Source organism: Pristis pectinata, chromosome 6 (assembly GCF_009764475.1).
Source record: "Pristis pectinata isolate sPriPec2 chromosome 6, sPriPec2.1.pri, whole genome shotgun sequence".
In the NCBI taxonomy this organism is placed as follows: domain Eukaryota; kingdom Metazoa; phylum Chordata; class Chondrichthyes; order Rhinopristiformes; family Pristidae; genus Pristis; species Pristis pectinata.
In genome coordinates, this window is record NC_067410.1 from 110,305,686 (window position 1) to 110,449,864 (window position 144,179).

The 144,179-nt window shown below is 47.1% G+C and overlaps 1 protein-coding gene across 1 annotated transcript; it reads right to left on the bottom strand.

The window, feature by feature from the left end:
- Positions 1–42,794: 42,794 nt before the first annotated feature.
- On the bottom strand, positions 42,795–101,407 carry LOC127571913 (interleukin-1 receptor accessory protein-like). The gene is given in 14 exon segments (XM_052018660.1): positions 42,795–43,786; positions 46,924–47,025; positions 47,028–47,066; positions 49,943–50,086; positions 51,720–51,735; positions 55,030–55,162; positions 56,858–56,984; positions 64,320–64,391; positions 67,649–67,744; positions 70,087–70,196; positions 73,038–73,062; positions 73,065–73,301; positions 81,916–81,992; positions 101,246–101,407. Coding segments are annotated over 14 exon segments (1,698 nt in total). The 5' UTR covers positions 101,278–101,407; the 3' UTR covers positions 42,795–43,298.
- Positions 101,408–144,179: the final 42,772 nt, after the last annotated feature.

The following is a 144,179-nucleotide window of genomic DNA, read 5'->3' on the forward strand; positions in this document are numbered from 1 at the left end:
CCAAGCTGTGATGTATCTGGATAGGATGTTTTCTATGGTGCATCAATTAAAAATTGGTGAGTGTCAAAGAGGACATGACAAATTTCTTTTGCTTCCTGAGGAAGTAGAGGCGCTGGTGAGTTTTCTCGGCCATGCCATCTGCATGGTTGGACCAGGACAGGCTATTGGTGATGCTCACCCCTACGAAGCTCTCAACCCTCTTGACCTCAGCACCGTTGATGTAGACAGGTGTATGTGCACCAGCATAGGTTTAAGATGAGAGTAAGGAGTTTTAAAGGGGATCTGAGGGGTCCCCTTTGAAGGTTCCATTTGCACTAGAAGTGGGAGAGTTGCTACAAAAATTTAACTTAGAATATGGAACGTGGGGCAGGCACAGTAGTGTAGCGGTTAGTGTAACGCTATTACAGCACCAGCGACCCGGCTGCTGTCTGTAAGGAGTTTGTACGTCCTCCTCGTGTCTGCGTGGGTTTCCTCCGGGTGCTCTGGTTTTCTCCCACATTCCAAAGACGTACGGGTTAGGAAGTTGTGGGCGTGCTATGTTGGCGCCGGAAGCGTGGCGACACATGTGGGCTGCCCCCAGAACACTCTACGCAAAAGATGCATTTCATTGTGTGTTTTGATGTACATGATATCTTATCTTATAGAACAGTTCAGCACAGGAACAGGCCTTTTGGCCCACAATGTCTGTGCCAACCATGATGCCAAATTAAACCAATCCCATCTACCTGCACATGATCCACATCTCTCCGTTCCCTGCCTGTTCATGTGTCTGTCTAAAAGCCTCTTAAACTCCACGATCATATTTGCCTCCACCACCTCCACTGTCAGCCAGTTCCAGGCACCCACCGCTCTCTGTGTAAAAACATTTGCCCCACTTTCATCTTGTCCCCTCTCACCTTAAAGCAAAGCCCTCTAGAAACTTGTCATTTCTTCCTTAGGAAAAGATACCTGCTGTCTGCCCTATCTGTGCCTCTCATAATTTTATAAACCTCTGTCAGGTCTTCCCTCAGCCTCCGCCACGCCAGAGAAAAAAATCCAAGTTTGTCCAACTTCTCATAGCTAGTACTCTCCAATCCAGGCAGCATCCTGGCGAACCTCTTCTACACCCTCTCCAAAGCCTCCACGTCCCTTCCTGTAAGGGGTGGCCAGAACTCTACACAATACTACAAGTGCAGTCTAACAAAAGTTTTATCAAGCAGCAATGTGGCTTCCTGACTCTTATACTCTATGCCCTTAGTGATAAAGGGAAGTATATGCCTTCTTTACCACTCTACAGCTTGCTATCACCCAAGTGTACAACCCTTCAAGGTCTCTGCACTGCTCCAATTTTGGCTTATTAACCTACCCCAATTTTAACTGGGTCACCAGTGATGGTCATGCCTTCAGCTGCCCGAGGCTTGTTCTGAAATTCATCATGAACCTCTTTGTCTCTCTCCCTCTCTCTCTCTCTCTCTCTCTCTCTCACACACACACACACACACACACACACACACACACACACACATTCTCTCTCATACACACTTTCTCTTACACACACACATTCTCTCACACACACCACACACATACACACTCTCTCACAGACACACTCACACACTCTCTCACATGCTCAATCACACACACTCACACACACGCACATTCTCTCTCTTTCTCACACTCTCTCACACACACTCACACACACTCACACACTCTCTCTCACACACACTCTCACACACTCTCTCACACACACTCTCACACACTCTCTCTCACACACACTCTCTCACACGCAAACACCCACACACACTCTCTCTCTCATTCTCTCTTTATCTGTCTCTCTCTTACATTCTCTCTCTCTCTCTCACTCTCACTTCTTTCCTTTAAACCAACCATGCTTGACCTGTCATATTGAGTGGGTCAGTGGCAAATTTTGGATGATTTTACCCCTGTGAATACCTTGGGATGTTTTAACAACTTCTGGGAGCCGTGTAAATGTGTTGGAAAATTAATCCAGAGTTCAGGACACCATCGACAGGAATTGGATTGAGAATTTCAACAAGGATGTGGTTGCACTGGAGAGAGAGCAGTGGAGACTCACCAGGATGTTGCCAGGACTGGAGGACTTTAGTTCTGGGGAAAAATTGGACAGGCTGGGCTTGTTTTCCCTGGAGAGAAGGAGACTGAGGGGTGACCTGAGAGAGGCGTACAAGATTATGAGAGGAATGGATAGGCTAGAGTGTCACGGTTTTTTTCCTGTGATGGGGATCTCACAAACAAGGTTTAATGTGAGAGGAAGGAGTTTTGAAGGGGATCTGAGGGGTAGAGAGTGAGTGATACCTGGAATTCACTGCCAGAGGAGGTGGTGGAAACAGATACAATCACTATATTAAGGAGCATTTAGACAGACACTTAAATAGGGAAGTAGAGAAAGATACTGCCCTACTGGGGCAAGTGGGGTTCGTGTAGATGGGCAAAAAGGTCAGAATGGACATGTTGGGCCGAAGGGCCTGTTTCGGTGCTGTCAGCTCTATGACCCTGAGACTCCTATTTCTGACAAGTGATTCCAGCCAACCTTCACCTGGTAGGAGATGGAGGGTGTTGCGGGTGCTGGAGTTGAACGTACCCTGAGAAGTGAAAGGTCAGTGTATAACCAATTGCATCACATGTCACTTCATTGCCATTTAATTTTGGATTAAAGTCAGTCGCCTTTAATTGTGCATATTTGGGAAGTATTATGTCTTTGAAAATGAAACAGGACTTTATTCATATTAGCCACTGGTAAGTTGAAGCTCTGGTTACTGAGTGGGTGTGGAGTGTTTGGGAAGGACAGGGGGTGGGCAAGGGAAGTGTGTTGCTTCTGCTGTCAAGTAATGGAGCACAGATGATGCCAGGTGTGTGAAGAAGGACCCTTGGACCATGGGGAACCCACGAAGTTCTTGGCAAGGTCTGTTACTTCATTCCTAGTTATTGTATAGACATATGACATAGAAAGTGGCGTCACAGGTAGACAGGGTGGTGAAGAAGCCTTTTGGCACTCTGGCCATCATCAGTCAGGGCACTGAGTATAGAAGTTGGGACGTTATGTTGAAGTTGTACAATATGTTGATGAGGTCCCATTTGGAATATTGTGTTCAGTTTTGGTCACTGTGCTATTAGGAAAGATGCCATCAAGTTGGAAAGAGTGCAGAGATTTACAAGGATGTTGCCAGGACTCGAGGGACTGAGTGATGGAGAAAGGTTGAGCAGGTTGGGACTTCTTTCATTGGAGCGTGAGGGTTGATCTTATAGAGGTGTATAAAATCATGAGGGGCATAGACAGGGTGAATGCACACAGTCTGTTTCCCAAGGTTGGGGAAGCAAGAACTAGAGGGCAGACGTTCAAGGTGAGAGGGGAGAGATTTACTAGGAACCTGAGGGGCAACTTTTTCACCCAGAGCGTGATCAGTATACGGAACGAGCTGCCAGAGGAAGTGGTTGAGGCAGGTACATTAACAACATTTAAAAGGCAGTTGGACAGGTACATTGGATAGAAGAGGTTTAGCGGCATGTGGGCCAAATGCAGGCAAATGGATCTATCCTAGATGGGTTTCCTGGTCGGCATGGACCAGTTGGGCTGAAGGGCCTGTTTCCGTGCTGTGTGACTCTGTGAATCTGCAGAAGGTGATTCAGCCCGTAGACTTCACCATCTCTCAGAGCATCCCCATGAGCCTACAGCTCCAACTTATTTCCCTGCAATCTATTCTCTCTCACGCATCCATCAACTCCCCTCCCTGACCCCCCACACTACTCTCCTGCCACTCACCTACACACGGGGGGACAATTTACAGTGGCCAGTAAATCTACCAACCAACATGCATTTGGGATGTGGGAGGGAATGGGAGGAAACCCACATGGTCACAGGGAGAACGTGCAAACTCCACACAGACAGCACCCGAGGTCAGGACCAAACCAGGATCCTGGAGCTGTGAGGCAGCGGCTTTAACTGTGTTGTCTTATTTGTGACCAAGGGCAAGGCCAGCCAATCAGTGACTGGGATTTAAATAAAGTATATGGCACTGGTAATTGGTAAATTGGTTTATTATTGTCACATGTACTGAGGTACAATGAAAATCTTATGACCTCACGATCTATCTTGTTGTGACTTTGCATCTTATTGCACTGCACTTTCTCTGTAGTTGTGACACTTTACTCTACTGTTATTGTTTTTACCTGTACTACCTCAATGCTCTCTGTACTGATTCAATGTAACTGCACTGTGTAATGAATTGACCTGTACGATCGGTTTGTAAGACAAGCTTTTCACTGCACCTCGCTACAAGTGACAATAATAAATACCAATAACAGAATGCAGCATAAAGTGTTATAGTTACAGAGAAAGTGCAGCGCAGGCAGACAATAAGGTGCAAGGCCATAACAAGGTAGATTGTGAGGTCAAGAGTCCATCTTATTGTACTGGGGAACCATTCAATAGTCTTATAACAGCGGGATAGAAGCTGTCCTTAAGCCTGGTGGTACGTGCTTTCAGGCTTTTGTATCTTCTGCCCGATGGGAAGGGGAGCTGTGTCCACAACTCGAGATGGAGCAGAATTTTTTCACTGTACCTCAGTACATGTGACAATAATAAATGAATTTACCAATTTAAAATATATCTATTTTGCAAAACAGAGCAGTTTGCAAAGTTTGTGTCCTCTGCTCTTGGCTGCACATCTGGTCAGGGACACTATTACAGTGGCAGAAAGGGTACATAATGTAGAAGGATCCTCTCTAGAGTCAATATGGGTGGAAGTTAGGAACAAGAAAGGAGCAGTTACTCGACTGGGAGTATCCTATAGGCCCCCTGGTAGCAGTAGGGATACTGAGGAGCATATTGGGAGGCAGATTTTGGAAAGATGCGAAAATAACAGGGTTATTATAGTGGGAGACTTCAACTTCCCAAATATTGATTGGCACCTGCTTAGTGCCAAAGGTTTAGACGGGGTGGAGTTTGTTAAGTGTGTCCAGGACAGATTCCTGTCACAGTATGTTGACAGACCGACTAGAGGGGATGCCATATTAGATCTAGTTTTAGGTATTGAACCGGGTCAGGTGACAGATCTATCGGTGGGTGAGCATTTGGGGGACAGTGACCATTGCTCCATAACCTTTAGAATTGTCATGGACAGGGATAGGAGCAAAGAGGACGGGAAGATATTTAATTGGGGAAAGGTGAATTATGAGGCTATAAGGCGAGAACTTGAGAGTTAAACTGGGGTGACATTTTTGAGGGGAAATGTACTATAGAGATGTAGTTGATGTTCAGGGACCTCTTGCAGGATGTTAGGGATAAATTTGTCCCGCTGAGGCAGAGAAGGAATGGCAGGGTGAAGGAACCGTGGGTGACGAGAGAGGTGGAACAACTAGTTGGGAAGAAGAAGGCAGCATACGTAAGGTGTAAGCAGCAAGGATCAGACAGGGCTCGTAAGGAATATATAGTAAGGAGGGAACTTAAGAAGGGACTGAGGAGAGTGAGAAGGGGACATGAAAAGGCTTTGGCGAGTAGGGTTAAGGAGAATCCCAAGGCTTTTTACTCGTACGTGAAGAGCAGAAGGATGGCTAGAGTAAAGGTAGGTCCGATTAAAGACAAAGGTGGGAAGTCGTGCCTGGAAGCTGTGGAAGTGGGTGAGGTTCTCAATGAATACTTCTCTTCAGTATTCACCAAGGAGAGGGGCCTAGATGACGCTGAGGACAGGGTTGGTGAGGGTAATGTTCTAGAGTATGTAGATATCAAGAGAGAGGATGTGTTGGAGCTGTTGGAAAATATTAGGACAGATAAGTCCCTGGGACCTGACGGAATATTCCCCAGGCTGCTTCGTGAGGTGAGGGAGGAGATTGCTGAACCATTGGCTAGGATCTTTGAGTCCTCGTTGTCCACAGGGATGGTACCGGAGGATTGGAGGGTGGTGAATGTTGTCCCCTTATTCAAAAAAGGTAGTAGGGATCGTCCAGGGAATTACAGACCAGTGAACCTTATGTCTGTGGTGGGCAAGCTGTTGGAAAGGATTCTTAGAGATAGGATCTATGAGCATTTAGAGAATCATGGACTGATTAGGGACAGCCAGCATGGATTTGTGAAGGGAAGACCTTGCCTCACTAGCCTGATAGGGTTCTTTGAGGAGGTGACCAGGAAGATTGATGAGGGTAGTGCAGTAGATGTGGTCTACATGGATTTTAGTAAGGCGTTTGATAAGGTTCCGCATAGTAGGCTTCTTCAGAAGGTCAGAGGCCAAGGGATCCAGGAAGGCTTGGCCATATGGATTCAGAATTGGCTTGCCTGTAGAAAGCAGAGGGTTGTGGTGGAGGGAGTGCATTCGGATTGGAGGGTTGTGACTAGTGGTGGCCCACAGGGATCGGTTCTGGGACCTCTACTTTTTGTGTTATTTGTTAATAACTTAGATGAGGGGGTGGAAGGCTGGGTTAGCAAGTTTGCAGATGACACAAAGATCGGTGGTGCTGTGGATAGTGTGGAGGGCTGTCGGAACTTACAGAGGGATATTGATAGGATGCAGAGCTGGGCTGACAAGTGGCAGATGGAGTTCAATCCGGAGAAGTGTGAGGTGGTACGTTTTGGAAGGACAGACTCCAAGGTGGAGTACAAGGTAAATGGCAGGATTCTGGGCAGCGTAGAGGAGCAGAGGGATCTGGGGGTTCATATCCACAGATCACTGAAAGTCACCTCGCAGGTGGATAGGGTAGTTAAGAAAGCTTATGGGATGTTAGCTTTCATAAGTCGTGGCATCGAGTTTAAGAGCCGCAAGGTGATGATGCAGCTCTACAAAACTCTGGTGAGACCACACTTGAGTACTGTGTCCAGTTCTGGTCGCCTCATTATAGGAAGGATGTGGAGGTGTTGGAAAGGGTGCAGAGGAGATTTACCAGGATGCTGCCTGGATTAGAGAGTATGGATTATGAGGAGAGACTAAAGGAGCTAGGGCTTTACTCTATGGAGAGAAGGAGGATGAGGGGAGACATGATAGAGGTGTACAAAATATTAAGAGAGTGTTAAGAAATATTAAGAAATAATGATAAGAGATATTAAGAAATATTAAGAGATCCACACTGAGAATGGTTGTGGATAGTTGTTTCTCAGACTGGAGGCCTGTGACTAGTGGTGTGCCTCAGGGATCTGTGTTGGGGCCATTGTTGTTTGTTGTATATATCAATGATCTAGACGATAATGTGGTAAATTGGATTAGTAAATTTGCAGATGACACTAAGATTGGAGGTGTAGTGCACAGCGAGGAAGGCTTTCAAAGCTTGCAGCGGGATCTGGACCTACTGGAAAAATGGTCCAGAAAATGGCAGGTGGAATTTAATGCAGACAAGTGTGAGGTGTTGTAGTTTGGAAGGACAAATCAAGGGAGGACATACACAGTAAATGGTAGGGCACTGAGGAGTGCGGATGAACAAAGGGATCTGGGAGTTCAGATACATAATTCCCTGAAAGTAGAGTCACAGGTAGACAGGGTTGTAAAAAAGGCTTTTGGCATCCTAGCATCTATAAATCAAAGTATTGAGTACAGGAGTTGGAATATTATGGTGAGGTTGTATAAGACATTGGTGAGGCCAAATTTGGAGTATTGTGCGCAGTTCTGGTCGCCGAACTACAGGAAGGATATCAGTAAGATTGAAAGAGTGCGGAGGAGATTTACAAGAATGTTGCCGGGTCTTCAGGGGTTGAGTTACAGGGAAAGATTGAGCATGTTGGGACTTTATTCCTTGGAGCGGAGAAGAATGAGGGGAGATATGATAGAGGTTTACAAAATGATGAGGGGCATAGACAGAGTTAATGCAAGTAGGCTCTTTCCACCTAGATTAGGTGAGATAAGTACGAGAGGACATGGCTTTAGGGTGAAAGGGGAAAGGTTTAGGGGGAACATTAGAGGGAACTTCTTCACTCAAAGAGTGGTGGGAGTGTGGAATGGGCTGCCATCTGATGTGGTAAATGCAGGCTCGCTCTTAACTTTTAAGAGTAAATTGGATAGATACATGGACGAGAGGGGTCTGGAGGGGTATGGGCTAGGGGCAGGTAAATGGGACTAGCAGAATAATGTTTCCGCACAGACTAGACGGGTCGAATGGCTTGTTTTCTGTGCTGTAGTTTTCTATGGTTCTAAGAGGAATAGATAGAGTGGACAGCCAGCGCCTCTTTCCCAGGGCACCAATGCTCAATACAAGAGGACATGGCTTTAAGGTTATGGGGGGGAAGTTCAAGGGAGACGTCAGAGGGAGGCTTTTCACCCAGAGAATGGTTGGTGCATGGAATGCGCTGCCTGGGGTGGTGGTGGAGGCTGATACATTGGTCAAGTTCAAGAGATTGTTAGATAAGCATATGGAGGAATTTAAGATATAGAGGGATATATGGGAGGAAGGGGTTAGATAGTCTTCGGTGTGGTTTGAAGGGCAGCACAACATGGTGAGCCGAAGGGCCTGTGTTGTGCCGTATTGTTCTATGTTCTATCAGCTCCAGCGGTTTCACCTTGACTTTACCGAGGAGTGAAGCTGCTACTTGAGTTAGACATCAAAAGAATACTGGACTGAGGGAATGGACAAGTAGAATGTTGTGGACATTGTAAGAAGTGTGGTGAGACCATTGTGTGTGTTTTGGTTTACATCACAGGCACAGCCCTCCCCACCATTGGCTGCATCTATGGGAGGTGCTGTCTCAAGAAGGTGGCATCTATCATCAAAGATCCCCACCATCCGGGCCATGCCACCTTCTCACTGCTACCATCAGGCAGGCGGTACAGAAGCCTGAAGTCCCACACCACCAGGTTCAGGAACAGCTGCTTTCCTACAACTGTCAGGTTCTTGAACCGACCTGCACAACCCTAACCCTACCTCAGCAACGGAACATTACGGACCACCTCTCACACTGCCATGGATCTGTCTCTGATTGGGTCTTTGCACTAATGTCTTGTTTTTGCAGTCTTTTTTTCTTTCCCTCTTCAGTGTCTTGAATAATTTATGTATAATTCATATCCTGTGTGTTGTCTGTACCTACGTGCCTGCGATGTTGCTGCAAGATTTTATTGTACCTGTACCTCACCGTACTTGTGTGCTTCTCTCCATAACCACGACCTGTATCTGCCCGTTGCCAGTCACTTCAACTCTGTCACAGATACGTCAGTCCTCGGCCTCCTCCACTGCCAGGAGAATTCCAAATGCAAGCTGGAGGAACAGCACCTCATTTTCCGTCTTGGAACCTTGCAGCCTGACGGCATGAACATTGAATTCTCCCACTTTAGGTAATCCCCACCCCCCTTCCCCCCCCTTCCCCACACATCCACCCCCCCCACCACCACCACGCTTCTTCTCTTCTTCCCTTCCTTAGCCTCTTTTTTCTACCTTTTTCCCCTCTCTATCCTATCACCACCCTGTGCCCATCCCGCCTCCCCTCTTCTGTCCACCTATCACTGCTCTGCTTTTCCCTCCTATATATTGGGCTTCCCCTTTTCCTACCTTCAGTCCTGAAGAAGGGTCCTGACCCGAAACGTTGACCGCCTGCTTTTCTCCATGGATGCTGCCTGGCCTGCTGAGTTCCTCCAGCATCACAGTGTTTCTCATGCTGGACAATGTTCGTCACTTGAACACTGTCGTCAGTGACTTGAAAGAGTCATAACAACCCCTGACCACTAGATGGGGCCTCTCCCCACACCCCCCCGACCACCTTTAAGACCCTGGTTCTCCTATGACCATTTTTTGCCTCTTCCAGACAAGCTTTTCCCACCGCTTGTCCCTCTACCTCTGCCCCCCTGCCCCCACACACCAAACCCTGCCCCTGCTGCCTCTTGTTCTCACTCAATCACTTCTGCCTCTCCCTGTGTCCCCGATGGCTTTAACACTGGCTTTACATTTCCAAAGTACTTCATTGGACGTAAAGCTCCCTGGGAGACTCTGAGGTTGTGCATTATAGCTCGCTCATGCAAGAGTCACAGACCAGCTGGTAGAGCAGCTGCCTCACAGCCGTGAGCCGGGTTCGATCCTGACCTCGGGCGCTGTCTGCATGGAGTTTGCATGTTCTCCCTGTGGGTTTCCCCCTGGGTGCTCCGGTTTCCCCCCACATCCCAAAAGTGTGTGGGTTAGTTGACCACACAGTCACAAGGGTAACTTGTAATCACACACAGCCAACACGGGAGGCACTGATCGGCTGTGGTTTGGTAACCCAGTGGTTAAGGTACAGTAGTCCAGCGGGTCAAGTTACCAGATGAAAAACACGATGATGCTGGAGGAACTCAGCAGCCCAGGCAGCATCCGTGGAGAAAAGCAGGCGGTCAACGGTTCGGGTCAGGGACCCTTCTTCAGGACTGAAGATAGGAAAAGGGGAAGCCCAATGTATAGCAGGGAAAAGCAGAGCAGTGATAGGTGGACAAAAGAGGGGAGGCGGGGTGGGTACAAGGTGGTGACAGGTAGATGCAGGCAAGAGATGGTGATGGGCAGGTGTGGGGGAGGAGGGGAGAGCAGATCCACTGGGGGATGGGTCAAAGGTAAGGAGAGGAAAAAAAGAAGGGAGGGGGGTTAAAAAAAGAGATAGGCTAGGAAAATGAAGAAAAGAAGAGGCATATTTGGGGGGGAGGAAGGGGGGTGGGGATTACTTAAAGTGGGAGAATCCAATGTCCATGCCGTTAGGCTGCAAGGTTCCAAGACGGAAAATGAGGTGCTGTTCCTCCAGCTTGCATTTGGAATTCTGCCGGCAGTGGAGGAGGCCGAGGACCGACGTATCAGCGATAGTGTGGGAGGGGGAGTTGAAGTGACTGGCAACGGGGAGATGCAGATCGCGGTTACGGACAGAGCGCAGGTGTTCTGCGAAACGCTCACCTAGTCTGCGTTTGGTCTCACCAGTGTAGAGGAGGCCACACTTGGATCACCCAATGCAGTCAATGATATTAAGGAAGGTGCAGGTGAATCTCTGTCTCACCTGAAAGGTGAGGCATTACTACATTAGCCAGCCAGAGACTGGTCCATTGGTCCTGAGTTCAAGGGGTGAGACAGTAATGCAGTGAGTCAAGCCGCTGCATCACAGCTCCAGTGATTTGGGTTCGATCCTGACCTCAGGCGCTGTCTGTGTGGAGTTTGCATGTTCTCCCTGTGACTGTGTAGGTTTCCTCTGAGTGCTCTGGTTTCCTCCCGGATTATAAAGGTGAACTGGTGCGTTAATTGCCCACCCTGAGTTACCCCTAGTGTGTAGGTGGGTTTAGGAGAATCAGGATGAATTGATGGGCGTGTGAAAGAGAAAGGTGGGGGACTGGGACCGATGGGATTGTTCTGTGAGCTGGCATCAAGTCATTGGGTTGAATGGCCTCATGTCATAAGGAGCTATAAAAATTTGAATAAAATATGAAATTCTATTCTGGCAGCTGAGGAAGCTAAATTTAAATAGCTAAAACTGTCTGGAATGTGAGTTAAACGCTGGTCATGGTAACAAAATCAGAAAATGCTGGGAACACTCAGTGGGTCAGGCGGCATCTGTGGAGAGAGAAACAGAACGTTTCAGGTCGAGGACCTGTTCCTTTCTCCACAGAAGCTGCCTGACCTCCTGAGCGCTTCCAGCATTTTGACCTTTAATTTGGATTTCCAGCATCTGCAGTTTATTTTAGTTTTAATTAGAGACACAGAGCAATGCAGCACGGATACAGGCCCTTCGGCCCAACCAGTCCATGCCGACCACGGTGCCCACCCAGCTAGTCCCAATTTCCTGCATTTGGCCCATATCCCTCCAAGCAAGTGAATGTGGTCACAAAAATACTTGGTTTACTTATGACCTTTAGGGGAAATCTACCATCCTTACTCACTGGTCTAGCCTTCATGTGACTCCAATCCCATCAATGTAGTTGTCTCTTATCTGCCTCTTCAGTTCAGGGGCAATTAGGGATGGACAATAAAAGCTGGCATGTATGAGGCAATAAATTAAAGAAAGGACCTGTGACTGATTCTCTAAGGGACAGTATGAGCAAGATGGACCAAGTGGCCTCCTTCTGTGTAACGTGACACTATTTTGGTTTAGCATTTCTCATTTCTGTAAACTTCAGTAACTCAAAACCTTACAATGATGATTCAAAGACCTTGTTCAGGAGACTGGAATGAGATGATGCTATGATGTGAAGCTTAAAACATCTCAAGATTTACAATTAGATCAGCAAAAAACCTTGGTTAAAATAAGAGGGATATCAGGAAAATTAGTGGTTTATTTTACAGTTTAAGGACTAAAGTATCCTCTTCTCACATTATACTATTGTCTTAGAAGGGATGGGAAAGATTGTGGGAGGAACTCTATATAAACTGTCTCGTTGCTTCCTGGACCTTTACAGTTCTCGTACCGGATTGCCAAGATCTGCCCACTGGCTGTCAAAGTGATCACTCTGTGCCCAGAAGTGGCACTGGTCAGATCACCTTAGTTGGAGAAGAGAGAGAGAGTGAGAGAGAGAGAGAGAGAGAGAGAGAAGGGGGAGAGAGAAGGGGGAGAGAGAAAGAGAGGGAGTGTCAGGGAGACAGAGACAGTGAGTGAGAGAGAGGGGGGAGAGACGGGGAGAGTGTGAGAGAGACAGAGAGAGTGTAATAGAGATGGAAGGAAGAGAGAGAGAGAGAAAGAGAGCCGGGGATCAAGCGTTCCATTAGTAGGACAGCAAGGAACAGTGTCTTAGGTGGGGTTGGATGGGGAGGGAGTAAACCCCAACTACTTCTTAAGGAAGACCTGAATCCCGGAATCTCCCCTCTGATTAAGGAGCAGAACAGTGTCCCAGTGCACAGTCCCCCTGTGAACCGCCTGTGAAGCACACTGCATGACCTCAGGATGCCCCAGAGCGCTTAACCAATTAAAAACTTCAGAAGTGCAGTCAGTATTGCAATGGAGGAAACAATCGCCAAGTTGTGCTCAGCAATCTCCAGCAAACAGCAGCGAGTTAAGTCAGAGACACAAGAGACTACAGATGCTGGAATATGGAGCAACAAAGAATCTGCTGGAGGAACCCAGCGGGTCGAGCAGCATCTGTGGGGGGGAAACTAGTGCACCCAGGGCAATCCCACACCCAGACAGCACAGGAGGTCAGGATTGAACTCAGGTCTCTGGAGCTGTGAGACAGTATCTCTACCAGCTGCTCCACTCTCCCCCCATCTTTGCCCTTGGACTCGTGAGGCGGTAAGGAGACAACTACATTAGTGGGTCTGGAGTCATACCTCGGCCAGGGGAGGTTAGGATGGTCGATGTCCTTCCCCTGAGGCACACCCATGAACCCAGTGTGGTTTTGCAGCAACCTGGCTGTCTCAGGCTTTATGTTTACTGACCAGGATTTTATTACAGATATATTTAATTATTTTAATATTGTAATTACTTTAATTACAGATTCAAACATGACTCTGGTCTGGAAGTAAGATCATTGTCCCCCAACGAAGACACACAGGGGCAGGATGTTAACAAGAATGATCCCGGGAATGAAAGGGTTAATGTATGAGGAGCGTTTGATGTCTCTGGGCCTGTGCTCGATGGAGTTCAGAAGGATGAGGGAGGATCTCGTTGAAACCCACCGGATACTGAAAGGCTTGGATAGAGTGGATGTGGAGAGGATGTTTCCATCAGTGGGAGAGTCCAGGATCTGAGGGCACAGCCTCGGAATAAAGACCTGTCCCTTTAGAACTCGAGAGGAGGAGGAATTTCTTCAGCCTGAGGGTGGTGAATCTGTGGAATGCTGTGGAAGCAATTGGGTGTATTTAAGGCAGAGCTTGATAGGTTCTTGATTGGTAAGGGGGTTAAGGGTTACGGGGAGAAGGCGAGTTGAGAGAAAAAAAACAGCTATGATTGAATGTCGGAACAGACTCAATGGGCCGAATGGCCTAAACCTGCTCTTATAGGGTAGGGTAGCTAAGAAAGCTTATGGAATGTTAGCTTTCATAGGTCGAGGGATCGAGTTTAAGAGCCGCGAGGTAATGATGCAGCACTATAAAACTCTGGTTAGACCACACTTATAGTACTGTGTCCAGTTCTGGTCGCCTCATTATAGGAAGGAGGTAGAAGCATTGGAAAGGGTGCAGAGGAGATTTACCAGGATGCTGCCTGGTTTAGAGAGTATGCATTATGAGGACAGACTAAGGGAGCTAGGGCTTTACTGTTTGGAGAGAAGGAGGATGAGAGGAGACATGATAGAGGTGTACAAAATATTAAGAAGAATAGATAGAGTGGACAGCCAGGGCACCAATGTTCAATACAAGAGGGCATGGCTTCAAAGTAATGGGTGGGACGTTCAAGGGAGATGTCAGAGGAAGGTTTTTTACCCAGAGAGTGGTTGGGGCATGGAATGTGCTGCCTGGGGTGGTGGTGGAGGCAGGTACATTGGTCAAATTCAAGAGATTACTAGATAAGCACATGGAGGAATTTAAAATAGAGGGATATGTGGGAGGAAGGGGTTAGATAGTCTTAGGCAAGGTTTAAAGGTCAGCACAACATTGTGGGCCGAAGGGCCTGTATTGTGCTGCACTGTTCTGTGATCCAATGTTCTATGTTCTATATCATAAGGTCTTAAAGTCTTATGGGGAACATTCAACCAGCAGTGGTGCTCTGCCAATCAATGAGAGAGGGCTCATTGTGACCTGACTGTTTTCATTGCCTTGTAAGCCTTCATTCCTGTGGTTAATGAAGTGTATCGGTCTCAGACGTGAAATTAACGATTGGCATCAATTTACAATTGCAACACTTTCTCTACATCCCCTTCAGTTTAGTAATTATATAGAGACAGACAGACTGCTCGAGGCTGATTATTGAGGTCCCTCAGGCAACCTGACAGAAAATGGTTATTAATATCAACGTTGAAGTACTGATCAAACACTCATGGTGTTAAAGAACAGGGTCATCAGGTGTTTGGCACCTGTAACACTCCTTTGTTCTTGCTGCTTGATGTGCCACAGGCCACTTGACTTGTCAGGAGTAATTGGCTATTGGATTTCACTTGACTGAGGCAACCAGAGCTGCAGAAGAGCATCTCGATCACGTTCCCTCTCTGCCGATTCACGGAGCCATTTAGTGAGAAACGCAAGTGGACTTATCGCTTGCCTGAGCTGGTCCTGTGACCATCTCACAGATTTGGAAAGGGTTGCCCATGACCCAAGAAACCTGGGATGGTGGGGAGGGAGGGGAGGTCACTTACTGACCTTCCACCTCTCTCCCGTCCAAAGACATTCAAGTCCAAAGGTTGGTAGGTTAATTGGTGAATGATAAATTGGTAAATTGGTTTATTATTGTCACATGTACCGAGGTACAGTGAAAAACTTGTTTTGCATGCTGTCCATACAGATATTTCATTATACAGTGCATTGAGGTAGTACAAGAGAAAACAATAACAGATAGCAGAATAAAGTGTCAGAGTTACAGAGAAAGTGCAGTGCAGGCAGACAATAAGGAGCAAGGCCATGGTAAGGTAGATTGCGAGGTCAAGAGTCCATCTTGTACCAGGGGACCGTTCAATAGTCTTATAACAGCGGGATAGAAGCTGCCCTTGAGCCTGGCGGTACGTGCTTTCAGGGTTTTGTACCTTCTGCCGGATGGGAGAGGGGAGAATAGAAAATGTCCAGGGTGGGTGGGGTCTTTGACTACGCTGGCTGCTTCACCAAGGCAGTGAGAAGAGTAGACAGAGACCATGGAGGGGAGGCTGGTTTCCGTGATGTGCTGAGCTGTGTTCACAACTCTCTGCAGTTCCTTGCAGTCTCGGACAGATCAGTTGCCGTACCAACCATGATGTATCCATATAGGATGCTTCCTATGGTTCATCTATGAAAATTAATGAGTGTCAAAGGAGCTGTGCCAAATTTCTTTAGCCTCCTGAGGAAGTAGAGTCGCTGGTGAGCTTTCTTGGCCGTGGCGTCTACGTGGTTGGACCAGGACAGGCTATTGGTGATGTTGTCTCCTTGGAACTTGAAGCTCTCAACCCTCTCGACCTCAGCACCACTGACGTAAACAGGAGCATGTGCACCGCCCCCCTTCCCGAAGTCAATGTCCAGCTCTTTTGTTTTGCTGACATTGAGCCGCTGCAAATTGCTCCTAGTGTGTCGGTGAGTGGGTAGAATCGGTGGGGGTAGGGGGGGAGTTGATCAGACAGTGAGGAGGATAAAATGGGATTGGCATAAATGGGTAGTTGAGGGTTGGCATGGACTTGATGGACTGAAGGGCCTGTTGCCGTGTTGTACGAGTCCGTGACCTTAGAAACGCCTGGAAGTCCTCCGACATCCAGATTCTGCAAACAAATAAAAGAAAATTGGGATCACAAATTGGGAACTTCACCTTATTTTCCCCCTGCGCAGTCTCCTATCTGGCGCCATGAACATCCAATTCTCACACTTCCGGGAACCACTCCCTCTCTGGGCCTTTTCCCCTTTCCTCTTTTCTCTCCTCCTGATCCAACTGTCCACCATCACCCTGTCTCCTTCCCCTCTCCCACCCTCCCCATCTGCCCGTCACCCACACACCCCCCCCCCCCATTGGTTCCCCTCCCCACCTCCCTCCCCTTGTTCCATGCTCCCACCTTCCTGTCCTATCAGATTCCATCAACCTCAGCCCTTGTCACTTCCACCTATCACCTCGTAGCTTCTTACATCGTTTCCCCTCTCCTCCCTCCCCCATCTGCCTATCAGCTGGATCCACCTATCACCTGCCAGCTCTTGCTCTGCCCCTTCCCCCCCCCCACCTCTTTGTACCTCCCATCTCCCCTCCACCCTTCCAGTCCTGATGAAGGGTCTCGACCCGAAACGTCGACTGTCCACCTCCCTCCACAGACGCTGCCTGACCTGCTGAGTTCCTCCAGTGCCTTCGGGTGTTGCTTCACACATTGTCTGCTGACAGCTGCTGGAGAACACTGACAGGAGCTTCACTAATACTAGTCCTTGCTGTGATCCAGAACTGCCTTCCGATTGCAACATGGTGATCTTACAGAGGCATAGATGGAGTGAATGCACTCAGTCTTTTTCCCAGCCTTGGGGAATCAAGAACTCGAGGGCATAGGTTTAAGGTGAGAGGGGAAAGATTTAAGAGGGACTTGAGGGGCAACTTTTTTCACACAAAGGGTGGTATCTATGTGGAACGAGCTGCCAGAGAAGTGGTTGAGGCAGGTACAATAACAACATTTAAAAGACACTTGGACAGGTACATGGATAGGAAAGGTTTAGAAGGTTATGGGCCAACTGCTGGCAAATGGGACTAGCTTAGATGGGAATCTTGGTCAGCATGGAAGAGTTGGGCTGAAGGGCCTATTTCCATGCTGTATAACTCTATGAATCGATGTCAGTAACTTCAATTCCCAGTGGAGGTCTCTTCATGCAGGATTCCACCAACCCCCCCCCCCCGACCCCCCGCCCCCCTTTACATTTGTCACCTGGGGTGGAGATTATTGCACAGAAGAGTTAAGGCAGTTCACCATCTCCAAGGCTGTCTGTGTTATTCCGTGCTCCATGTGAGAGGTTGCAGATAAAGAACATTGAACTCAGTAGTGGACTCTACCCAATACATCACGGGCACATCCCTCTCCACCATCAGGAGTATCTACAGGAGGTGCTGCCTCAAGAAGGCAACATCCATCATCAAAGATCCCCACCATCCGGGCCATGCCATCTTCTCGCAGCTACCATCGGGCAGGAGGTACAGAGGCCTGAAGTCCCACACCACCAGATTCAGGAACAGCTACTTCTCTTCAACCATTCGGTTCTTGAACCAACCTGCAAAACCCTAATCACTACCTCATATAGCAACACTATGACCACTTTGATCACTTTGCACTACAAAGGACATTTTTTTTGTTCTAATTGCATTCTTTCTTGGATAATTTTGTGTAACTCGTTGCTAATTTATGTCTTTCTTGTGAATGTTGTGACTCTAATGCTATGTGCCTGTGATGCTGCTGCAAGTAAGTTTTTCATTGCACCTGTGCACACATGGACTTGTGCATCTGACAATAGACTTGACTTTGACTTTGATAGAACATAAGAAAATAGAACATAGAGCATAGAACAGTACAGTACAGGAACAGGCCCTTCGGCCCACGATGTTGTGCCGAACTAATTAAATTAATGATGCCTAATTAAACTAATCCCTTCTCTTTGATTTTTGAAGAGGCTGCTTCTCAGTATCTGGCTGCACTTCAGCCCTACAGTCCAGATTTCTGGTCTAAAATGAAAACAGGAAATACTCAGCAGGTCAGGCAGCATCTGTGGAGAGAGAAACAAGAGTTAGCGTTTCAGGTCGAGGCCCTTCATCAGAACTGGGACCGAGAGGACATGGGTTAGATTTAAGATGCAGAGATATTGTGGGAGGGATGAATAGGACGAAGGGTATATGTCTGAGAGGGAGAGGATAGGTGACGTTGGGTCACCTGAGACAAGAGATGGGTGGGTCAGTCCGGGCTCCTGGGCCTGGCCAAGGTGGCCATACACAGGTCTAGGCAGTGGGTCACCAAAAGCGTGTTTAGTCCATGTCAAACACCTGCCCCTCTTTCAAGGCTACACCCGTGTCCAGGAATCTCTGGAGATGGAGAACAGGGTATCTGTAGGAGTCCTTCTCAGACTGGTGGGCACCACAGGGGCTAGAGAGCAGGACAAAAATTTTAAGTTTTAATGATTTTTCAATGAAGTTATTATTATGCAAGAAACCCAATCAGAAAATAAAAACCCTGCAGAGATGCTTAGGTGCCACATGGATTCTGTAAAGATAAGATAGATGAGATATCTTTATTAGTCACATGTACATCGAAACACACAGTGAAATGCATTTTTTTTGTGTAGGGTGTTCTGGGGGCAGCCCGCACGTGTTGCCACGCTTCCAGCACCAACATAGCATGCCCACAACTTCCTAACCCGTACATCTTTTGGAATGTGGGAGGAAACCGGAACTGAACCCGGGTCACTGGCGCTGTAAAGCGTTACGCTAACCGCTACACCACCGTGCCTGCCATCAGACACTATCACTCACTTGTTACAGAGGCACAGAGTCTGACAGAAAGGGAAGCTACTGGTTGCTTGTTTGAAGCAGTTATCAGCACATCAGGGTGAGGAAGCTAGAGCAACACCTGTTGATTTATAGCTATTAAATCAACAGCCTTCCAATTGTCTCACCTTGCTCAGTGATTCAAATCCCATGTACTGCCCTATTGATAAATCTTGGCAAGACTTTGGCTGTGCATACTTGGCACATATTAAAACAGTTTTGTAACTTTGTAAGCTGGAGAGGGTGCAGAAAAAATTCACAAGGATGTTGCCCGTACTGGAGGTTTTGAGTTATAGGGAGAGACTAGACAGCCTGGGACTATTTTCTTTGGAGTGAAGGAGGCTGAAGGCATGACATTATAGAGGTTTATAAAATTATGATGATATTTATTTATTAGTCACATGTACGTCAAAACACACAGTGAAATGCATCTATTGTGTAGAGTGCTCTGGGGGTAGCCCGCAAGTGTCGCCACGCTTCTGACGCCAACATAGCATGCCCACAACTTCCTAACCCGTACGTCTTTGGAATGTGGGAGGAAACCGGAGCACCCGGAGGAAACCCACGCAGACACACGGGGAGAACGTACAAACTCCTCACAGACAGCGGAATTGAACCTTGGTCGCTGGTGCTGTAATAGCGTTACGCTAACCGCTACATTACCAGGCCACCCTAAAAATATGAGGCTGACCACTGTGAAATCTCTGCATTGGCTGGGAATCGAACCTAGGTCTCCCGCATGGTGGGTGAGAATTCTACCCCTGAACCACCAATGCTGAGTAAAATGTTCAGCTGTAGCATAGCAGAGGATGGTTTCGATCCATCAGCCTCTGGGTTATGGGCCCAACATGCTTGATAAGGTAGGTAATCAGAGTCTTTTTCCAAGGGTGAGGGACTCTTAAAACTAGAGGGTGTAGATTTAAGGTGAGAGGTGAAAGCTTTCTCACACAGAGGGTGGTGGGTATATGGAACGAGCTGCCAGAGGAAGTGGTAGAGGTGGGCACAGTTACGACGTTTAACAAGCAGTTGGACAGATACATGGATAGGAAAGGTTAGAGGGATCTGGGCCAAAAATGAGCAAATGGGTCTAACTTCGATAGGCACCCTGATAGCATGAACGAGTTGGGCTGAATGGCCAGTTTTTGAGCTGTATAACTCCATGATGTGTTTTGCTCATGTTCTCCCACAACAACTTGCATCTACTTAGCATCTTCAATGTAGGGAAAAGGTCATGTTGGCGCAGCAGGTAAAACCACTGTCTCACAGCTCCCGCGACCCGGGTTCAATGCTGACCTCGGGTGCTATTGGTGTGGAGGTTGCATGTGACTGTGTGGATTTCTTCCGGGTGCTCCAGTTTCCTCCGACATCCCAAAGGTCTGATGGTAGGTTAAGTGGCCACTGTAAATTGGCCCCAATGTGTAGGTGTGTGGTGGAATCTGGGGGGACATGACGGGAATGTGAGGAGAGCAGATTACAGCAAAACTTTGAGGAGAATGAGAATGCTTTGATGAGTTGGCATGGACTCGATAGGCTGAATGGCTCCCTTCTATGTCATAAGGAAATATGAAATTATAAAAGGGCAGTTGACCAAAATCTTGGTCAGAGGTGCAGTTCAAAGGAGGAGACAGAGTCAGTGAGCAAGGCAGGTTTGTGGAGGGATTTTCCGAGTTTAAAGCCCAGGCAGGTAAAGGCACCGTCGCCAGAGGTGGTCTGGTTAAATATGGGGAGAATCAAGAGGTCAGAACTGGAACAGCGCAGGGACCTTGGGGACCATGGTTGGGATGTTTAAAACTAGAGGGCATAGGTTTAAGGTGAGAGGGAGCAGACTTAAAGGGGACCTGAGGGGTAAAGTTCTCACACAAAGAGTACTTGGTATCTGGAATGAGCTGCCAGAGGAAGTGATGGAGACACAGGAACAGTAACGACAGTAAAGAGGCATTATGATAGGTACTTGATCATCAAAGATCCCCACCATCCGGGCCATGCCATCTTCTCGCATCTACCATCGGGTAGGACGTATAGAAGCCTGAAGTCCCACACCACCAAGTTCAGGAACAGCTACTTCCCTTCAATCGTTCGGTTCTTGAAGCAACCGGCACTAGAGTTTGGCAACACTATGACCACTTTGAATGCTGCTTATCTGATGCTATGTGCCTCTGATGCTGCTGCAAGTAAATTTTTCATTGTATCTGTGCATACATGTGCACCTGACAATAAACTTTGACTTTGACTTTGAATGAGAAGGGCGTGGAGGGATATGGAGTTAATACGGGCAAGTAGGATTAACATAGATAAGCATGATGGTCAGCACAGACAAGAGGGTCCGAAGGGCCCCTTACTGTGCTGTACGACTATGACTATTTGACCTGTTCAGGGGAGGGACATAGAGGGATGTTCACATAGAGAACAGCATTTATATGATGCCTGTAATATAATCGTATGTTCCAAAGCACAAATGAAGTTTACAACATTATCTGTTCTCTCAATAGACAAAGATTTGCACATCGGTATTTCATGGAAGGGCAGGACTTCTCCCTAATGTCCTTGGAACCAGTGTTCTTCCTCAACTGATGTTACTGAAATAAAACAATACAATAAGGGAAAATGCTGCCAACACTCAGCAGGTCAGCCAGAGGGAAACAGAATTAATGGCTCAGGTCAAAAATCTTTCATCAGAATAGGGAAAGGAAGAAGAAAAAACCTGGCTTTCATTGCAAGGAGTTAGTGGACCTGTCTCTATGCTGTATGATTCTGTGACTAAACCGGTTACCTGCCTATGTTCCATCTCCCTCATCTCTCAGCATCCACAGTCCTTTGAAGGACAGTTCCACGTTGCCCTGACTGCACTTAGAAACATAGAAACATAGAAAGCCTACAGCACATACAAGCCTGTCGGCCCACAAAGTTGTGCCAAACATGTCCCTACCTTAGAAATTACTAGGCTTACCCATCGCCCTCTATTTTTCTAAGCTCCAAGTACCTATCCAAAAGTCTCTTGAAAGGCCCTATCGTATCCATCTCCACCACCGTTGCCGGCAGCCCATTCCACACACTCACCACTCTCTGAGTAAAAAACTTACCCCTGACATCTCCTCTATACCTGCTCTCCGGCACCTTAAACCTGTGTCCTCTTGTGGCAACCATTTCAGCCCTGGGAAAGAGCCTCAGACTATCCACATGATCAATGCCTCTTATCATCTTATATACCTCTATCAGGTCACCCCTCATCCTCCGTCGCTCCAAGGAGAAAAGGCCGAGTTCGCTCAACCTGCTTTCATAAGGCATGCTTCCCATTCCAGGCAACATCCTTGTAAATCTCCTCTGCACCCTTTCTATGGCTTCCACATCCTTCCTGTAGTGAGGCGACCAGAACTGAGCACAGTACTCCAAGTGGGGTCTGAGCAGAGACCTATATAGCTTCAACATTATCTCTCGGGTCCTAAATTCAATTCCACGAATAATGAATGACAATACACCGTATGCCTTCTTAACCACTGAGTCAACCTGTGCAGCTGCTTTGAGCATCCTATGGACTTGGACCCCAAGATCTCTCTGATCCTCCACACTGCCTAGAGTCCTACCATTAATACTATACTCTGCCATCATATCTGACCTACCAAAATGAACCACTTCACACTTATCTGGGTTGAACTCCATTTGCCACTTCTTAGCCCAGTTTTACATCCTATCTATGTCCCGCTGTAACCTCTGACAGCCCTCCACACTATCCACAACACCTCCAACTTTTGTGTCATCAGCAGACTTACTAACCCATCCCTCCACTTCCTCATCCAGGTTATTTATGAAAATCATGAAGAGTAAGGGTCCCAGAACAGATCCCTGAGGCACACCACTGGTCACTGACCTCCATGCAGAATATGACCCTTCAACAACCACTCTTTGCCTTCTGCGGGCCAGCCAGTTCTGGATCCACAAAGCAATGTCCCCTTGGATCCCATGTCTCCTTACTTTCTCAATAAGATTTGCATGGGGTATCTTATCAAATGTCTTGCTTAAATCCATATACACTACATCTACTGCTCTCCCTCCATCAATGTGTTTAGTCACATCCTCAAAAGGATACATCTTCACTTGTAAGATTTGGCTCATGCCTCTGGGTCTGGATTCTTTCTCTAGAACATAGATCATAGAACAGTACAGCACAGGGGCAGGCCCTTCGGCCCACAATGTCTGGGCTGACCATGATGGTAATCTAAACTAATCCTTTCTGCCTGCACATGATTCACATCCCTGCATACCCTGGATATTCATGTGCCTGTCTAAATGCCTCTTAAACATTATTATTGTATCTGCTTTCACCACCACCCCTGGCAGCACATTCCAGGCACCCGCCACTCTTTGTGGAAAAAACTTACCCCACATGTGTCCTTTAAACTTTCCCCCTCTCACCTTATAGTTGTGCCCTCCTGTACTTGACATTTCTAACCTGTGAAAAAGACTATCTACCCTATCTATGCCTCTCATAATTTTATAAACGTCAGTCAGGTTTCCCCTCAGCCTCTGCTGCTCCAGAGAAAACAATCCACATCTCTCCTTATAGCTGATACTCTCACAATCCAGGTAACACTCTGGTGAACCTCTTCTCCACTCTCTACCAAGCCTTCACATCCTTCCTGTAATGGGGCAAACAGATCTGCACACAGTACTCCAAATGATGGGACTCAACACCTCCCTTTGCAACTGGATCCTGACCAACAGACCACAATCAGTGAGGATAGGCAGTAATACCTCCAGCACGATTATTCTCAACACTGGTGCCCCACAAGGCTGTGTCCTTAACCCTCTACTCTAATCTCTATACACTCATGACTGTGTGGCCAGATTCTGCTCTAACTCCATCTACAAGTTTGCAGATGATACCACTGTAGTGGGCCATATCTCAAATAACGATGAGTCGGAGTACAGGAAGGTGATAGAGAGCCCAGTTACATGGTGTCAAGACAACAACCTTTCCCTCAATGTCAGCAAGACAAAAGAACTAGTCATTGACTTCAGGAAGGGGGAGGTGGTGTACACGCTCCTGTCTACATCAATGCTGCTGAAATCGAGGGGATTGAGAGCTTTAGGTTCCAAGGAGTGAACATCACCAATAGCTTGTCCTGGTCCAACCACGTAGACGCCACGGCCAAGAAAGCTCACCAGTGCTTCTACTTCCTCAGGAGGCATGTCCCCTTTGACACTCATCAACTTTTATCGATGCACCATAGAAAGCATCCTATCTGAATGCACCATGGCTTCATATGGCAACTGCACTGCCCGGGACCGCAAGATACTGCGGAGGGTTGTGGACACAGCCCAGCACATCATGGAAACCAGCCTCCCCTCCATGGACTCTGTCTACACTTCTCGCTGCCTCAGTAAAGCAGCCAACATGATCAAAGACCCCACCCTCCCCGAACATTCTCTCTTCTCCCCCCTCCCACCGGGCAGAAGATACAAAAGCCTGAAAGCACGTACCACCAGGCTCAAGGACAGCTTCTATCCTGCTGTTATAAAAATATTGAATGGTGCCTTAGCACGATAAGATGGACTCTTGACCTTACCATCTACCTTGTTATGACCTTGCACCTTATTGTCTGCCTGCATTGCACTTTCTCTGTAGCTGTGACACTTTATTCTGCATTCTGTTATTGTTTTCTCTTGTATGACCTCAATGAACTGTGTAATGAATTGAACTGTACGATCGGTATGCAAGACAAGTTTTTCACTGTACCTCGGTAAAAGTGACAATAATAAACCAATTCCAATTCTAATTCCAATTCAACCCGAAACATAGGCAATTCCTTTCCTCTCACAGATATTGCTCGACCCGCTGAGTTCCTATAGCAGATTGTTTGTTGCTCCAGATTCCAGCATCTGCAGCCTCTTGAATCTCCATACTCTAAATGTGGCCTAACCAAAGTTGACTTGCCAACTCAATGCCCTGACTGATGAAGGCAAGCCATGAGTTGAGAACAGGGAAGGGAGTTTAAGCTGTTGCCAGACAGAGAGACGATGTGGAACAGGGTTTCTGAGGCATAACTATTAGCAGCAAATGAAACAGGTATACATTGACTACCTCGAGGTCCAAACTGTGATTCACTGATCCACTGAGTCATCGCCCTGGACCCCCAGTGAAGAAGGAATTACCTGGCATATGCACACCGACACACCTAAAGCACTTTGCAGCAGTTTATTGAATTTCCAAAGCAGGTGTGTCTCCTGACAATGTCCTAACCTGTCATTAGCGCACCCACTGCTGAGGCCCAACGTATAATTTCAGCTGTCAGACCTTATCAGGACTTTGAAAGGCAGATCTGGAGAATGACTGAACATCCAAAATTCTCCGCACCCCTTCCCGTATCCAACAGCCCCACCACCAATCCCCACCAGGCTCAGTCACGCGGGACAGCCAAAAATTTTTTAAAACTGCAGGCAGTGGAAATCTGAAATAAAAACAGGAAATGCTGGAAACACTCAGCAGGTCAGGCAGCATCCGTGGGGAGAGAGAGAGAGAGAGAGAGAGAGAGAGAGAGAGAGTGTCAATGTTTCAGGTCTTGGACCCTTCATCAGAACTGGGAAAGAGAGATGTTAATCCAGGACCTCGACCATTGCAGTGAAGGGTTAACTACATTACTGGGACTGCAGTCACAAGTAGGCCTCACTGTTGGTAAGGAAGATGAATTTCCTTCATAGTCATAGAGTAATTCAGCAAGGAGGCAGGCCCTTCGGCCCAACTCATCCATGCTGACCAGGGTGTCTTCTTAAACTAGTCCAATTTGCCCGCATTTGGCCCATATCCCTCTAAACCTTTCCTATCCATGTCCCTGTCCAAATGTCTTTTAAACATTGTAGATGTACCCACCAACTTAAATTGTACCTGACACTTAAATGTTTCTTAAGTGTCATTATTGTACCAGTCTCAACCACTTTTTCTGGCAGCTCGTTCCGCAGGCACGGTAGCGTAGCGGTTAGCGTAACGCTATTACAGCGCCAGTGAACCGGGTTCAAACCTGGCTGCTGTCTGTAAGGAGTTTGTACGTTCACCCCGTGTCTGCGTGGGTTTCCTCCGGGTGCTCCGGTTTCCTCCCACATCCAAAGACGTATGGGTTAGGAAGTTGTGGGCGTGCTATGTTGGCGCCGGAAATGTGGCGACACTTGCGGGCTGCCCCCAGAACACTCTACACAAAAGATGCATTTCACTGTGTGTCTCGATGTACATGTGACTAATAAAGAAATCTTATCTTATCTTATCTTATGCGCATCACCCTCTGCGTGAAGAAGTTGCTCCTCAGGTCCCCTTTTAAATCTTTCCCCTCTCACCTTAAACCTATGTCCTCTAGTTTTTGAGTACCCCTTGGAAAAAGACTGTGTGCTTTCACCTTATCTATACCCCTTATGATTTTATACACCTCTATAAGGTCACCCGTCAGTCGCACGATCCAAGACAGTACTCAGAATATGGCAGTGAGTGCATCTTGCACAGTTGTGATGTCTGCACACTTCCCTTTGACTCAGCAGGTTGGAAATGAGTGAAGCTGGATAAAAGCCCTATTGTTGGAAGGTGCTTGCTGAAGTTATAATGAGTCATTCATCGTAACTTAACAAGGCTGAAGTGCACCTGATGAAAGAGGGGAGTAATTGTGCATCTAACTCAGTGCCCCATGACTGCTGTTAGCTCCGTTCCTGCATTTGTCAGTGACAGGAGCTTTTACAGTGCAGTCACAGCATGTGATAAAGCACGAGTCGACATTGTTTCTGCATGTGCTTCCCACGTGTCACCCTGCACTCAGTCACTGCTGTCAGCACCAGGGTCATTCCAACACTGTGTGATGTCGTACCTGTTTTGGCAACGGTAGTGTAGCGGCTAGCGCGACGGTATTACAGCGCCAGCGATCGGGATTCGATTCCCATCGCTGCCTGTAAGGAGTTTGTACGTTCTCCCTGTGTCTGCGTGGGTTTCCTCCGGGTGCTCCGGTTTCCTCCCACATTGCAAAGATGTACGGGTAGGTGAATTTGGGTTTAAAATGAGTGGCGCGGACTCGTTGGGCCGGAAGGGTCTGTTACCATGCTGTAAATAAAAATTTTTTAAAAATTTAAAAAAAAGATTTCCCCTCATTCCTGGGCATTCCCAGTCGGGGAGGGACGGTCGGAGGTGTTGCCCTGAGCCCCCTGCCCTTGTCCTTCTTGGGGGTAGAGGTCACACGTTTGGGAGGTGCTGTCAGAGTAGCCTTGGTGAGTAACCGTGGTGCATTTTATAGATGGTCCACACTGCAGCCACTGTGCTGATGAGGGGAGTCAATGTTAAGATAAGATAAGATGAGATATCTTTATTGGTCACATTTACATCAAAACACACAGTGAAATGCATCTTTTGCGTAGAGTGTTCTGGGGGCAGCCCGCAAGTGTCACCCCGCTTCCGGCGCCAACATAGCATGCCCACAACTTCCTAACCTGTACGTCTTTGGAATATGGGAGGAAACCGGAGCACCCGGAGGAAACCCACGCAGACACGGGGAGAACGTACAAACTCCTTACAGACTGTGGCCGGAATTGAACCTGGGTCACTGACGCTGTAAAGTGTTATGCTAAACGTTACACTACCATGCCTGGATGGGGTACCAATTGAGTGGGCTGCTTTGTCCCCAGTGGTTTCCAGCTTCTTCAGAGTTTGTGGAGGTCTAATTGTCCAGGCAAGTGGAGAGTGCTCCAACACGTTCCTGACTCCTCAAGAGGTTGGTTATGGCGCAAATCAACTCCTGCCTCAGGGATGACCTGGATCTGCTTCAAGCGCCCACTGCCACAGCAGGTCAACAGCAGATGTGATTTCTCTGACTCTTCACTCTGCTCTAGTCCACCTGGACAACAGGAACACATACGTCAGGATGCTGTTCATTGACTACAGCTCAGCGTTCAACGCAGTCATTCCACGGCCAAGAAAGCTCATCAGCGCCTCTTCTTCCTCAGGAGGCTAAAGAAATTTGACGTCCCTTTTGACCCTCACCAATTTCTATCGATGCACCATAGAAAGCATCCTATCGGGATACATCACGGCTTGGTACGGCAACTGCTCTGCCCAGGACCACAAGAAACTGCAGAGAGTTGTGGACACAGCTCAGCACATCATGGAAACCAGCCTCCCCCCGAAGGACTCTGTCTATACTTCTTGCTCCCTCGATAAAGCAGCCAACATAATTAAAGTCCCCACCCACCCCGGACATTCTCTCTTCTCCCCCCTCCCATCGGGCAGAAGAAACAAAAGCCTGAAAGCACGTACCACCAAGCTCGAGGACAGCTTCTATCCCGCTGTTATAAGACTACTGAAGGGTCCGCTAGTACAGTAAGATGGACTCTTGGGAAACAAAGGACTGCAGATGCTGGAATCTAGATGAGAAACACTCTGATGCTGGAGGAACTGAGCAGGTCAGGCAGCATCCCTGGAAAAAAGCAGGCGGTCAACGTTTCGGGTCAGGACCCTCATTCAGGACTGAAGATAGGAAAAGGGGAAGCCCAATATATAGGAGGAAAAAGCAGGGCAGTGATAGGTGGACAAAAGAGGGGAGGCAGGGTGGGCACAGGGTGGTGATAGGTAGATGCAGGTAAGAGACAGTGATAGGCAGGTGCGGGGGAGGAGGGGAGAGCAGATCCACCGGGGGGATGGCTCAAAGGTAAGGAAGATAAAAGGGGGTAGAAAAAAGAGAGAGGCTTGGAAAGGGAAGAAAAGAAGAGGCGCTGTTGGTGGGGGGGTGGGGGTCTTTATGGGGATTACGTAAGATGGGAGAATTCAATGCTCATGTCGTTAGGCTGCAAGGTTCCAAGACGGAAAATGAGGTGCTGTTCCTCCAGTTTGCGCTTGGAATTCCCCTGGCAGTGGAGGAGGCCGAGGACTGACATATCAGTGATGGTGTGGGAGGGAGAGTTGAAGTGACCGGCAACAGGGAGATGCAGATCGCGGTTATGGACAGAGCTCAGGTGTTCTGAGAAACGGTCGCCTAGTCTGCGCTTGGTCTTGCCAGTGTAGAGGAGGCCACACTTGGAGCACCGAGTGCAGCAGATGATATTAAGGGAGGTGCAGGTGAATCTCTGTCTCACCTGAAAGGACTGTTTGGGTCCCTGGATGGACTCCTGACCTCACAATCTACCTCGTTATGGCCTTGCACCTTATTGTCTGCCTGCACTGCACCTTCTCTGTAACTGTAACACTTTACTCTGCATTCTGTTATTGTGTACTACCTCAAAGCGCTGTTGTGATGAAATGATCTGTATGGATGGCATGCAAAACAGTTTTTCACTGTACCTCAGTACATGTGGCAATAATAAACCAATGAACGAAAACAAATTTGTCAGCAAACTTCAAGGCCTGGGCCTCTCTACCTCCCCTTGCATCTGGATCCTTGGCTTCCTCATCGGCAGACCTCAGTCAGTGCAGATCACTAACAACATCTCCTCCTCACTGACCATCAACACAGGCGCACCTCAAGGCTGCGTGCTTAGCCCCCTGCTCTACTCCTTATACACACACGACTGGGTGGCTAAGCACAGCACCAATGCCGTATGCAAATTCGCCGAAGACTCTACCGTTGTTGGGCGAATCACAGGTGGTGATGAGTCAGGGTAGAGGAGCGAGATAGGACACCTGGTTGAGTGCTGTTGCAAAAACAACTTCTCGCTCAATGTCAGTAAAATTAAAGACTTTATCATTGACTTCAGGAGGGTGAATATGCAGCAGTCTACATTGGGGAGTCAGCGGCGGAGAGAGTCAGCAGCTTTAAATTCCTGGGCGTTAACATATCGGATGACCTGTCCTGGGCCCAGCACAGAGATGTAATCGCAATGAAGGTGCACCAGTGTTTTTACTTTCTTTGAAGGTTAAGGAGGTTCGTCATGTCACTGAACACCCCGACAAACTTCTACAGATGTACTGTTGAAAGTGTCCTGACTGGTTGCATCACAGTCTGGGACAGCAATTCAAATGCGCAGGAATGTAAGAAGCTGCAGAGAGTAGTGGACTCTGCCCAATACATCACGGGCACATCCCTCCCCACCATCGGTAGTATCTACTGGAGGCGCTGCCTCAAGAAGGCAACATCCATCATCAAAGATCCCCACCATCTGAGCCATGCCATCTTCTCACAGCTCCCATTGGGCAGGAGGTACAGAAGCCTGAAGTCCCACACCACCAGGTTCAGGAACAGCTACTTCCCTTCAACCATTTGGTTCTTGAACCAACTTGCACGACACTAATCACTGCCTCAGTACAGCAACACTGGGACCACTTTGATCACTTTGCACTACAATGGACTCTGAATTTTTTGTTCTAATTGTGTTCTTATAATAATCGTGTATAATTTGTGTTTTATTTATGTTTTTCTTGTGAATGCTGCTTATCTGATGCTCTGTGCCTGTGATGCTGCTGCAGGTAAGTTTTTCTTTGCCCCTGTGCACACGTGTACTTGTGCATATGACAATAAACTCAACTTTGACTTTGAAGACCTTGGATCAAACATCTAACAGACAACACCTAAGACAGTGTAGCACTCCCTTGGTATGGTGCTGGGATGCTGGTTAGGTTCTCGTTTGAACTCCCATGACCAAAACCATGGCAACAAACTCTCAACCGCATGGTTTCTGACATCACAATTACACACAGTTCACCATGGAGACAGTCAAAGGTCCACTCAATAGCACCAAGATGTCCATGGGTTTGGGTTGCCTTCTCAGGAACATCCTTCCCATCAAAGCCTGGAGGTGCTTCCGTGTAGGGCAGCTGAGGACAGAAGGCAGGAAGATGTCCAACGGAGCGATCCGACAGGGAGGAGGGGCCTTCTCGAAAAGGGAGGAGGCTCTGGAAGAAATGTACTTCAAGAAAAAGGAAAAGGAGTTGATTAACACATTGAAGTCTCACCACGAGGAGGAGATTGCAGCTCAGCAGAAGGAGATCAAGCGTCTACAGGAGAACATTAAGTGGCATGAGTCTAAACTGGAGGACCTTGAAGATCAGAAGTCATCATCGAAGTGACTGCACCAACTGGACCCACTGGATAACCCTCAGTATTGTACAAAATTGTTCTTAGAGTAAATTGTATCTTTTCAAATACCAAAGGCAGTTATGGGGTTTTCCATAAACTTCAGGCGTCAGAGGGTCAGAACTTCACTTGTTGGGCAACGCTCTCTCCTCTTACCAGATGGAAGGTTCAAGTCCTACCATGGGTCTGGAACACATCACCCCAATTAAACCCTCCCACCAACCAGGGCATCCCCATTATGTGTGATGGAATGGGATGCTTGCATTTCTGTTTCATAGAGTCACAGAGATAAGATAAGATATTCCTTTATTAGTCATGTACATCGAAAAACACAGTGAAATGCGTCTTTTTGCGTAGAGTGTTCTGGGGGGCAGCCTGCAGGTGTCGCCATGCTTCCGGCGCCAACATAACATGCCCACAACTTCCTAACCCGTACGTCTTTGGAATGTGGGAGGAAACCGGAGCACCCGGAGGAAACCCACGCAGACACGGGGAGAATGTACAAACTCCTTACAGACAGCGGGCGGTAATTGAACCCGGGTCGTTGGCGCTGTAGTAGCGTTACACTAACTGCTCGTAGAACATGGAAAAGGCTCTTCAGCCCAACTTGTCCATGCTGCCCCCATTGCCTACCTGAGCTAATCCCATTTGCCCACGTTTGGCCCATATCCCTCTAAACCTTTCTTATCCAGGTACCTGTCCAAGTGTCTGTTAAACATAGAACATAGAATATTTGCCAACATTTTATCCCGCTCTGAGATCTATCTAACCCTTCCCTCCTACATAGCCCCCTATTTTTCTATCATTCATGTATCTATCTAAGAGTCTCTTAAATGTCCTTAATGTATCTGCTCCCACAACCTCTGCCGGCAGTGCGTTCCACACACCCACCACTCTCTGTGCAAAAACTTGCCCCTGACAGCCCCCTTGTACCTTCCTCCAATCACCTTAAAATCATGTCCCCTCTTGTTAGCCATTGTCGTACTGGGAAAAAGCCTCTAACTGTCCACTCGATCTGTGCCTCTTATCATCTTGTGCACCTCTATCAAGTCACCTCTCATCCTCCTTCTCTCCAAAGAGAAAAGCCCGAGCTCACTCAACCTATCCTCATAAGACATGCTCTCCAATCCAGGCAACATCCTGGTAAATCTCCTCTGCACCCTCTCTAAAACTTCCACATCCTTCCTCTAATGAGGTGACCAGAACTGAACACAATACTCCGAGTGTGGTCTGACCAGAGTTCTATAGAGCTGCAACATCACCTCACGGCTCTTGAACTCAATACCCCGACTAGTGAAGGCCAACACTCCATATGCCTTCTTAACAACCCTATCGACCTGCGTGGCAACCTTGAGGGATCGATGGATGTAGACCCCAAGATCCCTCTGTTCCTCCACACTGTAATTGTAGACTCCAAACACAATTGTACCTGCCTCTACCTTCCTTATACCCACCACCCTCTGTGTGAAGAAGTTGCCCCTCAGGTCCCTTTTAAATCTTCCCCCTCTCACCTTCAACCTATGCCCTCTAGTTTTTGGTTCCCTTTCCCTGGGGAAAAGACTGTGCGTTTTCGGGGTGTCCTGAAGCCCTGCACGTCCCATGAAGTACACACTGGTGCTCGTCCGTGTACAGACAAGCTTACAAAGTGACAATGCAATGACCAGAAAATTTGACACCTGCATTATAATGGCCCCAGGTAACAAGAGAGAGCTTTTCTTCGAAATACTGTCAAGGGATCGTTTACGTCCACCGAGAGAGCGGAAAGGTTCACTGCATCACCCATAAGATGGCATATTCAGCAATGTGGCGCTCCCTCAGCACTGCACTGCAGTCTCTGCCCTGGCGTTTGAGTCTGAGCCAATGCACCCGGCAGCTGCAACCTGCGTCACGCAAATAATGCGGCAACACCACAACCCAACTCACTTTTATTCTGCACCTTTGACGTAGAAAAGCATCCCAAGATGTTGTTCAGAAGTGATCGCAAGACAAAGTTCAACATCGATTTCTCTGACTTCTGGTAACCTTTCCCCTTCGTCTCTTTCCTTCCCCTTATCCCACCAGCCCTCATGATCTCTCCATCTGCCTACTCCTCCCACCGCTTCCCCTCCCCAGCTCCCTCCCTCTATTCCATGGTCCACTGTCTTCTCAAATCAGATTCCAACTTCTTCAGCCCTCTGTCACTTGTACCTATCACCTCCCAGCTTCCGACGTCATTCCCACTCTCCCCCCCCTCCACTACCTGCCTATCGCCGCACCCCCCTCCCCCTGGACCCAGCTACCACCCCCCAGCTCCTGCTCCACCACTCCCTCCCACCTCTATATACCGGCTATCTCGCCTCTTGCTTTCCGGTTCTGAGGAAAGGGCTCCGCCCGATAATGTCAACTGTCCATTCCCCTCCACAGATGCTGCCTGACCCGCTGAGCTCCTCCAGCATTTTGTCCACTGCTCCACATTTCCAACACCTGCAGTCACCTGTGTCTCAACAAAGAGGTACACAGCAGAAAACTGGGGGTCATGGCCAGAAGCTCAGTCAAAAGGGGAAGGGGCACCTTGAAGGAGGAGGGGTCAGGGAGGGAGTTCCAGAGCTCGGGGCCCAGGCATCCATTAAATTCCTGGATGATTTGGAAGTCCCACACCCAGAGTGCAGACATCCCAGGGAGTTGTAGGACTTGCGGGTGTTACAAAAGTAGGAAGGGCAAGGGATTGGATAACAAAGGTGGAGCATCAAATGTAGAACAGTAGAGCATAGAAACAGGCCCTTCAGCCCACAATATCCGTGCTGACCTCGAAGACAATTTAAGTGCTCGTGGTCTCTATCCCTCCACTCCCTGCCTGTTCATGTGCCTGTCTAAATGCCTCTTAAACGCCACTGTCATATCTGCTTTCACCACCTCCCCTGGCAGCCCGTTCCAAGCACCCTCCACTCCCTTGTAAGAATGAGACTTGCTTTTGATCCTGCGCATTGGAGCCTCCATACCAGGCGGTGATGCAGCCAGTCAGAATGCTCTCCACCCTACATCTGTAGAAATTTGGTGACAGACCGAATTTCCTCAAACTCCTAACGGAGTAGAGCCGCTGGCATGCCTTCTTCGTGATTACCCAGGGTAGATCCTCTGAGATGTTGGCGCCCAGGAACTCGAAGCCGCTCACCCTTTCCACCGCTGACCCCTCAATGAGGACTTGAGAGGTCACCCACTGAAGAGAGAGAGGAGCAATTCTTATTTCCTTCAGAGGGCAATGAGTCTTTGGAGAGAGAAGGGACGGCAGATGCTGGGTTCTGGAGTGAAAAAACAAATTGCTGGAGGAACTCAGCGGGTCAGGCAGCATCTGTGGAGGCAGAGGGATTGTCGAGACCCCTCATCTGGACTTAGAAGGTAAAGGGGAGGTAGCCAGTATGAAGAGATTGAGAGGGAGGGGTGATTCAGGAGCTAGCAGGTGATAGGTGGATCCAGGTGAGGAGGAGTTGATGGGTAGATGAAGTCCATAGAGCCATAGAACACTACAGCACAGAAGACAGGCCATTCAGCCCCTCTAGTCTGTGCTGAAAGTCAGGGCGAGGGAGGGGTGGAGATAGTGACAGAGGCTGGGAGGTGATGGGTGTAGGCAACAAAGGGCTGCAGATGATGGAATCCGATGGGAAAGGAAGGTGATGTGAAAGTGGGGGGGAGACATCCCTCTTTCTCAAGGGATGGTCGAAGTTGGAGGCGTTGAATGTTTTCGGTAAGCTAGTGGTGAGAGCTTAACACAGGGTGGATGGGAATGCAGAGTTGAGATTACCACCATATCAGCCATCACCTTATTGAATGGGAGAGCAGGCAGCTTGAAGGGCCGAGTGGCCTACTCCTGTTCCGAATCTGTAGGCTCGCATGATATGAAGATCGTGTTAGTAGTGAACATCACCAACAGCCTGCCCTGGTCCAACCACGTAGACGCCACGGCCAACAAAGCTCACCAGCGCCTCTACTTCCTCAGGAGGCTAAAGAAATTCGGCACATCCCCTTTGATACTCACCAACTTTTATCGATGCACCATGGAAAGCATCCTATCTGGATGTATCACAGTTTGGTATGGAAACTGCTCTGCCCAGGATCGCAAGAAACTGCAGAGAGTTGTGGACACACCTCAGCGCATCACGGAAACCAGCCTCCCCTCTATGGACTCTGTCTATACCTCTCGCTGCCTTGGTGAAGCAGCCAATATAATCAAAGACCCACCCACCTGGGTCATTCTCTCTTCTCCCCTCTCCCATCAGGCAAAAGATACAGGAGACTAAAAGCACGTACCACCAGGCTCAAGGACAGCTTCTATCCCGCTGTTATTAGACAATTGAACAGTGAGTATTGAACGGTTGCCTAGTACGATAAGATGGACTCTTGACCTCACAATCTACTTTGTTATGGCCTTGCACCTTATTGTCTACCTGCAATGCACTTCCCTGTAGCTGTGACACTTTACTCTTTATTGTTATTGTTTTTACCCTGTACTACCTCAATGCACTGTGTAATGAATTGACCTGTACGATCGGTATGCAAGACAAGTTTTTCACTGTACCTCAGTACAAGAGACAATAATAAACCAATACCAATACTAATTACCAACATATCAGCCATCATCTTATTGAATGGCAGAGCAGGCAGACTGAAGGGCCGAGTGGCCTACTCCTGTTCCGAATTTGTAGGCTCGCATGATATGAAGATCATGTTGTACAGCAAACGGCTGGGGTAATACACTTCACTGAACACTTCATCACCAATTGTGGCTGAGATACTGGATGCTGCAGTGTGAAACTGCTCTCTGTCCAGCATCCAACAGCTGAGCTCCTCCCACTCTCCCAACCTTCTTATTCTGGCTTCTGCCCTCTTCCTTTCCAGTCCTGATGAAGAGTCTCGGCCTGAAACGTCGACTGTTTATTTCCCTCCATGGATGCTGCCTGACCCACCGAGTTCCTCGAGCATCGTGTGTGCATTGTGCTGAAACAGGGAAGCCTCTGCTGTAATTACTAGGGTGACCACCAGATGTCAGATGTGGTCCACCAGGACCACATTGTCTTTCTCCTGGTTGGAATATCCTGATGTCCTCAACACCAGTGACGCCCCTGCGAAGTGTTTTAACGAACAGAAGGAAAATCAACCTTCAATTTGTGCACAGCAAGATCCCAGAAACAAGGGTGTGATGACAGGCCAGGCCAGGCTAGGTATTTATTCCTTGGAGCGCAGGAGAATGAGGGGCGACCTCAGAGAAGTGTTTATAATTATGAGAGGCATTGATAAGGTGGAGGGTAACAGTCTTTTCCCCAGGGTAGGGGAGTCCAAAACTAGGGGGCAGAGATTTAGGGTGAGAGGGGAAAGATTTAAAAGGGACCTGAGGGGCAAATTTTTCACGCAGAGGGTGGTGAGTATATGGAACGAGCTGCCAGAGGAAGGGATTGAGGCAGGTACAACAGTATCATTTAAGAAGCACTTGGATAGGTACATGGAGGGGTGGGGCTTGGAGGGATATGGGCCGAATGCAGGAAATTGGGACCAGCTGGGTAGGCACCGTGGTCGGCATGGACTGGTTGGGCCGAAGGGCCTGTATTGCTCTATATGACAGAATCACAGAATGGCAGAATTACAGGGGAGGCCATTCAGCCCTTTGGGATTGTTCCACTCCCCTTGCACTTTATATACCAGAGTTTGAAGGATAAATACTGGCCATAGCTCTTGTTTGAACACAGTGGAGACACAAGAGACTGCAGATGCTGGAATCTGGAGCAGCAATGTGTTCAGCATCTGTCGGGTGAAAAGAATTAGAATGTAGAATATAGAACGTAGAACACACAGGAACAGGCCCTTTGGCCCATGATGTTGTTCCCAATTAATTAAACTAATGACAGCTAATCCCTTCTGCCGACACAAGGTCCGTCTCCCTCCATTCCCTGCACATCCATGTACCTATCTAAGACCCTCTTAAACCCCTCTATCATATCTGCCTCCACCCCCACCCCTGGCAGCGCATTCCAGGCACCCACCACTCTCTGTGTAAAAAACTTGCCCCGCACATTTTTCCCCCTCTCACCTTAAATGCATGCCCTCTAGCATTAGGCATTTCGACCCTGGGAAAAAGATACCGGCTGTCTATCTATGCCTCTCATAATTTTATAAACTTCTGTCAGGTCTCCCCTCAGCCTCCGATGCTCCAGAGAAAACAACCCAAGCTTGTCCAACCTCTCCTTATAGCTCAGACTCTCTAATCCAGGCAGCATCCTGGTGAACCTCTTCTGCACCCTCTCCAAAGCCTTCACATCCTTACTGTAGTGGGGCGACCAGAACTGCGCACAGATTTTATTTCAGATTTCCTGCATTTCAGATTTCCTGCATTTCAGATTTCCTGGCTGACCCCAGCTCCTATTTAACACCTCCTGCTGGTGGGGCTGAGGTGAGGTGCTGGCTGAACAGGAAGGGGCAAGGTCGGGAGGCACTTCCCACACAGAGGGTGGGAGGAGTCCAGAACTCGCTCCCAAAATAGCCACAAATAATGACGGAAGCTGGAAACCGGAAACCGAGACGGAAAGTATCGGAAGCACTCGGATTTCATGAAGGTCATCAACCTGAGATGTTAAATCCACTTCTCTCTTCACACAGGAGGCCTGATTTGCTCAGTCAGCCATAGAGACACACAGGAAAACAAAATGGAGGAACTCAGCGGGTCAGGCAGCATCTGTGGAGGGAGACGGACAGTCAACGTTTCGGGTCACGACAGTCCAGATGAAGGGTCTCGATCGACTGACCATCTCCCTCCACGGACGCTGCCTGACCCACTGGGTTCCTCCAGCATCTTGTGCGTTGCTCCAGATTCCAGAGTCTGCTGACTCCATGGAGACGTACAACACAGAAGTAGGCCCTTTGGCCTACCAAGGCCATGGTGGCCACCAAGCCCCTTTCTACAGTAATCCCATTTTATTCCTCCAGCATTTTGTGTGTGTTGAACATAATCAAAGACCCCTCCCACCCTGGACCTTCTCCCTTCTCCCCCCTCCCATTGGGCAGAAGATGTAAAAGCCTGAAAGCACATACCACCAGGCTCAAGGACAGCTTCTATCCCACTGTGATAAGACTATTGAACGGTCCCCAGTATGAAAAGATGGACTCTTGACCTCACAATCTACCTCATTATGGCCCTTGCACTTTATTGTCTGCCTGCACTGCACTTTCTCTGTTGCTGTAACACTTTATTCTGCATTCTGTTATTGTTTTCCCTTGTACTACCTCAATGCGCTGATGTGATGAAATGATCTGTATGGATGGCAGGCAAAACAAAGTTTTACCTCAGTACACTTGACAACAATAAACCAATTTACCAATTTACATTCCCATCAACTGCCCCCAATCCCACCACTCCCCCTTCCAGGCTCACCAGGGCTTTGTCCACCATCCTGGTCTACTCCGTCCTGACTGCCGGCACGGTCAACAATCGGCCCCAGTTGAAGGGCGGCTGTAACTGCAGAGTGGTCCCTACACCAGACCGGGTGTCCAGGACCCAGGTCAGCAGACGAGTCTGCAGGACACCCACAGAGGTGATGGGATCAGCCACCACGCCAACTGTTTTAGGGAGGAGAATGGAGAAGGTAGGGAACATTTGAGGCGGCAGCTCGGCGCAGCTCCGGAGACGTGGATTCAATCCTGACCTCGGGTGCTGACTGTGTGGAGTTTGCATCTTCTCCCTATAACTGGGTGCTCCAGTTTCCTCCCACATCCCAGAGGCGAGCTGGTTGGTTACTTGGACACTGTAAGGATTTTAACCTATGAATTCCAGGGCAAGGACAGGACGTTCAGCCCCTCGATCCTAGCCTGCAGCTGGTCTAATTTCCTCTCCTGATCCTCTACTTGCCAGGGACTGACAGGACAGAGACCACTCGGCTCGAGGGCACTGTGCTGATCCTACCCTCCCACTCTGGAACGCGAGACCCCACACATTGTGGAACAACAGGGTTGTGCCCCATTGAGGAAGCCGTGCTGCCCAACACCTTTCCCCAAATCCGACACCCACTCCGACACAATTTGTTACTTCCCACTGCCCTTTGGAAGAGGCTGCCGCTGACAGGACTGTCGGGAACTCCAGGAACTGAGATAGTAGAACACAGAACAGTACAGCACAGGAGCAGGCCCTTCGGCCCACAATGTTGTACCAAACTAATTAAACTAATGACGCCGCCTGCCTACACAAAGTCCATCTCCCTCCATTCTCTGCATATCCATGAGCCTATCTAAGAGCCTCTTAAACCCCTCTATTGTATCTGCCTCCACCACCACCCCCGGCAGCACATTGCAGGCACCCACCACTCTCTGTGTAAAAATACTTGCCCCACACATCTCCTTTGAACTTTCCCCCTCTCACCTTATATGCATGCCCTCTGGAATTAGACATTTCGACCCTGGGGAAAGGATACTACTTGTTTATCTATGCCTCTCATAAACTTCTATCAGGTCTCCCCTCAGCCTCCGACACTCCAGAGAAAACAACCCAATTTTGTCCAACCTCTCCCTATAACTCATACCCTCTAATCCAGGCAGCATCCTGGTGAACCCCATCTGCGCCCTCTCCAAAGCCTCCACATCCTTCCTGTAATGGGGCGACCAAAATTGAATGCAATACTCCAGATGCAGCCTAACCAGAGTTTTATAAAGCCGCAACATAAACTCCTGACTCTTGAATTCAGCATGCCGTACGCCTTCTTTAGCATCCTATCAACGTGTGCGGTGAAGGTTGCTGTTGTGATTTTACCTGTTGAAGTTTTGCTCCCATGTGTCTGGTCTGCTCCTGTCACTTCTTCGGGGAGTGGGGGCTTGCCATATCACGTGGGATGCATTCTGGTGCTTCAGAGCTTGTCGGGAGATGATTGGGGGTCTCCTGAAATCAGTCCCAGAGTCATCCAGAGCAGAAACAAGGGCTTCAGACCACCATAGCTCCTTGTCCTCACACACACAGTAGTCCGTTGTGGGATACCCCGTTCGATGGGGAAGCTGAACTGCTTCATCACAGAAGGTTCCAAGTTCACCATGTGGATGACTACAGTGATCGCGTACCCAACAGTGTCTCTGTCATTTATTTACTTGCTAACTCTGATTCAGTTTGACCCATCTGAATTCTAAATTAGCTCCATGTGGCTTGTGCATTGGGCAACAGTTTAAGTGGCAGTTGAATTGGCTTACGTAATGGGAGTTCAATCCATTTTTCTCAGAAGTTTGAGAAACTGTAAGGTATTGCATTCTCTAGATCTTTATCGGACTTAGTGAAGTTGGCTGAGCTGTTCTGTTTCTGGACTTCCTGTCACCATTGGCTGTGTCACAATTATGTCTCTTCCTGTCACTGAGGAAACTAAACCCACTCTGGCCTCCACCCCTCCTTCCTCTTCCCCCAGCCAAACCCCTGATTACCAGGTACTGTAGAGCAGGCAGGGTGAAATGTTCAGGAACGTCTTAAATGTTGTGAGAGCATCTGCCTCTACCAGTATATAAAATTATGAGAGGTTTATAAAATCATGAGGATCAGAGATAAGGTGGATGGTCACAGTCGTTTTCCCGTGGTAGGGAAGTCTAACACTAGAGGGCACAGTTTTAAAGTGAAGAGGGGTAAGATTTAGTGGATCCGAGGGGCAGGTTCCCACGCAGAGGGTGGTGGGTGTGTGGAACGAGCTGCCAGAGGAAGTGGTAGAGGTGGGTACAATTACAGTGTTTAAAAGATGTTGGACAGGTACATGGATAGGAAAGGTTTGGAGGGATATGGGCCAAATGGAGGGAAATAGGTCTAGCTTGGATAAACACCTTGGTTGGCATAGATCAGTTGGGCCGAAGGGCCTGTTTCCCTGTTGCATAGCTCCATGTAACAAACAGAAATGCAGCCCCTCAGACCTCTTCCACCATGGCTAATCTTTTACCTCAGTACCACTCTCCTGAGATTACTTCATATCCTATTATCTTCTTAATGTCCAAAAATCTACGGGGGACTTAAAAATGCATAGAACATAGATCAGGCCCTTCGGCCCACAATATTGTGCCGACATAGCTAATCCCTCCTACCCACAGAATGCCCATTTTCCTCTCACTCATGTGCCCATCCAAGCCCCTCTTAAAAGCCCCCAATGAATTTGCCTCCACCACCCTATCAGGCAACGCATTCGAGGCATCCACCACTCTCTCAGTAAAAAACGTACCCGTCATGTCTGTTCTGAAGCTACCCCCTTAAATGCATATCCTCTGGTATTGGATCGCTCAATACTGGGAAAAAGATATTGCTTGTCTGCCCCACATCATTTTATACACTTCCAACAGATCACCCCTCAGCCTCTGCCGCTTCAGAGAAAAGAGCCCAAGTTTGTCCAGCCTCTCCTGATAGCACATGCCCTCTAATCCAGGCAGCATCCTAGTAAACCTCCTCTGCACCCTCTCTAAAGCCTCAACATTCTTCCTACAGTGAGGTGACCAGAGTTGCACGCAATATTCTAAATGCGGCCTAACCAGAGTTCTAGAGAGATGTATCATAACTTCTTGACTCCTATACTCGATTAATAAAGGCAAGCATTGCATAAGCCTTCTTAACCACCCTGTCTACCTGTGTAGCTACTTTCAATGAGTCATGGACTTGCACCCCAAGGTCTCTCTGCTCTTCAGCACTGTTAACTTGAATCTACTCAGTAGCCCTTGGGTGGTGCATAGCAAAAACTGGGTGAAGAAGCATCTTCTCGTCTCACTCCTGAATAAGTGAACCTATTCTGAGGTAGTGTCCTATTCTAGTGCCCCTTGGTTCTAGACACCCCAGCCATGGGAAACAACATCCCCACATCTACCTTTGTCAAACGCTGCAAGACTTTTGACATTTCAGTGAGATCACCTCTCATTCTTCTAAACTCTAATGAGCAGGGGGCAGCCTGCTTAATCTCTCCTTAACATGTCAAACCTCCATCCCAAGAACCAATCGAGAGACCTTCCTTGCCCTCCCTCTTTTTCAAGTATATCCTCAGGTCGGAAGACCAGCTCTGTACAAGATGTTCCAAATCTAACCTCACCAGAGTTGAAATATAATCGCAGTTATCAATTACATAAGAAAGGCTAATTACACATATCTCTTCTCAAAGTTAGAGATGTCAATTGTCGGACATATTCCTGAAGTTCGCATAGTCTCCCACCACTGGTCAGCCATCATGTCAATCTTCGCAGTTCCTGCCCCCTGCCTGAGATCGGAGGTCACTCTTTGTCATCTGATTGGACAATTCTTTCTCTCCAGTTCCTTTCCCCCCCTTCTCACCCACCCTCTCGAATCTGCTCATTGCCATTACCCCCCTAGAGAGCAATATTGCCCCCTTTTACACCTCACTTTAGTTTCCCTGCATTGCTTGTATCAGACCCTTTGATGTACAGGGGACCTTGGGGTCCAAGTCCATAGCTCCCTGAAAGCAGTCACACAAGTCAATAGGGAAGATGTGCAAGAACTTGGCCCGTACATCTCCTTTGAACTTACCCCCTCTCATCTTAAATGCATGCCCTCTAATATTAGACATTTCGACCCTGGGAAAAAGATAGCGGCTGTCTACTCTATGTCCCTTATAATCTTCTAAGCTTCTAATATACTGGGCCAGAAGTCTGTTACAATACATGGGGGCTGATAGACACAAAGTGAATTTGCAAAAGTGAAGAATGGGGGTTAAGGCATGGGAAGAATTGGAAAGCTGGTCAATAGAGCAGGAAGAGCAAACAACTGAGACACAAGTTCAATTCCCATCACAGTAGCTAAGGAATTTAAAGATAAGATTTCTTTATTAGTCACATGTACATCGAAACACACAGTGAAATGCATCTTTTGCTTAGAGTGTTCTGGGGGCAGCCCGCAAGTGTCACCACACTTCCGGCGCCAACGTAGCGTGCCCATAACTTCCTAACCCGTACGTCTTTGGAATGTGGGAGGAAACCAGAGCACCCGGAGGAAACCCACGCAGACACGGGGAGAACGTACAAACTCCTCACAGACAGTGGCCAGAATTGAACCCGGGTTGCTGGCGCTGTAATAGTGTTACACTAACCGCTACATCACTTCAGTTAATTAATCAAATAAATATTTTATATCAGTCTTGAAATATCTGGATTGTCATAAAGTATCCAGGTAGTTGTTTGGTTCCAAACCCACCGGTACAGTGGGGTCTCACCACCATTTTCCCAGGGGCAGTAGGCGCCAACCTTGCCGGTGAGGTCCCCATGTACGGTTGCTCTCCCATTTGCCCAAGTCCCAACGTGAACTGTTTACAGGAAGCACCATCCACAGAGAGGGTTAATGTTCAGCAACGCATCGAGGACTCCTCAGGAACCACAACAGTGGTGCTTGGTCCTTCTTCACAGGTGCCGAGACCACTGCGGGCGACTGGTTGGTTGTCTGAAGCCAAAGGGCTGGGCAAATCCGAGACACTAAGTCTTTTGTAGACCAGTCTGGAGTTCTTCGTCGTAGACATTGGCCCTTTCCGCCTCGTGGGCAGGGAGACTCGGAGTTGCTTCCAGAACTGACTCCTCAGGTCTCGCGACCGCTCCCCTTTCCACTTGATGGTGGTCATCACCGCCTTCAGCCTTTTCAACTCGGCCACTCGGCCGACCTTCTTCACCGGCCGGAACTCTAGCAGTATAACTCTGATCTGGCCAGTGCTGGCCATGCGCTCCGTGCCCGCCTTCAGCTCCAGGAGCGCCTGGGTGCCGTGCGACAGGTAATTGGGACTCAGCACCACCACCAGCCGACGGCTTTTCCAGATACAGGCCAGGGTCTCATCTGTGATGACTGAGGAATGTAAAGTAGGACATGTCAGGGGATGGCAATCAACAGGCAACATACAAACACCTACCACTGGGTCTACCGTACTTCCCAAAGTCCATAGGGCATCCAGCAATGACCCCTAGTTAGACAGCAGTGTTCCGCACAATTTGGTCTCCTCTACATAAGGGAACCAAATGCATTTGAGTGGCCACTCTGGACATCAAAGAACAGGAACAGGCCCTTCAGCCCACCATGTCTGTGCCGACCATGATGCCAATTTGAGCTAATCCCATCTGTCTGCACATAGTCCACATCCCTCCATTCCCAGCCTGTTCATGTGTCCGTCTAAAATGCCTGTTAAATGTTATTATTGTATCTGCCTCCAGCACCACACCAGGCAGCGTGTTCCAGGCACCCACCAATCTCTGTGCAAAAAAAACTTGCCTTGTAAATCCCCCTTAAACTTTCCCCCTCTCACCTTAAAGTTATGCCCTCAAGTATTTGACGTTTCCACCCTGGGAAAAAGACTGACTGTCTACTCTATCTACGCCTCTCATAATTTTAAAAACTTCTATCAGGTCTCCCCTCAGCCTCTGATGCTCCAGAGAAAAAAATCCAAGGTTGTCTAATCTCTCTTTATACCTAATACTCTCTAATCCAGGCAGCAAGGACATTTCATGGCCCCCAGTAGCCTTCCTGATTCCCTGTTCTTTCCTTCTAGAAACTGCAGAGAGTTGTGGACACAGCTCAGCACATCACAGAAACCAGCCTCCTCTCCATGGACTCTGTCTACACTTCCCGCTGCCTCGGTAAAGCAGCCAACATAATCAAAGACCCCACACAACCTGGACATTCTCCCTCCTGCCCCTTCCCAGCAGGCAGAAGATACAAAAGCCTGAAAGAAAGTACCACCAGACTCAAGGACAGCTTCTATCCCACTGTTACAACTTTTGAACGGTGCCCTAGTATGATAAGATGGACCCTTGCCCTCACAATCTAGCTCTTATGGCCTTGCACCTTATTGCCTGCCTGCACTGCACTTTCTCTGTAACACTTTACTCTGCATTCTGTTATGGTTTACCCTTGTATTACCTCGATGCACTGTTGTGATAAATTGATCTATACAAACAACATGCAAGACAAGTTGTTCACTATACCTTGGTACATGTGACAATAATAAACCAATTTACCAATTTATTCATCAAAGCCCCTATCCGACTTCAGCTTCCTAAACCATACATATGGTTCCTATCCCTTTATGGCTAAATTTACAAAATATCATTGTCCAACGTTCCTGAACCTTGCCATCCTTGCCTTTCTTCCTCACGGGAACATATTGGTCCTGAATTCTGACCAGCTGGTATTTAAATGATTTCCACACGTCAAGTGTGGACTTATCAAGAACAGCCACTCCCGATCTACTCTCCCCAGCTCTTGCTTAAGACAGTTGTAATTAACCCTTCCCAATTCAGCCCTTTTCCCCAAGGTCCAGTCTTATCGTTATCCATAACTGTCCGCAAACCAAGAGTTATGATCACTGTTCCCAAAATGCTCCCCCACTAAAACTTCGATCACCTGGCTGGGCTCATTTCCCAATACAGGGGCCGTACTTGGATCATTTACGCACTGTTTCAAGAAACCCTTCTGGATGCAACTGACAAATTCTGCCCCATCTTGAGTTGTGGACACAGCTCCCCCCCCCCTCCCATTGGGCAGAAGATACAAAAGCCTGAAAGCACGTACCACCAGGCTCAAGGACAGCTTCTACCCCACTGTTATAAGCCTATTGAACAGTTCCCTAGTACGATAAGATGGACTCCTGACCTCACAATCTACCTTGTTATGGCCTTGCACCTTATTGTCTGCCTGCACTGCACTTCCTCTGTAACTGTAACACTTTATTCTGCATTCTGTTGTTGTTTTACCTTGTACTACCTCAATGCACTGATGTGATGGAATGATCTGTATGGATGGCATGCAAAACAAAGTTTTTCACTGTACCTCAGTACATGTGACAATAATAAACCAATTTACCAATCTAAGCCTCTGGCACTAAGGGAGTCCCTGTCAATACTGGGGAGATTAAAATCACCCACTACAACAACCCCTTTCCATGCTCCGCCGACATATTAAAAAGGAAGTGATACATGGATTCATTTATTCACAGAGAGCTTCAGCACGGACACAGGCCCTTCGGCCCATTGAGTCCGTGCTGACTATCAAGTGCCCCTTTACACCAATCCTACATTAATCCCATCTTTATTCTCCCCATATTCCCATCAATTCCCACACATCGGGAGCAGTTTACAAATGGCCAACTCATCGACGTGGAAGAAATGAGAGCACCCAAGGGAAACCCACACGGTAACCGGGAGCACGTGCAAACTCTGCACAGACAGCGCCCGAGGTCAGGATCGAACCCGGGTCACTGGAGCTGTGAAGCAGCGGCTCTACCCACCGCCCTGTTTACACCAGCGCTTTGGCGCGTTGTCTGCAGAATGGGAAGGCTGCTGAAGTGGTTCCACAGTGGGGAAAACGGAGCAAGCAACAGACCGAGTCACCGAAGCCAGTCAACCTGTGGGGAAACTGTTGGAGGCAATTCCAAGCAATGGCCGAAAACAGCATCTAGAGGGGCTGAATGACCACACCTCACAAAGGGCTTCATTCTCAACTTGAAAGGTTCAAGTGAAATGTTCAGGAGACAGAGAACAGAGGGGAAGAGAGAAGGAGGATGAGAGGAGACATGATAGAGGTGTACAAAATATTAAGAGGAATAGATAGAGTGGACAGCCAGCACCTCTTTCCCAGGGCACCAATGCTCAATACAAGAGGGCATGGCTTTAAGGTAATGGGCGAGAAGTTCAAGGGAGATATCAGAGGAAGGTTTTTTACCAGAGAGTGGTTGGGGCATGGAATGCGCTGCCTGGGGTGGTGGTGGAGGCAGGTACATTGGTCAAATTCAAGAGATTACCAGATAGGCAAATGGAGGAATATAAAATAGAGGGATATGTGGGAGGAAGGGGTTAGATAGTCTTAGGTGAGGTTTAAAGGTCGGCACAACGTTGTGGGCCGAAGGGCCTGTATTGTGCTGTACTGTTCTATGTTCTATGTTTGAGAATGAAGTGAAGAGCGTGGGTATCAGCCGACACCCTCATACATACCTCCACCAGGCAAACTGTCCCGGTCGTAAATGCAGATTTTGTACCCGTACTCATTTTCCAGGACGGATCGAAGAGTCGTCAGGACAAACTCCTCCTCTTCACATTCCTTGCGTACGACACGTAGGCATCATACTCCTTCCCGTCTGTAGGCCATAAAGAAAGACTTGCAGTGCTCTGCTGCCCGAACATTGACTGTTGTTCTCTCCCTGGACGGGGACCGGTGTTCGCTAGGCTTGGGCCAGGTGTCCAGAAGTCTACTACGAAGAGCATCCCTCAATAGTTCGACAAAGCAAAGGGGCCCAGGTCAATTCTTAGCAGGTTGCATGTTGGACTGGGGGGGAGCAGGGGGGTGCTCTGTGATTGACCCAAGTATCAGTGAGGGGTGGTCATAGAGATGTACAGCACAGAAACAGGCCCTTCAGCCCACCACGTCCATACCAACCTTTTGGCCTATCTGCACTAATCCCATTTGCCTGCTTTAGTACTGTATATAGTTCATAAAATGATGAGAGGCATAGACAGGGTAGACAGAGTCTTTCTCTCTGGGTAGAAGTGTCAAATACTAGAGGGCATAGTTTTACAGGTGAGAGGGGGTAAGTTCAAAGGAGATGTGTGGGGAAAGTTTTTTTTTACACAGAGAGTGGTGGGTGCCTGGAATGTGCTGCCAGGGGTGGTGATGGAGGCAGATACGATAGAGGCGTTTAAGAGACTTTTAGCTAGACACCTGAATACGCAGGGAATGGAGTGATGTGGATCATGTGCAGGCAGAAGGGACTAGCTTAATTTGGCATCGTGTTCAGCAGAATCGTGGGTTGTAGGGCCTGTTCCTGTGCTGTACTGTTCCATGTTCTATGTTTTACATATCCTTCTATGCCTTGCCTATTTAAATGTCTGTCTAAATGCCTCTTAAATAAAGTGATTGTACCTGATTCCATCCGCTCTAACACTTTGCTCAATCTTACACCTCACTTCCATGAGCTTCCCACTACAGTGGAGCTAATCTGCAGGAGAAACGGGAGGTTGCTCGGCCTACAAGACCTCTACTCAAGAAACAAAGTCCTTGATCTGGAATACACAGAGGACACATCAAGAGGCTGAGCTCCAAGGTGTCATCGACTTGTTCATTGAAGAGTGTGAAGGAACGAGTCTCACGCTCAACAAACGCTCTCTACCAACCTGCCCTGCTCTATAGAACCACCATCAGACAATAAAGTACCATGGTAAGACCCTGCAGAACATAGACCATTTTCCGGACCTTGGGAGTCACCTCTCGGTAATGGCAAACAGCAATGAACTTCATCATCACCTTCAGAAAAGATTTAACTTAATTTGGCACAGTATTCAGCACAGACCATAGGAGGCACCCTATTGGGATACATCATGGCTTGTAATGTCAACTGCTCTGTCCAAGACTGCAAGAAACTGCAGAGGGTTGTGGACACAGCTCAGCACATCATGGAAACCAGCCTCCCCTCCATGGACTCTGTCTACACTTCTCGCTGCCTCATAAAGCAGCCAACATAATCAAAGACCCCACCCACCCCGGACATTCTTTCTTCTCCCCCCTCCCATTGGGGAGAAGATACAAAAGCCTGAAAGCACGTACCACCAGGCTCAAGGACAGCTTCTATCCCGCTGTTATAAGACTATTGAATGGTTTCCTAGTACGATAAGATGGACTCTTGACCTCACAATCTACCTCGTTGTAACCTTGCACCTTATTGTCTGCCTGCACTGCACTTTCTCTGTAACTGTAACACTTTATTCTGCATTCTGTTATTGTTTTCCCTTGTACTACCTCAATGCACTGATGTGATGAAATGATCTGTATGGATGGCATGCAAAACAAAGTTTTCCACTGTATCTCGGTACATGTGACAATAGTAAACCAATTTACCAATATACTAGACATGGTGGGCCGAAGGGCCTGTTCCTGTGCTGTACTGTTCTATATTCAATGGGCCAGCACCACCTTGGACCAACCAAGGAACAGAGCAACCAAAGATCAACACTCAGAACTGAAGCTCATGATCTAGCAGCCAGCAGTGATTCCTGCCCCCCTGTTCACTTGAAGGTCGACAAGAGGCACCTCACGGCACTGGAGAGTTACCACCAATATTGTCTCTGCAAAACCCACCAGCAGCGTAATCCTGGTCTCTCCTGGACAATCATGCCCAGCACTAATATAATTACACTCAGCCAACCCCAATGGACAGGCCACACCACTCACACACCAGGCACCAGATGCCTGAAACAGGCACTCTATTCTAAGCCCCATTGCATCTGGTCTGGGAGGGCAATTCAAATGCACGGGCATGTAAGAAGCTGCAGAGAGTGGTGGACTCTGCCCAATACATCATGGGCACATTCCTCCCCACCATCGGTTGTATCTACAGGAGGTGCTGCCTCAAGAAGGCAACATCCATCATCAGAGATCCCCACCATCCGGGCCGTGCCACCTTCTCACAGCTCCCATCGGGCAGGAGGTACAGAAGTTCCACACCACCAGGTTCAGGAACAGCTACTTCCCTTCAACCATTCGGTTCTTGAACCAACCGGCACAACCCTAATCACTGCAGCTTAGCAACACTATGACCACTTTGCACTGAAATGGACTTTGCTTTTTTGTTCTAATTGTGTTTTCTTGTAAAAATTGTGCATAATTTATGTTTAATAGTATGTTTTTCTTGTGAATGCTGCTTATCTGATGCTATGTGCCTGTGATGCTGCTGCAAGTAAGTTTTTCATTTCAGTAGTGTTTACATGTACTTGCGCATATGACAATAAACTCGACTTTGAGGAGGTTCGTTCTGCAAGGCACGGTAAACTTCGTGTCCGTTTGTTGGGCATGGGAGCCCAGGGCAGATAACAAAGGGAGTACACTTCCTCCCATTTGTCCCATCAGTGTCCTCCTGCCCCACCTGTGGCAGAATCTAAAGGTCCCACATTGGTCACCCCAGACCCTAAAGAATTGGAATGGAAGTCAAACCCAATCCCTCAAGAAGAAAGGAAGACTCACCTCCTATCGCTTCATCAGTGCCGAAGTACAGCCTGTAGAACAGAATGATCTCAAACCACCAGAGGTGATACACAATGACTGAGGTGACAAGGATCAGTAACATGACCCCCAACACACTGCTGATTTCAACCGCATAACTAGAAGCTGGGGTCAGAGAAACAAGGAGACAAGTGTTAGAGGGGTAAGAACGGTATAAGGTGCAAGAAACTAAAATCCATCAAAAACCCCGCAGACGCTTGGGATCTGTAACAAAACCAGAAAACGCCGGAAAACTTCAGCAGGTCAGGTAGCATCTGCAGAGAGGGAAACAGCGTTTCCATTCCAGGACCTTATGCAAGGTTCTGACCCGAAACGTTGACAATTCCTTTCCTCCCACAGATGCTGCTCGACCCGCTGAGTTCCCCCAGCAGATAGCTTGCTGTTTCTGTATATACCCTTTACTGAGCAATTTTTATATCAGCAGGTCACCCAACTAAAGAAAGATACCTGGCAACTAGTAAGTGTAGTTATTTCAGGAACTGCAGCAGCTAATTGGTGCACAGAAGGATCCCACAAACGAGCGATTAACCTGTGTTTTGGTAGTGGAAGGAATGTTGGTCACAACACTAGGAAACTGCTCCAGGCTCTTGAAACAGTACCATGACATTGTCACTGCCCACCTGAACGCATTGTAGTCTTGCGATGATAGTGAATGTACCTGTTCTAGAGTCCTAAACTTAAGCCAAAGAAGTCTTATAGTTATGGGTGTCTATCAGTACCCTCACTTTAGGGATATTATACCATATCAACCTATAATGAACATAGAACACTGCAGCACAGTACAGGCCCTTCAGCCCACAATGTTGTGCCGACATCTTATCCTGCTCTAAGATCTACCTAACCCTTCCCTCCCATATAGCCCTCCATTTCTCCATCATTCATGTGGCTACCTAAGAGACTCTTAAATGTCCATAATGTATCTGCCCTCACAACCTCTGCCGGCAGTGCGTTTCACGTACCCACCACTCTCTGTGTAAAAAAACTTACCCCTGACATCCCCTTTATACCTTCCTCCAATCACCTTAAAATTATGCCCCCTCGTGTGAGCCATTTTCTCCATGGGAAAATGTCTCTGACTGTGCACTCGATCTATGCCTCTTTATCATGTACACCTCTATCAAATCACCTCTCACCCTCCTCCTCTCCAAGCTCACTCAACCTATCCTCATAAGACAAAGACTAATTTACTTAACTGCTTTAGTCTCTTTTCTGAAGCGTTTAGCTGTCAATAATCACTATTTCGAGCACTGGGCTTCCCCCTCCAACCAAGGAGGAGATAATTCTGGCTAATGATGCAGATTAAACATAGTTATTTTATTTTAAATGGAGCACTTTTATTTTGAGGAGTAAATTCTAACAGAGATTATAATTGTATAATGGATTTCCAAACACAAGTACAGTTCTTACAAACTAGAAATACATCCCATTCCAATGAGCTACAGACGAACAAGTTGTCTGTCGCAGGAGGAAGGCTCTTCAGAAGAGGTTCTTCTCGGGTGGAGGCTGAGAGGTGGACTCTCAGAGATGTCTCCATCTCAGTAACTCCTCCTCACCCTTACTGCCTTCTAATATTTCTATCTCCTTTTGCCAGTCGTCTAGTGACGACGTCATCTGTACGTGATGTTTTCACAACTGCACTGATCAGGTGAGATGGCAGGACCCTTAGGTTAACACAGGCAAAGTTGTTCCTTCTGATTAGGTTACAGTCTCAGTTAAGTCAACAACAGGCTTCCTGAACCTGGACAGTATTGTTTCTCAAGAAGATGGGTAAATAGTACTAGTTAAAGATTAACAATAAACTTCTCAAACCTTGAGCAGTTTCTTCTGCTGTGCTAAAAAGCTGAGTTTAGCTAAAAGCCTCCGGACCTTGGGTAGTGAATATCCATCACAGCATCAGCTGACTTAGACCATAAGACATAGGAGCAGAATTAGGCCATTTGGCCCATCGAGTCTGCTCCTCCATTCGATCATGGCTGATTTATTTTTCCCTCTCAACCCCATTCTCCTGCCTTCTATCTGTAACCTTCGACACCCTTACTCATCAAGAACCTATCAACCTCCGCTTTAAATATACCCAATGACTTGGCCTCCACAGCCGTCTGTGGCAATGAATTCCACAGATTCACCGCCCTCTGGCTGAAGAAATTCTTCCTCATCTCAGTTTTAAAGGGACGTCCTTCTATTCTGAGGCTGTGCCCTCTGGTCAACATAACAGGCGCAGGAGGAACTCAGCAGGTCAGGCAGCATCTATGGAGGGAAAGGGTATTGGTATTGGTATTGGTATTGGTATTGGTTTATTATTGTCACTTGTACTGAGGTCCAGTGAAAAACTTGTCTTGCATACCGATCATACAGGTCAATTCATTACACAGTGCAGTTACATTGGGTTAGTACAAAGTGCATTGAGGTAGTACAGGTAAAAACAATAACAGTAAAGTGTCACAGCTACAGAGAAAGTGAAGTGCAATAAGGTGCAAGGTCACAACAAGGTAGATCGTGATATATTTTTATATATACAGTATATAAAAAGGTAACACTAATGATTGATCCTTACACGAATGTAAAGGCTTGCACAGTTTTTTATTCTTGTATATAGTTTGTTTTTTATGATGAATAAAGTTTATTTTGGAATTAAAAAAAAGAGAGCTCACCACCGCCTCTACTTGCTCAGGAAGCTAAAGAAATTCGGCATGTCCCCTTTGACCATCACTAATTTTTATCAATGCACCACAGAAAGTATCCTATACATCACGGCTTGGTATGGCAACTGCTTTACCCGTGACCACAAGAAACTGCAGAGAGTTGTGGACACAGCTCAGCACATCACGGAAACCAGCCTCCCCTCCATGGACCCTGTCTACACTTCTCACTGCCTCAGTAAAGTAGCCAGCATAATCAAAGACCCCACCCACGCCAGGCATTCTCTCTTCTCCCCCTCCCATTGGGCAGAAGATTCAAAAGCCTGAAAGCACATACCACCAGGCTCAAGGACAGCTTCTATCTTGCTGTTCTCAGACTATTGAACTGTTCCCCAGTACAACGAGATGGACTCTTGACCTCACAATCCACCTCGTCATGGCCTTGCACTTTATTGTCTGCTTGCACTGCACTTTCTCTGTAACTGTAACACTTTATTCTGCATTCTGTTATTGTTTTCCCTTGTACTACCTTGATGTACTGATGTGATGAAATGATCTGTATGGATGGCATGCAAAGCAAAGTTATTCCCTGTACCTCGGTACATGTGACAATAATAAACCAATTTACCATGAAGGGTTTAATAGTTCATCTGAAAGACGATACCTAACACAGTGTGGCCTCTGCTCAGTACAGAGCATGAATATCAGATAGGTTAGGCCTTCAAGTGTCTGGAGTGGGACTTAAACTGGCAGGCACGGTAGTGTAGTGGTTAGCATAACGCTATTACAGCGCCAGCGACCTGGGTTCAATTCCTGCCGCTGATGTAAGGAGTTTGTACATTCTCCCCTTGTCTGCATGGGTTTCCTCCGGGTGCTCCGGTTTCCTCCCACATTCCAAAGACGTACAGGTTAGGAAGTTGTGGGCGTGCTATGTTGGTGCCGGAAGCGTGGCGACTCTTGCGGGCTGCCCCCAGAACACTCAACACAAAAGATGCATTTCACTGTGTGTTTCGATGTACATGTGACTAATAAAGATATCTTATCTTATCTCAACTTAGGCAAGAATTTAATTCTGTTTCTATTGGACTGGAACCTGAGAGACCAAATCATAGAACAGTACAGCACAGGAACAGGCCCTTCGGCCCACTGTGTCTGTGCTAACCATGATGCCAAGTTAAACTATTGCCATCTCCCTGCACATAGTCCACCTCCCTCCATTCCCTGCCTGTTCATGTGAATCAAATTACAGAGAGTGGAAAGGGTTGCACAAGAGAAACAGGCACTGGGATCCAGAGCAACAAACAATCTTCAGGAGGAACAATCGAAGAGTGCAGAGGGACATTGGTATGATGCATAGCTGGGCTGAGAAGTGGCAGATGGAGTTCAATCCAGACAAGTGTGAGGTGGTACACTTTGGAAGGACAAACTCCAAGGCAGAGAACAAAGTTAATGGCAGGATTCTGGGTAGTGTGGAGGAGTAGGGGCGATCTGTGTTTCATATCCACAGATCCCTGAAAGTTGCCTCACAGGTGGATAGGGTAGTTAAGAAAGTTTATGGGATGCTAGTTTTCATAAGTTGAGGGATCAAGTTTAAGAGCCACGAGGTAATGATGCAGTGCTATAAAACTCTGGTTAGACCACACTTAGAGTACTGTGTCCAGTTCTGGTCACCTCATTATTGCAAGGATGTGGAAGCGTTGAAAAGGGTGCAGAGGAGATTTACCAGGATGGTGCCTAGCTTAGAGAGTATGCATTATGAGGAGAGACTAAGGGAGCTAGAGGAGAGAAGGAGGATGAGGGGAGACATGATAGAGGTGTACAAAATATTAAGAGGAATAGACAGAGTAGACAGCCAGCACCTCTTTCCCAGGGCACCAATGCTCAATACAAGTGGGCATGGCTTTAAAGTAATGGGTGGGAAGTTCAAGGGAGATATCAGAGGAAGGTTTTTTACCCAGAGAGTGGTTGGGGCATGGAATGCGCTGCCTGGGGTGGTGGTGGAGGCAGGTGCATTGGTCAAATTCAAGAGGTTACTAAATAGGCATATGGAGGAATTTAAAATAGAGGGATATGTGGGAGGAAGGGGTTAGATAGTCTTAGGCGAGGTTTAAGGGTCAGCACAACATTGTGGGCTGAAGGGCCTGTATTGTGCTGTACTGTTCTATGTTCTATAGAACTCAGCGGGTCGAGCAGCATCTGTGGAGGGGGAAAGGAATTGTTAACGTTTTGTGTCGAAACCCTGCATCAGTCCATTCAGGATGCAGGGTCTCAACCCGAAATGTCGACAATTCCTTTCCTCTCACAGATGCTGCTTGACCTGCTGAGCTCCTCCAGCAGATTGGTCATTGAATGGGAAGAGTGGATCCCCTTAGGATCGGATAAAAATGAGATACCTTTCCAGACTAAAACCACGTGGGCACTGCTTGAGTTTTCGCTGTTCTGGGCAAAGCAGGTGTAGTTCCTTTGGAGGTCAGCCGCAGTCACCGCCCTGATGCTCATCGTATTGGTAATTCTCTTGTCCTTAAGGTCCAACAGTTCCTCGCTACGAGAAGGAAACACGATTATTGTCACCCTGAGCTTCACCCCTCTCCATCGGCAAGCACAACACCACTCTGCTAGTCACTCACATATCCGTCAACGTGTCCCACTCACAACCAAGCCCTGCCATTTACCTGTTCCTCACAATGTTGGTAACCCTATACAATGCCATGCTGGAATGTGAGGGCCTGGGGAAGGGGGAGAAGGAGGAGAAATGTTTGCATTTATACATTGTCTATCACAATCACTAGGCAGACCAAAGTGCTTCACCGACAGTGATGTATTTTTGACCTCTAGTCAGAGTTTGAATTGGGGCACTTGCACATTGCAATGCACTTTCTCTGTAACTGTGACACTTTATTCTGCATTCTGTTATTGTTTTCCCCTGTACTACCTCAATGCACTGAGTGATGAAATGACCTGTATGGATGGCATGCAAAACAAAGAATTTTCACTGTACCTCAGTACATGTGACAATAATAAACCAATTTGCCAATCACAGCTTTTGACAGGGTTAGTTAAGGATAACCACAGGCACCGGACCATTCCCATAAAGAAGCACAGTTACTGGATTAGAAATCCAAAGATTGGGAGCGATGATCAGACACAGAGCTTCACGACTTTGCACAGCTGCTGCAGAATTTAAACCGGGTTAATTAAAATAAATGGAATGCAAAGTTAACATCAGCAATGATGCCATGAAATCAGGCATAAAAACCCACCTGGTTCGTCAAGGGCCTCTGGGAAGACAACAGCCCTCTTGGGATGTCATGTTCCAGGTGTACATTACATAGGAGTACTGTGTGTAGTTCTGGCTGCCACACCATAGGAAGGATGTAATTAAACCAGAGAGGGTGCAGAAAATATTCACAAAGATGTTGCCTGGATTAGAGGGCTTGAGTTATAAGGAGAGACTTGGTCTGCTTTCCCCAGACTGAAGCAGGCTGAGAGGGAACATAATCGAGGTACTGTATATAAAATTATCAGAGGCATAGATAGGACAGACAGCCAGAGTCTGTTTCCCGTGGTATGCGTGTCTAAAAGTAGAGGATACAGGTTTAAGGTGAGAGGAAGGAGGTTTAAAGGGGTAAATGTTTCACACAAAGAGTAGATGGTATCTGGAATGAGCTGCCAGAGGAGGTGGAGGAGGCAGGAACAGTAACAACGTTTGACTGAGCAGGGCACAGAGGGAGATGAAGTTAATGTTGGTAAGTGGGACTAGTATAGATAGGCATGATGGTCAGCATAGACATGGTGGGCCGAAGGGCCTGATTCTATGCTGTACAACTCCATGACTCTTACTCTTCTGGCTTATATCTGACCCTTGGACAAGATTCATCAGAAACGCCCTCAGGAATGGCTCAGCAGACACTCACAGAGGTCACAGGGGGGTGATAGACACCAGGTTCAGCAGTGATGACTGCAAAATAATGTAACTTTGGGCTCAGATTTTAAACTTGGGATTGTTCTGCTGGGAACAGGACCTGAAACATTAATCCTGTTTCTCCCTCCACAGATGCCGCCTGACCTGCTGAGCATTCCCACCACTTTCTGTTTTAGATCGGACTCCAATCATCTGCAGACCTTTTCTGGTACCTCACCGGATTCTACACCCCCCACCGTGTTGACTGACCGCGCGGACGTGAGACTCCCGCTTAAATTTAGAGATCGAAGCTCAGGACAACTCGAGCAGGAGTACCTCAGAAATACTTGTATCGCTGGGGCTAATTCCTGTGCGTGCTTCCCATCGACGAACCACCAGACTCTTGTGGGTGATCCCCGGATGTAATGGAAAAATGCTCTGCAGGTTAAATTTACTTCTTGACCTGGAGAAGAATTAAACACCAAATGTTAACATACTTACAGGTGAATCAGAGGGACTATATCTGACAAGATCAGGAAAGAATCTCTATTCTCACAGAGACACATGGGGTACACGAGTCTACCACCCAATGGCACGTTTTCCAATTTTAGGTGACCCCCTCTTTTAACCCCTTCCCCCCCACCCTTTTTTTCCCTCTCTCTCCCTCTCCTTCTGATCATCTGATCCTCCCATTCTTGCCTCAGCCCCCGCCCCCCCCACCCCCCTCACCCATCTCTGCACCCTCTCTCTCCTGGTTCTATTCATTCACTTCACACATACGACTCCCCACCACCACACCCCTCCTGAGGAAGTGAAGGGTTAAGAATTGCAACCATACCTATAACTGGTAAACAAAAAATATATATATGCATTTATATTTCTCTAGCAAGGACTAGCAAACTGCTGACCCACTAGTTAAGTTGGAATGTTAAGTACGTTAACTGCCTTTGTTTCAGTTAATGGACCATTCCGATATGTCAGATGGTGGCGATACTGGGTGTAATTAACATCGAGGTGAAGGCTTGGTCTGAACAATGAAGGGTGATACCTGCCTTTGAAAGCCTTGATTATAACTCAATTATACTAAGACAAGAGGTGTGATAGCTGTCTCGGGATCTCTACAGCTTGACCGAACCTCGTGGCGCCGTTTGCATGGGATGTGCGTGACAATTCCTGTATAAATGTCTGTCTGCCCTTTGCACGGGGAGAACTCGGGAAGCGACTCTTAGTGAGTGCTGAAGAGAATTCTCCTAGCGGTGCATTGCTAATAAAGGTATTTGTTCGAATTGACCTCGTGGCACTGTGTTACTTACAGCGGACAGAAGGGGAAAATTAATTTCGAGACAACACCCCCATCTGGTTCCAACTGCCATACACCTCTCCTCTAATGCTTCCCATTCTCATCTCCTTTATTTATCCGAGTCCAGCCTTTGTGTTCCTTGGTCCGTCTGTTTTTCCTTCCTTTTTCCTCTCCCTCTGTCTGCCTCCCATCTACCAATCATCTGCCAGTCTCCCAACTCCACCCCCGCTCCACTCCCCTAACTGCCTGCTATCTTACACCCCTCCTCAGTCCACCATACACCCCTCCTCAGTCCACCATACACCCCTCCTCAGTCCACCAACCACCTCAGAGTCCTGTCTTATCCTTCCCCTTCTCCTCTTTATACTGACCACCTCCCCTCTCCACTCCCAGTCCTGATGCAGGGTTTCGACCCGAAACGTCGACAATTCCTCCTCCCCACCACCCCCCTCCCCACAGACGAACCGCGACCCGCTGAGTTCCTCCCGCAGATTGTGTGTTGCTCTATTCCCATGGCTAGACATATGGAGATCTCAAATGGATAATGTTGGTAAATTGGCCTTTATTATGGGAGGATTTGAATAAGGATGTCTTTACCCAGTTACTCAAGCATTTGATCTTCACGAGGTAGATAAGATAAGATTTCTTTATTAGTCACATGTACATTGAAACACACAGTGAAATGCATCTTTTGCGTAGAGTGTCCTGGGGGCAGCCCGCAAGTGTCGTCACGCTTCCAGCACCACATAGCACGCCCCACAACTTCCTAACCTGTACGTCTTTTGGATGTGGGAGGAACCGGAGCACCCGGAGGAAACCCACGCAGACACGGGGAGAACATACAAACTCCTTACAGACAGTGGCTGGAATTGAACCTGGGTCACTGGCACTGTAATAGTGTTACGCTAACTGCTACACTACCGTAGCTGCCCGGTAGTGTATATACAAAGATTATGTATAGCTTTGGTTTCCTTGATTAAAAAGGATGTACTTGCCATAGAAGATTCACCAGACTGGTTCAAGGGATGGAGGGTTAGCTTGATGAGAGATTGAGTAGACTGGGTCTGACTCTTTGCTCCAGATTCCAGCATCTGCAGTCTCTTGTGTCTCTGACCATGAACAACCCCTTAACACTAACCCTACATTATTCCCATTTTTAATTCTCCCTACATTCTCACCAACATCCTCCAGATTCTACCACTCAAATGCACAGGATCACAAGAGGCTGCAGAGGGTTGTAGACCCAGCCTGCTCCATCAGGGGCACAACCCTCCCCACCATCGAGGACATCTTCAAGAGGCGGCGCCTCAAGAAGGCAGCATCCATCACTAAGGACCTTCACCACCCAGGACATGCCCTCTTCTCGTTACTACCATCAGGGAGGAGGTACAGGAGCCTGAAAACCCACACTCAATGATTTAGGAACAGCTTCTTCCCTCTGCCATCAGATTTCTGAACGGTCCATGAACCATGAACACTACCTCGCTATTGCTTTCTCTTTTGCACTAATTATTTATTCTGCAATTTATAGATTTTTATCTGTACTGCTGCCGCAAAACAACAGATTTTGTGTCATATGTCAGTGATAATAAACCTCATTCTGATTCGCTGTGGGGATCTACAGAGCCTGATTAACCTACCAACCTGCATTTCTTTGGGATCTGGGGAGAAATTGGAGCACCCAGAGGAAATCTATATGGCCACAGGGAGAACGTGCAAACTCCACACAGACAGCACCGGAGGTCAGGGTTGAACCCAGGTCTCTCCCCATCATTGGTAGTATCTACAGGAGGCGCTGCCTCAAGAAGGCAACATCCATCATCAAAGATCCCCACCATCCGGGCCATGCCATCTTCTCACAGTTCCCATCGGGCAGGAGGTACAGAAGCCTGAAATCCCACATCACCAGGTTCAGGAACAGCTACTTCCCTTCAACCATTCGGTTCTGAACCAACCAGCACAACCTTAATCACTACCTCAGTGTAGTAACACTATACCACTTTGCACTAAAATGGACTTTTTTTTTGTTCTACTTGTGGGTTTTTTTGTAGAAATTGTGTTTAATTTATGTTTTTCTTGTGAATGTTGTGTCTCTAATTCTGTGTGCCTGTGATGCTGCTGTAAGCAAGTTTTTCATTGCACCTGTGCACACATGGACTTGTGCATCTGACAATAAACTCAACTTTGACTTTGACGTTAATGCCACCGTTTGTATGTGTAGCCACAACATTATGAATGCCACAATTAATCCATTGCTGTGGGGCGACTAATGAAGATGCAAAGACATTAGAACATAGAACATAGAACACTACAGCACAGTACAGGCCCTTCAGCCCACGATGTTGTGCCGACATTTTATCCTGCTCTAAGATCTATCTAACCCTCCCCTCCCACATAGCCCTCCATTTTTCTATCATTCATGCGGCTATATAAGAGTCTCTTCAATGTCCCTAATGTATCTGCCCTCACAACCGACAGTGCTTTCCATGCACCCACCACTCTCTGTGTAAAAAACTTACCTCTGACATCCCCCTTATACCTTCCTCCAATCACCTTAAGATTATATCCCCTCATGTTAGCCATTGTCACCCTGGGAAAAAGTCTCTGACTGTCCACTCGATCTATGCCTCTTATCATCTTGTACACCTCTATCAAGTCACCTCTCATCCTCCTTCTCTCCAAAGAGAAAAGTCCGAGCTCACTCAACCTATCCTCATAAGACATGCTCTCCAATCCAGTAGCATCCTTGTAAATCTCCTCTGCACCCTCCCTAAAGGTTCCACATCCTTCCTATAATGAGGCGACCAGAACTGAACACAATACTCCGTGTGGTCTAACCAGAGTTCTTATAGAGCTGCAACATCACCTCATGGCTCTCGAAAATACTCCGACTAATGAAGGCCAACATAGCATACACCTTCTTCACAACCTATCAACCTGCGCGGCAACCTTGAGGGGTCTATGGATGTTGACCCCAAGATCCCTCTGTTCCTCCACACTGCTAAGGGTCCTACCATTAACCTTGTATTCGACCTTCAAATTCGATTTCACAAAGTGTATCACTTCACACTTTTCCGGGTTGAACTCCATCTGACCCAGCTCTGCATTCTATGAATATCCTGTTGTAATCTACAGCAACTTTCTACTAGCACAGTAGTGTAGCAGTTGGTGTAAAGCTTTACAGTGCCAGAGACCTGGGTTCAAATCCAGCCACTGTCTGTAAGGAGTTTGTACGTTCTCCCCGTGTCTGCGTGGGTTTCCACCGGGTGTTCCGGTTTCCTCTCACATTCCAAAGACATATGGGTTAGGAAGTTGTGGGCGTGCTATGTTGGCGCCGGAAGCGTGGCAACACTTGCGGGCTGCCCCCAGAACACTCTACGCAAAAAATGCATTTCACTGTGTGTTTCGATCTACATGTGACTAATAAAGAAATCTTATCCAGTACACCACCAACCTTAGTATCATCTGCAAACTTACTAACCCACCCTTCCACATCCTCATCCAAGTCATTTATAAAAATCACGAAGAGCAGGGTTCCCAGAACAGATCCCTGCGGAACACCACTGGTCACCGACCTCCAGGCAGAATACGCTCCATCTACCACCACCCACTGTCTTCTATGGGCGAGCCAATTCTGAATCCACACAGCCAAGTTTCCCTGGGTCCTATGCCTCCTGACTTTCTGAATGAGCCTTCCATGAGGAGCCAAGGCCTTATTAAAAATTCTGTCTGGATCTCAAGATTCATGGCCAGAAACGGCTTCTTGTGGCAAGTTTAGGGTCATGCTGTTCTCCGTTGTAGACATCGATGTCAACAGCAATTTGCAGACCCTGGCCATTTGGTGGTGATGGGGAGCAGCTTTCTGACATCTTGCCATTACTATTGGTTTATCATTTTCACATGTACTGAGATACAGTGAAAAGCCTTTCTTTTGTGTGCTATCCAGACAGATCATTCCATACATAATTACATCGAAGTAGTAAAAACAGATCAGTACATGGAACTATGATGTTGTGGCCATGACAGAGACTTGGTTGAGAGAGGATAGGAATGGGTGGCTTAATGTTCCAGGTTTCGATGTTTTAGAAAAGATAGAGAGGGAAGTAAAGCGAGGGGGTGGAGTTCTGCTACTTAATCAGGGACAATATCACAGCTGCACTCAGAGGGGACATAATGGAGGGCTCACCCACTGATTCTAAATGGATAGAACTCAAAAATAAGAAGGTAAAATCATACAGAGCCCCAGTAGCCACCGGGACATTGAGGAACAGATATGCAGGTAGATTAGGTAAAGGTGTAAAAACAACAGGGTTGTTGCATTGGGTGACTTCAACTTCCCCAATATAGATTGGGACTTCCTCAGTGCAAGAGGTTTAGATGGGGCAGAATTTGTTAGGTGCATCCAGGAGGGTTTCTTAAATCAATATGTAGATAGCCCAACAAGAGGAGGGACCGTACTGGACCTGGTGTTAGGTAATGAGCCTGGTCAGGTGATGGACCTTTCAGTGGGAGAACAGTTAGGGAACAGTTTTAAGGAAGCTATAGATAAGGATAAGTATGGACCTTGTGGGAGAGTATTAAATTGGAGCAGGGGCAATTTAGAGTATTAAATTGGAGCAAGGCCAATTTACGAGAACATTAGGCAGGAACTAGGGAAAATTAGTTAGGAACAGCTGTTTTTGGGCAAGTCCACATCTGACATATGGAGAGTGTTTAAAAACCAACTGCACAGAGTATAGGACAGGGATGTTCTGGTAAAAAGGAAGGACAAGGATGGCAAGCTAACAAGAAAAGTTGTGAATTTAGTCCAAAAAGAAAAAGGAAGCGTATTTAAGGTTTAGGAAGCTAAGATCAACAGAGCACTTGAGGATTATAAAGAAGCCAGAAAAGAACTCACAAAGGGAATTCGGACAGCCAGGAGGCGCCATGAAAAGTCCTTGGCAAGTAGGATTAAAGAGAATCCTAAGGCATTCTATAGGTACATCAAGAGCAAGAGGATAACTAGGGAGAGGGTAGGACCACTCAAGGATGAAGGAGGGAACATGTAGTTGGAGGTGAAAGATGTGGATGAGGTCCTAAATGGGTACCTTGCTTCAGTATTTACTAAGGAGAAGGATGTGCAGGACAGGGAAGATCAGTGTGGAGCGTGCTAATATGCTGGGGCATTTTGAGATAACGAAGGAGGTAGTGTTGGGTCTCTTGAAGAACATTAAGGTGGATAAGTCCTCAGGGCCTGATGCGATATACCCAGGTTATTGAGAAAGGCAAGAGATGAGATTGCTGGGGCCTTGACTAAGATCTTAGTGTCCTCTCTAGCCACAGGCGAGGTCCTGGAGGACTGGTGAGTAGCTAATGTTCTTCCATTATTCGAGAAGGGAAATAGGGATAATCCTGGAAACTATAGACTGGTGAGTCTCAAAGGTAGGAAAGTTATGGGAGAGGATACTTAGGGATAGGATTTATGAGTATTTGGAAAACAGTAGCCTAATTAGGGACAGTCAGCATGCCTTTGTGCAGGGCAAGTCGTGCCTCACTAACTTGATGGAGTTTTTCGAGGAGGTGACGAAGGTGATCGATGAAGAGAGAGCTGTGGATGTTGACTGCATGGATTTTTGTAAGGCATAAACCGCAATCCTTAACCTGTTGACCAATCAAGAACCTATCAATCTCTACCTTAAATACACCCAATGACTTGGCCTTCACAGCCCTCTGTGGCAACCAGTTCCACAGATTCACCGCCCTCAGGCTGAAGAAATTCCTCCACATCTCAGTTTTAAAGGGACGTCCCTTCATTCTGAGGCTGTGCCCTCAGACCCTAGACTCTCCCACTGATGGAAACATCCTCTCCACGTCCACTCTATCCAGGCCTTTCAGTATGCAGTAGTAGATCCCCCCTCATCCTTCTGGACTCCATTGAGTACAGACCCAGGGCCATCAAACACTCCTCCTAGGTTAAGCCTTTCATTCCCAGGATCATTCTTGTGAACCTCTTCTGGACCCTCTCCAGGGCCAGCACATCCTTCCTTAGATACGGGGCCCAAAATTGCTCACAATATTCAAATGCGGTCTGACCAACGCCTTATAAAGCCTCAGCAGTACATCTTTGCTTTAACATTCTAGTCATCTCAAAATGAATGCGAACATTGCATTTCACATCCTTACGACCGACTCAACCTGCAAGTTAAACTTAAGGGAATCCTGAACTAGGACTCCCTTAACTGCAACAGTATTGCAGTTACAGAGAAAGTGTAGTGCAGGTAGACAAATAAAGTGCAAGGGCGACGACGAGGTAGGTTGGGAGATCAAGAGTTCATCTTTTAGCGCATGACAGCTCCGTTCAAGAGTCCTGATGTCTTTTCGCCCAATTTTGCAACTAAGAGGTGGTATCAATCAACTTGACACCCGTCAAACTCACGGGCATCCCACTGCCATTTTATCTGAATCTCCTTCCAGATGTGGCAGAGACCAGAAAGTTATCCAACAGAGCAAACAACTCACCGTCCTCCACTTCCACTTGAAGGTCAGCGGCTGGTTGGATTAGAACTGGGGGCTTCCGCATATTCTGGCGGGCTGCAGAGAGAGAAAATCACCAGTCAGGAGTCAGCAGCTTGGCAACTGATCCATTGACCTGACATATGACAATACGAACGTAAGAAGCTGCAGGAGTAGTGGGCTCTGTCCAACACATCACGGGCTCATCCCTCCCCGCCATCGGGAGTATCTACAGGAGGTGCTACCTCAAGAAGGCAACATCCATCATCAATGATCCCCACCATCCGGGCCGTGCCCTCTTCTCGCAGCTCCCATCGGGCAGGAGGTACAGAAGCCTGAAGTCCCACACCACCAGGTTCAGGAACAGCTACTTCCCTTCAACTATTTGCTACAGTTTAGTAACATGATGACCACTTTGCACTTAAATTGACCTTGTTTTTTTTTGTTCTAATTGTGTTTTCTTGTAAAAATTGTGTGTAATTTATGTTTAGAACATAGAACACTACAGCAAAGTACAGGCCCTTTGGCCCACAATTTTGTGCCGACATTTTATCCTGCTCTAAGATCCAACACTAATTTACGTTTTTTGAACATAATTTATGTTTAGTTTATGTCTTACTTGTGAATGTTGTGTATCTGATGCTCTGTGCCTGTGATGCTGCTGCAAGTAAGTTTTTCATTGCACCTGTGCACACATGGACTTGTGCAGATAACAATAAACTTGACTTTGACCTATTACAAGACAGGAGACTATTCAGTGACTAAATCCATGCTGGCTCCCAGCGGTGTAATCCCACCAATCCCATTCTCCTCATTTTCCTGTACACTTGCTACTGTCTTTCTCACGGCCATCAACTCACCTATGATTTCTTCTGCCACCTCCATACCACCAAGTGGTGATTTACAGCAGCCAATTAACCCACCACTTGCACATCATTGGGATGTGGGAGGAAACCGGAGCACCGGTGGGAAACCCACGCGGTCACAGAGAAACCGTGCAAACTCCACACAGACAGCACGGAGCTCAGGAATCTGCGTCATTGTAGAATTGCCGGCTACTCAGCAGTACAGCCGAACTGGGACTCCATGTCCATCAAAGTACTGCAAAACTCAGCATATATATTGCACCCGGGTATAAATTGCTCACCCTCCGCCCCCGCATTGGGGAATTTAACCTTCAGCAACTTTTCATAAAGAATCCACTGTGCATGTGAGTGAGAGCTGTCCAGAGCTGCAAGCAGTGCGCAGTTCACAGGGTGAAGCAAAGGGTCAAGGTTATGTCCTGACCCACAGTTTGGGGTGGAGGTTGAGCAGGGTGTAAGGCAAACCTTCCCCTATCGAGGCAGCAGGAGTGGATACTCCCCGGAGAATTATACACAGGGCAGGTCTGAGGGAAGGAGGGAGACACAGGAGACAGCAGACACTGGAATCTGGAGCTACAAACAATGTACAGGAGGAAACTCAGCAGGTCGAGCAGCATCTGTGGGGGGACAAGAATTGGTATTGGTATTGGTTTATTATTGTCACTTGTACCGAGGTACAGTGAAAAAACTTGTCTTACAAACCGATCGTACAGGTCAATTCATTACACAGTGCAGTTACATTGAGTTAGTACAGAGTGCATTGAGGTAGTATGGGTAAAAACAATAACATGTACAGAGTAAAGTGTCACAGCTACAGAGAAAGTCCAGTGCAATAAGGTGCAAGGTCACAAACAAGGTAGATCGTGAGGTCCATAGTCCATTTCGTCATATAAGGGAACTGTTCAATAATCTTATTACAGTGGGGTAGAAGCTGTCCATAAGTCTGGTGACCCAGGTGGGTGGAGTCTTTGATTATGCTGGCTGCTTCGCCAAGACAGTGAGAGGTAAAGACAGAGTCCAAGGAGGGAGGCTGGTGTCCGTGATGCGCTGGGCTGTGTCCACAACTCTCTGCAGCTTCTTGCGGTCCTGGGCAGAGCAGTTGCCTGTACAAAGCCGATACATCCAGATAGGATGCTTTCTATGGTGCATCGATAAAAATTGGTGAGAGTCAAAGGGGACAAACCGAATTTCTTTAGCCTCCTGAGGCGCTGGTGAGCTTTCTTGGCCGTGGCATCTACGTGATTCGACCAGGACAGGCTGTTGGTGATGTTCACTCCCAGGCTGAAGGGCATCCCTGCTGTGTTCCTGTATGACTCTGTATCTCTCCATGGCCCTCCCTCACTCACTCCCCTCAGTCTCCACTAACTGCCCTCCCACCAATCCTTCTCCCTCTTGTCCCCCTGACTCCCACTCTCTCTTTCCCATACACACCCTCTCCATTACATCCTTCCCCTCCACCTGCTCCTAACCCAAACACCACCCCGCCATCCAACCACCTCATCAGGGTACGCCTGTTCCATCTCAGGTTGAGGGAGAGCAGGAGTCCGTGCTTTTACCTGTCTTCCTGACCTCCAATTGGACGTATTGTGAGGGTGAGGAGGCTCACTACACTGAGGTGTCAGGAAGGAACAGAAGGGTGCTGAGCCATAAGACCATAAGACATAGGAGCAGAATTAGGCCATTCAGCCCATCGAGTCTGCTCCGCCATTGGATCATGACTGATTCTTTTTTCAACCCCTTTCTCCTGCCTTCTCCCCATAACCCTCAACCCCCTGACCAGTCAAGGACCTATCAATCTCTGCCTTATATACACCCAATGACTTGGCCTCCACAGCCCTCTGTGGCAATGAATTCCACAGATTCCTCCTCATCTCAGTTCTAAAGGGACGTCCCTTTACTCTGAGGCTGTGGCCTCGGATCCTAGACTCTCCTACTGATGGATACGTCCTCTCCATGTCCACTCTCGCCAGGCCAGTATTTGGTAGGTCCCCTCATCCTTCTGACTTCCATTGAGTACAGGCCCAGAGACATCAAATGCGCCTCATACGTTAACCCTTTCATTCCTAGGATCATTCTTGTGAACCTCCTCTGGACCCTCTCCAGGGCCAGCACATCTTTCCTTAGATACGGGGCCCAAAATTGCTCACAATATTCCAAATGTGGTCTGACCAACGCCTTATAAAGCCTCAGCAGTACATCTTTGCTTTTATGTCCTAGCCCGCTCAAAATGAATGCTAACATCCTCACTACCGACTCAACCTGCAAGTTAAGGATGCTTGGTGGGCAATCCAGTGTCTGAGGCAACTTGGCAGGGTGTCTGCATCCCAGTTAAAGGTGAGACCCACACTTTGGGAAGGACTGTGCACACATAGGTGAGTCGGTTTGCACCCCCTCATTGGATCCTTCAGAAAATTCCCAGTAAGTTGACTTTGACACTGGATTTTACAGCAGTAAAGGGGAAAGCGCTTTTACCTGCAGTGGTGACGCAGAGTGTCCTTGTCAGGTTGAAGGTCCGCCCTCTTCGTGTCGCAGTCACGACGCAGGTGAAATTTTCCTTCGTGGTACTGCCTGACGATGTTGAACCTCAACTGTCCATTAACCTCACTCAGCAAGGAGTAAGGGTCAGTCCTACTGCCCTTCTAGGTGATGGAGAGAGAGGTCATCACAATTTGCAGCACGACAACACCAGACAATAGGAGCAGGAGTAGGCCCCTCAAGCCTGCCCCACCGTTCTATATGATCGTGGCTGATCTTCACTGGCCTCAACCCCTCTTCTGTGCCAGTTCCCCACAACTCTGAATCTTTCAAATATTCATCTATCTCCACCTTACATATATCAAACGATCTGGCCTCCTCCACTCTCGGAGAGAAGACATTTCTATGCACCTCAGTGTTAAATGACCGGCCTCTTACTTTATAGCTGTGTGCCCCTTGTGTGTGACTCTCTCACATGAAAACATCTCAACACCTACCCTGCCAAACTTGCTCGGGATCTTCTATGTTTGAATAAGGTCACTCCTCGTTCTTCTAAATCCCAAGAAATACAGACCTAGACTGTCCTGCCTCTCTTGATAGGACAAACCTCTCATCCCAGGAACGTGCCTGGTGAATATCCTCTGGACTGCTTCCTGCCTCCATTCAGGACCATAACTGTGCTCAGCGCTCCAGGTGTGAACTCACCCACACCCTGTACAACTGGAACGCAACCTCCCCATTCTTAAACTCCAACTCCTTTCGCAATGAAGACTAACATGCTGTTTACCTTCTTAACTACTTGTTGGACCTGCCTGCTAACTTTCTGTGAGTCATGCACTAGAGCGCTGAGATCCCTCTGAGCTTCACTCACATGCTCTTATTCACCATCCCTCTCCATTTAGATAATAATCTGCCTTTTGAGTCCTCTTACCGAAGTGCATGACCTCACACGTCCCCAAATTAAGATCCATTTGCCAGTAGCCCAATCACTCTACCCGTCAATGTAGAACATAGAACAGTACAGCACAGGCCCTTCAGCCCACAGTGTTGTGCCGAACTAATTAAACTAGAAATTAAATGCCTAATCCCTCCATTCTCTGCATATTCATGTGCCTATCTAAGTCTCTTAAAAGCCTCTGTCGTATTCGGCTCCACCACCACCCCTGGTAGCACATTCCACTCTCTATGTAAAATACCTGCCCCGCACATCTCCTTTGAACTTTCCCCCTCTCATCTTAAGTGCATGCCCTCTGGTATTAGACATTTCGACCCTGGGAAAAAGATACCGGCTGTCTATTCTGTCTATGCCTCTCATAATCGTGTAGACTTCTGTCAGGTCTCCCCTCAGCTTCCACCCCTCCGGAGAAAACAACCCAAGTTTGTCCAGCCTCTCCTTCTAGCTCATGCCCTCTAATCCAGGCAGCATCCTGGTGAACCTCTTCTGCACCCTCTCCAAAGCCTCCACATCCTTCCCATAATGGGGCGAACAGAACTGAATGCAATACTCCAGATGCAGCCTAACTAGAGTTTTATAAAGCTGCAACATAACTTCCTGACTCTTGAACTCACTGCCTCCACTGTATACCTACTTTACTGTCCTATCAACCTGTGCAGCCACTTTCAGGGTGCTATGGACTTGGACCCCAAGGTCCCTCTGTGCATCAGTGCTTCTAAGCATCCTGCCATTAACTGTCTACTGTCCCTTTACGTTTGATCTCCCAAAGTGCAACACCTTACATTCAGCCCTTCAAGCCTGCCCCATCATTCCAAATGATCATGGCTATTCATTCACCTCAAGACCACCTCTGCATTCCCTCTCTATACCCTTTGATATCTTTTGCACTTACAGGTTGTACCCAGGTTACAGATGCCTGACTTATGGACATCCCTGCATACAAACGAGCTCCCACAACATTATTAAATTCAAAAGTCTGACGTATGTGCACACGTTCGTTCCTATGAATAGCAGAACTAACTTCATCTCTCTCTCCACTTTTAGTAATTGTCCTTTCTTATAAATCTTATGTGTTTTTGATACATTCATTACATGGAGGTATGGTTACAATGTCAAGTGATTTTTGTGTATCTTCTGACTTAGGGCAAAATTGACTTAAGGACATCTGTGCCAATGAAGCCCGATCTTTACCTGGGTTAAAAACACTCAGTGATTTGGCCTCCTCAGCATTTTGTGGAAGAGAATTTTACAGATTCACCTTCTGAGTGAAGAGATCTCTCCTCACGTCAGTCCCTGTAACCTGACAGTGTGATCACACTAATCGTAACCCAGTCATCGCTCATTCATCCCAAGTTCTACACAGGAAGGGTTTTGAATTAAACACTCCCGATTGTTCATACCCAATACCAGGCAATCGATGAGTTGACCAATGCAGTGAAGAAGTCGCTAGTGTCTGGACATGCTTGGTAGCTTATATCACCAATGTAAAGCTCGACAGGATAGACCATTTCGTGGCTGCTGGGACATTTGTCGGGTCCCTTCTGGATAACGAGGAGCGATACTGACACCTTGACACAACCCGAGGCATTTCTGGGATGGGAGATACAGGGAAGAAGACGCAGAAGATAACGTTAATTCAGGACTTTCTCTCCCAACACATACGTGTTTCTAAATGAGTTTCGACAACATCCCTCCCTCCAATGTTGACCAGGGTCCCAAATACACATCATTCAGCCAGCTTTCATCTTCCAGGAACAGAGCTACCTGACTGAGTCAGTAGCCCCCTCCTGCATGGAGTTACAGGTTCAAGCCCCGCTCTAGGAGATAACGATCAGGGAAGATTTCCTTTGACTCTACTAGAAGATTTGGAAAAGGGCAAGTATTCAGACTAAACTTTCAGCAAGTTACTCGGTAACTGTGGAGAGAGAAACAGGGGATAATGTTTTAGGTCCAAGACCTTTCAAATAGTCTTTGACCTGAAACTTGGATTGTTTCTCTTTCCATAGATGCTGCCTGACCTGCTGAGTATTTCCAGCAATTTTATATTTTACGTCATATTTTCAGTTTTTATTCCAGATTTTTAGCATTCACAGCTCTTTTTTAATTTTCACTTCAGGGTTACAATCTCTCAAGAGAAATAAAAGTGAGGGATTAAATTCCCTGGGCTCACACATAAGATAGAGAGAGTGGGAGATATTGTTCTTTATTTATTCAATTATTCGGGACTCGGGTAAATTGGTTTATCATTGTCACATGTACCGAGGTACAGTGAAAAACTTTGTTTTGCATGCCATCCATACAAATCATTTCACAACATCAGTACATTGAGGTAGTACAAGGGAAAAGCAATAACAGAATGCAGAATAAAGTGTTAAAGTTACAGAAAAAGTGCAGTGCAGGCAGACAATAAGGTGCAAGGCCATGACAAGGTTGATTGTGAGGTTAAGAGTCCATCTTATCATACAAGGGGACCAATCAATAGTCTTATAACAGCCGGATACAAGCTGTCCTTGAACCTGGTGGTACATATGCCAGCATTGTCCTTGAACTATGGCTTGCTGAGCCATTTGAGAGTCAGTCATATTATTGGGACTGGAGTCACACATGGACCAAATTGACTAGGTATGGCAGAGTTCCCTCTCTTTAGGACAGTCAAGAACCAGATTTTATTTTTACAGAATTTGGCAGTTGATTTATCATTTCAAATGATTAGAACACAAGAACAGAAGAAAATAAGAGCAGAGGTAGGCCACTCAGCCCCTTAATCCTGCCCCGCCCTTCAATATGATCGTGGTTGATCTACGCTGGCCTCAACTCCTCTTCTGTGCCAGTTCCCCATAGCCCTCAATTCCAAAATTTCAAATATTTGTCTACCTATCTATGCACCTTATATATGTCTAATGATTCCACCCCCACCACCCTCAGGAACAGAGAGATCCAGAGATTCACCGGCCTCTGAGAGAAGAAATTTCTAACACATTTTGAAATAACTGGCCCCTTATTTTGTAACTACGTCCCCTTGTTCAGGAATCTCCTGTGAGGGAAACATCCCAACATCTCCCCTACCAAACTCTTTTATATGTTTTAGGGAATGAGCTATAGAGAGAGGTTGGGCAGGCTAGGACTTTATTCCTCAGAGCGTAGGAGACTGAGGGGTGACCTTATAGTGGTGTATAAAATCATGAGGGCAAGAACTAGAGGGCATAGGTTTGAGGTGAGAGGGGAAAAAATTAAGAGGATCTTGATTTAAGGACAACTTGTTTGACACAAAGTGTGGTATCTATGTGGAACGAGCTGCCAGAGAAAGTGGTTGAGGCAGGTACAATAACAACTTTCAAAAGAGAGTTGGACGGGTCCATGGCTTGGAAAGGTTTAGAAGGTGATGGGCTAAATGCTAGCAAATGGGACTAGCTTGGATGGGGCATCTTGGTCGGCATGGACCAGTTGGGCCAAAGGGCCTGTTTCCGTGCTGTATAACTCTATGACTTTATGTTTGAATAAGGTCACCACTATTCTTCTAAACTCCAGGAACACATACCCAAACTGTCTAGCCTTTCCTGCTCTCTCATCCCAAGCTCTACAACTTCTGTCATTGGATTTGAACCCTGCTCACTGAATTGTTGTTCAGGTCCCCAGATAACTAGTCTGGTAACTAACCCGGGGAATAGTTTTTGGTGACAGAGATCAGGATTAAAGGTCGTGTGCTTGAGAAATAATAAAGGAATCAGAATTGTTGAGAACTTGTTGTTAAGTTGACATAATCGGAAAGGCGATGGAAGGCAATTCAATAGGAACTTCCAATAGGAACTGAACTGAAATGATGGTCGATGAGCTGGACAGGTCCTCAGTGAAAGGAATGGAAAGATTTACAGTGGAAGATCGGGACAGAGAGAGTGGGGTTGGAGGGAGAGCATTGAAGATACAACAGCAACACTTGAAGAGGAAGAACATGTACAGGTATTGTACAGAAGATAAGATTTCTTTATTAGTCACGTGTACATTGAAACACACGGTGAAATCGTCTTTTTGCGTAGAGCATTCTGGGGGCAGCCCACAAGTGTTGCCACGCTTCTGGTGCCAACCACAGCATGCCCACAACTTCTTAACCCCTACATCTTTGGAATGTGGGAGGAAAACCGGAGCACCCGGAGGAAACCCACGCAGACATGGGGAGAACGTACAAACTCCTTACAGACAGTGGCCAGAATTGAACCTGGGTCGCTGGCGCTGTAATAGCGTTACACTAACCGTTACACTACTGTGCCTGCCAAGGGGATAGGACTAATTAGACAGCTCGTCCAAAAGAGGCAGCAGATGTACAGTGGGCCGAACAAGCGTGAGATTCCAACCTATTCCAGTTCTCAGGTCCCCACAGAAAATCAGTCCAGGAATCTAAATGAATTAACCTTCAAAATCACAGAACATCCATACCTCAACATGCAAGTGTAGTCCCCGAATCGTTGGCATACGCTGGCCAGAACCACAGCCCCCACTCCTCTTTTGACACCCGTTCCTCTGCCTGGTGAAAGTCTATCAGCTCTTCTTTGCCCCGTCTGGTTTTGTACCACGACAGCATCAGGCCTGACTTGTGGGCCAGACTGTCGTTTGACTTGAGAGGGCAGCTCACCCTCACCGGCTCCCCGTCGTGGCCTTTCACTATGCTGCTGCTGTCTACACCCCAGTCCACACATCCTCCTGAAACAGCACACACAGAGGGAGACTGTAGAACAGGTAAAGACACAACAGGCAGAAGACAGCCTCTGCAATGATACAACACCATAGGAAGGATGTCGAGGCTTTAGAGACGGTGCAGAGGTGGTTTACTAGGATGCTGCCTGGATTGTCATCAGGAGAGGCTGGACAAAATTGGGTTCTTTTCTCTGGAGCGGCGGAGGCTGAGGGGGGATCTGTTGGATGTGTATAAAATTCTGAGGGACATAGATAGGGTGGACAAGCAATATCTTTTTCCCATTATTGAGTGATCCAATACCAGAGGGCATGCATTTAAGGTGAGGGGGGGTAGGTTCAGAACAGACGTGAGGACTATGTTTTCTTACTCAGAAAGTGGCGGATGCCTGGAATGCGTTGCCTGATAGGGTGGGGGAGGCAAATTCATTGGGGGCTTTTGAGGGGCATATGAATGAGAGGAAAATGGAGGGAATATGGGCATTCTGTAGGTCGGAGGGATTACCTATGTCGGCACAACATTGTGGGCTGAAGGCCCTGTTCTGTGCTGTACTGTTCTATGTTCTAACAAGGGGCACCATCTCAAGACTCTTCAAAAAGGCAGCATGAGGAGCAGGGATGGTGGTCAACGAGCTGGGGTCTGAGGAGAGGGTGGACAGGTCCTCAGTGAAAGGAATGGAAAGATTTACAGTGGAAGGTCAGGGTAGGGGAAGTGGGTGGGAGGGGGAAGCATTGAAGACAGAACAGGAAGATTCAGGTGTTGGAAGATGAGATCATTGATGGAATTAAACACTGGGAGCCGAAGCAGTAAATTGAGGGGTCAGGAAGGCTGATTAAGTTGGGATGGGGAAGTCTTGCACAGAGTTGGGAGAGTGGAAGCAGAATTGATGTGTCAGGACTGGAGGGTGCTGGAGAGGGAGGTGTTGAGTGATTCTGCTGTGACAAAAGGAATGGATGAGGGCTTCAGCAGCGGAGGTAGCAGTGGGGGCAGATAGGAATTAGAAACTGGGGGGCTTGGCAATGGAGGTGCCAATCAATCAATCAATCAATCAATTCTTGTTTATTAGTCACATGTACGTCGAAACACACAGTGAAATGCATCTTTTGCGTAGAGTGTTCTGGGGGCAGCCACAAGTGTCGCCACGCTTCTGGCACCAACACAGCACGCCCACAACTTCCTAACCCGTATGTCTTTGGAATGTGGGAGGAAACCGGAGCACCCGGAGGAAACCCACGCAGACACGGGGAGAACGTACAAACTCCTTACGTATAGAGGCCGGAATTGAACCCGTGTCGCTGGCGCTGTAATAGTGTTACGCTAACCGCTACACTACCGTGCCTGCCTATATGTGAGGGTATGTGTCAGGAGCTCAGCTCAGGGTTAGAAATGAGACAGAAATGGTCATTCTCCTGGTTTAACCTGGGAAAGGCAGACAGGAGAAAAGAAAACACCATCTGATCGCTCATTGAAACTGATTCATGATCTCAGAAGCCAACTTGTAGAGTTACATAGAGAGTGATGTTTCTGTGGGACACTAGCAGGGGAGGTAAATCGGTTTATTATTGTCACATGTACCAGGTACAGGAAAAAACTTTGTTTGCATGCCATCCATACAGATCATTTCATCACATCAGTGCATTGAGGTAGTACAAGGGAAAACAATAACAGAATGCAGAATAAGTGTTACAGTTACAGAGAAAGTGCAGTGCAGGCAGACGATAAGGTGCAAGGTCATAACGAGGTAGATTGTGAGGTCAAAAGTCCATCCAGGGAACCGTTCAATAGTCTTATAACAGCGGGATAGAAGCTGTCCTTGAGCCTGGTGGTACGTGCTTTCAGACTTTTGTATCTTCTGCCTGATGGGAGAGGGGGAGAAGAGAGAATGTCTGGGGAGGGTGGGGGCTTTGATTATGTTGGGCTGCTTTACCGAGGCAGCAAGAAGTGTAGACAGAGTCCATGAGGGGAGGGCTGGTTTCTGTGATGTGCTGAGCTGTGTCCACAACTCTCTGCAGTTTCTTGCGGTCACACCTTCATCGGTTATACGCAACTATCTACACAATCAATGGATTCCAGATGAAATGGTTTTATTCCGTTCTGGGATGTGGGCTTTGCCAGCAAGGTCAGCAGTTATTGTCCATCCCTAATCATGACTTGAGGCGGAGGTTAGGTGTCTTCCTGAGTCACTGCCGTCCTCCTGGTGAAGGAGCTCCTGCAGTGCTACTGAGCAAGGAGATCCAGGGTCCAGCTCCAGCAATATATTTCCAAGCCAGGGTGATGTGCAACTTTGGGGGAGACTGCAGGTGGTGGTGCTCTCTTGTATTGTCCTTTTTACAGTAGAGGTTACAGGCTTGGGAGATGGTGTCAGTGTAGCCAAGTGAATAGCTGCAATACATTTGTACAATGAAGTAACAATGATATATTTTCCCAGCCAAGATAGTGTAGGACTTGAAGGGGAATCAGCAGCTGGTGGTGTTTCCATATGCCTGAAGCCCTTGTCCTTTCTTGCGGAGAGATGCCCAGGTTTGGGAAGCGCTGTCGGAGTAGCACGGGTGAGTAACGGCAGCGCATTTAGCAGATGGAACTTCCCGCAGCCACTAAGCACCAGTGGTTCAGGGAATGTGTATTTCAGGACAGGGAGCGGGCTGCTGTGTCCTGGATGAAGCTGAGGTTCTTGAGAGATGTAGGAGCCACACTCACCCAAGCAAGTGTGACTTGTGCCTTGTAGATGGTCGAATCGCCTTGGGTGTCAGGAGGTGAGTCACTCACCGCAGGATGCTCAGCACCTGGCCTGTTGTTGTAGCCGCAGCATTTATGTGGCTGGGTCACTCCAGTTTCCACTCACTGGTGACCCCCAGGACATCTCACCCTGTGCTTTCACGGAACAATCTGATCCAACTCAGCACCTTGCTGAGCCACTGCAGGGAGGAGGTAAGAATCGTCCACATTGATGGGTCTGGAGTCATGTGTGGACTGGACCCAGGAGGGATGGCATCATCTGTTCATCTGAAGGACTGCAGTGAACCAGATGGATTTTTGTGGAACGAGCTGCCAGGGGAAGTGGTTGAGGCAGGTACATTAACAACATTTGCAAGACACTCATACAGGTACATGGAGAGGAAAGGTATAGAGGGATATGGGGCAAAACACAGAAAATAGGAGTAGCACTGTCAGCATGGATGTTGATCCTTGCTCTAACTAATAATTAAATCTCCCCAGATAGGATCAGAACACATCTCCAAAGTATTAGAGTCATAGAGGAGAAGCAGCATAGAAACATGCCCTTGTACGGCAAAGTGCTCTGCCTGGATCGCAAGAAACTGCAGAGAGTTGTGGACACAGCTCAGCACATCACGGAAACCAGCCTCCCCTCCATGGACTCTCGTCTACACTTCTCGCTGCCTCAGTAAAGCAGCCAACATAATCAAAGACCCTTCCCACCCCGGATATTCTCTCTTCTCCCTCCTCACATCAGGCAGAAGATACAAAATCCTGAAAGCACGTACCACCATGCTCAAGGACAGCTTCTATCCCGCTGTTATAAGACTATTGAACGATCCCCTAGTATGATATGGACTCTTGACCTCACAATCTACCTCATTATGACCTTGCACCTTATTGTCTAACTGCACTGTATTTTCTCTGTAACTGTGACACTTTACTCTGCATTCAGTTATTGTTTTCCCTTGTACTACTTCAATGCACTGTGTAAGGAATTGATCTGTACAAATGGAATGCAGGACAAGTTTTTCACTGTACCTCGGTACAAGTGACAATAATAAACCAGTTCCAATTCCAATTCCTTCAGCCCACCGAGTTCATCCATACCATCAAGCTCCCATTTATACCAATCCAATGTTCATGCCCCAAACCTTTCCTCCCCAGATTCTGACACTCACACGAGAAGCAATTGACCTACCAACCCGCACGTCCTTGGGATGTGGGAGGAAACCGGAGCACTCGGGGAGAAGCGCAAGGTCATGGGGAGAACGTGCAAACTCACGCAGACAGCACCTGAGGTCAGGTCCCCGGCACTGTGAGGTAGCAGCTGTATTAGCTGCCTACCTTTTACTTAGACTTAGAAGTCTAGAAGCCTTTTAATCCAGGCTAGTGCAGTACCACACTCATCACAGCATCTTCTAAAAGAAACAAATTCTAATAATTTACAAATTATTAAAGAAAGAAAAGTGAGGCAATTGATAGAAACTGCTGTTCTGATAACTCAGCAGCAACATTACCCACAGATAACATTGTAAACAGGGTGTATTTGTCACAATGCCGACCACAAAAATGCAGAGTAAAAGCCTCAGTGAACCACAGGACCTCTTCCCCACTCCTTGACAAATTAATTGCAAATTGATTAGGAATTTTATTGCCCAGGAATATTGAGGTATCAGTGACAACTTCACCGCCCTTATCAAGAGCATTTAAACTGTGTTTTGCTTTACAGTTTGGTTAACATTTAAAGCAATGCTTGGAATTTAAGTAGTCTGAGGTACTTATATACGATCAGCAATTTTTATCCGATGCAGTTTATTGATTTTATGTTGAGCAGGGCGTCTTTGTGTTTTACATTCCTGTAAAAGGATGTTAAAGGTCTCAAGCTGGTGAATATGCATCATGAAATATTTATAGGTAGACAAGAAGGGATCTTCCACAGCACAAGCCATTGCTGTAATGTAGCAAATCTTCTGCTGACATCTTATAAATGACACACTAGGCCATTCAACCCATTGGGTCCATGCCAGCTCCCAGAGGAGCAGTCCCATTGGTCCTATTACCCCTCTCCTTATTTCCCTGTACCCTTGTAACACATAGCGTTATAACCACAGGCTCTTCGGCCCAACTCGTCCATGCTGACCTGAGCTAGTCCAATTTGTCTGCATTCAGCCCACATCCCTATAAACCTTTCCTATCCATGTACCTGTCCAAATGTCTTTTAAACATTGTAATTGTACCCGCGTCTACCACTTCCTCTGGCAGCTCGTTCCATATCCCCAACACCCTTTGTGTGCAAAAGGTCCCTTTTAAATCTTTCCTCTCTCACCTTAAACCTCTACCCTCTAGTTTTCAACTCCTCTACCCCGGGAAAAAAACCGTGACTATCTCCCCTATCTATGCCCCTCATGATTTCATGATCACCCCTCAGCCTCCTTCACTCCAGGGAAAACAGTCCCAGTCTCTCCTCGTAACTCAAGCTCTCCAGTCCCGGCAACATCCTCGTGAATCTTTCCTGGACCGTCTCTAGCTTAATCACATCCTGCCTACAGTATAGCAACCAGAACTGAACACAATTTTCTCACAAGCCATCAACTCTCTCTTCATCTCCATCTGCACCTCTTCCCATCACTGTATCAGAAGGGCACTGGGTCCTTCGAGCTGACCTTCTACGTCAATGCTATTGGCTTCAATTAGCCTAAATTCCCCTTGATTCCCTGAACTCCCTTTCAGTCCTTTCTTCCTCACACATTTATCCAGCTGCAGCATATCACTGCAGTTCCACGCATCACTTTGTCTGACACTATCACACCATCAATTTTAGAGTTCCATCAGCTTTCTCTCTTCTGGAGAGAGAAGCTGGAATGAAGTTGAATCCTGGCAACATTCTCGAAAGAGTGCAAAGAAAGTTTACATGAATATTGCCAGGACTCACATGCCTAGGTTACAGGGAGAGGTTGGGCAAGCTGGGACTATGTTCCTTGGAGCGTAGGAGACTTAAGGGGGTGACATTATAGAGGTGTATAAAATCACGAGGGGCACAGATATGGTGAATGCGCACAGTCTTTTCCCCAGGGTAGGGGAATCAAGAACTAGAGGGCTTGGTTTAAGGTGAGTGGGGAGAGATTTAACAGGAACCTGAGGAGCAATTTTTTTCTCACAGTGGGTGGTCAGTATACAGAACGAGCTGCCAGAGGAAGTGGTTGGGGAATGTACAATTACAACAGTCAAGAGACATTTGGACAGGTACATGGATAGAAAAGGTTTAGAGGGATATCAGCCAACATGATCAAAACATGGTTAAAAGCTTAGATGGGAAATATTTACAAAAATTAAAAAAGGATGGTGGTTTGGCCTTGCCTAACTTTAGATTATACTATTGGGCAATTAATATTAGATATTTACTTTTTTGGATACAAGATTCTGATGTAATTCAATGCCCTAAATGGGTATGCCTTGAGCACCAATCAGTTCCTGACTTTTCAGTAGTTTCTATTTTAGGAGCTTCTCTCCCTTTTGCACTTACCAAGTTAAGTAAACATACGACTAACCCAACTGTTAAACATACAATACGAATATGGTTTCAATTTCGTAAATTTTTTGGATTGAATAAATTTAATTTGTCAAGTCCCATTCAATCTAATTTTTTCTTTCATCCATCCAGAGTTGACTCAGCTTTTTCCATACGGAAAAGGAAGGGAACAGTATGTTTCCGGGATCTATTCATTGATAACTGTTTTTCATCTTTTGAACAATTGTCTAATAAATATAATTTGCCTAGATCACACTTTTTTCAATATTTGCAGATTAGAAATTTTTAAAAACTACAATACCCTCTTTTCCGACACATAAAATTGAAACTACGGAAAAAATTTTAGGTCTTAATCCTTATCAGAAGGGCTTGATAGCAATAATTTATGATTTAATTATGAAAATACGTCTCGAATCATTAGACAAAATTAAGAACGAATGGGAAAGAGAACTCCGGACATCTCCACCTATAGAGACTTGGAAGAAAATTCTTCATTTAGCTAATACATCTTCAATGTGTGCCAGACACTCGTTGATACAGTTTAAGGTAGTCCACAGGACCCATATGTCCAAAGATAAGCTAGCTCGTTTCTATAACCATATAAATCCTATATGTGATAGATGTAAATCGAATGTGGCTTCTTTGACACATATGTTTTGGTCCTGTCCTCTTCTGGAAAAATATTGAAAAGACATTTTTAACATTATTTCAACCTATTGAAGATTGACTTACAACCTCATCCTATCACTGCAATTTTTGGATTACCAAGGATAGAGTCTGGCCATTTATCTCCTTCCGCTAACCATATGATTGCTTTTGTTACATTAATGGCCAAACGATCCATTTTGTTTAAATGGAAAGATCCAATGCCCCCTACTACTTTTCAATGGTTTTCTCAAACTATATCATGTTTAAACTTGGAAAAAATTAGGAGTGGTACTGTTGATCCTTCGCTTAAATTTGAAGATATTTGGAGTCCATTTATTCAATATTTCACATGATGTAGATCCCCTTTCAGTAATCTTCCAACTTGGAGGAATGGACTTGACGACATAATATTGCTCTGTTTCTACTGAGAAATTTTAGCCCAGTTTTTTTTTCTTTTTTTTGTTGTTTGCTTTTCTTTTAAAGAGTTTTTTTTTGTTTTGTTTATATTGTTTATAATTTTTTTATTGATTTGGGTTTTCTTTTAAATTTATATAATAAATCTTTTTCTTTCCTTTCTTTTATATTATATTCATTTACTACGAGATTGTTGAATCTATAGATTGTTTTATATTTTATTGTTCTTTAAGATTATATGCTATGATTGTTTTCCTGATCTCTTTGTATTACATGTATAAATATTGATGCTACATACCCATCTTTATTAATTTGAAAACTAATAAAAAGATTGAAAAAGAAAGAAAAGCTTAGACAGGAATCTTGGTCGGAATGGATGAGTTGGGCCGAAGGGCCTGTTTCCACACTGTATAATTCTATGAAGCAAAAAATATCTCAGCATGAAATTCGCTTGGCCAAGGGCAATGAGGTACTCACTGCACCAGTCAGCACATTAGGGGCCATATAAAAAGGACATCAATTGGATGGTTAATTCTCTGTGGCCTCCAAGTGAATCAGAATCAGGTTTATTATCACTGACATATGTCATGAAATTTGTTGTTTTGCAGCAGCAGTGCAGTGCAAGACATAAAAAATCACTATAAGTTACAAAAATAAATAAATAGTGCAAAAGAGGAGGAATAACGAAGTAGTGTTCATGGACCGTTCAGAAATCTGATGGCAAAGGGAAGAAGCTGTTCCTAAAATGTTGAGTGTCACAGTTAAATTAAATCGGAGAGACCCAGAGATTGCTAAATGCACCATATCAGTGTGAGGCTTTCTATTTCAAGGTTGTAAACATTCTTGATGGGGTAACTCCATGTAAACTTTGAACTACCCACAAGTAACCATGTACAAGCATGTCAAAAGAAATAACCATCAAAATGTGCAGCCAATAAATGCAGAGGAAACAGGGAGCCACAAAGTAAGAGGGAAGGTTAATTAACGTCTTGGCTTTGGTCTAATGGGAAAACAATACTTAAAGATTGAACAGACTCAGAGATTTCGATCGAGTCCTACTTCAAGAACTTGGGCACCGAGAGAGAGCTTCAGGATCTGGGTTGGGGGTTGAGGAAGGGGTGCCCTTTCACTGAGGTGGCAAGTGGATAAATGCGAAGGAGAGATCTGCAGAATGCTCACTGGGCAGCAGTTCAAAGGCTTGTCTTAAACCGGATGTGCTGAATGGCCTCTGTACGATTTGGTGGCAATGTTGTCCAGAAGGAAGGGCACACTCTGACAGCACTCGAGTCAAGCAATCACAGAGGCCCACTCACCAGATTCACTGTGGATCTCACTCGCGTCAAGACCGACCAATAGCCCCAGGACAAAGATCGAGAGGGCACGAGGCATCCTGATACAAGGCAAAAACAGCATTAATATTTCATTAAAGGACACAGGAGAGACTTGAAGCTGAGGGTGAGAGACTTTAAATCACAGGCAGAGAACACTACTCCTTCACACAGACTCTCCAACGCTGTAAAGTACTGTAGAGTAAGAATTTCAGGAAACAGATTCTCAGCTGGAGGAACTCAGCGGGTCAGGCAGCGTCTGTGGAGGGAGATGGACAGTCGACGTTTCGGGTTGGGACACATCATCTGGACTGAAAGATCCCCAGTCCCCATCACCCTGTCTGTTTCCCCACCTCCATCCACTCTTCGTCTCCGTCACCCACACACCCCTCCCACTGGGTCCCCTCCCCCACTCTTCCCACCTGCCCTCCCTCACTTGGTTCCAGGCTCCACCTATCAGTTTCCACCATCTGCAGCCCGTTGTCACCTCCACCTATCACCTCCCAGCCTCTGATCCCTCCCCCATCTGTCTATCACCCCTCCTCACCTGGATCCACCTATCACCTGCCAGCTCTTGCTCCACTCTTTTTTACACCGGCTCCCTCCCCTCTATCTTTCAGCCCAGATAAAGAGTCTCGACCCGAAATGTCGACTGTCCATCTCCCTCCACAGATGCTGCCTGACCAGCTGAGTTCCCCCAGTATCTTGTGTATTGCTTCAGATTCCAGCATCTTTTGTGTCTTCATTAACCCTGCAACCTGCAGGTAAACCCCTAATGATGAGACTCTCTGAAGCTAGGGGCAGCCACTGTAAGGAACCATGGCCCCACAAGTTCAAGGGCATCTTGACACTGAGGAGCTGGAATCCTTTCCTTTAACTGTTTGCTCAAGGGTTGTATGTAATGGAATTAATTCCCAACGCTTGAGCAAACAGTTCAAGGAATAATGGAATTAACATGACCTTTGAAGAAAATGTTGACTTGAATGTTCTGCATAAAATACGTTTAAAATGTTCATGACAGACGTATATAAGATTATAATGAGGCAAGGATTGGGTAGGTAGTCAGAATTTTATATAAAAATTGAACAAAAAGTGCGAAAACCATCCAGCAGATCTGGTATCAAAAACGAGAGGGCAGAGATTTAAGGTAAGAGGAAGGAGTTTTAAAGGCGATCTGAGGGGTAAGTTTTTTTTAAACACAGAGTGTTTGATATCTGGAACACGCTGCCAGAGGAGGTGGGGGATTCAGATACAACCTCTATGCTTAAGGCACATTTAGACAGACACTGAAATAGGCAAGGCATAGAAGGATACAGACCTAATGCAGGCAAATTGGATTAGTCATAGTGAGAGAGCAATACAGCACTGAAACAGGCCCTTCAGCCCAACTCGTCCATGCCGACCAAGATGCCCATCTAAGCTAGTCCCATTTGCAAGATTTTGGCCTGTGTCCCCCTAAACGTTTCCTAACCATTTACAGTCTTTTGTCAAAGTGTCTTTTAATTAGTGTGGACATAAGAAACTGCAGCTTCTGGAGTATGCAGCAACACACAAAGCTCTGGAGGAACTCAGCAGGTCAGGCAGTATCTGTGGAGGGAAACGGACAGCTAACATTTGGGTCAAGACCCTTCCAGATGAAACGTCGACTGTCCATTTCCCTCCACAGATGCTGCCCGACCTGCTGAGTTCCTCCAGCACCTTTGTGTGTTGCTTTTAAGTAGTGTAGATGGGCAAAAAGGTCAGCATGGACATGGTGGGCAGAAGGGCCTGTTTCTGTGCTGTGTGACTCTATGAAAAGAAAATCTGACCGCCCTTGACACCAACGTCCCATAAACGATTGATAAACTCGTCCTCTCTCCACTGATGCTGCCTAACTTACTGAGTGGTATTGGTATTGGTATTGGTTTATTATTGTCACTTGTACCGAGGTACAGTGAAAAACTTGTCTTGCATACCGTTTGTACAGATCAATTCATTACACAGTGCAGTTAAATTGGGTTAGTACAGAGTGCACTGAGTGCATTGAGGTAGCACAGAAAACAGTAACAGTACAAAGTGTCACGGCTACAGAGAAAGTGCAGTGCAATAAGGTGCGAGGTCACAACAAGGTAGATCGTGAGGTCAGAGTCCATCTCATCGTATAAGGGAACCATTCAATAGTCTTATCACAGTGGGGTAGAAGCTGTCCTTAAGTCTGGTGGTACGTGCCCTCTGGCACCTGTATCTTCTACCCGATGGAAGAGGAGAGAAGAGAGAATGACCCGGGTGGGTGGGGTCTTTGATTATGCTGGCTGCTTCAGCAAGACAGCAAGAGGTAAAGACAAGAGTCCAAGGAGGGGAGGCTGGTGTCCGTGATGCTCTGGGCTGTGTCCACAACTCTCTGCAGTTTCTTGCAGTCCCGGGCAAAGCAGTTGCCGTACCAAGCCGTGATGCATCCGGATAGGATGCTTTCTATGGTGCCATGAGTGTTTGCAAGGTTGTCTATTTGTCCTTGAGGATAGCACTGTCGTCTGACATAGTCTGACACTGTGGTCAGTCTTTCCTCACACTGGTCCCTCAGAGATGGGAGAGAGCAGGAGGGGCTTTCAGTGCCTCACAGGAGACGTAGTTGATCGGGGCAAGGATCAGACAGAGACATGACCTTCAACTCAACTGCACTGATGAATATCTTTGTACATTAAGTTGGACAAGCCAGTTGCAACGTTTTGACTGAACCAGTGGATCGATAAGACTGGTCTTAAATTAGGAGCTTGCTTGATTAAATCTGACTGGGATCTAGACATAACTCAGCCGCAATGAGGGCTGTGTTCAGGGTTACAGTATAGGCAGTTCTGACAAGGTCCTGGTTACTCTACTGCACATCAGAGGGCAAATCTGTACTTATATGGGATCGAAGTCACATGTAGGCACAGGGAGGGAAACACAGCAAATTTCCATCTGTAAAAACCACATTACCGAAGGAAAACATCTCAGGGGCACCTGTGTGGAAAGTCTCTCCCTCATAGCAGATGCAATGGAGTTGGAGGAACTAAGAGAAGCACAGAAACGTATATCACAGAAACAGACGTTATGGCCCACCTCATCCGTGCCAGCCATGATGCCCATCTACATATGGGATATGGGTTAAACACGGGCAAATGGGACTAACTGTGTGTTTCGATGTGCATGTAACTAATAAAGATATCTTATCTTAGCTGAGGTGGGCACTTGGATGAGGGCAGGCACGGTAGTGTAGCGGTTAGTGTAACGCTATTACAGCACCAGCGACCAGGGTTCAATTCCCATCGCTGTCCGTGATCAGAGTTTGTACGTTCTCCCCGTGTCTGCGTGGGTTTCCTCCAGGTGCTCCGGTCTCCTCCCACATTCCAAAGACGTACGGGTTAGGAAGCTGTGGGCATGCTATGTTGGCGCCGGAAGCGTGGCGACACTTGCGGGCTGCCCCCAGAACACTCTACGCAAAAGATGCATTTCACTGTGTGTTTCGATGTACATGTGACTAATAAAGATATCTTATCTTATGGACTAGATTCTGTGCTGTATGACTCTATGACTCTAATCCCATTTAGGCCCACGATAGCCCTGTGTCCTTTTAATCCTTTCGAATCCAAGTACCTGTCAAGGTGCCTTTTAAATGTTGTAATTGTATCTGCCTCCACCACCTCTCTCCAGATATTCACCACCCTCTGTGTGAAAAACTTGCCCCACAGGTCCCCTTTAAATTTCTCCCCTCTCCCCCTAAACCCATGCCCCCTAGTTCTAGACTCTCCTGCCCTGGGAAAAAGATCCTGACTATCCTGCATACGTCCCTCATAATTTTGTAAACCTCCATCTGCCCAAATCTGCCTTCACAGGTGCTGAGCTTGGCCCTTAGCCGTACATTATCCACCTTAACTTGCTGGACAACGCTGTAGCCTGTGAGCAGCTGCCAGTTCAGGGGACAGTGAAGTCCTGGTCTGACCTTGCAGTGCAGCCCTGAGGGAGTGCTGTACTGTTGGAAGTGTTACTTTGATGGTGTTGAACACCGAGTGTTGCAGCTCAGCGTTCGATACCATCACCCCCTCAGTGTCCATCACCAAGCTTCTAAATCTGGGCTGTTGTACCTCCCTCTGCAAGTTCCTCATCGGGAGACCACAACCTGTCAGGATCGGTGATAACATCTCCTCCACGCTGACAATTCACACAGGTGCACCTCAAGGCTGCGTGCTTAGCCCACTGCTCTACTCTCTCTACACTCACGACTGTGTGGCTAGGCACAGCTCAAACACCATCTATAAATTCACCGACGATGCCACTGTTGTTGGCAGAATCTCAGATGGTGACGAGGAGGCTTCCAGGAGTGAGATAGATTGAGTGGTGTCGCAACAACAACCTCACACTCAACATCAACAGGACCAAGGAATTGATTGTGGACTTCAGGAAGGGGAAGTCGGGAGAACACACACCAGTCCTCATTGAGGGGTCAGCGGTGGAAAGGGTGAGCAGCTTCAAGTTCCTGGGTGTCAACATCTCTGACAATCTGTCTTGGGCCCAACACGTTGATGCAATCACGAAGAAGGCACGTCAGCTGTCCTACATGATTTAAAGAGTTTTGGTATATCACCAAAGACGCTTGCAAATTTCTATAGATTTCCGGTGGAGAGCATTCTGACTGGTTGCATCACAGCCTGGTACGGAGACTCCAGTGCACAGGATCGCAAGAGGCTGCAGAGGTTTGTAGACTCAGCCATCTCCATCATGGGCACAACCCTCTCCACCATCAAGGACACCTTCAAGAGGCAGTGCCTCAACAAGGCGGCATCCATCACTTAAGGACACTCACCATTTGGGACATGCCCTCTTCTCATTACTACCATCGGGGAGGAGGTACAGGAGCCTGAAGACCCACACTCAATGATTCAGGAACAGCTTCTTCCCCTCCGCTATCAGATTCCTGAACGGTCCATGAACACTACCTCATTGTTCCTTTTTTTTTGCACTATTTATTTATTTTGTAATTTATAGCAATTTTATGTCTTTGCACTGTACTGCTGCCACAAAACAACAAATTTCGTGTCAAATAAGTCAGTGATAGTAAACCTCATTCTGATTCTAGGTCAGGTCTTCACCCAAGATGTCTGCTTTCTTGGATGAACTCAGAACACAGAACAGTACAGTACGGGCCCTTCGGTCCACGATGTTGTGCCGACCCATATAAACACCTACTCCCTGATCAATCTAACCCTTTTCTCCTATACAGCCCATAAACCTTCATTTTACTTACATCTATGGGCCCATCTAAGAGTCTCTTAAATGTCCCTGTTGTATCAGCCTCTACCACCACCTCCGGCAGTGTGTTCCAGGCACCCACCACTCTCTGTGTAAAAAAAAACCTACCTCTGACAGCTCAAATTTCCTCCATTCACCTTAAACTGATGACCTCTGGTACTGGCCATTACCACCCTGGGGAAAAGGTGCTGGCTGTCCACTCTATCTATGCCCCTCAATCTCATTCACCTCTTGCAAGTCACCTCTCATCCTCCATTGCTCCAAAGGGAAAAGGTGGTGAGAAAGAATCCTAAAGCCAATTTTCCAAGAAGATCAGTGACCTAGGGTCATACAGAAAGGAATCAAGCTCGCTCCACCCCTTCCCCCCGCTGTTTTATACTGGCTATCTCCCCTCTTTCTTTCCAGTCCTGATAAAGGGTCTTGGCCCGAAACATCGACTGTCCATTTCCCTCTAGAGATGCTGAGTTCCTCCAGCTTTTTGTGTGTTGCTCCAGATTTCCAGCATCTGCAGTCTTCCGTGTCTCCATTTCTCCCATACCAACTGTCAAGCATTACAATGAGTGAACGCTTATGCCAGAATCCGTCTTAAACATGTCCCATTTTATTTGCCCCATCAACTTCCCCCCCTCACCTACCCTCACCTACAAACTAGTCTTTTTCCCCAGGGTTGAAGAATCAAGAACTAGAGGACAGAGGTTTAGGGTGAGAGGGGAGAGATTTAATAGGAACCTGAGGGACAAATTTTTCCACCCAGAGTGTGCTTAGTATATGGAATGAGCTGCCAGAGGAAGTGGTGGAGGCAGGTACATTAACAACACTTAAACGACACTTGGGCAGGTACACGGATAGAAAAGGTTTAGAGGGATACGGGCCAAATGAGGTCAAATGGGAATGGCTTCGATGGGAACTTTGGTCGGCATGGACCAGTTGGGCCGAAAGGCCTGTTTCCGTGCTGTATGACTCTGTGACTCTATGGGCAATTTACGGTGGCCAATTAACCTACCAACCCGCATGTCTTTGGGATGTAGGAGGAAATTGGAGCACCCAGGGGAAACCTACGCAGTCACAGGGTGAAGATGCAAACGTTGAACTGGGTCTCTGGAGCGGAGAGGCAGTGGCTTCACTGACTGCTCGGTACCCCAGCGCTGTTTGGGAGCCCTGTTGTGTGCTGTGGTGGTGCAGAAAAGCAGGTCATTTCTTGTCTGCTGTCAACAACTGTTTGATGCCAGGTTTCAAAGAACAATTGACTCCCAACATGACTGCATGGAACATAGAACATTGCAGCACAGTACAGGCCCTTTGCCCACGGTGTTGTGCCAACATTTTATCCCGCTCTAAGATCTATCTAACCCTTCCCTCCCACATAGCCCCCCATTTCTCTCTTTCATGTGTCTATCTCAGAGTCTCTTAAATGTCCCTAATATATCTGCCCCCACAACCTCTGCCGGCAGTGCGTTCCATGCACCCACCACTCTCTGTGTAAAAAACTTAGCCCTGACATCCCCCTTATACCTTCCTCCAATCACCTTAAAATTATGCCCCCATGTGTTAGCCATTGTCGCCCTGGGAAAACGTCTCTGACTGTCCACTCGATCTATGCCTCTATATTGTACACCTCTATCAAGTCACCTCTCATCCTCCTCTCCAAAGAGACAAGCCCTAGCTCGCTCAATCTATCCTCATAATACATGCTCTCCAATCCAGGCAGCATCCTCTGCACTCTCTCTAAAACTTCCACATCCTTCCTATAATGAGGCAACCAGAACTGAACACAATACTCCAAGTGTGGTCTAAGCAGAGTTTTATAGAGCTGCAACATCATCTTGTGGCTCTTGAACTCAATACCCTGACTAATGAAGGCCAACACATCATACACCTTCTTAACAACCCCATCAACCTGCATGGCAACCTTGAGGGTTCTGTGGACATGGACCCCAAGATCCCTCTGTTCCTCCACACTGCTAAGAGTCCTGCCATTAGCCTTGTATTCTGCCTTCAAATTCGATCTCCCAAAGTGCATCACTTCACACTTATCTGGTCTGAACTCCATCTGCCACTTCTCAGCTCAGCTCAGCATCGTATCAATATCCTGTTGTAACCTACGGCAACCTTCTACACTATCCACAACACCATCAACCTTCGTGTCATCTGCATGATTGATCTGAGATCATCTGGTAAAGTGCTTTTCATTAGTAATGAGTGAGCATGTTGTGCTAATTAATTTTAATTTAATTTTCCAGGGCAGGGACAGCACGGGTGAGGTACGGAGTGAAGCTCCCTCTGTACTGTCCCATCACACACTCCCAGCACAGGGAGAGGACAGGTTAGATATAAAGCGACCTCACACCATCCCATCACACACTCCCACACAGACAGGATAGGATAGCTGTAGAGTAAAGCTCCTTTTTTTTGTACAAAACGTTTATTCATTAAAAACACTACGAAAAAACAACCAACAGCAAATACACTACAGCTAGTACAGAAAGAAACAACCTGGCCAAAACCAATACTCGTGCAACACTACGCCCGTTACTGCAACACACAACACTTCATACCAAAATCACATCGGTCTCATCCACGACACACGCGATCCCCTGAGGGGCCCACCGAGCGCAGAACTCGGCCAGGGCGCCCGAGGACACCGCATACTCCCGTTCCAAAGACACCCGCACGCGCACGTAAGCGCGGAAGACGGGCAGGAAGGCCGACCTGCCGGAACCCTCGACCACCCGCCGCCGCGTCCCGTGGATGGCCAGCTTGGCCAGGCCCAGCAGGAGACCCACTAGGAGATCTGCTGTGCGCCCCTCCCCGCGCCGCACCAGGTGCCCACAAACCAACAGCGCTGGGCTGAAGTGTAACCAGAACTTAAGCAGCAGCTCCCGCAGATACACAAAGAGGGGCTGCAACCTCTCGCACTCCACCTACACGTGGTACACCGTCTCCTCCCGGCCGCAGAAGTGACAGGCGGCCGGGGTGTCGGTGAACTGGCTCAGGAAACGGTTGCATGGTACCACCCGGTGCAACACCCTCCACCCCAGGTCCCCAATGTACCGCAGGAGGACTCCTGCGTAGAGGGACCTCCACCGGGGACCCCACCCCCCCACCGCCCGCTGGCAAGACGGCCCGCCACGGTGTGTCCGGCCGGCAGACCAGGGCGAGGAAGTGAAAGGTGTGCAGGAGCAGCCCATACAAGTACCGCTTCGGCACCTCGCAGAACGGCACCTTCGGCGTGTCCTCCAGGCTGCTCAGGTTGTGCCGAGCCACCTCCCGCGAGAGACACCAGGCCCTGGGCCCGACCAGCAACTCTGGCAGGGCGGGGGCCGGCGCGGCTGCGACCCCCTGACGGCCCAGAGTAAAGTTCCTTCCGCACTGTCCCATCACACACTCCCACGGGGACAGGACAGCTTAGATACGAAGTAATTCTCCATCCACACTGTCCCATACCACACTGCCAGGACACAGGTTAGATGTGGAGTAAATCTCCCTCCACACTGCCCTGTCACACATTCCCAGGGCAGCGACAACACCAGTGAGAGACAAAGTAATGCTCTCTCTGCACTGTTCTTCAGGATCAGCACTGGGTTTCACTGTCTCTGAAACTGGCAAGTCAAAGTGCTAACCACCGCGTTAATGTTGAAAACAACAATTTGAAAGCCAAGCTCCTGACAGGTCAAATGAGAAATGTTGTCATGACTTCTCTTGGTAAACTTGCTAATCACACCGGTCTGGGCCTGCCCCAAGCATTTCCACTGTCAGCATCAAAGGAAAATCAATCATTTTTAAATGACTTAATACAGCCTCTTTAACATGGCAACCTATCTCGAGGTGAGTCACACTAGTATTTATCAAACAAAGAATCTTAAATGAAAGAGGAAGGTTTTAAGGAGGTTCTTAAAGAGGAAATGGGGTGGGGGTGAGGAAATAAAGGTTTGAAGGAGGAATTCTAGAGATTGGAGTCCAAGCAGCTGTTGACATGGCAAGCAATGGTGGGGCAATGAAAATCAGGAATGAACAAGGGGCCAGAATTTCAGGAATGTGGGGATCTGAAAGAACTTAATTTAGAAGACATTTGGACAGGTATGTGGATATGAAGGTTTCGAGGGATATGTGTCAAACATAGGAAAATGGGATTAGCTTATTAGATGGGCATCTAGGTCGGCATGGGCAAGTTAGGCCGAAGGGTCTGTTTCCGTGCTCTAGGACTCTGTGACTCAATAAATGGAGAAGATTAAAGTGATGGTAAATTGGTAAATTGGTTTATTATTGTCACATGTACCGAGGTACAGTGAAAAACATGTCTTTCATACCGTTCATACAGATCAACTCATTACAACAGTGCATTGAGGTAGTACAAGGGAAAACAATAACAGAATGCAGAATAAAGTGTCACAGTTACAGAGAAAGTGCAGTGCAGGCAAACAATAAGGTGCAAGGCCATAACAAGGTAGATTGTGAGGTCAAGAGTCCATCTTATCGTACCAGGGGACCGTTCAATTGTCTTATAACAGCAGGATAGAAGCTGTCCTTGAGCCTGGTGGTACGTGTTTTCAGGCTTTTGTATCTCCTGCTCGATGGGAGAGGGGAGAAGAGAGAATGTCCGGGGTGGGTGGGGTCTTTGGTTATGTTGGCTGCTTTACTGAGGCAGCGAGAAGCATAGACAGATCCATGAACATTCCTTTTTCTTGTACTATTCAGTTTTGTAACTTATAGATTTTTATGTCTTGCACTGTACTGCTGCCGCAAAACAACACATTTCACGTCATATGTCAGTGATAATAAACCTGATCCTGATTCCATGGAAGGGAGGCTGATTTCCATGATGTGCTGAGCTATTGAGGGATTGCTGGAGGATGTTGTTAAAGTCATGGAAGGTGTTGAAAACATTGGGAATTTAGAGTCATACAACACTACAGCACAGAAACAGGCCCTTCGGCCCATCTAGTCCATGCCAACCTCTTCTGCCTAGTCCCATCTACATGCACCCAGACCATGTCCCTCAAAACCCCTCCCATCCCTGTACCTATCCGAACCTCTCTTAAATGTTACAATTGAACCCGCATCCACCACTTCTGCTGGCAGCTCGTTCCACACTCGCACCACCCTCGGAGTGAAGAAGTTTCTCCTCAGATTCCCCTTAAATATTTCACCTTTTACCATAAATCTATGTCCTCTAGTTCTAGTCTCACCAAACCTAAGGGGAAAAAGCCTGCATGCATTCAGCCGATCTATGCCCCTCATAATTCTGTACACCTCTATAAGATCTCCCCTCATTATCCTGTGCTACAGGGGATGAACTCCTAACCTATTCAACCTTTCCCTATAACTCAGGTCCTCAAGTCCCGGCAACATCCGTGTAAATTTTCTCTGCACTCTTTCAAGCTTATTGATATCTTTCCTGTAGGTAGGCAGAACTGCAACAATACTCTAAATTTGGCCTCACCAACATCTTGTACAACTTCCAACATAACATCCCAATTCCTGTACCCAATGCCCTGATTTATGAAGGCCAAAGTGCCAAAAGCTCTTCTAATGACAATTTCAAAATTGATTCATTGCTTAATTGGAGGCAAGCACAGAGGGAGTGGACAAACAGCAGTGTTTTGAATGACCCAAATATCTGTGAAAGGTGGAATGAGAGGGGCCATCCAGGACGGTACTGGAACTGTCAAATCACAGACTGACTGAGATAAGAGCTTCCTATAAAATCTTCAATTAGCACTTACTCGCTCAGATAATGAATTATTCCCAGAACGACCAATGTCACAAATCAGCTTACACAGACGGATTTAAGTGAAGACCAAGGTCACGCCATTAGTGCACAACTTCAGCAGTGGAAACCTTACTGAGAATTCAATTGCTTTTCATCCTGTTCCTCAAGGAATCTTTTTTTAAAATTATCAACAAAAAAAAATTATCAACAGCTCAGGGAGGCTGGAGAAACTGGGACTGACCTCCTTAAGGAAGCAAAGGTCAAGATATAGGTATTCAAGATCACAGAATAATGAAAGAACCAAAGACTTTCCTTTCTATAGCACCTTTCACAACCTCAGGATTTTGCCAGATGGGCTTTACAGCTACTTACTTTTGCAGTGTATTACGGGAAAGATGACAGCCAATTTGGGCACAGCAAGCTCCCATAAACAGCAATGTGTTAATGGTCACGCAATCTAATGCTGACTGAGCAATCAGTTTTGTACATTAAAGATATCACTGCAGCTCTTTGAAATATTGCTGCAGAATCTTTTATGCTCTCTTAAGTGAGCAGACAAGAACTTCAGTATAACATCTTATAACAGCAGGGAATCCAGCCTCCCCTCCATGGACTCTGTCTGCACTTCTTGATGCCTCGGGAAAGCAGTCAACATAATCAAAGACCCCTCCCACCCCGGACATTCTGTCTTCTCCCCCCTTGCATTGGGCAGAAGATACAAAAGCCTGAAAGCACGTACCACCAGGCTCAAGGACAGTTTCTATCCCACTAAGACTTTAGAATGGTTCCCCAGTACAATAAGGTGGACTCTTGACCTCACAATCTACCTCACTGTGACCTTGCACCTTATTGTCTGCCTGCACTGCACTTTCTCTGTAACTGTGACACTTTATTCTGCATTCTGTTATCATTTTACCTTGTAGCTGTTGTAATGAATTGTTCTCTATGAATGGTATGCAAGACAAGTTGTTCACTGTACCTTGGTACAAGTGACAATAATAAACCGGTTTACCAATTTATCAGCAGTTCAACTGGCCAGCAATTCAAAAAGTGCAACCTCACCTCAGCCCTGCACTAGTGACACAGACATCTGACACAGATTTTTGACCACAAGGTGTCAACCACTGAGTCACAGCTGCAAGACGAAGAGAAGCCATCTTCCCTGATGCAGAGGATAAACACTGAAGATTCCATATCCCAAAATACCCCATCTGTTCCCTGTCCCCACCACATCCCACTCTACCCCTGTCCCAGCGCATCACGGACACCAGCCTCCCCTCCTTGAACTCTGTCTTTACTTCTCGTTGTCTTGGTGAAGCAGCCAGCATAATCAAAGACCCCACCCACCTGGGACATTCTATCTTCTCTTCCATCGGGTAGAAGATACAGGAGCCTGAGGGCACGTACCACCAGACTCAAGGACAGCTTCTACCCCACTGTGATAAGACTATTGAACGGTTCCCTTATACAATCAGATGGACTATAAGTGACAGTAATAACCCAATACCAATACCCACCCATTCCCCAAAGCCCACAAACCCTCCCCTAGTTCCAGTCTCCTTCAAGAAGAGGAGGAAATTGAAAGAGAGATACATAGTAAGTTGCACAAGCTACTTCAGTCATGGACATCTACAAAAGGCGATGTCTCAGGAAGGCAACATCCATCATCAGGGACCCTCACCATCCGGGCCATGCCCTCTTCTCGATGCTGCCATCAGGCAGGAGGTACAGGAGCCTGAAGACCCACACCTCAAGGTTCAACAACAGCTTCTTCCCCACTGCCGTCAAGTTCTTGAACCCACCTAAAAAACCCCAACACTACCTCGGACTGGATTTCTTTTTCTCTCTCTCAACTTGTACTAGTGTCGTTATGTTGATTTTGTCGTGTAAGTTATGCATAATTTCTGTTAATTTAAGTTTATGTTAACTTATGTTTGTCACATATGTAATGTACTGTGCTGCTGCTGCAAAGAGCTCATTTTCATGCATTTATAACCTGGGTATGAATGCCTGTGACAATAAACTTGAACTTGTCCAACTTGAACTTAGATACTTGAATAGTATTAATCCAACTGAATAGTTCAGACGACAAAGAAACAGAGAGAGGAGGCCAAAAAATTTAGGGCTGTCAAAGGCATAAGAAGATTGGATTAGACTCCCAATTCACCAGCCTCATAACATTGTTAAAGTCTGCCTGCTTTCCAATGATTCATCTAGTTCCCAGAGCTTAGAGGAGGAAATTGGAAGCAGGTCAAATGCAATAAAGCTGATAGTTACCAGGAGACAGCAGATGCTGGAAGCTGGAGGAACTCAATGGGTCGATCAGCATCTGTGGAGGGGCAAGGTGATGGTCAACATTTCGGGTGAGGACTCTGCCTCAGGACTGAGAGTGGAGAGGGCAGAGAGCCAGTACAAAGAGGTGAGAGGGAATCGTGAGAGATGATTGTAAGGTTGGATGCTGCCTGGTTTAGAGAGTACGCATTATGAGGAGAGACTAGGGCTTTACTCTTTGGAGAGAAGGAGGATGAGAGGAGACATGATAGAGGTGTACAAAATATTAAGAGGAATAGATAGAGTAGACAGCCGGCGCCTCTTTCCCAGGGCACCAATGCTCAATACAGGAGGGCATGGCTTTAAAGTAATGGGTGGGAAGTTCAAGGGAGATATCAGAGGGAGGTTTTTTACCCAGAGAGTGGTTGGGCCATGGTATGCGCTACCTGGGGCGGTGGTGGAGGCAGGTACTTTGGTCAAATTCAAGAGATTGCTAGATAGGCATATGGAGGGATTTAAAATAGAGGGATATGTGGGAGGAAGGGGTTAGATAGTCTTAGGCGAGGTTTAAAGGTTGGCACAACATTGTGGGCCGAAGGGCCTGTATTGTGCTGTTCTATGAAAGTTTGTGCAGAAGAAATATGGGGTGACATAAAACAATAATTGTTCACCTCAAACGGGATAATATATCAATGTGTGTAACACAGAACAGTACAGCACAGGAACAGGCCCTTCAGCCCAAAATATCTGTGCTAACCATGATGACAATAGAGTCAGAGCACTACATCACAGAAACAGGCCCTTCCGCCCATCTAGTCCATGCTGACCTGATCTCCTGCCTAGTCCCATCTACCTGCACCTGGACCATATGCCTCCAAACCTCTCCCATCCATGTAATTACCCAAACTTCTCTTAAATGTTACAATTGAACCTGCATCTACCACTTCCACTAAACACAATCTAAACTAATCCCTTCTGCTGGCACATTGACCACATCCTTTAATTCCTTGCCTGTCCATGTGCTTATATAAATATTTCTTAAATGTTGCTATGGTATCTGCTTCCACACTTCCCCTGCAGAGAGAACCAGACACCTACCACCCTCTGTGTAAAAAAACCTGCCTCGTAAACCTCCTTTAAACATTCCCCTCACACCTGAAACCCTATGCCCTCTGGTATTTGACATTTTCATCCTGGAAGAAGATTCTGTCTGTCTGCCCTATCAACCCCTCTTATAATTTTCCAAGTCTGTATCATAGACAAAAGAGACAGCAGATGCTGGAATCTGGGGCAAAAAAAACAAATCTGCTGGAGAAACTCAGTGGATCGAGCAGCATCTGTGAGCGCAAACCAATTGTCAAAGTTTCAAGTTGAAACCCTGCATCAGAACCCTGAGTCTGACTCCCCATCTCTCTCTCTGAATCTCCATCTCCCTCCCACTCCGACTCTCCCCAACTCTCCCTGAATCTTCCTCCCTCCCACTCTGACTCTCCCCCCCCCTCTCACTCTCCCTCCCTCTCTCTGATTCATCCCCCTGACTTGCTCTCTCTCTGACTCTCTCTCTCTCCCTTTTCCCCCTCTGACGGTCTCTTTCTAACTCTCTCTGACCCTCCCTCTCTCCCTCCCCCTCTCTCTGCCCTCCCCCTCTCTCTCTGCCCTCCCCTCCCTCCCTCTCTGCCCTCCCCCTCCCCCTCTCTCTGCCCCCCTCTGCCCCCTCCCTCCCCCCTCTCTCTCTGCCCCCCTCCCCCCCTCCCTCCCTCTCTCTCTGCCCCCCTCCCCCCCTCCCTCCCTCTCTCTCTGCCCCCTCCCCCTCTCTCTGCCCCCTCCCTCCCTCTCTGCCCTCCCCCTCCCCCTCTCTCTGCCCCCCTCCCCTCTCTCTGCCCCCCCTCCCCCTCTCTGCCCCCCTCCCCCTCTCTCTCTGCCCCTCTCTCCCCACTCTCTCTCTGCCCTCCCCCACCCCCTCCCTCCCTGCCCTCCCCACCCCCTCCCTCCCTCCCTCTCTCTCTGCCCTCCCTCCCTCTCTCTCTGCCCTCCCCCACCCCCTCCCTCTTTCTCTAACTTCCTGCCCACCACCGCTGAGCGGAAATTGAACAACTCCCCCACCCTCCCCCGAGAAAGGAAACTGACAACCCCGAGTTATTTCACAGGGAAACTCCGCTCCAGCGGCGAGAGCGTGCCTGCCCCCTCACTTCCAGTCCCGTGTACAACGGTCCCGAGAACCGGGAAGTCCCCCCAGCGGGCACGGGGTCTATTTTAAGCCTCCAACTCTTCTGTAATTTATTTTCTAAGCCGAGTTCTGTCCAGCTCTTGGCCGAGTTCTGTCCAGCAGCTAAAAGCCCCAGCCAATCCCCCCTCCCTCCCCAATCTCCCTCACCCCCTCCCTCCTCAATCTCACCCCTCCCTCCCCAATCTCCCTCACCCCCTCCCTCCCCAATCTCCTCACCCCCTCCCTCCTCAATCTCCCTCACCCCCTCCCTCCCCAATCTCCTCACCCCCTCCCTCCTCAATCTCCCTCACCCCCTCCCTCCCCAATCTCCCTCACCCTCTCCCTCCCCAATCTCCCTCACCCCCTCCCTCCTCAATCTCACCCCTCCCTCCCCAATCTCCCTCACCCCCTCCCTCCCCAATCTCCTCACCCCCTCCCTCCTCAATCTCCCTCACCCCCTCCCTCCCCAATCTCCCTCACCCCCTCCCTCCCCAATCTCACCCCTTCCCTCCCCAATCTCCCTCACCCCCTCCCTCCCCCAATCTCCCTCACCCCCTCCCTCCTCAATCTCCCTCACCCCCTCCCCTCCCCCAATCTCTCTCCCTACTCACTCAGCGCCTCCCCCGGGCCTCAGAGCTTCCCCCTCCCGGAATCCACTCTCTCTGATCCGCCCGGCAGCCGCTCCAACCCTCAGCCCGTCTCCGCCGCTCTATGGAGAGTCATGACTCCCACCAGCGTGTCCGCCCCGCTCTCCGCACACTGTGTGCTGTTCCTGTGTGTTTACACCCGATACTGGAAGTGCTTTCACCAGAGAATCCCCCACCGTAATAACTCGCTTCAGTTTAAAATTTAAAAAAAACAAATGCTGCCTCGCCCAATGTTCTCAGATTCCCAGCGCCTGGAGACACGGGAGACTGCAGACACTGGAATCTGGAGCAACACGAAATGTGTAGGAGGAAATCAGCGGGTCGAGCAGCAGCTGGGGGGAAGGTAATTGTCGACGTTTCGGGTCGGAAGGCCAGCATCTGTGATTTTATTTATCTTGTTCTAACCTGCTTGATCACAGGCATAGAACAGGAATAACCCCACCATATATGTGCCCCACTGATATCCTAAACTCTCATCAGCCTACACATGGTCTGTCTCCTTCCATTCCCTGTCTGTTCTTGTACAGTGTGCTATTGTACCCACCACTTCCTCTGGCACCAGGTTCCAGGCACCTACCAGTGTAAAAATACTTGCCTCCTAAATCTACCTTAAACATCCCCCCTCTCACCTTAAACCCATGCCCTCACCCTGGGAGAAAGACTCGACTGTTTACCCTATCTATACCTCTCCTTACTTTATCAACCTCTATCAGGTCTCCACTGCTCCAAAGAAAATAATCCAATCGTGTCCAACCTCTCCTTAGAGCTAATACGCTAATCCAGGCAGCATCCTGGTGAACCTCTTCTGCACCCTCTCCAAAGCCTGCACATCCTTCCTGTAGTGGGGCGACCAGAACTGAACACAGTACTCCAAATGCAGCCAAAGTATTATACAGCTGCAACATAACTTCCCAGCTTTTATGCTGAACTCCCAAACCAATGAAGGCAAGTATGCCATACGCCTTCTTTAGTGTAGTGGTTAGCATAACAGTATTACAGCGCCAGCGACCCGGGTTCAATTCCCACCGCTGTCTGTAAGGAGTTTGTACGTTCTGCCCGTGTGTCTGCATGGGTTTCCTCTGGGTGCTCCGGTTTCCTCCCACATTCCAAAGACGTTCAGGTTAGGAGCTGTGGGAATACTATGTTGGCGCCAGAAGAATGGCAACACTTGCGGCCTGCCCCTAGCACATTCTCAGTAACGCAAAAAGATGCATTTCACTGTGTGTTTCGATGTACGTGTGACTAATAAATAAATATCTTTCTACCCATGTTGCCACTTGCAGGGGGCTATGGATTTGCACCTCAAGATCCCTCTGTATATCAATGGTTTAAGGATCCCACTGTTTACTATTTACTTCCCTCATACATTTGACCTCCCGAAGTGCAACACCTCACAATCGTCTGGATTAAACTCCATCTGCCACTCCTCTGCCCACATTTCCAACTGGTTTACATCCTGCCGAACAACCTTCCTCACTATCCACAGTTCCACCAATCTTTGTGTCATCTGCAAACTTACTAATTAGCCAGCATATATTTTTGTCCAGGCTAGGGTATTTTACAACTGAGCGCAATACAGGACTGAGGGTGTGCTGCTCTGTCATTTGAATGAGACTGTACATCGCAGCCCTCTGCGTTGGGTGTAACAGACCCTGTGATAGTACTGGAAAGAAAACAAGGCTTGCCCAAGTCAATAGTTGTCACACTAACAATGTTGGATTTTTCTTAACGATAATAATTACCTGAGAATGTCTCCACCATCAAATATAACCTCAGGAAATCTCCCACTTCTGCAATTTAACACAACTTCTACTAAGTTTTCCAGTTCTGAGCCTTTAAGGCTACGTGCCAATTCTCTTTCTCCCCTCTCATGCTGAGCACTTCCGACATTCCTTTTTTTTTCTTTTGGATTTCCAGCATCTGCAGTCCTTTGCTCCGAAAACTGAGGTCCTCACAGATTGTGGGAGATGGCTGTGTTCATTTTTGGTTGCCAAATTACTTACATGATGACACTTCAAAAGCACGTCAGTTGGCAGCCTTGCAACTTTAGGATGTCCCAAGATTGTGAAATTCTATTTCTATCCATTGACGTGTGGTGCTTGTTGCAGTGTGGTACAGAGAAATCTAAAAGACAACTGCCATTCTAAACTAAGTGACCAATATTCCTCATCTTGAAGGATTAATTTTGCCCAGATCTTGAAACTGCCATGGGTTCTTTACTCGCAGAGAGTTTCCGCCAGTATCAGTGAGGGCTCAGCAACCCCTTACAAAAATTTGAGACTGGATTTCCTGTTCATATCTCTAACCCTGGATCCACAGCCCTCTAAGTAAGACACTAAAAGTTTTCCTTCTTGCTGACTCACCAGCACCATGGCACTCTGTGAGGAGGGAGATCAGGCTGTCTCTGAGACATCTGGTTGCCTTTGAACTTGAGTAGGAGGATGTGGAAGCTTTAGAGAGGGTGCAGAAGAGACTTACCAGGATGCTGCCTGGACCGGAGAGCATGTCTTATGAGGATAGGGTGAGTGAGCTAGGGCTTTTCTCTTTGGAGAGGAGGAGGATGAGAGGTGACTTGATAGAGGTGTACAAGATGATAAGAGGCATAGATCGAGTGGACAGTCAGAGACTTTTTCCCAGTGCGACAATGGCTAACATAAGTGGGCGTCAGGTTAAGGTGATTGGAGGAAGGTACAAGGGGGATGTCAGGGGTAAGTTTTTTACACAGAGAGTGGTGGGTGCGCGGAACGCACTGCCAGAGGGGCAGATACATTGGTGACATTTAAGGGACTCTTAGATAGACACATGAATGATAGAGAAATGGAGGGCTATGTGAGAGGGAAGGGTTAGATAGATATTAGAGCAGGATAAAATGTCCGCACGACATCGTGGGCTGAAGGGCCTGTACTGTGCTGTAATGTTCTATGTTGGGGAGTTCAGCCAATGCTGTGAGACTAGGAAATTTCCTTCCTGGGATTTTATAATAAATCACAACAGGAGCAGGAGTACACCACACAACCCCTCAAACCTGTCCTGTCATTCAGTATCATCTTCCCCAGGCCTCTTCTCTGCCAGTTCCCCACAGCCCTCAATTCCCCAATCTTTCAAAAACCTATCTACCTCCTCCTTACGTACCCCCAGTGATCTAACCTCTGCAATCCTCCAGCGTAGGGAAGTCTGAAGATTCAACAACCTTCTCAAGAAGAAGTTCCTACGTACCTCAGTGTTAAATGACCATCCCTTGTGACCATAGTTTAGTCAACTTCTGGCAAACATTACCAAGACCGTCTTTTTATTCCAGATTTAAAGCCTCCAGCTGTCACGGTGGGATTTGATAGTTAAACCTCTAACATATCTCAGTGCAGCTAAGTCCAGCGATTCTGGGACTGGAGAAATTTCTTGGCGGTGTTGTTGGTTGAGTGTGGGGCCCCTCCTCCGGAACTGAACTGTCACTGAGAAACTGGGTCACCCACTACTGGCTAGTCATAAACACACTGCTGTGTATCTTCTAACCTCAATAACTTCCTTACATAAAATGCAGTACAAGCTAGAGTGTCAATTCATTCATCGATTGAAGAGAAGTAGGCTCTGTAATTCAGGCATGATTAAACATACAATGATAGAGCACAACGTGGATCAATAGAATCATATTCTTGGGATTTTATATCTAACATGGATTCTGCATTGCAAGCAAAATAACAGCTAAAGGTCAGGGAGGAAGTAATTTTTGCAATGCAGCAGTGTTAGTAGCCAATTTATTCCCATCATGTATGAGAGATCAGCAGGGTTGTTTGTCAAGTTCCATTACCCCATGAGGTGTGAGGTTTCTCTTCACCCACACCACCAGTGCTCAGCTGCCCCCACAATCTGTGTTGGTAAAGGAAACACTGAAGTGTCTGCTATATACAGTAAGAAGCACTAACTCACCTCTGAATCAGAAGGTTATAAGTTTAAGCAACAAACAAAATGCTGCGGGAACACGCAGAAAGTGCTGGAGGAACTCAGCAGGCCAGGCAGCATTTACGGAGGGAAATAAACAGTCGAGACCCACGCAGTGTTGATCCAGATTCCAGCATCTGCAGAATCTCTTGTATCTCCAAAATGCTGGGAGAACTCAGTGGGTCAGGCAGCATAGAACATAGAACAGTACAGCACAGGAACAGGCCTTGTGCCGTTAAACTAGTAATTAAATGCCAAACTAAACTAATCTCTTCTGCCGACATAATGTTCATATCCCTCCATTCTCTACACATTCATGTGCCTGTTTAAGAGCCTCTTAAACCCCTCTATTGTATCTGCCTCCACCACCACCCCTGGCAGCACATTCCAGGCACCCACCGCTCTCTGTGTAAAATACTTGCCCCGAACATCTCCTTTGAACTTACCCTCTCTCACCTTAAATGCATGCCCTCTGGTATCTGTTGAGGGAAATGGACAGTCCATTTCAGGTCAAGACCCTTTATCTGGTTATGAGTTCAGGTCCACCCACAGACACATAGAGTCATAGTCATACAGCACGGAAACAGGACCTTCAGCCCAACTCGTCCATGCCGTCTGTGTTGCGCAGTGATCTAGTCCCATCTACCTGCGTTTGGCCCATAGCCCTCTAAACCATTACATGTAGACATTGATGTCTACATCAATGGTGCTGAGGTCGAGAGGGTTGAGAACGTCAAGTTCCTGGGAGTGAACATCACCAACAGCCTGTCCTGGTCAAATCATGTAGATGCCACGGCCAAGAAAGCTCACCAGCGCCTCTTCTTCCTCAGGAGGCTAAAGAAATTTGGTTTGTCCCCTTTGACTCTCACCAACTTTTACCAATGCACCATAGAAAGCATCCTATCTGGATGTATCATGGCTTGGTACGGCAACTGCTCTGCCCAGGACCACAAGAAGCTGCAGAGAGATGTGGACACGGCCCAGCGCATCACAGACACCAGCCTCCCCTCCTTGGACTCTGTCTTTACTTCTCGTTGTCTTGGTGAAGCAGCCAGCATAATCAAAGACCCCACCCACCTGGGTCATTCTCTCTTCTCTCCTCTTCCATCGGGTAGAAGATACAGGAGCCTGAGGGCACGTACCACCAGACTTAAGGACAGCTTCTACCCCACTGTGATAAGACTATTGAATGGTTCTCTTATACAACGAGATGGACTATGACCTCACGATCTACCTTGTTGTGACCTTGCATCTTATTGCACTGCATTTTCTCTGTAGCTGTGACAGTTTACTCTGTACTGTTACTGTTTTTGCCTGTACTATATCAATGCACTCTGTACTGACTCAATGTAACTGCACTGTGTGATGAATTGACCTGTACGATCGGTTTGTAAGACAAGCTTTTCACTGTACCTCGGTACAAGTGACAATAGTAAACCAATACCAATACCAATACCTCCCCTATCCATGGACTTATCTAGATGGCTTTTAAATGTTGCTGATGTGCCCACCTCAACCATTATTTCTGGCAGCTCATTCCAAATACGCACCACCCTTTGTGTGAAGAAGCTGCCCCTGATGTCTCTTTTAAATCTCTCACTTCTGATCTTAAACCAATGCCTTCTTGTTTTTGGCACCCCCTCCCTGGGAAAAAGACTGTGTGCTTTCACCCTGTCTATGCACCTCGTGATCTTATACACCTCCATCAGGTCACCCCTCAATCTCCTACGTTCCAGGGAATAAAGTCCTGGTCTACACAACCTCTCCTTGTGACCATATTCAAATCTACTATAATTAGTCATTACAAATTTAGGCAGGTGGACCCTGTGTCGTGTTGAGGGAGTGCTACATTGTTGGGGATGTCTGGAAGATCTCACAGGTGCTATCTGGAAGATAAATCAGGGTGTTCTCTTGGGCCAATGTTTATTCCAGAGCCAACGTCCTCAAAACAGTTTTAAAAAGATTCTTTATCTATAACATACATAGTAAATACGATTGGGATGTGTCTCTCTCTCTACATTCATTGTACCATCAATTCAACACATTCTTTTACAATGTGTCAAAGCCACTCAGATTTCCTCCTTGAACAAGTCACTGGTGAAGTGTTTGAGATGCTGTAAGACAGGGCTCCGCCCTCAGTGTCCAGTTGTAGCAGGACCCTAGACCGCGGTCCTTCCCCACAGAGCCTTTGTTGTGACTTCGCTGAGCTTCAGTGTGTCCCTTAGCATGTACTCCTGCTTCTTTGACAGATTACCTGGCCGCTTGTCTCAGTGCTGTTTGTGGGATTTTGCTCTGTGGTTACTCTCTGCCGTGTTATCTAACCGAGTCTGCATATTATTTCACAGATCTTCTGAAGGTGTGGAAATTCTATGACTGATCACAGACAACACTCCAATAAGTCCGGGGGCGGCACAGTAATGTAGCGGTTAGAGTAACGCTATTACAGCGCCAGCGATTGGGCTTCAATTCCTGCCGCTGTCTGTAAGGAGTTTGTACGTTCTCCCCGTGTCTGCGTGGGTTTCCTCCGGGTGCTCCGGTTTCCTCCCACATTCAAAAGACGTACAGGTTAGTAAGTTAACATGGGTGTAATTGGTCAGCGCAGGCTTGTTGGGCCCGAAGGGCCTGTTACCGTGCTGTATAAATAAAGTTTAAAGTTTAAACACGTCTCAGCTGGGGCCAGCATCCATTATCTCTCCACAGACAGAACTTCCAGATTTGTTTCAGATTTCTAGCAAATGCTGAAAAACCTTTTTCTATTCTTCTTCAGCTCTCTCTGTCTTTTTGCCTGGGGGTCTCCACCCTAAGAGGTTACACTTGTCTGCCCGTTTGCCTCTTTCTATTCCTCTTTTCATCAATTGGCCATGGCTTTCCCGGTCTCAAATATTTCCTCAGCCTCTGCCTTATTCCACATGGATTCCTACTGATATATCGGACCCGCCACAATTCCGGGTATCTCCAGGATATCCCACTTCACCCAAAGACCTGTTCCCTGCCACAAACTGGAACTTGCCCAAAACCACACACTGCCGGATGTGCACACTCGACTCTCTTCCGAAGCACCAACTCACTCTCTACGGTCCCCCTTGATTCTTTTCCTCATGCAGTGTTTCAACCACACACATTTCTTCTTGCATTCAAAAGCTTCAAGAAGCTTCGGAAGGAAATGCCCCTCTGGGTCTCTCGTGCACTTTCCCCTTTGACCTTCACCAATCTTTAAAGATTCACCATAGAAACCATCCTATCCGGATGCATCACGGCTTTGTACGGCAACTGCTCTGCCCGAGACCGCAAGAAACTGCAGTTGTGGACACAGCCCAGCGCATCACGGAAAGCAGCCTCCCCTCCATTGACTCTGTCTACACCTCTTGCTGCCTACGTAAAGCAGCCAACATAATCAAAGACCCCACCCACCCCGGACATTCTCTCTTCTCCCCTCTCCCATCAGGTAGAAGATACAAAAACCTGAAAGCACGTACCACCAGGCTCAAGGACAGCTTCTATCCCACTGTGATAAGACTATTGAACAGTCCCCTAGTACAATAGGATGGACTCTTGACCTCACTATCTACCTCGTTATGACCTTGCACCTTATTGTCTGCCTGCACTGCACTTTCTCTGTAGCTGTAACACTTTATTCTGCATTCTGTTATTGTTTTCCCTTGTACTACCTCAATGTACTGATGTGATGAAATGATCTGTATGGATGGCACGCAAAACAAAGTTTTTCGCTGTACCTGCAACAATAATAAACCAATTTACCAATTTACCTCACTTCCCTCTGACCCCATCTCTTCGGCCAACCTTCCCACACACCCCTCCCACTGGGACCCTCCCCCCACTGTTCCCACCTGCCCTCCCCACCTCCCTCACTTGGTTCCAGGCTCCACCCTCTCCCATCAGATCCCACCATCTGCAGCCCCCTGTCACCCCCCACCTCTCACCTCCCAGCCTCTTGTCACTGTTCCCACTCTCCCCTCCCCCAGCTGCCTATCCCCCCTCCTCACCTGGATCCACCTATCACCTGCCGGCTCTTGCTCCGCCCCTTCCCTCCACCTGTTTATACTGACTCTCTCCCCTCGATCTTTCAGTCTCGACCCGAAACGTCGACTGTCCCTCTGCCTCCACAGATGCTGCCTGACCCGCTGAGTTCCTCCAACATCTTCTTTACTTCTTTTATCCACTTGTCAGCCTGAGCCGACTAAAACTCGGCCAGCAGAGGCACCTTCCCTCCAGAGGATGCCCAAGGTGCTGCATGAATCCCGGGTGTCTGTTTCTAGTTAAGCAGGGTGCTGGGAGATAGCTTCAGACCATTGAGGTCATTTGAGAATCTGGCTCTGGTAAGTATTCCATGGTCACTCTCAGCAACCACCCCATGTGTGGAAATTCGCTGAGGTCACAACAAGTCATGACTGTGTTTTGGCCTGGATTGGGAATCTTTATAAATAATCTGCACTATCCCTGCCCTGGGATTGTATGATGGGACAATGTAGAGGAAGCTTTACTCTGTGCCTAACCAGTACTGTCACTGCCCTGGGAGTGTTGATGGGACGGTGCAGAGGGAACTTTCCTCCATGTCTGTCCTGTGCCGTCCCTGCCCTGAGAGTGTGTGATGGGACAGTGCAGAGGGAACTTTACTCTCTATCTAACCCATGCCTCAGGAGTGTTTGATGTGGCAGTGTAAAGGGCACTACTTTTGGGACACTTTATTTTGGAGAACTTGAGGTCTGGGATGCACCATTGTCAAGCATCTATCTGCAATATTTTGCAAATGGTTGCATCTTGAAGCATTGGGCACACCGGTCAGATCCAGTCATGCACCACAGAGCCTTCAGCCCACATGTCCACGCTAACCATCGAGTACTCATCTATACTGATCCCATTTACCAGCATTTGATTTGTACACTGCACTCGGCTTTTCTACTAGAACCTGGTTTTGTGATAACTTTTTCTGTGGAATTGAGGAGCCTTTGGATGGGCGGAGTGAAAGAATCCGATGGAATGTGGGTCACAGAATGGCTGGAGTCTGGGAATGGGTGGGAACAGAGATATCAGGGGTCACCAGGTGGGTGGTTCATGGGACTGGTTGCATCACAGGAGGGTTCTTGTCAGGGAGATGGATGACATCACGTGATGACAAGGTCACAGATTGGTGAGAGCATGGAAGGGAGGGGACACAGGACCAGTGGGGTTGTGGGATAGGCGGAGTGATGGAATACTGCAGTCACAGGAGGGAGGATCCTGGGATGGTCGATCCTCCCCGAGTGGTCCCACTGCCCCTCCAGGTGTTCTTGGTGGAGCCCCAGGCACAGGGTATGCAATGCCAGGACTTGCTGAGTTGCCAAGAGATGCAGCACAACCACAGCCAAGTGTATCCACTCTCTCACAGGCCAATAGAACTGGCCTTGAGATATAATAAAAAAGGGAATCTGCATTTCTATAGCACCTTCCACATCCTCAGGATGGCCCAAAGTTCTTTAAATTAATGAAGTACAACAACAACGTTTGGCTTGAGATCTGCCTCTCTGGCACAGCATCACATTCTGCCTGGTAAGACCTGTGAATACCTCAATTAAATCTCCTCTTAGCCACCTCTTTTCCAAAGAGGACAGGCCCAGGTTCTCTCCATGGAACTGAGGTGTCTTTGGTATTGGTACTGAGTTAGTGGTATTGGTATTGGAATTGGTTTATTATTGTCATTTGTACTGAGGTACAGCGAAAAACTTGTCTTACATGCCGTTTGTACAGATCATTTCATTCATTACATCTGTGCATTGAGGTAGTACAGGGTAAAACAATAACAGAATGCAGAATAAAGTGTCACAGCTACAGAGAGAGCGCAGTGTAGGTGGACCTCTTCCTCGGAACTGTTCCAGTAAGTCTCCTCCACATTCTCCCCAAGGCCTTGATGCCCTTCCAGATGTCTGGCACCGGGAGCTGACCACGGTCTTCTACTGACACTAAATATGAGAATATTGTCCGCAGTTTTGGTCGCACAGTGTAGTGAGGGTGCACTGGAGATTTGCCAGGACGTTGCCTGGGATACAGTGTCTCAGTAATGGGGAGGGACTGGATAGGCTGAGTTTGTTTTCCTTCGAGTGGAGATGGGTGAGAGGTCCTGATCAGAGGAGTACAAAGTTATGCAGGGCATAGATAGGGTAGACAGTTGTAAACTTCCTCACAGCAGAGGTGTCTATAATTGGTATTGGTATTGGTTTATTATTGTCACCTGTACCGAGGTACAGTGAAGAACTTGTCTTGCATACCGTTCATACAGATCAATTCATTACACAGTGCATTGAGGTAGTACAGGGTAAAAACAATGACAGTACAGAGTGAAGTGTCACAGCTACAGGGAAGTGCACTGCAGGTAGACAATAAGGTGCAAGATCACAACAAGGTAGATTGTGAGGTCGGAGTCCATCTCATCATATAAGGGAACCATTCAATAGTCTTATTACAGTGGGATAGAAGCTGTCCTTGAGCCTGGTATGTGCCCTCAGGCTCCTGTATCTTCTACGTGATGGGAGAGGAGACAAGAGAGAATGACCCGGGTGGGTGGGGTCTTTGATTATGTTGGCTACTTCACCAAGGCAGCAAGAAGTATAGAGTCCAAGGAGGAGAGGCTGGTGTCCGTGACACGCTGGGCTGTGTCCACAACTCTCTGCAGTTTCTTGCAGTTGTGGGCAGAGCAGTTACCGTACCAAGCCATGATGCATCCAGATAGGATGCTTTCTATGATGCATCGACAAAAGTAAGGCAATGGTTTAAGGAAGGATGGGCTGGCATTGGAGAGGGTCCAGAGGAGGTTCACGAGAATGATCCTGGGAATGAGAGGGTTAACATATGAGGAGCATTTGATGGCTCTGGACCTGTACTTGCTAGTGTTTAGAAGGATCGGTGGGGGGGGGTGGTGGGGGTGGGTGGGGGGGAGCGGATCTCATTGAAACCTATTGGATATTGAAAGGCCTGGATAGAGTGGATATGGAGAAGACGTTTCCATCAGTAGGAGAGTCCAGGATCCGAGGACACAGCCTCAGAGTAAAAGAACGTCCCTTTAGAAAAGAGATGAGGAGAATTTCTTCAGCAGAAGGTGGTGAATCTGTGGAATTCATTGCCACAGAGGGTGGTGGAGGCCAAGTCATTGGGTATATTTAAGGCAAAGGTTGATAGGTTCTTGATTAGTAAGGGAGTCAAAGGTTACAGATAGAAGGCAGGAGAATGGGCTTGAGAGGGAGAAATAAATCAGCCATGGTCGAATGGCGGCGCAGACTCGATGGGCCGAATGGCCTAATTCTGTTCCTGTGTCTATGGTCTTATTTTAAGGAGTAAGAGGTTTTTGCACTCAGAGGGAGGTTAGAACCTGTGTTCCACTACCTGAGAGTGTGGTGGAGGAAGAGATTCTCACAACATTTATGAAGAGTCAGAGAGTCATAGACCACGGAGCAGGCCCCTTGGCCCATCTCATTCATGCTAACCAAGATGCCATCTAAGGTAGTCCCATTTGCCTGTGTTTGGCCCATATCCCTCTGAACCTTTCCTATCCCGGTACCTGTCTAAGTGTCTTTTAAATGTTGTTATTGTACCTGCCTCAACCACTTCCTCTGACAGCTCGTTTTATCTACCTACCACCCTCTGTGTGATGAAGTTGCCCCTCCGGTCCCTTTTAAATCTCTCCCCTCTCACCTTAAACCTGTGCCCTCTACTTTTTGGTTCCCTTTCCCTGGGAAAAAGACTGTTTGCATTCACCCTATCTATGCCCCGTAGGAACAGGCCATTTGGCCCACAATGTCTGTGCTGAGAGTGATGCCAAATTAAACTAATCTCTTCTGCCTGTATGATCCATATCCCTCCATTCTGGATAGAGGTGTACAAGATGATAAAATGTATAGATCGAGTCGACAGTCAGAGACTTTTTTACTGCAAGGGCGAAAATGGCTAACACGAGGGGGCATCATTTTCAGGTGACTGGAAGAAGGTATAAGATAAGATCTTTGTTAGTCACATGTACATCGAAACACACAGTGAAATACATCTTTTGCGTAGTGTTCTGGGGGCAGCCCGCAAGTGTCGCCATGCTTCTGGCGCCAACATAGCGTGCCCACAACTTCCTAACCTGTACATCTTTGGAATGTGGGAGGAAACCAGAACACCCGGAGGAAACCCACGCAGTCACGGGGAGAACGTACAAACTCCTTACAGACAGTGGCGGAATTGAGCCTGGGTCGCTGGCGCTGTAATAGCATTACGCTAACCGTTACACTACCGTGGGGGGATGTCAAAGGTAAGTTTTTTACACAGAGCGCGGTGGGTGTGTGGAACGCACTGCCAGCAGAGGTTGTGGGGGAAGATACATCAGGGACATTTAAGAGACTCTTAGATAGACACATGAATGATAGAGAAATGGAGGGCTCTGTGGGAGCGAAGGGTTAGATAGATCTTAGAGCAGGATAAAATGTTGGCACAACATTGTGGGCCGAAGGGCCTGTACTGTGCTGTAGTGTTCTATGTTCAATGTTCATTCCCTGCATATTCATGCGTCTAAAAGCCTCTTTAGTTTTTGATTTCCTTTTCCTGGGAAAAAAATCCGTGTGCATTTACCCTCTCTATGCCCCAAATAATTTTATACACCTCTATAAGATCACTCCTCAGTCTCCTGGGCTTCGAGGAATAAAGTCCTAGCCTGTCCAACTCCTCCTTATAACCCAGGTCCTTGAGTCCTTCCAACATTCTCATAAATCTCATAAAAGAAGCACTTGAATCATCAAGGCATAGAAAACTGGTAAATGGGATTAGTATAGATGGTCAGCAGGGGACAGAGTGGGTCGAAGGGCCTGTTTTTATGTCTCCATGAATCTATGACAAGATAATCACAAGGAAATTAATTGAAGAATTTTGGAGAAAATTCTTTATGCAGAGACCAGCGAGAATTATGTGACTATGGAATTACGGGATGGTATAGCACAGAAAGGGTCCATTCAGCTCATCAAGTCAATAGTTGTTCCTTGCAAGACCAGATAGTCCTAGTTCCCTATCCTCTCCCCATTACCCTGCCATATTTTTCTTTTTTCAGATATTACTTTTGAATGACTTACTCCAGCTCCCTTTTGAATGCCACAGGAGAATCCCCCTCCATTAGCAGGACTGAGTAACCTCCTTGATAGTCACCCCTTCTGATCATCTCTATGGCATTGAGAGATTCCTATTTTCATTCAGAATCAGAATCAGGTTTATTATCACTGACATATGTCATGAGATTTCTTGTTTTACTTCAGCAGTACAGTGCAAGACATAAAAATGACTCTAAATTACAAAAATAAACAAATAGTGCAAAAGAGGAATAATGAGATGGTGTTCATGGGGTCATGGACCGTTCAGAAATCTGATGGTGGAGGGGAAGGAGCTGTTCCTGAACCGTTGAGCAATCGCTATCCTTCTGGGAGGAGCTCAGAGCCTGTGAACATAAGGGAGTGCCATTAACTCATGAGGCGTGAGGGGATGTAACACAAATAAATAGCAAGATTGTCAATCTGATTCACAGGTCTGCAAAAAATGAAAAATACAAAGTTCGGGTAACTTGGAAGCCAACTATTTAATCTTGTAAGTGGGAAATGGTGGAGACATTCAGCATATTCAGTCTTCACATTAAGTCTGTTTCTCTCTCCACAAATGCTGCCTGACCCACTGAGTATTTCCAGCTTTTTCTGTTTTTATTTGAGATGTCCGGTCTCTGCAGTTTTTTCAAAAATTTTCTATTTAATCTCATAATCGTTGCCAGAAGCTGGTTGCTGTTCCTCTTCCTGGAACCTCTCCAGTTCTGAAACTCATTGAGACCTCTTGCACATCTCTGATTTTAATCACCCCCAGCACTGATAGCTGAGCTGCAGATCTCTGCTGACCTCGCTGCTTTGGCAGAAAACAAATCCTTTTTACGCCTGAAGGAGTGCAACACTGTCAGAGATGTCATCTTTCGGGGGAGACATTAAGCAGGGGAGATCTCCCTACCCCCTCTGTGTCTCACCCCTCTCTCTGTGCATGTCCTGGGGCTAATATTTCATCTTCAATCAATCAAAATAAAGTAAACTGGTTGATCTTTGTGCACAGCGAGACCCTGGAAAGTGTGGACCTTTACCCTATGTTTATGGGAAGTTACTGTGCACTAATTGACCTTATTGGCCCACTGAGGGGTCAGTGGTGGAAAGGGTGAGCAGCTTCAAGTTCCTGGGTGTCAACATCTCGGAGGATCTATCCTGGGCCCAACACATTGATGCAATCACAAAGAAAACATGCCAGTGGCTCTACTTCATTAGGAGTTTAAGCTATGTCACCAAAAGAGTCTTACATATTTCTGTAGATGTAGGGTGGAGAACTTTCTGACTGGTTGCATCACAGCCTGGCATGGAGGCTCCAATGCACAGGATCGCAACAGGCTGCAGGGGGTCGTAGAATCAGCCAGCTCCATCACAGACACAACCCTCCCCCACCATTGAGGACATCTTCAAGAGGTGGTCCCTGAAGAAGGCGGCATCCATCACTGAGGACCCTCACCGTCCGGGACACGCCCTCTTCTCATTACTACCATTGGGGAGGAGGTACAGGAGCCTGAAAACTCACACTCAACGATTCAGGAACAGCTTCTTCCCCTCCACCATCAGACTTCTGAACAGTCCATGAACCCATGAACACTACCTCATTATTCCTCTTTTTCACTATTTTATTTATTTTTGTAATTTATAGTAATTTTATGCCTTGCACTGTACTGCTGCCACAAAACAACAAATTCTACGTTGTATGTCAGTGATAATAAACCTGATTCTGATTCTGATGGCTGCATTTTTGAAATACAACAACAGGAAACACACTTCAGAACAGCTACTTAGTTGGTTACAAAGGATTTGGGGTTATCCTAAGTTCCTTATTTTGATTACGCAACCTCCATTTCAGAATAGATTGAAAATTAATTGGTCCGTCACAAAATCTTCTGGGACATTGTTGTACAAGTGCACCCGATTTTTATACAACACTTCTTGTCTTGCATTAAGCAGAAAAATTGCAGATTTAAATTAACACATGGAAAGTGTGAATCTCTACCCAGATCTCACTGGCAGGCATCAGTGGTGAAGTTCACCCCCACCTTCAGTTCACCAGCACACCTTTTGTTTGATCGGGGAGAAAGATAACTGAAGATTAACACTTCAGACCCAGCATAAAACTCATGGTCAAATGATCAGCAGTGATCTCTGCTCTGCTTTATGTCGCACTTTGGGAGGTCAAATGTAAGGGGAAACTATACATTTAATGCAGGACCCTTAAAAGCAGTGATGTACAGAAGGATCTTGGGGTCACTATCACCTGGACTCACCTGTCCCCTGCCTGCGTGTGCTCCTCCCTCTCCCCCCACCTTCTTATTCCGGCTTCTGCTCTCTTCCTTTCCGGTCCTGACGAAGGGTCTCGGCCCGAAACGTCGACTGTTTATTTCCCACCATGGATGCTGCCTGACCTGCTGAGCTCCTCCAAAAGGACAGCATTGAGGTAAAAGTGATGAAAAGCCGAGGAATGCAGATGCCAGAAATCTGAAACAAAATCTGAGTATGCTGGAAATGCTCAGCAGGTCGGACAGCATCTTTGTCGAGAGAAAAGCAGAGCTAATAATTCAGCTTGAAGACCTCACATCAAACTGGGAAAAGTTAGAAATCGTTTGAATTGTAGAGAAAGGGGCAAATTAACACAATTTAAAACTTAAAACATGTTTACTTTCTAACTTTTCCCAGTTAGGCCATCAATCTGAATTGTTAAGTCTGTTTCTCCCTTCTCACGTGCTGCCTGACCTGCTGAGTGTTTCCAGCATTTTCTGTTTCTGTTTGTGACAAAGGTGCTCAGTGAAAGGGGAGAATTTCAAAGTCAGGGTATGACTTATCCTATGAATGGTGGGGAACCAGGGAGTGTAATGGAACAGAGGGACCTAGGAATACAAGTGCACAGTTCATTGAAGGTGGCAGTACTAGGTGGTGAATAAGGCAGTTAGCACAGTGGCCTTCATCAGTCAGGGCACTGAGTGTAGGAGTTAGTACATTATGTTGCAGTTGCTGGCCCAGATGGTATCCCAGGCTGCGTCCTCAGATCCTGTGCAGATCAGCTGGCGGGGGTATTTTGAGTCATTTTTAACCTCTCCCTGCTTCAGTCCGAGGTTCCCACCTGCTTTAAGAAGACCACTATCATCCTGGTACCTGTAAAACAAGGTAATGTACCTTAATGACTACCGACCGGTAGCTCTGAGATCCACCATCATGAAATGCTTTGAGGGGCTGGTCATGGCACGCATTAACCCCAGCCTCCCAGAAAACCTCGACCCACTGCAATTCACCTACTGCCGTAACAGGTCTACAGCGGACGCCATCTCCCTGGCCCTGGCTCATTTCTGGAGCATCTGGACAGTAAGACACCAATGTTAGACTATTGTTTATTGACTACAACTTGGCCTTCAATACTATAATTGCAAGCAAACTTATCACCAAACTCCGAGACTTGGGAATCAACACCTCATTTTGCAACTGGATCCTTGGCTTCCTGACCAACAGACCGCAATCAGTGAGGATAAGGAGAAACACCTCCGGCACGATTATTCTCAACACTGGTGCCCCACAAGGCTGCGTCCTCAGTCCCCTACTCTACTCCCTATACACTCATGACCCCGTGGCCAGATTCTGCTCTAACTCCATCTACAAGCTTGCAGATGATACCATCGTAGTGGATCGTATCTCAAATAACTATGAGTCGGAGTACAGGAAGTAGATAGAGAGCTTACTGACATGGTGTCATGACAACAACCTTTCCCTCAATGTCAACAAAACAAAAGAACTGGTCACTGACTTCAGGAAGGGGGCGGTGCATATACACCTGTCCACATCAATAGTGCTGAGGTTGAGAGGGTTGAGAGCTTCAAATTCCGAGGAGTGAATATCACCAATAGCTTGTCCTGGTCCAAACACGTTGACGTCATGGTCAGGAAAGCTCAACAGAACCTCTTCTGCCTCAGGAAGCTAAAGAAATTTGGCATGTCCCCCTTGACACTCACCAACTTTTATCGATGCACCATAGAAAGCATCCTATCTGGATGCATCACGGCTTGGTATGGCAACTGCTCTGCCCATGACTGCAAGAAAGTGCAGAGAGTTGAGGACTCAGCTCAGCACATCACAGAAACCAGCCTCCCCTCCATGGACTCTGTCTACACTTCTTGCTGCCTTGGTAAAGCAGCCGGCATGATCAAAGACCCCACCCACCCGGACATTCTCTCTTCTCCCCTCTCCCATCGGGCAGGATACAAAAGCCTGAAAGCATGTACCACCATGCTCAAGGACAGCTTCTATCCCACTGTTATAAGATTATTGAACGGTTCCCTAGTGCGATAAGATGGACCCTTGACCTCACAATCTCCCATGCTATTACTCTGCACCTTATTGTCTGCCTGCACTGCACTTTCTCTGTAGCTGTAACACTTTACTCTGCATTCTGTTATTGTTTTACCCTGTACTACCTCACTGCGCTGTGTAATGAATTGATCTGTATGAACGGTATGCAAGACAAGTTTTCCACTGTACCTTGGTACATGTGACATTAATAAACCAATTCCAATTCCAATTCCAATTCCAATTCCAATATAAGTGGTTGGTGAGGCTGCACTCAAAGTACTGTGTACAGTTTTGGTCACCCTGTTATAGGAAAGACATGGTTAAGCTGGAAAGAGTGCAGGGAAGACTTACGAGGATGTTGCCAGGACTAGAGGGCCTGAGTTATAGCGAGAGGTTGGCCAGGCTAGGTCTCTATTCCCTGGAACATAGGAGAATGAGGGGCAACCTTATATGAGAGGCACAGATAAGGTGGACAGTAGCAGTCTTTTCCTCAAGGTCGGGGAGTCTAGGGGGCATAGATTTAGAGTGAGAGGGGAGAGGTTTAAAAAGGACCTGAAGGACAACTTTTTCACGCAGAGGGTGGTGAGTATATGGAATGAGCTGCCAGAGGAAGTGGGTGAGGCAGGTACAACAGTATCATTTAAGAAGCACTTGGATAGGTACATGGAGGGGTGGGGCTTGGAGGGATAAGGGCCGAACACAGGAAATTAGGACCAGCTGAGTGGGCCCCATGGTCGGCATGGATGGTTGGGCCAAAGGGCCTGTATCCGTGCTGTATTGCTCTATGACTGATAAAATGACTCTAATTATTCTTCCACAGTGCGATGCTGTCAGCATGATTTGAAAGGACAGAGGAAGTGATTTCAACAGGAGCTTTTAACAGGGGATTGGTTAAATAGTTGAAGGGAAGAAGATTTGCAGAATGGGTGGGACACATCAGGGGCCTGTGAGACTAACTAGAGAACTTTTTCAAAGAGCTAGCAGGGGGCCCATGAGGTGAATGGTCTCCTCAGTACTATTGGATTCTGTTTGCTTCTGCATCATTGATAACCACTGTAAGGGAAAATTTTGCAAATCAGAGCGAGCAAGGTCACAGGAGCCAGCATGTAGCCCACCCTTAATGAATATTGCAAACTTTGCTAATCTTCTCCATCCATTATTTAAGTCTGGAATTACTTTGTAATTAAATTCAGTGAAGAGCAGTCCAGTGGAGCAAAGGGATTTACATCAGAATAGACTAAAATCTTTTGTAAGGTCACATTAATTTTTTTTAGCTCACCTGGGACATTTCATCGCTTCTAAGGAAAGGTTGGACAAACTTGAGTTGTTTTCTCTGGAGCGTCGGAGGCTGAGGGGAGACCTGATAAAGTTATGAGACATATATAACTTAGATAGTCTTTTTTTCCAAGGTGAAAATGTCGAATACTAGGGGGCATAGCTTGAAGGTGAGAGGGGAGAGTTTAAAGGAGATTTATGAGGCATGTTCTTTTACACAGAGAGTGGTGGGTGCCTGGAACAGGCTGCCAGGGGAGGTGGTGGAGGCAGATACAATGGGAATGTTTAAGAGGCATTCAGACAGGCACACGAACATGAACATTCCCATTAATTTGTTTCCTCTGCTATACTATGATCTATGTTCTGTGTAACTAGATTGTATCATTTCAGAATAAAGGGAAAACTACTTAATATGAAGTTTTCTTATCCCAGATGTTTGTGAATCTTTGGCACTCTCTATCCAAGACACTGCTTGAGGTGGAGTCATTGAAAGTATCCAAGGATGAGAAGCACAGATTGGTGGTCCACTGGGAAGTCAAGGGGAGGAAGTAGAGCTGGGCCAAGATCAGAGCAGATCTTATTGAAAGCCGCCTTGAGGGGCTGAAGGATCTGCTCCTGCTTTTTATGGATGCACCGTAGAAAGCATCCTATCTGGATGCACCACGGTTTGGTACGGCAACTGCTCTGCCTGTGACCGCAAGAAACTGCAGAGAGTTGTGGACACAGCCCAGCGCATCACAGAAACCAGCCTCCCCTCCATGGTCTACACTTCTCACTGCCTCGGTAAAGCAGCCGACATAATCAAAGACCCCACCCACCCTGGACATTCTCTCTTCTCCCCCCTCCCATTGGGCAGAAGATACAAAAGCCTGGAAGCGTGTACCGCCAGGCTCAAGGACAGCTTCTATCCCGCTGTTATAAGGCTATTGAACAGTCCCCTAGTATGATAAGATGGACTTCTGACTTCACAATCTACCTTGTTATGACCTTGCACCTTATTGTCTGCCTGCACTGCACTTTCTCTGTAACTGTAACACTTTATTCTGCATTCTGTTCTTGTTTTCCCTTGTACTACCTCAATGCATTGATATGATCTGTATGGATGGCATGCCAAACAAAATTTTTCACTGTAGCTCGGTACATGTGACAATAATAAACCAATTTACCGAAATTTACCTTATGTACAATTCGGTAATGGGAACAGTAATTCAAGGCTCCAGCCACTTACTGGGGAACAACCTCTCTGTTGTTTTCCCTTCAGTAGAATTGCTTTAGAATGAGGGATTAGAATCAGGTGGAGAAGCTGAAGTCTTGAGAGATGTTCAAAGCTACTGACTGTTTTGATAGAGTCCTTTAAAGTGGGAAAGGAACCAGAGGAAGATCGAACTGAAATTGTGAGTGTTTAGGGTTTGGAATACACTTTGGACAACCCTGGGAGAGCTGCTGCCTCACAGGAGAAGAACATCCTCCTCCTGATCACCAATGTAGGATAAGTGGACGTAGCTTCTCCATACTGTTAAGACATTGTCCATCGAGTGAATGGTGGGTTCTTCCTGCAGTATAACAGCTTCTGGAATGCCTGAGCAGTGTGGCCTTGTTGGAGCTGTAACAACTGGGAAGGTTACTGGTGTTGGTATTGGTATTGGTTTATTATTGTCACTTATACCGAGGTACAGTGAAAAACTTGTCTTGCACACTGTTGTTACAGATCAATTCATTACACAGTGCATTGAGGTAGTACAAGTTAAAACAGTAACAGAATACAGAGTAAAGTGTCACAGTTACAGAGAAAGTGCATTGCAGTTAGACAATAAGGTGCAAGGTCATAACAAGGCAGATTGTGAGGTCAAGAGTCCATCTCATCGTATAAGGGAACCGTTCAATAGTCTTGACGGTCAAACAAAACCTGCAGAAGCTGGAAACCTGAGGTAAAAACAGGAAATACTGGAAACACTCAGCAGGTCAGGCAGCGTCCGTGGAGCCCTGCCCTGGTATCTTTCTCCCTCTGCTGGATAGCCACTGAATTGCGTCAGAGACAGGTTTTATTGGCTTCATTTAGCTCAATGTTGACTCTTACGAGAGCAGGAGGCTCCAGCAAGTAGCTGAGCCTGAAGCTCCATGTGGTTCTATTTCCTAGGTTTTTATAGCATTGTTTTGGACTGCAGACTGTTTATCCACATTGCTTTTGTGGGATATCATTCAATCTGTATCCTCCATCTGATCGGTGTCAGAGAGATATACAGCACCTAAACAGGTCCTTCGGCCTAATGAGTTCAGCAACATATCACCTCCCTTTCCCATTCACCAGATCACAAGATCAGAAGACAAGGGAGCAGAAGTAGGCCATTCGGCCCATCGAGTCTCGTCCAAGGAAAAGGGGAAAAAGAAAAAGAAATGAGAAATTGTGGGGGGGGGGGGGGGCAGGTGAAAATAAAAACGATTCTAACTCCAATTTCCGGCCTTATCCCCATATCCCTTGATACCCCGACTGTTTAGATATCTATCTATAACGCCTCCAATGATCTGGCCTCCACTGCTGTACCTGGCAAGGAATTCCACAAGTTCACCACCCTCTGGCTAAAGAAATTTCTCCTCATCTCTGTTTTAAACCTGTACCCTCTAATTCTAAGATTGTGCCCTCTGGTCCTGGACTCACCCACCAAGGGAAACAGCCTAGCCACATCTACTCTGTCCACCCTTTCAATATTTTAAATGTCTCTATGACGTCCCCTCTCATTCTTCTGTACTCCAGTGAGTACAGTCCAAGAGCCAACAAACGCTCATCATACGTAAGCCCTTTCATTCCGGGAATCATCCTCGTAAATCTCTGAACCCTCTCCAACATCAGCACATCTTTCCTAAGATATGGGGCCCAAAACCATTGGTTGCTGTGCCTGAATTATAATTTTCCTCCAAATAGAGCGATGTGAAGCAACCTTCATATTAGTCACAGAGTCATAGTCATACAGCACAGAATCAGGCCCTTCAGCCCAACTTGCCCATGCCGACCAAGATGCCCATCTCAGCTAGTCCCATTTGCCCGTGTTTGGCCCATATCCCCCTGAACCTTTCCTATCCGCGTACCTGCCCAAATGTCTTTTAAAATTTGTTAATGTGCCTGCCTCAACTACTTCCTCTGGCAGCTCCTTCCGTATACGGGCCACCCTCTGGGTGAAGAAGTTCTCCTTCAGTTCCCTTTTAAATATTTCACCTCTCAATTTAAACCTCTGCCCTCTCGTTTTTAGTTCCCCTTCCCTGGGAAAAGAAAACATGCATTCACCTTATTGATGCCCCTCATGATTTTATACACCTCTGTAAGGTCACCCCTCAATTTTCCAATGTTCCAAGGAGTAAAGTCCTGGCCTGCCCAACCTCTCCCTGTAACTCAGGCCCACAAATCCCTGCCAGCATCCCCTTGAGTGATCCAGTACCAGAGGGCATGCATTTAAGGTGAGAGGGTAGGTTCAGAAGAGACATGAGGGGTTCGTTTTTACTGAGAGAGTGGTGGATGCCTGGAATGCGTTGCCTGGTAGGGTGGTGGAGGCAAATTCATTGGGGGCTTTTAAAAGGGGCTTGGATGGGCACATGAATGAGAGAAATAGAGGGATATGGGCATTCTGTAAGTAGGAGGGATTAGCTATGTCGGCACAACATTGTGGGCCAAAGGGCCTGTTCTGTGCTGTACATGTAACAGGTTCTATGTTAAATCTTCTCTGCTCTCTTTCCAGTTTAATGACTCCTTTCCTATAGCAGGGTGACCAAAACAGTGCACCCTACTCCAAGTGCGGCCTCACCACCGACTTGTACAATGGTATATTTTCCCGTTCCGGTGGATAATCGAGTTCAGACAGAACCCAGAGGTAGCAGACGCTGTCATTGGTTTTGGAAAAACCGTGACTTCAGGATGGAGCTGATGGAGTGAAGTGCCACGGGGAAATGGATGGATATCTTCAATGGGTTTATTTTCAGTTGGAATGACTCTTCCCACACTGGAACAGTGACCATGTTGGATATTTGCTGTAGGTGATAAAAAACACTATGTAAGTACATCTCCTCTGTTAAACATTTTACACATACCCAAATCATGGATGAGACGTAGAGTAAATGTGTGCAGTTTCAACGACACTCAAGAAGCTCGACACCGCAGCCCACTTGATAGGCGCCCCATCCACCACCGTTCACACACCCCACCACCCATATACAGTAGCAGCAGTGTGTACCATCTGCAGGACGCGCTGCAGCAACTCACCGAGACTCCTCAGACAGCACCTTCCAGCTAGAAGGACAAGGGCAGAAAAAGCACAAGGAACACCACCCCCTGGGAGTTGCCCTCCGAGCCACACACCATCCTGACTTGGAAATATATCGCCGTTCCTTCGCCGTCGCTGGGTCAGAATCCTGGAACACCACTGTGGGTACACCCACACCTCAAGGACTGCGGCAGTTCAAGAAGGCAGCTCACGGCCACCACCTCAAGGGCAACTAGTGATGGGCAATTAAATTGTGGCTCAGCCTGTAAAGCCCACATACCTTCAATGAATATATATAAAAAAAAGCTCTCTCTACCCTGCCTTGTCGCATACTCCCAGGGCAGGGAAAGCCCTGGCTGACTGGAAGACTGAAAACACTTAACTCCAATCAGTGTGTGGAAACTGTGAGCAGAGAGGAGGTAGAGGGAGTGACGTCTTCCAGAGAGAGGAGGAAGAGAATTTATAATTTGAAGGAAGAAGAACATCCTTTGTCTAATAAGGTTGCTGTCTGTGTGGACCAGGACAGCTGGGCGAGACTGAAGGGGCTGGAAGATCCCAGGGGTGGAGCTGCCTATGACATTGGGTGGCTCCACCGTAACCGTAAACTCCCTCTCTAATTGGTAATTGGTAAATTGTTTTATTATTGTCACAGTGAAAAGCTTTGTTTTGCATGCCATTCATACAGATCATTTCATCACATCAGTGCATTGAGGTAGTACAAAGGAAAACAATAACAGAATGCAGAATAAAGTGTTACAGTTACAGAGAAAGTGCAGTGCAGGCAGATAATAAGGTGCAACGTCATGATGAGGTAGATTGTGAGGTCAAGAGTCCATCTTATCGTACAAGAGTCTTATAATAGCGGGATAGAAGCTGTCCTTGAGGCTGGTGGTATGTGCATTCAGGCTTTTGTACCTTCTGCTTGATGGGAGGGGGGAGAAGAGAGAAAGTCCTGGGGTGGGTGGGGTCTTTGATTATGCTGGCTGCTTTCCTAAAGCAGTGAGAAGTGCCCTAGCACATATTCCTGATCCAGATCAGCTGGAGGAGATTGTGTGAAGAAAGTTTGTTAAGCCTTGGAATTTGGCAAGTCCCTGGTAGCTTTCAGCTGACCAGGGTGAAGATGTCTCCCCCAGCTGAAGACCCACCACAGAGCCTGAGAATTAACTTCAGTGTTGGAGCCATCAGGATTGGCCTTCCACCCCACCTCTTCTCCCTCTCCTTCACCCTTTACAGATCCAAGCCTTTTGTTTCTCTGATAATATCTCAAGTGAGGTTAGATGTGGCTCACTGACCCCATGGCTACTCCGTCCTCTCTGGTGGTGGGTCCCTCTCACAGTTACATGGCAGCAACAGCTGCTCCTGTGGTTGTGTCATCATTTCAACAGTTGACCTCAAAAGGATCTTGGTCTGAACATAGAACATGACAGCACAGTACAGGACCTTCGGCCCACGATGTTGTGCCGACATTTTATCCTTCTCTAATTTCTATCTAACCCCTCCCTCCCACATAGCCCTCTATCATTCATGTGGCTATCTAAGAGTCTCTTAAATGTCCCTAATGTATCTGTCCCCACAACCTCTGCCAGCAGTGCGTTCCACGCACCCACCACTCTCTGTGTAAAAAACTTACCCCTTACATCCCCCTTATACCTTCCTCCAATCACCTTAAAATTATGCCCCCTCGTGTGAGCCATTTTCACCCTGGGAAAAAGTCTCTAACTGTCCACTCAATCTATGCCTCTTATCATCTAGTAGACCACTATCAAGTCTCGCAGCTACCATCGGGCAGGAGGTACAGAATCCTGAAGTCCCACACCGCCAGGTTCAGGAACAGCTACTTCCCTTCAACCATTCGGTTCCTGAACCAACCAGCACAACCCTAATCACTACAGTTTGGCAACACTATGACTACCTTGCACTGCAATGGACTTTAATGTTCTTTTTTGTTCTAATTGTGTTCTTTTTTGGAAAATTTTGTTTAATTTATACTTAATTTACGTTCTTGTGAATGCTGCTCTTATGACGATAAGTGCCTGTGATGCTGCTGCAAGTAAGTTTTTGCAAGAAGATGGCATGGCCTGGATGGTGGGGATTTTCGAGGCAGCGCCTCCTGTAGATACTACTGATAGTGCGGAGGGACGTGCCCATGATGTATTGGGCTGAGTCCACTACTCTTTGCAGCTTCTTACATTCCTGTGCATTCAAATTGCCGTCCCAGACCATGATGCAGCCAGTCAGAACATTTCCAACAGTTCATCTGTAGAAGTTTGTTAATGTTCAGTTCCAAGCAGAACCTCCTTAACCTTCTAAGAAAGTAAGCACTCCCGGGTCAAGTTTATCAAGGACTAGGTACAGTGCGAACTATTGTTATTAATTTCTGGAACTTTATGTTCTAATCTCTGGTGCTTATTTTAATCCACGAATAGCTTCAGACGGCAACAAAGTGAGGCGATTGAAACCAGGCCCAAATTTTATTGACTTTCCAGCCCCCTTTCAGTGCGGAGGCAGTATTGCCACTGCGACTGTCCAAAGGCACAGATCAATACATGATGCAGCTGTGTGAAAGTGCGTTCTGGACTGCTTGAAAGATTGGATTGCCTGTCAATTGATGCCTTTTTAATTTGTGACCTCAGCCTCGCAACATTGTACTGGGAGAAAAGATGCACAGAGAGGACGGGTCACTGACCACAAGTATAAGCCAAGTCAAGTTGAGTGCAATGAAAAACTTAGTTGAGGCAGCATCACAGGCACAAAGCATTAGAGACACACTGCACAGCCACATAGCATTAAAGGGAAAATACTCAGTTGGCCAGGCAGCATCCATGGAGGGAGAAACAGATCACTGATCACCAGTTTGCAAAGCCCATCTTGTACCTGGCATCGAGAAAGAGAAATTTTCTGCCTGTTTTGTAAAGTAAATTTTCCTTCTAATACAAGGGATGGGACCTTCACAAGGCTTCCTGCTCAGTGTGTTATCTTTTAGCCACAGGGATCCTGGTTTAAACGTGGTCTGCCCTGGGAGTGTGTCCATTATATTTTATTCATCTGTCGGCAATCGGACATCAATGGCAAAGCCAGTATTTATTTCCCATCCCATATCGCCCTTGAATTGAGTGGGTGGACATATACTCCGAAGCCGGAGAAGGAATTGCCTACAGGATCTGCGGAGAGGAAGGTCTTAATGAAATTCCGGGAGATTTAACCCTGGTTGGGTAATCCCTCCTCGTCACTTAACCCTTGGAGTCCTGGTATCCAGTCTGGCTTCTGTAGCTTCTGGTTTCTGGTTCCTCCTTATGACTAAAGCCCTCCAGACCCGGCAACATCCTTGTGAATCCTTTCTGCAACCTCTCCAGCTTAATCACATCCTTCCTGTAGCCAGGCGACTAGAGCTGCACACCACAACCCAAGTGAGGTCTCACCAACATCTTGTACAGCTGTAACATGACGTCCCAACCCTTGCACTTCCCTGTAGCAGTGACACTTTACTCTGTATTCTGTTTTTTTCCCTGTACTACCTCAATACATTCTGTAATACCTCAATGCACTGTGTAATGAATTGATCTGTACGATTGGTATGCAAAACAAGTTTTTCACTGTACCTCGGTACAAGTGACAATAATAAACCAATACCAATACTCAGTGCCCTGACTGATGAAGGCAAGCATGCCAGACACCTTCTTCACCACCTTGTCTACCTGTGTCACCACTTTCAGGGAACTATGCACCTGTACTCCGAGATATCTTGGTTCTACAACACTCTCCAGGGCCCTGCCATTCACTGTGTAAGTCCTGCCCTGGTTTAACTTCCAAAAATTAGAAGAACATAGAACATAGAACAGTACAGCACAATACAGGCCCTTCGGCCCACCATGTTGTGCCGCCCTTCAAACCACTCCTAAGACTATCTAACCCCTTCCTCCCACATATCCCTCTATTTTAAATTCCTCCACATGCTTATCTAACAATCTCTTGAACATTTTACCAACGTATCTGCCTCCACCACCACCCCAGTCAGCATATTCCAAGCACCAACCACTCTCTGGGTGAAAAACCTCCCTCTGACGTCTCCCTTGAACTTCCCCCCATTATTCATCACTTGACACTTGAATCTGCCATTCCTTGACACACTGTGGGTGATAAAACAGAAAAAGCAGGAACTACACGATGGGTAAGTCAGCGTTCGTGCAGAGAAAATCACAGGTCAAATTTCAGGTCAATTTTTCCTTGCAGACCTTCTGATCGATCTGAAACATTCTCTCTCCATGGATGCTGCCTGACCTGCTGAGTATTCCCAGCATTTTCTGTTTTATTTCAGATTCCTGCAGTCCTTTGATTTTGGGTTATATTGTGAAAGATTTGGACAATCTCTGCAGAATAACAAGAGGCATTAATGTAAAGAAGCAATCAATGCATCTGGTGAACTAGAGCAATGTTTGTTGTGCTTGACATATTGTGTTGGGATGAGCTTTTGGTCAAAGAGCTCATTAATTGTGTTAACTCAAAGTGCAATTTTATTTGTGAGAACAGAAACACAATAAACATTCCAGCAATTTCTCCTTTCTTTCAGCTTTCCAACATCTGGAGTATATTGCTTTTGCTGTTGTATTTGTTGGAGGGATGGTGGAAACCAGGACACTGACGAAGATATAATTAAAGGAGTCAGGTAAAAAAAAAATGGCACAATGGTAAGCTTGTTGAACCAATATTCAGAGACGCAAGTTCAAATCCCACCTGGGAAAAATTAACCAAGATTAAATACATCTTGGTGGTTGTGAAACTATAAATTGATGTAAATATTCACTAATGCCTTAGATGAGGAAGTCCAATTGCAGACCCACAGCTGGTAAGCCACTCAGTTCAGGGATCAAAAATCTGAAAAAACTGCAGTAAAAACAGAAAATGCTGGAAATAATCAGCAGGTCAGGCAGCGTCTGTGGAGAGAGAAACAGTCAATATTTTGGGTCTGTGACCCTTTGTCAGAACTGGGAAGGGAGATAGAGAGAGAGATACAGGTTAGTTTTCAGGAGGAGAGAAGATGGGGGAGGGATGTGTTGAGCAAAGGGAATATCTGTGATAGGACAGAGGTTTCCAGCACATTAAGCTCTGTGTTATGTGTTGTTAATGGTAAGGTTCAGGATGATCAATAAACATTGGCTTTTCCAGTGACATCCAAATATTGTGAAATAATAAATTTTTAAAATTAGTGAGAAAATAAGGTTTGGGTAAATGTCTGGTTTGAGAAGTTGATAAGACCAGGTCTGCCACATACTTGGCCCAACAAGTTCTTGTGCTTTTGGGTCATTGATTCTTCCCCTCAAGCCTGAAGGTTGGTTTATTTGTTCAGGTTCTCATGGGGAATCAATGTGATGACATCACTCAACGAACAAATCAGGATTGGCAGACGCAGGGGATTACAGGGCATGGAACAGGAGTGAGAGGTGATAGTAAAAGTGGAAACATGTTGTAGCAGGTCTGACAGTCAGCTCAGAATCACACTGCAAAGTCAAAGTGGCTAATCTGTCTTCAGCCTGACACAGCTCCAGACACGCACAGAGACACGCAGAGACATGCACAGACACATGCAGAGACACATATAGATACAGACACAGGCAGAGATGCATGCAGAAACACACACACACACACACACACACACACACACACACACACATACACTGACACATTCACATGGACACAGACACAATGACACACAGAGACATTCAAACACAGACACGCAGACACAGAGATACACTCAGAGACACATGCAGAAACACACACACACAGCAACACACACACATCCACACAGAAACAAATACACAGACAGGAGCATGTGCACACACACAAACACATGTTCACGCATACACATACATGCACACACACACATGTACACACACACATTTACATGTACGCACACATGCACTTACATACAGAGACATGCAGACACTAACATGAATATATTGGCTGATTCTCCATCTCAATTCCATTTTCCTGCACTATCCCCGCGACTCCCTTAATATCCAGAAGTCCATCCATCTCTGTTTTGAACAGACTCAGTGACTGAGCTTCCACAGCCGTCCATGGTAGAGAACTCCAGAGAGTCCCCATCATCTGGGTGAAGACATTTGCCTTCATTTCAGCCTCCTCCTTGTTCAGGGACCATGACGCTTGGGTCTAGACTCCTCAGACTGGGCAAATACCGTGCCAACAACCAGCTTGTTGAGCCTTTAAGTACTTTGTAAGCTTCAGTGAGATCTCCATTCATCCGAACTCCAGAGAAAACATACAGCAAACCCACCAGCCCTGAGACTGGATGGGTGAACCTTCACAACTATATCCTCTTTCAGATCAGGAAAGGAAGACTTTACACATTAGCCAGGGCTTGATGTCATACAGTATATCCCAGAATATTGAAAGAAGCAAGTGAGGAGATTGCTGGGGCTTTTACAAAGATCTTTGTGTCCTTATTAGCAACAGGCGGGGTCCCAGAGAATTGGAGAGTAGCAAGTGTTGTGCCTTTGTTCAAGGGATAATCCAGGTAATTATAGGGCAGTGAGCCTCACGTCAGTGGGAGGGAAGCTATTTGAGAGGATACTGGGGGCTAGGATTTATACACATTTGGAAAGGCATGGTCTGCTCAGGGACAGTCAGCATGGCTTAGTGCGGGGCAGGTCATGCCTTATAAACTTGATAGAGTTTTTTAAGGAGGTGACAAAGGTGCTTGATGAGGGTAAGGCAGTGGACGTTATCTGCATGGACATCAGTAAGGCATTTGATAAAGTCCCTCATGGTAGGTTGATTCAGAAGATAAAGGTGCATGGGATCCAGGGTGAATTGCAAGTTTGGATTCAGAACTGGCTTGCCCATAGAAGACAGAGAGTAGGGATGGAAGGTTGTTATTCTGGTTGGAGGTCCGTGACCAGTGGTGTTCTGCAAGGATCGGTGCTGGGACCCCTGTTGTTTGTGATACATATCAATGGTTTGGATGAAGATGTAGGCGGGTGGACTAGCAAGTTTGCGGATGACACCAAGATTGGTGGAGCTGTGGACAGTGTAAAGGACTATTAAAGAATGCAGCGGAATATAGATCAGTTACAGATATGGGCAGAGAAGTGGCAGATGCAGTTTAATCTGGGCTAGCGTGAGGTGTTGCACTTTGCGAGGTCAAAAGAAAGGAGAAAGTATATAGTCAATAAAAGGCCCATAAATAGCATTGAGGTACAGAGGGATCCTGGGGCCCTAAGTCCATAGTTCACTGAAAGTGGCTACACATGTGGTTAATGTGGTAAAGAAGGCATATGGCGTGCTTGCCTTCATTGGTAGGGGTGTTGAGTGTAAGAGTAAGGAAGTCATGCTGCAGTTGTATAAAACTTTAGTCAGCCTGCACTTGGAGTATTGCGTGCAGTTCTTCTGGATGTGGAGACTGTGGAGGGGGTGCAGAAGAGGTTTACCAGGATGCTGCCTGGATTAGAGGGCATGAGCTATAAGGAGAGGTTGGACAAACTTGGGTTGTTCTCCGTTGAGCGTCGGAGGCTGAGGGGAGACCTGATAGAGGTTTTTAAAATTATGAGAGGCATAGATAGGGTGGACAGTCAGAATCTTTTCCTCGGGGTAGAAATGTCAAACACCAGAGGACAGGCTTTTAAGGTTAGAGGAGGGAAGTTTAAAGGTGACATGAGGGGCAAGTTTTTACACAGAGAGTGGTGGGTGCCTGGAATGGGTTACCGGTGGGGGGGGGGGGGGGGCGGACTAGTGGAAGCAGGGAGTTTGGTGGAGTTTAAGAGGCCTTTAGAGAGGCACATGAATATGGAGGGAATTGTCATCGTCATCGTGTGGCTATCCCTCGAGGTCGAGGATGATAAGTCTTCGTTCCGTGATCTATTTATGGGCTCTCAAGCCCACAGAGCGAAGACGCCTGTGCGTGTATTTTTTTAATGTATACTTGATGTTGCACTACAAAAAGCACGCGATACTTCACAAATCAACCAACTGATTCCAATGGCATGGAAACCATAATGATTGGAGCTGATGGATCTGCTGCAGACTTCATCCGCCTTCATAGCCGTTGAGTTCAAAATAACTTTGTCCGCCTGTTCCACCGTTGAGGTCTTGGTTGGATTGTTCTTTGTCAGGGACCTCGCCATCGACCTTACCGCCATGGGTGACCCTACCAGATGGCATCGCTCTCGGGATCTCAGGACCACACAAGCTTCTCCAACACGACAAGGTGTCAATCCACGGAGAAGGAAGGGAATGGAGGGATATGGATGATACACAGGAGGATAAATTGGCATTAAGATCGGCACAACATTGTGGACCAAATGGCCTGTTCCTGTGCTGTACTGTTCTATGTTCTATGTCTCTGTTCTAGGTTCTAGGTTCTATGCTATATTATCCATTCTCTCACCATTTAATATTTGACATCAAAGAGGAAAGTTCACATTTTTCCAAATTATGTTGCACCTGCAATGTTCTTGCTCAGTCAAGTCATTCACAAGCCTTTGAAGGGTTCCCTATTCCCCCCACTCACAATCCCTCCTAGTTCTGTACTATCATCAAACTTAGATGTATGGCATTTGGTGCTAAATCATTCATGGAGACCATGACTAGCTGGGACCCCAAGAACCAGGACGGCTCAGTGAGAAAGGATAGAAAGATAGGTTACTGGAGAGTTTAAGAGGATAGAGTTGGGTTACCAGATGATTAATTAGAGAGATAGGTTACCAGAGAGTTTAGTTAAAGAGGGTAGAGAGGTAGGTTATGGGAGGGTTTAGTTAGAGAGATTAGAGGTAGATTATTCGAGGGTTTAATTAGAGTGGTAGGTTACCAGAGATTAGAGAGGTAGGTTATTTGAGGGTTTAATTAGAGAGGTAGGTTACTAGAGGGTTTAGTTAGAGAAGTAAGTTACCGGAGAGTTTAGTTAAGAGTGGTAGATTACCAGAGGTTTCTGTTAGAAAGGATAGAGAGGTAGGTTACTAGAGGGTTTAGTTAGAGAGATAAGTTACCAGAGAGTTTAGTTAGTGGAAAGTTACCCGAGGGTTTAGTTAGAGAGGATAGAGAGGTAGGTGACTAGAGGGTTTTGTTAGTGAGGTAAGTTACCAGAGAGTTTAGTTGGAGTGATAGGTTACCCAAGGGTTTAGTTAGAGAGGTAAGTTACCAGAGAGTTTAGTTAAGATTGGTAGATTACCATAGTTAGAGAGGACAGTGAGGTGGGTTACTCGAGGGCTTAGTTAGAGAGATAAATTACCAGAGGGTTTAGTTAGAGAGGAAGGTTACTCAAGGGTTTTGTTAAAGAGTTAAGTTACCAGAGGGTTTAGTTAGAGAGGTAAGTTACCAGAGGGCTTAGTTCGAGAGGATAGAGAGGTAGGCTGTGGGACAGTTTGGTGTGAGAGGACAGAGATTTAGTTTACGGGAGGATTTGGTTTGAGAGGTTGTTCGATACGGACTGACTTTGGCGAGCCGAATGTTCACCTTCCTGGTTGGGTTTGCACGTCCCTGGACACCGGGGTTAGCACAAGCACCCGCCAAAGTAGAGAAACATCTGCCAGACACCTAAAGATGACAAATAGTCCTAGCCTGAGATCTGGTTATCTGTATCACAGTCAAATGTTGCAGTGATTCTGCACAGACGTCCTCTCTCAGGACAGCTCCCTCCCAAGTAAAGCAATATTAATTGTAATCAGGGAACTTGTCTGTCAAAAAGGAACATACTTGGCCTGTATGAAAATCAAACTGTGCCCCACTGTCAACACTCAACATTTGAAAAAGATTACAATACCACAACTTGGCATTTTTATCTGATGAATTTCTTGATACTATCAGAGAGCTGGGACTGTGTCTCTGACATTTGCTGTGCGTGGAATTGTAATGTGAGGGTATTGAATCACAGTATCACTGAGTTACAACACAGTAGGAGGCCAGCCAGTCTATCAAGTCCTTACTAGCTCGATGTAAGGACTGTACAGCCAGTCCCTCTCCCGACAGCCCTGCAAATTCTTTCCATAGAACCATACAGCACAAAACAGGCCCTTCGGCCCACCATGTTGTGCCGTCCATCAAACCACCCTCACACTATCTAACCCTTTCCTCCCGCATATCCCTCTATCTCACATTCCTCCATGTGCCTATCCAACAAACTCTTGAACCTGTCCAATGTGTCAGCGTCCACCACCACCCCAGGCAGCGCATTCCATGCACCAACCACTCTCTGGGTGAAAAACCTTCCACTGACATCTCCCCTGAACCTCCCACCTTTCCTTCCAGATATTTATCCAGCTCTTTTTTGAACACTCCAGTTGAATCTCCCTCCACTTCTCTCTCCATTGTGTATTCCAGACGCTAACTACTCACTATGTAACATAAATTTCCCTCATGTAAATCACCTTCATCCTCTGTCCCGTGGTTCGAGAGGACTAGAACATAAAAGCAAGGATGCACCTCTGAGGCTTTATAAGGCATTGGTCAGACCGCATCTGGAATATCGTGAGCAGTTTTGGGCCCTGTGTCTAAGGAAGGATGTGCTGGCCCTGGAGAGGGTCCAGAGGGGGTTCACAAGAATGATCCCGGGAATGAAAGGGTTAACATTTGAGGAGCGTTTGATGTCTCTGGGCCTGTACTCGATGGAGTTCAGAAGGATGAGGGGGGATCTCATTGAAACCCACCGGATACTGAAGGGCCTGGATAGAGTGGACGTGGAGAGGACATTTCCATCAGTGGTAGAGTCTAGGATCTGAGGGCACAGCCTCAGAATAAAGGGATGTCCCTTTAAAACCAAGGTGAGGAGGAATTTCTTCAGCCAGTAGATGGTGAATCTGTGGAATTCGTTGCCACAAGAGGGATGTGGAGGCCAAGTCACTGGGTGTATTTAAGGCAGAGATTGATAGGTTCTTGATTGGTAAGGGGGTTAAGGGTTATGGGGAGAAGGCAGAATATTGGGGTTGAAAAAAACAAATCAGCCATGATCGAATGGTGGAGCAGATTCGATGGGCTGAATGGCCTAATTCTGCTCCTACACCTTATGGTCTTATGGTTCTTGACACCTCAACCAATGGGAACCGTTTACCTTTGTCTGCTCTGTCTGTACTCATTATTTTACATACCTCTATCAGGTCTCCTTGCAACCTCCTCTGTTCCAAGGAGAACAACCTCAGCTTCTACAGTCTACCCACCTGCCTAAATCTCCTCATCCTTGGAATCATTCTAGTAAATCCCACAACTTCTCCAAAGCCTTCATATCTTTCCAATAAAGTGGCATCCAGGAATGGCCACAATCCTCCAGGTGAGGCCTCACCAAGCTTTGAGAACCAAGCTCCTGTACTGAAAACCTCTTGCAGTGAAGGGCAACCTACCATTTGCCTTTTTAACTGCTTGCCTCTCTTTCATGTTTGCTTTCAATGACTGGTGTAGATCACCTTGTGTAGATCACCATTTTACAATCTGCCGCTATTTAAATACTCCGCCAAAGTGATAATTTTCACATCTACCCAGGTTGTACTGCATCTGCCACGTATTTACCCACTCACTCAACTTGTCTAAGTAATCTTGAAGCCCATGAGAAACACGATGATGCTGGAGGAACTCAGCAGGCCAGGCAGCATCCGTGGAGAAAAGCAGGCGGTCAACGTTTCGAGTCAGGACCCTTCTTCAGGACTGAAGATAGGAAAAGGGGAAGCCCAATATATCGGAGGGAGAAGCAGAGCAGTGATAGGTGGACAAACGAGGGGAGGCGGGGTGGGCAAAGGGTGGTGATCGGTAGATGCAGGTAAGAGATAGTGATAGGCAGGTGCGGGGGAGGAGGGGAGAGCAGATCCACCGGGGAATGGGCACTGCTCTGCTTTTCCCTCCTATATATTGGGCTTCCCCTTTTCCGAAGAATGGTCCTGACCTGAAACGTTGACCGTCTGCTTTTCTCCACGGATGCTGCCTGCCCTGCTGAGTTCCTCCAGCGTCATTGTGTTTTTCATCCAGATTCCAGCATCTGCAGTCCTTTGTTTCCCCAATCTTGAAGCCCATCCCCAACTGGCCCTTGAGAAGATGCTGAAGGTGGTGATAATCGACTTCTGTGTTGTGAAGGTGTTTCTACAGTGCTGCTGGGGGGCATTTCAGGGTTTGGACCTGTGATGGTGAAGGAACGTCAATATCGTTGCAGGAGAGTATTCTCTTGTACCTGCTTCCCTTGCGTTTCTAGGTGGGCTGTTCTCGCTGAGATGGTGCAACAGGTTGTGTAGATAGAGCCCACTCCAGCCCCAACTCTCCAGTCCCTTGTTGATTAACAGTGAGCTGCCATTGTAATGTTGTGAGGGTGATGAAGCTGAATGGCTCGCTGAACAGTTCTGTGACATCGGTAGGGACGTCAGCTTCCCTTTCCCTATGGGGCATTAACCCACCGGTGAGATATTGACCGTGAGCTGATAGCATCATCAAAAAAAACCCTGCAGATCCTGAAAATCCAAAATAAAAACAGAAAGTGCTGGAAACACAGCAGGTCAGGCAGCATCCGTGGAGAGAAAAACAGTTAGCGTGGAGAATTTGTGCAAATCTAGTTGCCCTGTTATAGGAAGGATGCGGAGGCTTTGGAAAGGGTACGGAAGATGTTTATCAGGACGCTGCCTGGATTAGAGGGTATGAGCTATAAGGAGAGGTCGGACAAACTTGAGTTGTGTTTACTGGAGTGTCAGAAGCTGAGGGGAGACCTGATAGAGGTTTATAAAATTAAAGAAGGTATAGATAGGGTAGACAGTCAGAATCTTTTTCCCAGGATAGAAGTGTCAATTACTAGATGACGTGCATTTAAGGTGAGAGGGGAAAATTTAAAGGAGATGTGCAGGGCAAGTGTTTTCACACAGAGGGTGGTGGGTGTCTGGAACAGGCTGCTGGGGGTGGTGGTGCAGGCAGATACGATAGAGGCATTTAAGAGGCTTTTAAATAGGCACATGAATATTACTTTATTATTGGTTTATTATTATTGTCACACGTACCGAGGTACAGTGAAAAGCTTGTCTTGCATACTGATCGTACAGGTTAATTCATTACAACAGGGCATTGAGGTAGTACAGGGTAAAACGATAACAGAATGCAGAATAAAGTGTTACAGTTACAGAGAAAGTGTAGTGCAGGCAGACAATAAGGTTCAAGGTCAAAATGAGGTGGATTGTGAGGACAAGAGTCCATCTTACCATTCAATAGTCTTATAACAGTGCAGTAGAAGCTGTCCTTGAGCTTGGTGGTACGTGCTTTCAGGCTTTTGTATCTCATGAAGGGAATGGAGGGTTTGGATCATTTGCAGGCAGGAGGAATTTAGATTAATTCACTGCAGACTGTGGGCCGAAGGGCCTCTTCCTGTGCTGTACTGTTCTATCTCATGTCAAGGACCCCTAGTCTGATGAGAGGTTACTAACCTGAAATGTTGTTTCTCTCTCCACAGATGCCGCCTGACCTGCCGAGTGTTTCCAACATTTCCCGTTTCTATTTCCAACAGCTTCATGTTCCCTTTCACCGGTATCAGCTTCTTATTTCTTTAAAACAACTGAATTAAAATTTTCAAGCCCTGCTGGGATTTGAGGTCAGGTTCTCTGGAACCAGGCCTCAGCACTCTGAATGTTTTTCATCGTTGGTTTGCGCAGTTCAATCAGCTGCAATATTATTGCCGTTCCACAATTGGCAGCCGTGTCTTTCACTGCCTCAGCACCAAGCTCTGGAACGCTCTCCTTAAGGCTCTGTACCTCACCACCTTTCTCCCCTCCAAGACCATCCTTAAAACCCACTTCTTTTTGATCATCTAGCTTAAGAACTCCTTCTGTGGCCCAAAGACAATTTTTCTATTTGATGTTTTTGCAATGTTAACATTATGTCTGTGAATCTTGTTGCTGTGTGAAGGATCAAAACCTATTTTGAAACGTCGAAAGCTTTTATTCAGACAAGTTATACAGCACGGAAACAGGCCCTTCGGCCCAACTCATCCATGACAACCATTACAGCATCCACTTACACTAATCCTGCATTACTCCCATTTATTTGCACTCTTACTTCACCAATAACTACCCTCTGCGTCCCCCTTTCTGCTCCCCTCACCAGATTCTCCCTGACACCCACTGACACTAGGGGCAATTTACAGTGGCCAATTAATCTATCAGCACATCTTTGGGACGTGGGAGGAAACTGGAGCACCCGGGGGAAACAGCCGTGGTCACAAGGAGAACTCCACATACCAGAGGTTGGGATTGAACCCTGGTCGCTGGAGCTGAGAGATACGTATTTTGTCTTTTTGAGGAAAAGAACTAGAAAATGAACTTCAGAGTAAAAAAATTCAGTGAAAGTTCTCAAAGCCTCGAAGGGAATGGAACACATTGTTCAGGAACATCAAGGTCACATTACTTAGTCTCAGCCTGAAGATGAATGTTGCCCTGTCTGGGTTCCATGTACCTGCTCAATCACTCGTGTTTCTCTGCAGTACTCAGGGCCACTCCTCACCTCTACTCTGACCCTTCCCCTGAAGGTGGAGTCTCTTTGCTGAGGGCCATTTGACACACACAACTTCAGCTTCGTCTTAAATCCTCTTTCTTAAAGCCACAGAATTAAAGTCAAAGTTGAATTTATTGTCATATGCACAAGTTCAGGTATGTACAGGTGCAATGAAAAAATTGTGAGGCTTCTGTACCTCCTGCCCATGGTAGCTGTGAGATAGAGGTCTACAAGATGATAAGAGGCATAGATCGAGTGGACAGTCAGAGACTTTTTCCCTCCTGCCCGATAGGAGCTGTGAGAAGATGGCACGGCCCGGATGGTGGGGATCTTTGATGATGGATCTTGCCTTGTTGAACCAGCGCCTCCTGTAGATACTCCCGATGGTGGGGAGGGATGTGCCCGTGACGTATTGAGCTGAGCCCACTACTCCCTGCAGCTTCTTGTGTTCCAGACCGTGTTGCCACCGGTCAGGAATCACAGAAGAATTACAGGAGAGCACTCAGCTCATGAAGTCCAGGCCAGCTTGATAGCTTAGTGGTTACAATGCAAAAGGAGACCATTCAACCCATCAACAATTCTATCAATTCCTCTCCCCATAGTTAAGCAAATTCTTTCCTTTCAGATATTCCCTTCTGAACACAACAATTGAATGTACCCTCACTCGTCCCCCAGCAGTCCATTCCACATCTCATCCACTTGCTGCTTTAAAAAAGCTCTTCACCCCCAGTCCCTTTCATTTGTTGTTCCCTATTTTTTACCCCTCCACCAACAGGAGCAGTTGATCTCAACCATTATGTCCATGCCCTTCCTGATTTTAAATGCTATCTGATCTCTGTGTGACCTCCTCTGTTCCAAGAACCTCAGCTTCTCCAATCTATTCATTCCTGTCCCTGGAATCATTCCAGTAAATCAAATTCTTCACGTCTTCCTTAATATGTGGTGCCCAAAATTGGACAAAATACTCCCGCTGTAGCCAAACCAGTGTTTCATGATAGTTCTTCATGTCTTCTTTTTGCCCTTGAGTTTATAGATGTTTGTAAGACAATGGCTAGGCCCTTGGCAATTTCTTCCCTTACATACCTCAGCATCCGAGGGTGCATCCTATCTGAGCCAGGTGATTTATCCAATGTCTAGCCCACCCTTCCAGTATCTCTTCTTTATTAATCATTGGCCCATACAGAATCTCAGCCATAACTCCCTTAGTTGAAGGTCCACTCACTTAAATCCAAGGTACATAGAAACTTCCTTTCAGATGGTGGTGAATCTCTGAAATTCTCTCCCCCAGATGGTTGTGAAGGCTGGATTATTAGAAGTATTTAAATTGGAGCTAGATAAGTTTTTGAAAGGTCAGAGGATTGAGGGTTATTAGGATATGGCACAGAGGAAGAGTTGAGACCAGGGCAGATTGGCCACGATGGTTTTGATGGACGGGTCCGGCTTGAGGGGCTGAGTGGCCTACTCCTGCTCCCATTATTGGCCCAAGTCATTTACAGAATCAAGTGCAGCTACAGAAGAGGTCCCAGAGGACTGGAGACTAGCCAACGTTGTTCCTTTGTTTAAGAAGGGCAACAAGGAGCAATCCAGGAAAGTACAGGCCACGGAGCCTTATATCAGTGGCAGGGAAATTATTGGAGAAGATTTCCTTGAATTTGGAAAAGCGTGGATTTATTAGGGACAGTCAGCATGGTTTTGTGCAGGGGATGTCTTGGTCACAAATTTGATTGAGTTTTTTTGAGGTGACGACGAGGTGATTGATGAGGGGAGGGCAGTGGATGTTGTCTACACGGACTTTAGTAAAACATTTGACAAGGATTGATCAGCCTCATGGCAGGCTGATCCAGAAGATTAAGTCACATGGAATACATGGGAAGGCACGGTAGTGTAGCAGTTAGCGTAACGTTATTACAGTGCAAGTGACCCAGGTTCAATTCCCGCCACTATCTGTAAGGAGTTTGTACGTTCTCCCCATGTCTGCGTGGGTCTCCTCCAGGTGCTCCGGTTTCCTCCCACATTCCAAAGACGTACGGGTTAGGAAGTTGTGGGCATGCTGTGTTGGAGCCGGAAGCGTGGCGACACTTGCGGGCTGCCCCCATAACACTCTACGCAAAAGATGCATTTCACTGTGTGTTTCGATGTGACTAATAAAGATATCTTAGATGGTAAGTTACAAAATTGGCTTGGTTACAGAAGAGAGGGGGTAGTGGTGTTGGAGTATTTCTCTGACCAGAGGTCTGTGACCAGTGGTCTGTGACCAGTGGTGTCCTGCAAAGATCAGTGCTGGGACTTCTGTTGGTTGTAATATATATATATATATATATATATAAATGGTTTGGATGAAGACCGTGAACTGTGCAGGCTAGAACCATCCAGTCTGGATTGAGACAACTGTGGACCATAGGGCTGATTCATGCACAAACTAGGACCAGTCATCAGTGGACAACTTACACTATTCACCCACCCACACACTCCAGCAGATTTATACATTCTAGACTTTGATTGTGACAACGGTGTATTGTCCAGAGCAGACCAGCCCAGAGCAGAGGAAGCATCCAGGACACTGGACATTGTTGGACATCAAGGTCAGCAGGGAAAAATACCTTTCAAAGCCCGAGGCAATTCATCAATCCTCAACAGAGTCTGTTATCAGTTACATCAGGGGAAGTCAGGATTAAGTTGTTCATTTTTGACAACTTCAATAACAAAGATATTTATTTATTAGTCACATGTACATCGAAACATGCAGTGAAATGCATCATTTTGAGTTACTGAGAATGTGCTGCAAACTGACTTAAAGCAATATTTCAAAAGGTGAAAGGATATCAGACTTTAAACTTTATTTATCCAGCACGGTAACAGGACCTTCTGGCCCAACAAGTCCACGCCACCCTTTAAACCCATGTTTACCTACCCATACGTCTTTGGAATGTGGCAGGAAACCGGAGCAGCCAGAGGAAACCAACACAGTCACAGGGAGAACACACAAACTCCTTACAGACAGCGGTCGGGATTGAACCCGGGTCACTGGCGCTGTAGTAGCGTTACGCTAACCGCTACGCCGCCGTGCTGCTTTACCAGCGGAGACAAGAAACTGCAGATGCTGGAATATGGAGCAAAAATACACGTTGTTGGAGGAAGTCAGCGGGTTTGGCAGCTTCTGTGGGGCAAATGGACCGTCAACATTTCAGGACGAGACCCTTCATCTGAACTGAAAGATGGGGAAGTAGCCAGTATAAGGGGCTGAGGGGAAGGGGTAGAGTAAGAGCTGGCAGGTGATAGGTGGATTCCGGTGAGGGATGAAAGGAAGAGGGAGGAGGGAAGCGATGATCTTTCACCTTTCTATACCGGTTATCTCCCCTCCGTCCTTCAGTCCAGATGAAGGATGTCCACCCAAAATGTCGGCTGTCCATTTCCCTCCGCGGATGCTGCTTGACCTGCTGAGTTCCTCCAGCAGATTGTTGCTCCAGATTCCAGTGTCTGCCGTCCCTGGTGTCTCTTGCGATTGCACTGGTTATAAAGGCCAGGGGCAGCAGGGCAAACACCCTATCCCTGCCATGCCTCAAAACAGCCCCACAGCCTCTTTTCAGTTCACCTGAGAGGGTGGACGAGGCCTTGGTATAACACCTCAACCCAAGGACGTCAGTACTCCCACAGCAGCACTCCTTTCCGCCCTGCACTGGGGCGTCAGACCAGATTATCGCACTCGCGTCAGGAGTGCTGAACCCCACAGCCGTCTGACTCACGGGAAATTGGATAGAGGTCGACGCAGTAATGGTAGTGGATGTTGCTGCTGCCTCACGGCTCCAGGGACGCGAGTCTGAGCAACTCAGGGTGATCTCGGTGTGGGGGGTTACCTATTTTCACTGGGTGCTCCAGTATCCTCCCACGGCCCTGATGGTGGGTGAACTGGTCGTTGTAAATGACCTCTTGGTGTAGGTAAATGACAGGAGAACCAAAGGGGAGCTGATGGGCATGTGAGAGAAAGTTGCAAGGGGAAGGAAAATGAGGAGTGTGGAATGGGAGGGATTGGTAAATTGGTTTATTATTATCACTTGTGCTGAGGTACAGTGAAAAACTCCTAGCATACCTTTTGTACAGGTCACTTCATTACACAGTGCATTGAGGTAGCACAGGGGAAAACAACAGAATGTAGAATAAAGTGTTACAGTCACAGAGAAAGTGCAGTGCAGGCAGACAATAAGGTGCAAGGACACAACAAAGTAGATTGAGAGGTCAAGAGTCAATCTTATCGTACTAGGGGACTGTTCAATAGTCTTATAACAGCGGGACAGAAGCTGTCCTTGAGCCTGGTGGTACGTGCTTTCAGGCTTTTGTATCTTCTGCCCAATGGGAGAAGGGAGAAGAGAGAATGTCTGGAGTGGGAGGGGTCTTTGATTATGTTGGCTGCTTTACCGAGGCAGCGAGAAGTGTAGACAGAGTCCATGGAGGGGAGGCTGGTTTCCATGATGTGCTGAGCTGTGTCCCCAACCCCCTGCAGTTTTTTTTGCAGTCTCGGGCAGAGCCGTTGAGATACCAAGCCGTGATGCATCTAGATAGGATGTTTTCCATGGTGCATCAATTAAAAAAAAATCAGTGAGGGTCAACAGGGAAACACCAGATTTCTTTAGCCTCCTGAGGGAGTAGAAGCACTGGTGAGCTTTCTTGACACTGGCAGACAATCCACATAGTAACTGGCAGAGTCCATCGGTGGAGACTGAGTGTTTGGGCAATGCTACCAGTAAAGCAATGGCAGATTGTTGAATTGTGGACAGTGATGATGGCTTTGAGGAGTTGAAAGGTTAGCTCACTGCCTCAGAACAATGACATTGACAAGGACTCGGGTCTGAGTCCTCCCTCAACTCAGATCTCGAACTGTATGGCAAAGGACAGAGTACATAGGTTAAATGGCTACTGTAAGTTGTTCCTCGTGTGAGTGGGCGGGTGATGGGAACAGGGGGAGAATGAAATGGGATTGGTGTAAATAAGTGGTTGAGGGTCAGCACAGATCGCTTGGACCAAAGAGCATGTTTCCCTCCTGTATGTCTCTCTGCCCTGAAGTAATGGAAGTGCAATGTAAGGACAGGGAAAGGAGCTGTGTAATGAGTGCTCGTAGATCTCTGCCAGGAGACAGGTCAGGAGCACTTCAACATTCCGTGAGGTGGCAGTGTGCCTGCCAGACTGTGCTCAGCTTTTAAGGGCACAGGTTGGCGCTGTGCCAGTGACGCAATGCATCGGAATTCTCAGGCAGAGAGAAGCATTCCTGATCCATAAACTCACCAGTGTGAATGAAGATCGAGTCTCAGGAGAGAATCTGTCTCCTGTACAAAGCTGCAGATCTTGGGTCAGTGTGAATCTGGTGCAAGGACCCCAGGTGAGAATGGTGTGAGGGGGAGCCACACACACACAGTCTCAGATGTTGACTTTACTGTTATGAGCTCACATCTAGCAAGCAACGGATCAAAGACCATTCTGGTCACAGCACAGTGTGCCTTGAAATCTTCCTGTGGGAGGAGGATCAAGGAGAGGGAATACAGTTGGGCAGCCAGCACGTCACAGAAACCAGCTTCCCCTCCATGGACCGTCTATACTTCTCGTTGTCTCAGGGAGGGGTCTTTGATTATGTTGGCTGCTTTACCAAGGCATTCTCTCTTCTCCCCCCTCCCCGAGCAGAAGATACAAAAGCCTGAAAGCACATACCACCAGGCTCAAGGACAGCTTCTATCCCACTGTTATAAGACTATTGAACGGTTCCCTGGTATAAGGACTCTTGACCCCTCAATCTACCTCATTATGACTTTACACCTTATTGTCTGCCTGCACTGCACTTTCTCTGTAACTGTAACACTTTATTCTGCATTCTGTTATTGCTTTTCCCTGTACTACCTCAATGCACTGTGTAATGAATTGATCTGTATGAACGGTATGCAAGGCAAGTTTTTCCACTGTACTTTAGTACAAGTGGCAATAATAAACCAATTCCAATCTAGTGGAGGTGATCCATGAGGAATCTCCAGGCATAAGCTATACACCAAGCAAAAGATAATTTAGATGGTGTTCATGAGAACTATGAGCAGGAGTTAGACATAGTTGTTTAAGCTGCAGTCGTGTTCACTGAGATCATGGCTAAACCCTTACAACAATTTCACTTCTGTGCTTGGTGCCCACTTCCCCAATTCCCTTGGGGTCCAAAAGGTCTCAGTCACCCAGTCCGCCCAACCTTTGAGGGTCTGCAGACTGATTCACAACCGTCTGAGATGGGGATCGAGCCCGATCTCTGGAGACAAGAGACGGCAGACGCTAGAATCCAGAGCAACAAGCAATCTACTGGAGGAACTACCCGGAGTCCTGATGCAGGGTTTCGACCGATACATCCACAGGGCTGCAGATGGAAGGTCTTCTACCTTCCTCTCCAATCAGATCCCATCATCTGCAGCCCTTGGTCACCTCCACCTCTCACCTCCCACCTCCCGGCCTCTGTCGCTGTTCCCACTCTCCCCTCCCCCATCTGTCTATCACCCCCCTCACCTGGATCCACCTATCACCTGCCAGCCCTCGCTCCACCCCTTCCCCTCTTTATACCAGCTCTCTCCCTTTTATCTTTCAGTCCAGGAGCAGGTCTTGACCCAAAACGCGGACTGTCCATTTCCCTCCACAGATGCTGCTCAACCCGCCGAGTTCCTCCAGCAGATTGCTGGCCGCTCCCGATCCCTGGAGCTGTGAGGCAATGGCTCTGCTCACTCTGCCATTGCGTCACCCTGTGGAAGAGGAGCTGAAAGAGGTCGTTCAGCCCCTGGAGTCCATTCACATGATTCAATGAGATCACTGCTGATCCGAGACCCAACTCCCTCCATTTATGAGGACACACAAGGTCCCAAGATTGCTTACAATCACCAAAGTACTTACAATGGTGATTACAAGAAAAAAAGGTGGCCAAACTGAAGATAAAGCAAGCAGGTTTCTGATGCAGTGTACGAGGCAGAAGCGATGTTGTGTAATGGGAAGCAGAACATGCTGCAAATACTCAATAGGTCAGGCAGCATCTGTAGATAGAAGCAGAGAGTCAATGTTTCAAGTCAATGACTTTTCATCAGAACTTGTGGAAGGTTATTAACTTGAAATGTTAACTTTGTTTCCGCCTCCACAGATGCTGCTTGACCTGTTGCATATTTCCAGAATTCAAAGTCAAAGTTAAGTTTATTGGCACATGCACAAGTTCATGTGTGCACAGGTGCAATGAGAAACTTGCAGTGGCATCACAGGCACATAGCATCAGATAAGCAGCATTCACAGGAAAGCATATATTCAAATTATACACAAATTTTTTTAAACAAGAAAGAACACAATTAGAACAAAAAAATAACAAAGTCCATTTTAGTGCAAAGTGGTCATCGTGTTGCTAAACTGTAGTGATTAGGGTTTGCCGGATTGTTGAAGGGAAGTAGCTGTTCCTGAACCTGGTGGTGTGGGGCTTCAGGCTTCTGTACCTCCTGCCCAACAGGAGCTGCAAGAAGATGGCATGGCCCAGATGGTGGGGATCTATTCTGGTTTTCCAGTTTTTATTTCCAATTTCCAGCATCTGTACTCTTTTGCTTTTGGATTAATATTTGAACTGCTTTTCTGGGAGACAGTGATGATCAGCAAGTTCAGCATTCCTGGGTGAACAGGACCACTGGTGGTTAGGACACATGCACTGTTTAAGTGATCTTTGGTCTATGATGTGTTGGAGGAGGAGTGCATTAGTTGTTCCATTGGAGTAGTGAAAAGTTATAAAGGAAGGATGGACAGGGCAGCACAGTGGCACACCCAGTAGAGCCGCTACCTCACACCTTGTGTCCCAGGTTCGTTCCTAACCTCTGGTGCTGTGTGCGCAGTTTGCACATTCTCCCTGTGACCATGTGGATTTCCTCCGGGTGCTCTAGTTTCATCCTACATCCGAAAATTGGCCACTGTAAATTGTCTGTAGTCATGGAATCAATTGTACTGCATGGAAGCAGGCCATTTGGCCAACTTATGTGTCCCAACCAGTGGGCACCCTTCCATCACGAATCCTATCTCTCAGCACTTGGTCCATAGCCATCTATGCCCAGGTAATTCAAGTGCTCATCCAGACACTTAACTGCTGAAATGCAGTGTTGGTTAGTGGTAGTACCTTGGGGGAGATGAGAATGTGGGGAGAATAAAATGGGATTAGTGTACGATGAGTGCAACTGAGTGCTTGGTAGTTGGTGTAGTCTCAGTGGCCTGTTTCTGCGCTGTGAGAATCTATAATAATGTGACTAATTAAAAGCAGCCTATTCAATTTGTATGAGACATCTGCCAGAGATAGCTCCTCAAGATATAAATTGATGAGCTTTCAGAAATGAAACAACATCCATTTCAGACTTGTTAAGATTTGAGGAGTGACCTTGAGGGGTGAAGTGCAGAAAATCATGAGGGCTATAGATAGGGTGAACGTAGTTTTCCCCAGGGAGGGGGTGGGGGGGGGGGAGCTAAAAACTAGAAGGATTAGGATTAAGGTGAGAGGGGAGAGACTTAATAGGAACCTGAGGGACAACATTTTCATCCAGAGGATGGTGAGTATATGGAACGAGCTGCCAGAGGAAGTGATTGGGGCAGGTACATTAACAACATTTAAAAGGGTACTTGGACAGATACGTGGATAGGAAAGGTTTTAGAGGGATGTGGGCCAAACACGGGCAAATGGGACTAGCTTAGGTGGGAATCTTATAGAACACTACAGTCCCTTCAGCCCACAATGTTGTGCCGACATTTTATCCTGCTCCAAGCTCTATCTCACCCTTCCCTCCCACATAGCCCCCCATTTCT